Source organism: Bos taurus, chromosome 18 (assembly GCF_002263795.3).
Source record: "Bos taurus isolate L1 Dominette 01449 registration number 42190680 breed Hereford chromosome 18, ARS-UCD2.0, whole genome shotgun sequence".
Lineage (NCBI taxonomy): Eukaryota > Metazoa > Chordata > Mammalia > Artiodactyla > Bovidae > Bos > Bos taurus.
Genome location: NC_037345.1, coordinates 26,706,967 through 26,851,145, shown reverse-complemented (window position 1 = coordinate 26,851,145; position 144,179 = coordinate 26,706,967). Strand labels below are relative to the sequence as shown.

The 144,179-nt window shown below is 39.8% G+C and overlaps 1 long non-coding RNA gene and 2 pseudogenes across 1 annotated transcript; 1 reads left to right on the top strand and 2 right to left on the bottom strand.

Moving 5' to 3' along the window:
* Positions 1-58,636: 58,636 nt before the first annotated feature.
* On the bottom strand, positions 58,637-134,665 carry LOC132342817 (uncharacterized). The gene is made up of 3 exons (XR_009491336.1): positions 134,450-134,665; positions 129,828-129,937; positions 58,637-59,099 (listed from the first exon to the last, which is right to left on the bottom strand). It is a non-coding gene; the product is annotated as an uncharacterized lncRNA (long non-coding RNA).
* Positions 114,140-115,473, bottom strand: LOC100138242 (small nuclear ribonucleoprotein-associated protein N-like; annotated as a pseudogene).
* A 9,353-nt stretch (positions 134,666-144,018) lies between the features above and the next one.
* The window catches only part of LOC112442397 (Y-box-binding protein 1-like), a 4,747-nt pseudogene continuing 4,586 nt past the window's right edge, over positions 144,019-144,179 (top strand).

Below are 144,179 nucleotides of genomic sequence, written 5' to 3'. Positions count from 1 at the left end.
ACAATTCCAAGTTTTATCTTTGAAGAAACAGCTAGCCATGTAGTTTTTAGATGTATAAGAATTTCTTCCATAGGCAAATACACAAAACCATCTAAGTACCATATCATACGACTGGTAATTTCAGTAAGAAACCTGTCCCTTTAAAGTGCTGTGTTTCTGTGTGTGTGTGTGTGTGTGTGTGAGAGAGAGAGAGAGAGAGAGAGAGAGAGAGAGAGAGAGAGAGAGAGAGAGAGACAGAGAGAGAAGACAGAGAAAAAAAGAGAACAGTGATTTCAACCAGGGGCTATTTACGTCCCAGGAGACACTTGCAATCTGTGGAGATATTTTGGGTTGTCACACCTGGGAGGCGGAGGCATACTAGCCTCTAGTGGTTAGGGTCCAGGGATGTTACTAAACACCCTACAACGCACAGAACAGCCCTTCACAACAAGGACTTTTCCAGCCCCGAATGTCAATAGTGCCACGGTTGAGAAATCTTGAGAGAGAAAGACAAGGAGAAGAGGAATCAAGTAGTCATTTCAGCATTGTTTTTTTTATTTTGTTTTGTTTTCTACACAAATCAAACCTAGTTGCAGAACCATCACGTCTTCAAGTTGGGAGAATATTCTAGTCATCACGTGGTCTCATGCACCATGAAATACAGCATCAGGATGGCAAGACAGACTGGCTTGTGTATTATAATTCTATTAGACAGACTTGTTGGATGAAAGAGAAAACATGGCACATGACTCCATGATAACACTGCAAAAACATCGCCCTTGTGCTGTGACTAAAAAGAGATAACCCCTCGAGCTAGCAACAGAAGGAAGCTGACTGCATGAGGAGACAAGAGAGAAAATATGTTTAATGTTTCAATTGGAAATGCACTGGCGAGACACAGCGCTGAGACAATCTTGTAGATTTAGGAACCAGAAGGGAAAATGGCCTTTGACCTCCAGGGGCAGCTGGGAAACAGATGCCTGAAGAGCCCAGGGAAGAATTTCCGACCCAACAACAGGCGTCTTGCATGTGTCAAATAGTATTTCCTTTTGTGTGGAAATTTGCCACTTCTTGTTAAAATATGAGAAAACGTCCAATTTCTTGTGCAGCCTCCCTGAGGCTTCAGCTCATCTGGTTGGCCACACTCACAGCTGGAATTTCTGATACCCAGATTCTCACACTGCATGTTACTTAAGGATCTGCTGGTCTAAGAAATAGCACGGGGTTTTCCCCTTGTCTCACGGCTCGGTGGGCAGCACAAGTCTTTGTAGAGATTTCAGGAAATCAGATGGATATTCACAGTGAAAAAAACATGAGTCTGAGGAACAGACAAGCTTGAGTTTGAATACTGGCTAGATCCCTATCCTAGCCTGAGACATCAGTAACGTCTTAACTTCTTCAAAGCTCAATTTATGAATAAGTCAATGAGGAAACATGATCGTTGTGAGGATTAGGTGTGACACCATATTTAATTCTGCCAGGACAATGCCTAATTTATGGTAGGTATGCATTTGGGCTTCCCTGTGGCTCAGGCAGTTAAGAATCTGCCTGCAATGTGGGAGACGTGGGTTCAAATCCGTGGGTTGGGAAGATCCCATGGAGGAGGTCATGGCAACCACTCCACTATTCCTGCCTGGAGAATCGCCATGGACAGAGGAGCCTGGTGGGCTACAGTCCATATGGTTGCAAAGAGTCGGACACAACTGAGCAACTGAGCACAGCACAGCACACGCAGTTAGATGGCTATTATTGAGATAGGTATTGTTTTTCTGAAACTTAAGATTTAAAAGTACTTTTCTACCTATGTTATTTTGTGTTTCTGCTTACAACCAAGTTGAGACAAATGCCATGCTGAAGAAATTTCCTTGTACCTCTTACTAATCATGTTGGTGACAAAGTGACAGAGGTACAAGCCACACAGGATGGAGACAAAGGTACTAGAATTTAAAGAGAGACAGCTTTTCCTATCGAGAAAAATTTTAGAACCTGCATGTGTCTGTCCATATTTTTCCTGAATTTCTTCACAATGAAGAAATAGAGTAGAACGTCTAATTAGAGTAGATGGGGAGAGGTGATTCATATGAATGCATAGCCTCTTAAAAAAGATGTTTTCTTATACTCAGGTACATTTGATACCTAGAGAGACAAAGTGTGTATCATTTTTCCCTTCACATCCACCCTTCTCACAATTTCACAATGACCCCTCTACCAAGTCTAAAATAAAGTCCAGATCTTCTAGAAGGCAGTGGAAGGGAATGTATATACTGTTGTGAAATACAGTGCATGGAATTTCACACAGTCTGAGATTTCAAGTGTGGGAAAAAATCACTCTAGATGTTATACCCATTTGATAATACAAATTTTTTAAATAATGAAGACACTAAAATATGAAACATAATTTTAGTCCAGGGATCCAATGCTTCTGTAAAACCTTCTAAGTTCTGAAGTTCTAACAACCCTTACTTTCAAGTGTCTTTCAGAGCCAAAGGGCTAAAGGAAATGCCATGGCAGGCCAGGACAGTTGCTAGAAACAGCATGCTTGGGTATGAGTCCTAAAACCAGCACCTACTAGCTATTTGAATTTGGCAAAGTAATTTCACTCTTCAGAGTCTCAAATTTTCTCATTTGTAATATAGTAACATTCTCATCTACCTTGAAGGCTTGTTTGAATGTATTAAGTAAGATAGTTCATATAAAGGCATGGAGATGCCCCTGATGATAGCCTTATCTTTGCTGCTAGAGACTCCCATTTCATCTTTCCTTAGAAAAGTGGAACAGTGAATCTATGGGTTCATTTCAACTCCATCTGATGGCTTGCTACGTATTTTCTTCACCTATTCCCTAAATTGAAGCTTTCTGTGCACATTTCCAAAAGGGAAGCCACTAATGGAAACGCTGCTTTATTTGGACAGATTCCCATGTACAACCACTATCCTGTGTCTGCATGCATGCTCAGTCACTTCAGTCATGTCCAACTTTTTGAAATCACATGGACCGGAACCTCCCAGGCTCCTCTGTCCAGGGATTTTCTAGGCAAGAATACTGGAGTGGGTTGCCATGCCCTCCTCCAGGAGACATTCCTGACCCAGGGATCGAACCTGTATCTCCTGCATTGCAGGCAGATTCTTTACTACTGAGCCACCAGGGAAGACCAACCACTATCTTAATGGACTTCAAAACAGAAACATCACCAATGTCTCCCCAAATGCGATAAACTTTCTGCTGTGATTATTACAATTATCTCTAACTTTTCAGAGCCTTTGGGACCCTTCACCTCAATATCCTCAAATTTTTAGGGCTCTCTAAAGAAACAGAACCAATGGAATGTATATAGAGAGAGATCTATTCTAAGGAATTGGTCACATGATTATGGAGACTAATCAAGTCCAAAATCTGCAGGGTAGGCCAGTAGGCTGAAGACTCAGGGAGGAGCCAGTGTTTCATTTCAAGCCCAAAGGCTGCCTGCTGGCAGAACTCCCTCTTACTCATGGGAGGTCAGTCTTCTGTTTGAGTAAGGCCTTCAGCTGATTGGATGAGGCCCACCCACATTTAGGAGGGCAATCTGCTTTACTCAAAGTTCACCAATTTAAATATTAATATCATTTAAAGACACCCTCTGGAGAAGGAAATCGCAACCCACTCCAGTATTCTTGCCTGGGAAATCCCATGGACAGAGGAGCCTGGTGGGCCACAGTCCATGGGGTTGCAAAGAGTTGGACACAACTGAGCAACTAACACACACACACACAAAGACACCCTCACAGAAAAATCCAGAATAATGTTTGATCAAATATCTGGATACCATGGCTCAGTCAAGTAAAACAAAATTAACCATCACCATCCTCTCTCAGGGCAGTTGTTCAGACAGGTCATATGCTCTGAATGCTCTCAACCCCAACTGCTGCTGCTGCTGCTAAGTCGCTTCAGTCGTGTCCGACTCTGTGCTACCCCATAGACGGCAGCCCACCAGGCTCCCCCATCCCTGGGATTCTCCAGGCAAGAACACTGGAGTGGGTTGCCATTTCCTTCTCCAACGCATGAAAGTGAAAAGTGAAAGTGAAGTAGCTCAGTCATGTCCGACTCTTTCCGACCCCATGGACTGCAGCCTACCAGGCTCCTCCATCCATGGGATTTTCCAGGCAAGAGTACTGGAGTGGGGTGCCATTGCCTTCTCCTACACAAGATTTCATTTGCTGCTGGTCCCCTCTATCCAGGTTTTGGCACACGGCTTTCCATGCTGTGATACCAGTACCTAATAGTCAAGCAGTATAATGTCCATAGTCATTTCAAGAACAATCAGATCATCAAAATCATAAATCTTCTACAGTTTAGGCCATTCCATAGTACCTAGCACTACATTCTTCAGAGAGTAATATGTATCACAGATATTTGTTGAGAATACACCAAACTCTAGGCTTTTATCAGCTTTAAATATGGGGAGAGAAAGAAGTCCCTCATCCACACAAAACTTACTTGTTGCCTTTGCTCATTTGGAAGAAACCTAGTCAGAATGAAGATGATTCCTTTCATTGCATTTGTCACAAGCTGAAATCATCAAGGCACTCTGATAGAGAAAGTCTGGAAATGGAAATCAGTTTAGACGCACCAGTCTGGGAAGGTCTACGGGTGACATTTGAGTTGAAATTGAAGGATCAAGAGTGAAAAGAGCCTCCAGGCAAGGGAACAATAAGAAAAAGAGTTTGAGATACAAAAAGCAGTGTGACTGGAGTCATACAATTGAGAGGATAGTTTGGAGGCAAAAGGTCTAGATCATATAGGACCCAATAGGTCATAGTAGTGCTTATATCATATTAAAAACACCTCAACAAATGGATGCACTGTATGTGAGGATATGGGACAAACCTATTTAAATTTTAAAACATATTCCTTGAGCTTCTATGGAGCAAACAGGTGGCCTACAATAGCCTCCCTAAATTATCTATTAATCGTCTACAAGATTGGGCCCACTTGTTTATATCTATTCCAGTTGACAGAGCTGGGAAGTTTAGTCAAATACTTCCATCATCTTACTTGTCCTGATGGTTTAATTTCTGCCTGAATCCCTTTAGTCCTACAATAGAAGCTTAGTCACAGTTTGAGATAATCCCTGAAGCTTGAACAGTCTTGGTTTCCACCTTAATCTACCCTCACTATTCTTGCAAGGAAGCAGGGGTTTGTATACTTTATTATAGTCAGGGAGAGGTTTCAAAAGAGACACAGAAAATGAAGACATTATAGTTCTTCAGAATACCTATGTTAGCATTTATGTAGACACTTAAAATATTTATTGAACGTGTTCTATGTTTCAGGAGCTGTGCTGGCCACTAGGGTTGTAGTAATTGATAAGAGAGGCTATTTCTATGTGAAAGAGAATAAATGCACTTCAAAGCGTTAAAGGCAAAGGTCATATTAATTAACAAAATTTTCCTCTAGAACAAGAAAGTGTCTTCATCTGGAGATAGGGACAATAGGACTGCTTCAAAGATAAAATTTTTAAATTGTCACATTGACTAGCACATAATGGATACATCTTAAGAAGCCACATTGATAGAGCTCTGGATATCAGAAATTGAAGTGCTTAGAATTCTATCACTACTCTGACTTTCTGTCCTATAATCAAGGCTTATCTGAGCTACAGATACCAACAGATTTTAGGAAGGATTTATATACAATCTTCTATGAATAAGCAGTTTCTTAGCAAATTACCTAGACCACACCAGTCGAAGCATCCTTCTATTACATTGCTTATATTGCTGTATATTCACACATGTTTTCTCTATCAAAGGGGCTACAAGCTTGGCCCCAGGAACATTTTCTTTGGAAAGCTAATTTTTTTCACGTACAAAGAGAAATCGTCATCTGAATCTGATCAGTAGCAGAACAGCACTTAGGGACTCACAGATAGCAGGTGCCACTTTCTTCCAGACAAGATAGACATGAGGCATTGTATCATAAACATGATAGTAACAATTGCACCACTTGTGTCATGAAAACAAATGTGAATTTTGTGAACCCTAAAAATCTATTCTCCTGGGCTGGGGGTAATAATCTAACAATAATAATAAATCCCATTCACTGAAGATAAAAATGACGATAGTTGTAATGGCATTGATTGACACTTATGTATCTGTCCTAAGCACTCTGCATCTCATTCAATCCCTAATGAAATCGTCTGTTTCCTCCATTCACTCACACTTAGTAAAGCTAGGGCTTGGAAAGGTAATCCAAATCACTAATGGAAATGATAGTCTAACCAAGGCATTCTAAAGCCAAAGCCACACTCGTGATGAGTATACTGTACACGGTGGCAGTCTTTGCAGGCATGCCTATCTGACCACAGGTGCTGCGTCAGACCTCCTTCTCCCTGGATAAACAAAGTGAGGCTGTTCAGGAACTATCATGCTGGCAATCAGCAGCTTTCAGACGCCAAAGGCAATGACACTGAAACCAAGCACACTGGTGGTCAAAAGGAGCCTTTCGTAACAACTAGCATCGGCTGCCATCCTTTTGCCAAAGACGTAGTCGCAACACACTGACTGAGAAAGCCACTCTCTTTCTGTGAAATCTGCGATTCTGCACACTTTGGTTGTACTGTATTACTTCCGAGCACGCTGAATTTTAGAGCGTTCTCAAGGAGAGAAGAGAGAAAAAAAAAAAAAAAAGCAAACTCAGTAAATCCCAGTATTTTTACTGCCTTTGCCAAATTTGACATCTTTCAAAGTAACTGTGAGAAGCACGCACAATCTCTGCCAACTGCATGATTTAGCAGCTATAAAATCCCTCTGAATCAAGCCCATTTTGAAATAAAAAGGAACCTGCTTGAGAATTTCATTGCACTGTTGGATACCTACTCAGAGATCAATCACCTCTCTTCATTCTGTATTCCTAGTATATTTTTAAGTTTAATCTTTTTTGCAGCTTACCCATTTAGTTAAGGGTAGAATTTTAAAAGACTAAAGATTGCAAAAGGAGGAGGAGGACATAAAATCCGAACAAAGACTTTCTTTATATTCTGCACAATAGAAGTAAAAAAGATGGTCTATTTTCTTTTCATCTTTTTCCCCAATAGTGCAGTACCTAGATTCTCAAAACTTGAGTGTCCTGTCCCCCAAGGAAAATAGTATCTCTCTGCAGGCTGTCTAGCAGGATGAAACAGCTGTGTCTCCTACTCCACAGGGAATTTCTTCAGATGAAAGTCTATTTTTTTGCTGAATATGATTGGGTGAGCAGAAGGCTAAACACATTGCTTATGGCTGGGCCTCCAATGACAATAGAAAAAAATGTGTTCATAAAATGGAGTATAAAATGAATTAATTTAACTATCTGGAGACTGAAATATATATTGTAAAATAAAATACTGGCTATAGGAATATAAAGGTGTGAATATCGCCAAGCCACAAAGGAATAAAAATAAAATTGTTTGATTTTGGGTCTCTATGAAGGTTTAGTATCTATGAACAGAGAATTCTTGGCTCTCACCTGGAGTCTCACTAATGCAAACATTTTAGTTATGGCATATTTCACAGACACTTCAGTTGTGTTTATGTTTAAAGGGGAAAGCAACAAAGGAAGATACTTTTTTCTCACAATGTTTATTTAAAGGACTAATATATGTTGATCTATAGAACTACTAAGAAAATACTAAAAGTCAGATATGAACTGAATTTCCATTAGGGGGAAAATCTTACATTAGAAGTAATTCATAACCTTTATCTTCCTCTGTCTAAGAAACAAGCCCTTACAAAAGAATCACACTCAGAAACCCTGTATAGATTCTAATTGTCTACTAGACCATATTTTTCTGGTTTGGACAACCAACAGCATTTTACTAATACCCCAAATTCATTTCAATGGTAGTCAGTTTCAAGGTGTACCCATTCATGTGGGATCGGTACAGAGCTCTCAACCTGAAAAACAGATTCAAAACTGTGTATCTTTACTCTGCATAAAGCCATCAAGTTGCCAAATGGTATTAATGTCTTGAATACAAAACAAAAATAGCATCTGAAACTTCCTTATAAAATCTACCCTGAGATAGAACGCGCGTGTGTGTGTGTATGTGTGTGTTAGAGGATCACAGAAAAAGTGAAAGTGAAATCACTCAGTCATGTATGACTCTTTGAAACCCTATGGACTGTAGCCCACAGGCTCCCCCGTCCATGGGGTTTTCCAGTCAAGAACCCTGGAGTGGGTTGCCACTTTCTTCTCCAGGGGATCTTCCTGACCTAGGGCACAAACTCAGGTCTCCCACATTGCAGGTAGACTCTTTACCATCTGAGCAACCAGGGAATCCCTTTGGATCACAGGAAAGTTTACAAATAAAAAAAATCATTTTTCACTGAAACATAAAATGGGGCTTATTAGTAGAGTGATCATATAATTTATCATCTAAAAAGGACAATCATGAGAGTTAAAGGGGGCACTACTGGTAATTGCACTAAGACAATGGGCATAAACTAGATATATGATGACACTATTGATAGCAAAATATCCTCTTCCTAATCAGAACATTAATATAACAGCAGCATGATAGGCAAGGTAAGACTTGCTTTGGAAGTAACTATGCTTAGATTAAACTCTGACATATATTAGTTACTTTCAAATTGTAGTACTGGAGAAGACTCTTGAGAGTCCCTTGGACTGCAAGGAGACCAAACCAGTAAATCCTAAAGGAAATCAACCCTGAATATTCATTGAAAGGACTGCTGCTGAAGCTCCAATACTTTAACAACCTGATGCAAATTGTCGACTGATTGGAAAAGACCCTGATGCTGGGAAAGGTTGAAAGCAAAAGGAGAAGGGGGCGGCAGAGGATGAGATGGTTAGATAGCATCACTGACTCAATGGACAAATTCCAAGAAGTAGTGAAGGACAGGGAAGCCTGGCGTGCTGGAGTCCATGGCGTCGCACAGTTGGACGCAACTCAGAGACTGAACAACAACAACAAAAATATTACTCATATGCATTTGCTTCCATATCTCTCCATTTCCTCATCTGTAAAATAGCAGAAAATATAGCTAACTTCATGTAGTATTTACAATGCACCAGAAAATATGCTAAGGCATAATATTGAATAGCTTCATTAAACCTCATAACAGCTAAATCGTATTGTTACTATTTTCCCTACTCTACACGTGAAACAATGAATTAAGTGAGGTTAAACATCTTGCTAGTGTTCATTCAGCAAGTGGCAGAGTTGGACAACGAACCCTGGCAGTTGGTCTTCAGTGTTCATACTCTTAGACCTTGCGATATCCTGAAGATATCACTACCAAATTTTCAGAGTTTTTGTTAGGGCTAAATGAGAGACTGAATGCCAGACAACTAGCACAATGCCCAAAACACAGCAGAAAATAAAGACAGAGTTAGTAGTAATGGAATACAAAATAGCCAAGATGCTTTTCTGAGGTAACCCATCTGGAACTACTTTGGAGGTGATAGTTATTTATAATGAGGCACTCTGATAATTCTGTAACTAAAGCTCTCACTTGACTAGAAATCTCTACTAACCTGATTTAGTCTGAAAGTGTGTGTGTGCATGCTCAATCATGTCCAACTCTTTGCAACCCCATGGACTGTATCCTGCAAGGCTCCTCTGTCCATGGAATTCTCCAGGCAAGAATAGTGGAGTGGGTTGCCTTTTCCTTCTCCAGGGGATCTTCCCAAGCCAGGGATTGAACCTGTATCTCCAGGCATCTCCTGCATTGCCACCTGTGAAGACCTTATAAATCAGAAGATGAGACTGAAGTAACAGTCACTTTAAACTTACACAAAGGCCATGAGGGAAATTTGGGGGGTGACAAAGCTGTCACATATCTTAATTGTGATGCTAGTCACATGACTGCATTTTGCCAAAATTCAGAACTCCTTGATTTTACTCCCAATTTTCTCAACTTAGCATTAAATTACTTATTTTCTCTCAAATTCTTTAAAAACAAAGAAGCATTTGCATCCTCTACTCATACTTTTATACAACAGTAATTAAATATCCAAGAAAGATGGATCCCATTTGAAATATTGTACAAACAGAGAATTATCGGGAAGTAATTTGTTGGTTCATTCTCTCTAACATTTATTTTAAAAAACACCCTTAGAAAGCAATCTATTAAAATGATTAACATCATAATCATGTGACCAAGGAGCCAATAAGTTAATTAAAGTTCATTTATTCTACGAGCTCATCTCGGGAAGAAGTTGACTAAATTGAGCATAAAGATTTTTATATCCAATTTGATTTGCCTTCTAAATAAATTTTATATGTATATAGAGAGATTTTTTTCTTATGCTTACAGAAGATTTAATAACTTGGAAAATGTACCAAAACAACACTTAGGAAGATATTTTCACCAAACTCCCCAATCAGACTTTTTAAACCTTGTGACTATGATTTAGGATGCTAGTAGTAGATAAAATTATTTTCCATTACCCATTTAGAATATTTGATTACTAATTTACATAGGCAAGGCATCAGAAGATAATGAATGTAAGTCACCTCTGAGAGAGAGCCTTTTCAGAATTGAAAGTGAACGCCCTGCTGCCTTCAGCCCAAGAATGCTAATAATTCAAATACATTTCTGTCCAATCAGATGAAAGCACCATAAAGCACTTACATGCCAGGAAGTTGGATGCTGGTTAATACAAAACATGTTGGGAGACGAAGCAATCTTTTATTATTTGATTATAAAATGCCACCTTTACCCTTCAACTTGGAGTGATTTATTACAAGATGATTAAGACTGTGTGTTGATGCCTAAGAGGAACTGTTTTGATTTATGACAATTTCACACAAAATCACAACTGTCTTGTTTAAAGTCATTCTAAGTTGCAGTCCATGTTTGAGTATAGAAAAATAATTTAAAAGTTTACCATAAATAATTCAAGATTGCCATCAACATCTGAATTCACTGTAAGTTTCTTCTTGTATGTTTCTCTCTTGATGCTAGTATGATTATTCTTACATGGCATTTTCTCAGACTACCAAGCAAGAGCTGTAGTTTAGTTCATGATATGCTTGGCTTCCTATATTGGTCACCAAGCTCAGCAGACTACGTTTGCCAGATCCAGTCCTTTTTCTAAAAGTCTTATCAATCTCCAGGAAACCAAAAAAGTGGCATTTTAATGAAAAATTCATTAAATAATGTCATTCTAAATACTTATTTTATAAAGGAGTGATCAATAGGTTGCAATAAACACTTGAATACTTGAGTTTTATTAGATTCTGCTAAGAATAAATATCTCTATATTGATAAATAGATGGTAACGTGGGTTACTAACCAACTAAGATTGCTTTACAAAGTAGTTTCAGACTTACCTCATCTAAAGTGTGTAATCTTGAGATAAGATGCTGGCAAATGCCTGAAGAGATGTGCCAGTTCGTTAGGGCCACAAAACAGAGCATGTGGACTTTGTAAATCAACTGAGTTTTCTTAATGTCACTGTAGCTTGAAAAGTGGGTGGATTTTCTTGCTTCCTATAGTATCATGCTTTAATGTGTCTCTGCTTTCCCTTTCTCTTTCAAAAAATCTCAGGCTATCTCATTTTGGCTCTACAAACTAAGGAGATTTGACACATCATACTAAGTATTTTAAGAACATGGGCCAGAGTAGCAGGCAGTATTCTCCAGAAATTAGTACGGTGACGACATCTCATATCTCAAGAGGGAGACCTTCCCAATCTGAAGGTTCTGTTTCTTCTACCTGTGCTCTGTTCAGTTCAGGTCAGTTCAGTCCCTCAGTCATGTCCGACTTTTTGCAACACCATGAATCGCAGCACGCCAATCCATCACCAACTACCACAGTTCACTAAGACTCACATCCATCGAGTCAGTGATGCCATCCAGCCATCTCATCCTCTGTCATCCCCTTCTCCTCCTGCCCCCAATCCCTCCCAGCATCAGAGTCTTTTCCAATGAGTCAACTCTTTGCGTGAGGTGGCCAAAGTACTGGAGCTTCAGCTTTAGCATCATTCTTTCCAAAGAAATCTCAGGGCTGATATCCTTCAGAATGGACTGGTTGGATCTCCTTGCAGTCCAAGGGACTCTCAAGAGTCTTCTCCAACACCACAGTTCAAAAGCATCAATTCTTAGGCGCTCATCTTTCTTCACAGTCCAACTCTCACATCCATACATGATCACGGGAAAAACCATAGCCTTGACTAGACGGACCTTTGTTGGCAAAGTAATGTCTCTGCTTTTGAATATGCTGCATAGGTTGGTCACAACTTTCCTTCCAAGGAGTAAGTCTTTTAATTTCATGGCTGCAGTCACCATCTACAGTGATTTTGGAGCCCCCCAAAAAAAAAGTCTGACACTGTTTCCATTGTTTCCCCATCTATTTTCCATGAAGTGATGGGACCACATGCCATGATATTAGTTTTCTGAATGTTGAGCTTTAAGCCAACTTTTTCACTTTCCACTTTCACTTTCATCAAGAGGCTTTTTAGATCCTCTTCACTTTCTGCCATAAGGGTGGTGTCATCTGCGTATCTGAGGTTATTGATATTTCTCCCAGCAATCTTGATTCCAGCTTGTGCTTCTTCCAGCCCAGTGTTTCTCATGATGTACTCTGCATAGAAGTTAAATAAGCAGGGTGACAATATACAGCCTTGACGTACTCCTTTTCCTATTTGGAACCAGTCTGTTGTTCCATGTCCAGTTCTAACTGTTGCTTCCTGACCTACATATAGGTTTCTTAAGAGGCAGGTCAGGTGGTCTGGCATTGCCATCTCTTGAAGAATTTTCCACAGTTTATTGTGATCCACACAGTCAAAAGCTTTGGCATAGTCAATAGAGCAGAAATAGATGTTTTTTTTTGGAACTCTTGCTTTTTCAATGATCCAGCAGATGTTGGCAATTTGATCTCTGGTTCCTCTGCCTTTTCTAAAACCAGCTTGAACATCTCAAAGTTCACGGTTCACGTATTGCTGAAGCCTGGCTTGGAGAATTTTGAGCATTACTTTACTAGCATGTGAGATGAGTGCAATTGTGCGGTAGTTTGAGCATTGCCTTTCTTTGGGATTGGAATGAAAACTGACCTTTTCCAGTCCTGTGGCCACTGCTGAGTTTTCCATATTTGCTGGCATATTGAGTGCAGCACTTTCACAGCATCATCTTTCAGGATTTGAAATAGCTTAACTGGAATTCCATCACCTGCACTAGCTTTGTTCGTAGTGATGCTTTCTAAGGCCCACTTGACTTCACATTCCAGAATGTCTGGCTCTAGGTGAGTGATCACACCATCGTGATTATCTGGGTCGTGAAGATCTTTTTTGTACAGTTCTTCTGTGTATTCCTGCCACCTCTTCTTAATATCTTCTGCTTCTGTTAGGTCCATACCATTTCTGTCCTTTATCGAGCCCATCTTTGCATGAAATGTTCCCTTGGTATCTCTAATTTTCTTGAAGAGATCTCTAGTCTTTCCCATTCTGTTGTTTTCCTCTATTTCTTTGCATTGATCACTGAGGAAGGCTTTCTTATCTCTTCTTGCTATTCTTTGGAACTCTGAATTCAGATGCTTATATCTTTCCTTTTCTCCTTTGCTTTTCACTTCTCTTCTTTTCACAGCTATTTGTAAAACCTCCTCAGACAGCCATTTAGCTTTTTTGCAATTCTTTTCCATTGGGATGGTCTTGATCCCTGGCTCCTGTACAATGTCACGAACCTCAGTCCATAGTTCATCAGGCACTCTATCTATCAGATCTAGGCCCTTAAATCTATTTCTCACTTTCACTGTATAATCATAAGGGATTTGATTTAGGTCATACCTGAATGGTCTAGTGGTTTTCCCTACTTTCTTCAATTTCAGTCTGAATTTGGCAATAAGGAGTTCATGATCTGAGCCACAGTCAGCTCCCGGTCTTGTTTTTGCTGACTGTATAGAGCTTCTCCATCTTTGGCTGCAAAGAATATAATCAATCTGATTTCGGTGTTGACCATCTGGTGATGTCCATGTGTAGAGTCTTCTCTTGTGTTGTTGGAAGAGGGTGTTTGCTATGACCAGTGCATTTTCTTGGCAAAACTCTATTAGTTTTTGCCCTGCTTCATTCCATATTCCAAGGCCAAATATGCCTGTTACTCCAGGTGTTTCTTGACTTCCTACTTTTGCATTCTAGTCCCCTATAATGAAAAGGATATCTTTTTTTGGTGTTAGTTCTAAAAGGTCTTGTAGGTCTTCATAGAACTGTTCAACTTCAGCTTCTTCAGTGTTACTGGTTAGGGCATAGACTTGGATTACTGTGATATTGAATGGTTTGCCTTGGAAACGAACAGAGATCATTCTGTCATTTTTGAGATTGCATCCAAGTACTGCATTTTGGACCCTTTTGTTGACCATGATGGCTATTCCATTTCTTCTAAGGGATTCCTGCCCACAGTAGTAGATATAATGGTCATCTGAGTTAAATTCACCCATTCTAGTCCGTTTAGTTCGCTGATTCCTAGAATGTCGACGTTCCCTCTTGCCATCTCCTGTTTGACCACTTCCAATTTGCCTTGATTCATGGACCTGACATTCCAGGTTCCTATGAAATATTGCTCTTTACAGCATTGGACCTTGCTTCTATCACCAGTCACAACCACAACTGGGTATTGCTTTGGCTTTGGCTCCATCCCTTCACTCTTTCTGGAGTTATTTCTCCACTGATCTCCAGTAGCATATTGAGGAGGTAAGTTTTCCTTTTCAGAACATCAGACTAAAAATTTTTATTCCAGGATTCTTTATTCATAATGATAATGAATTGTTGAAAAAAATTATTTTTGAGAAAGTAAAGTCTGGGTTTTTGATTTGGCAGAGCCATAGATGCTTGTATGTTCATTGTAACTCTGACTTTGTATGAATTTAACAAACATTTTCTTGTTCCTCCATGAGCTCAGACTTTGCTTGATCTCAACCTTTGTACCTCGGAAAGACAGTTTTATAGTTTAGAATGTTTTGATCATTATTACTAGTTCATGTGAATTGGCAACCATTGAAAAACAAAGTCTTTTTAAAAAACTATTTATCTGGCTTCACTGGGTCTTACTTGGGGCAGGCAGGATCTTTAGTTGTGCCACACAGGATCTACTAGTTAGCACATGAGAACTCTTAGTTGTGGCATGTGGGATCTAGTTCCCTGACCAGGGATCAAACTTGAGCCCCCTGCAGTGGGAGCACAGAGTCTTAGCCAATGGATCACCAGAGAAGTCCTTCAAAAGCATAGTCTTTAAATCAAGACAATTTCCCACATTTGAAACTTTAGGGGATTTTTTTTGTTGTTTGGTTGTTTGGGGTTTTTTCATTGCTGCTTTTGTTTTTTGTGTATGTGTTTGCAAGTAGGATATATGAGGCAGATAATTATCATTCCTCTTGAGTTTTCACGGGCTACAAATGTGAAACTTGGTACTTCTGCAATACTACACCTCAGTGGTGGGGGGCGGGGGGTGGGGGTCCATCTAGTAGTCTGACACTAGCCCAGAGAAGAGCACTGACATTTTGAGAGTCTCTAAACTTTTAGGCAGTTTTTAAGAGCTTTCACATTTCACCCTAAAATTTCAGAAGAGAACAAAGCTGCTATCCAGGACACATGATCTCCTAACAAGTGTAGCCTGAGAAATGGAGATCATATTGCTTCTTTCTTCTGATCACATACTGATGGGTGCATGTCACCTGTTTCCGGCTACTGAACTGTATTTTCTCCACAATACGGGTGTTTCACGTAGTCCAGGCTGGCCTTGTATTACTAATGGGTCCTTGGACCTTCAAGAGGCCATATGTCTGCATGGTATGATATCTCAGCTGGAATTTAACTTCTATTACTATCCTATTTTGTGACCTTTGGCAAGTCTCTTAACCTTTCTGAGGATCTCTTAACATTTTTCCAGTTCCAGGATTTGAAAAGTGTGGATAACAATAGACAGTGCTTGCCTTTCAGATGTGGCATGAGGACTAATTAGCTGATGTTTGTTAAGAGCCGTATAAATGCTAAGTATTATTATTATTCTTTACTTGTCTTAACATTACAAAATGTCAATGTGTTGAGTGGGAGAAGATGGGGTTATAGGACCCTGGTGGAGTATTACTCTAAGTTTCCCCTTTCTGATGAAATTACTAGAAATATGTTTAGTTATTTCTAAACTAAATGGTTTCACTATAACCAGAGGATAGCAGTTAGCTCATTTGAATTAATACATAAAAAATATATCTCACAGTTTTCTATGGACCAGAAGACTCAGAAAGAAAAGGACCTCCCAGGATAATCTGTACATATTGAACTACAGCAGGGCGTGATTGCTGTACCTGACTCCCTGGAGTTAAACATGCTCCATACAGGAACAAGGCAACATCAGATCCCCAGAGAGAATTGAGTCGTTCCACTAACTAGTTGCTTATGTTCAAGTAGTGGGGGTGGATGGCGGCTCTAGGTACGTTAATCACTCATATGTAATACTCCATTTTTTAGACATGCAGTGTAGAGCAGTGGGCAAATTTAAACAAACAAATATATAAATAAATTTACAAAGCAATGCAGCTCTTCACTAATAATTTCATTAAGAATGCATAACAATATTCGACTCTGAAGGCTCCTCCATTCCTTCCACCATAACATGTATTTTAGTCTTCACTATCTAGGCACTCAGAAGCGTGAATAGACCTGACATGTGGACTGTACACATATTTTCAAAACAGTGAAGTCTTAGTTTAAAGGAAAATATTTTATCACTTATATTTAGATCAAAGTAATGATTTTTTAAATGGATATCCCAGGGCCTGCATGCAGCCTCTAGTATTAATACACTTCCTTAAAAGTATATACATTATTGACATTTCAGGACAGGTGATCCCCAACCCTGGTAAGTTGCTGGAAGTCACTGATACTTTTCTTTAGTTTATTTGCATTTGGTACTTGAGAGTCAAGGATACCAACTTCTTGTTCCTTTTTGACAACAGTGCTCTTAACACCACCAAAAGAGATCAAGATAGGAATCTGCATAGAGGCTGGCTTCCCCAGTGGCTCAGACAGTAAAGAATCTGCCTCCAATGCGAGAGACCCAGGTTTGATCCCTGAGTTGGGAAGATCCCCTGGAAAATGGAATGGCTACCCACTCCAGTATTCTTGCCTGGAGAATTCCATAGACAGAGGAGCCTGGTGGACTACAGTCCATGGGGTCACAAAGAGTTGGACACAACTGAGCAGCTAACACTTTCATATAGAGAAGGTTTGGAAGCATGCTTTATCTGATCCGAGTTTTCTCATACTGGATCAGTTTCCCCATCACATTGGCAAACTGAGGCAGATCATTAAACATGTTTACTTCAGATTTTCACAGGAAAATTATCTATGACCACTTAGAGCTAGATAATAGAGGAAAACAAATTTCTGTGGAAACTACAGTATATTCGGATGCTGCTTTGTATCTTATAACACTCGTACCCTGACACCATTATTGTATTACTAATTGACACTGACTTGCATAAAACTCCAGAGATGAACAATAACCATGGATGAGCAAATAGAGATAAAGAATGCCCTACGAGATGCACATTAGTAAGAACCCAGTGTGGAGAAGAAAATGAATCTGACCTGGACTGAAAGATAATAGTAGCATTAGCCAAAATATCACATAACTATTGATATTTAGAAGTCAAAGACTTACTCTCAGTTTGGATAAATGTTTCTCTCACACATGCATTTAAATGTCTTTTTTCCTCAACAAAATGAATGGTATTTGTCTTTTCCCTTCTCCCTACAGACTGCCAGATTATTATAAAAGAGCATTTTATATAGGTGAGTATGGTACACCAATTGAAACACAATTGTATCATCATTTCAAGCTCAAGAGGCACAAAATACATCTCTTACTTGGCAATTCCCAGACTGTTGTCAGGAAATAGACACAAATCAACTGAAAAGCTTGTATTTATTCATATCCAAGAAAGGTTTTCTTGTCAATAACTATGTATGAATTTTTCCCTAATGATTTAAACAAAAGGAAGATCCAGAATGTTTTGGTAGTTTATTCTTATCTTCATTTGTATATCTACAAAAGAAGAGTTAATATTATATGATGCCAATATATTTCGAGCAGAGTAATACTCTCAGCTCAGCTATGACCTTTTCCCCTGTAATTAGTTCCAACTGAAATTAGATTCAGTAAAAGCATGGCTCCAATTAGAGCTAAATCAAAACAAAACTCAGGGCTTGATTACATATAGCAAAAGTGTGGAAGGAAAAAGCGGGTAAAAGAAGAGGCGATATTCTTCCAATTTAGTTCTGCAGATTGAACCATATGGTAAATCCTTTGAACTCTGGAGAAAATGTGCATTTATTTCCATACAGAGTTAGGTTAATATTTTCCATGACTCACAGAGATTTTGCACTCTCACCTCAGTTGACCAGTTTTCCAAAACTCTGCATGCAAAAAGCAAATCAAAAATTTTCAAAGTTCTGACCTAGGAAAAGATCTATTTTCTCTAGGAGAAGGAAAAAGAGAAATCTTCAAGCTTCTTTTGAATAACCTTGTAAAACAACAAAGCCAAGATTATGAGAGTTATTGGAATGCATTTACTTATCTCACACTGAATAACTCTACATAGCTTCCTGACATGCAAGTCTATAATACAGCAGAATTTCTTTCTAAGTTCAGTTTTCTTATCTGTAAAACAGACAAGTAAGCAAGTAAATAAACAAAAAGGATGGTAAGACTAAATCCTGATTCATGAGGCATACTATAAATGTGAGTTACATTTCTTCTCTTTCTCTTATCAAACTTGTGTTGAGGCCCAAAGCCGGGAAGTCCACAGCCTAACCAGAATATAGGCTTCATGAAATATAGCAGTGGAAAAATGGGCTTCAAAAAAAATGTTTGGGACTAATTATTGGGAGCTTCAAAATCCAAGTTAAGAAGCTGTGGCAAACATAACGATGAGCCTCACCTACAGGAACAGACAACTATTTCAGGTCTGAATTTGCCTTTTATTCACAGAGAACCTATTTCAGCACTGCTACCTGGGGATTTATGAACTCTCTAGTCCACAAGTATGAAATTGCATATTGCACAGCATCCAAAGACAGGACTCTCTTACAGCAAAAGAGGTGTAGGAATGGGCCCGTGACTGTGGGATTTACTAGTCATAGGTCATAGCACATACTATGGCAACCCACTCCAGTACTCTTGCCTAGAAAATCCCATGGATGGAGGAGCCTGGTGCAGGCTATTCTCCATGGGGTCACAAAGAGTCGGACACGACTGAGCGATTTCACTTCACTTCACACCATCCAAAGGCAGCCATTTAGCTTCATAGAACACTAGACAATGAAAGTGAGGGCTTCCCTGGTGGCCCAGATGGTAAAAAATCTGCCTGCATTGCAGGAGACCCAGGTTCGATCCCTGGGTTGGGAAGATCCCCTGGAAAAGGGAATGGAGCTTCTAAAGGCACAACGTGCCAGCCTGAAAGAAACACTCCAAAGGTGATGAAGTGTCATCCTTCAAGACAGAGTAAACTTACTTAAACTAGAGATCTCTGTCTGACACTGTCTCTCCAATAGAAGGAATACATGGGTTAGGGAATGAAAGAGTGGAAGCCTGAGACTTCCCTGGTGGTCCAGTGGTTAAGACTCCCCTGCAGGGGGCCTGGGTTCAATCCCTAGTTAGGGAACTAGATCCTACATGCAGAAGTATAAAAAGATACCATATACCACATCTGAAAAAACAAAAAAGATCTCACATGCCACAATGAAGATGGAAGATCCCATGTGCCACAACTAAGACCTGGCATAGCCAAAAAAATAAATTTTTTTTTTTTTAAAAAAGAGTGGAAGCCTTACCCTCTCTTCCAATGACCCACCAGGTGACCTTGTGCTTTCTGCCCCTGTAATTCTGGAGCTATGCAAGGTTAAAGATATTGGTCCCAAGAAAGGGCAAACTCTAATGAGCAGACAGCACCAGGGTTCATTCTTCTGAACTACAAAATACAGCCTGCTCCACAGCCATCTGGACTCATTGTGTCCAGAGGCCAGGAGATGAAACGAGGAGGCACCATAGCAGCAGGGGCAGTCTACCCTCCTCGTGCTCATGCGCTTACTCACGCTGAATTGCTTCAGTCGTGTCCAACTCTGTGCGACCCCATAGACGGCAGCCCACCAAGGCTCCCCCATCCCTGGGATTCTCCAGGCAAGAACACCCTCCTCAGTAGGATATTAAACCACCACAACCCACTGGGTGTCGCCAGGTACTCTCTGGCCTCAGAATGACCATGAGCACACACATATAAAAGCCCTAAACTATGAAGAGTATTGAGTGTTCAGATCATTCAAGATAGAAGGTTTGGTCATGCCACCAGGTAAGCCACACAGACTCGCTAAAGTGAGAGTCAGGAGAAGTCAAGAAGCTATGATAAAGGACCAAAAAGTGAGTATCAGCAGCAGGCCCAAGATCAACTGCAGTGAAAGGAGTTATAGTTCATCTCATTGGCCTCCTCCTTTTTGAAATTCCCCTCAAGAAGAAAGGCTGCAGAGATTGGGAGTTTGGGACTGATACATGTACACCATTGAAACTATGTATAAAATAGATAACTGATGAGGGCCTACTGTGTAGCACAGGGAATTCTACTTAATGCTCTGTGGTGACCTGAACAAGAAGGAAATCCAAAAGGGAGGGGATAAATGTGTATGTAAGGCTGGTTCACTTTGCTCTACAGTAGAAACTAACACAACATTGTAAAGCAACTATCAGTTGAGTTCAGTTCAGTTCAGTCCCTCAGTCATGTCTGACTCTTTGCAACCCCATGGACTGCAGCACCCCAGGCTTCCCTGTCCATCACCAACTCCCGGAGCTTACTCAAACTCATATCCATTGCATTGGTGATACCATCCAACCATCTCATCCTCTGTCCTCCCCTTCTCCTCCCGCCTTCAATCTTTCCCAGCAACTGTACTCCGATAAAATTTTTTTTTTTTTAAATAAAGGCTGCAGAAACCATGAAGGAGTTGTTTCCAAAACCTCTGCAGAAAAGTATATCTGTGTGGCACACAAGTGGAGAATGCGTCAAGCAGATCTCTTATAACAAGTCTCAGAAAAGGTGAGAGCCTTCAAGGACCTCAGCTTTAGAGGTCAATAGACCTTCCATCTAGAAATCTGTTATTACCCTGGCTCAGAGCCCACTTTTCTAGTCTTTATTTTTCATACTATAAATTATCAGACAATGAACATGATCGATTCTGCTTGGCTTGGATTGCATGTGTAACTCTGCTCCAGAAATCTCTTCCCAGTTGCGGGGGTGGGGGAGGGTGGTCGTTATCTAACAGATAACGATCTAACAGATAACAAGACTCTCAGAGTCTCGATCCTAGAGAAGGCGCCCACTGAACAGACCCTCATCTGCTAAGAAAATCAAAAGCAATCCTTTAAATCAATATGACAAAGATACCCTCTACAATTCCTCTGATGCAAAACAATCCACTTTCTTCAGAAGCAGCTTTCCCATCTGGAGATAGTTCTAAATATTTCTCTCTGTCCCTGGGTATTTTGGGAACTGCATGTGGCCACTGCCTCTTAAGGTAACACAGATGATATCTGCTGCCTCTCAGAATTTCAGTAAGTGACCAGAAATCTGTAATCTTTTGAGCTTCTGGAAATTTCATCGTTTGATGTGATTTCAACCACTTTTTTCTGTCATTCAATCCATGCCCCATGCACTACTAAAGATGAGGAAAACAGCTTAAAGATAAACACTGCCATTCTCCAATATCCATTTAGGTTACTTACTTGCAAGTGTTGCGATGTCAGTGGTTATTTTGGACAGGGCAAATCTCCACTTAAGCCAATGAGGGGTGATACAGAAGGAGAGAGGTTCCAATCTGTCATTTTTTTTTCTGCCTGCATTTCCATTTTGTTTCCTAAACTTCAATCTCTCCAGAATGTAGTGTTTATTAGGATCCTGCATCTAAAAGAAAATTTTGATGCTCAAAGCTTTTTATCATTTCTTTCACAAATGAAATTCACAGCCCCACAGTGCAAAACATCACTTGGAGTAAATCCCTTTGGAGACACATGATAGCAGTATTTAAGCTTTATCATAATGGAGCTCCATCTGCAGATGTCCAACACAAGAGACATTCTAGTTTTCTCTGGCCACTTGAGAAAGTGTGAGCTAAGAAAATTCTTGGAACTGTGCCATAGACATTGACAGGAGCAAAAAGAGCCTAACTATTGGCTGAGGGTGGCGGGGGGGGGGAAACTGGGAAGTAGGCAAAAAGAAAGGAATGCTTATGGAACCCCTCTGAAGGCCAGACACTTAGCATCTAAGGGCATTAACTTATTTAACCTTGACAAGGAGCCTGATAGATGGGTTTTAACCTTACTGCCTGCAGGTGGGGAACTAAGGCTCAGAGAGAGTAAGCAACTTGCCAATATGGTCACACAGTTTATACACTGAAGAGATGGGACTCAAAAAAAAATCATTCCATCATCAAAGCACACATTTTCAAAAACACAGCAGGGCCGATTCTCTGGTCTCACCAGAACATGACTCTTCCCCCTCCCTTGCTGTTGAATATAAGAAATCATAGGCGCTATTGAATATAAGAAATTAAAGGAGGTAAATTTGGCAGGACTCCATAGTGAGTGCGCAGTTGCGGTGCCTCGCACCAATGTCTATAGAGGCAATAAAGACAAAAAAGAAAAGAATAGACAATTACCATTTAAAAGATAACTGAAAGAGTATAAAAGGTTAGTGGCAATCAAGATTATCTAAAGTCCTACCCTTATCCCTACCCCCATGTGTGCTGAAACAGAAAAATTTATGTCCATATGGCAAGTAGAACTAGAGTTTATTAAACAATCTTATGTCCTTCATGTTTTAGATGTTATATCTTGTTTAATCCTAACAATCCCCTCATTTAGAGAATACAGTTCTCATTTTACAGATGAAAAAATTGAAACCCAAAGACAGTTTAACAACTACAATGGTTCAGGTACAAGCTACAGAAAACCGGACTCACAGTGGCCTGGGCAAGTAAAGCATTGTTTCTCATGAAACCGGAAGCCTGGGTGGGCAGCAGAGGCTCATACAAAGAGTCCACATGGCCAGCACGGACTCAGGCTCCTTCTGCCTCTCTGGTACACCATCCCCAGCATGTGGCTTTTATCCTTATTCTTTCAGCATGTCTGCTGGACCTCTGAGCATTGTAAATACATTGCAGGGAGGGAGATAAAGAAAGACAGAAGAGCAAAAGGTGAACAGCAAAGAACCATGCCAACCAAATCTGTCCCTTTTTATCAAAAGGATAACAGAGTTTCTGAAAGCCATACCCAAAGCTTAATCTTCTTGCTCAGAACTACATTACATAACCACCTATCTCTGTAAGAGAAACCACTGAATTGAATATTTAGAATATTCTAAACTCCACTGCAGCCCTAAATAAAATCAGAATTAGTAATGAGTTAATATTTGGGCAAAGTGCTTAGAATAAGATCTGACTCCTAGCAAGTGATGTGTGTTTAACATATGAAGAAAAGGAGGAATTAAGTAACCAAAGAATGAAGAAATGGGACCTGGATATTGGGTAGGCAAATAGAATTATTTAACACAGGTAAAAGACTTGCTTAAATTGCCCAACTAGCAAATGGTAGGATGTAATTCCATTTTGAGTTCTTCTGATTTCAAAGGATTTTTTTTTTTTTACTTTTTTCTTATTTTAACATAAAAACACCCCCTCAATAATCACTCAGTTGTGTCTGACTCTTTGTGATCCCACAGACTGTAGCCTGCCAGGCTTCTCTGTCCATGGGATTTCCCAGGCAAAAATACTGGAGTGGGTTGCCATGCCCTTCTCCAGAGGATCAAACACAGGGGGCAGATTCCTTACCATCTGAGCCACCAGGAAAGGCGCCCCCCCCCCCAATCACACACACACTTTAAATTCCTATGTGACTATGTCTGCAAATGTTATATAATTTTCCTGAGTGCTGCTTAAAGTATTAGATTCCAACAATGGAGTATTACTCAGCCATTAAAAAGAATACATTTGAATCAGTTCTAATGAGGTGGACGAAACTGGAGCCTATTATACAGAGTGAAGTAAGCCAGAAGAAAAAACACCAATACAGTATATTAACGCATATATATGGAATTTAGAAAGATGGTAACAATAACCCTGTGAACGAGACAGCAAAAGAGACACTGATGTATAGAACAGTCTTATGGACTCTGTGGGAGAGGGAGAGGGTGGGAAGATTTGGGAGAATGGCATTGAAACATGTATAATATCATGTATGAAACGAGATGCCAGTCCAGGTTCGATGCACGATACTGGATGCTTGGGGCTAGTGCACTGGGACGACCCAGAGGGATGGAATGGGGAGGGAGGAGGGAGGAGGGTTCAGGATGGGGAACACAGGTATACCTGTGGCGGATTCATTTTGATACTTGGCAAAACTAATACAATTATGTAAGTTTAAAAATAAAATAAAATTAAAAAAAAAAAGAACTGTAAAAAAATTAAAAAAATTTTTTTTAATTAAAAAAAAAAAAAAAGAACTGGTTCTAAGAAAATAGGCATGCCAGTCTAAACAATTTCATTCTCTGGTGGGCTACTTAGCCTTTAATAGGCAGGCTGAAAAAGTATCACAAATAGCGCTGGCATTCACAGCAGTTCGACCCTGGCTTAATTGTAATTGTGCCACTAAACCTAGTGAAAGTGAAAGTGTTAGTCACTCGGTTCAGTTCAGTTCAGTCGCTCAGTCGTGTCCGACTCTTTGCAACCCCATGAATTGCAGCACATCAGGTGTCCCTGTCCCTCACCAACTCCCGGAGTTCACTCAGATTCACGTCCATCGAGTCAGTGATGCCATCCAGCCATCTCATCCTCTGTCGTCCCCTTCTCCTCCTGCCCCCAATCCCTCCCAGCATCAGAGTCTTTTCCAATGAGTCAACTCTTCGCATGAGGTGACCAAAGTACTGGAGTTTCAGCTTTAGCATCATTCCTTCCAAAGAAATCCCAGGGCTGATCTCCTTCAGAATGGACTGGTTGGATCTCCTTGCAGTCCAAGGGACTCTCAAGAGTCTTCTCCAACACCACAGTTCAAAAGCATCAATTCTTCAGCGCTCAGCCTTCTTCACAGTCCAACTCTCACATCCATACATGACCACTGGAAAAACCATAGCCTTGACTAGACGGACCTTTGTTGGCAAAGTAATGTCTCTGAGTAGTGTCCAATTCTGTGACCCATGGACTGTAGCCACCAGGAATTTCTAGAAATTTCTATGGAATTTCTAGGCAAGAATACTGGAATGGGTTGCCATTTCCTTCTTCAGGGGATCTTCCTGACCCAGGGATTGAACTCAGGTCTCCTGCATTGCAGGCAGATTATTTACCATCTGAGCCACCAGAGAAGCCTAGAGCCACTGATAAACTGAAAGAAGCACATGACTCCCCAGCACAGACTGACAAATGAGTGCCTGAGTGTAATGTGGGGACTGACTTTTATTAGCCAGACTTCTAGCCCCTCTGGTTTTTAGCCCTTAGCATAGCAAGTGGTCTTAGTGTGCTGTGTCACCTATTGGCAGTACATCCACGTATCAACACAGTCGGTAACCTCCTTTGTTTGACCTTCAGCATCCTTAAATGTCAAACATCACCCTCCATCTACAGATGTCGACTCAGGTTTATCCTAGGTGCCCAAAGAGAGAATCAAAGATCAGTCCTTATAAAAATTCATTACTGATTTATCCTAGGTGCCCAAAGAGAGAATCAAAGATCAGTCCTTATAAAAATTCATTACTGATGAATATTGAAATATTACAGGGAAATTAATCAATATTATTAAACATCAAGAGATTAAATGCTGGCTCATTCTATGGGAGATGAAACCAGCCACCACAAAAGACTTCTGAAAAGTGCTGACTGGGATTATTTAAATATACATGTATATGAATGTGAAAAATGGCTAACTTTTGAAAGGTCGATCAAGGATAGAAAGCAAACAGAAAGCTGAGTATGGAGGGTTCAGTGGCACAAGAGTGGCCCTTCTCAGCAGTCCTGTGACACCCACAGGATTCACACTGGCTCTCCCTGAAGTACCCCTGTACTAATCAAGGAACGGGAGTTTGGCCTTTCTTTTTAGCCGAGATCCACTGTGAATTCAGTGGCTATCCACTGCCTAGGTCGAGACCTTAAGAATCAAATCAAATAATGAAATCCCATTGCTTCCTCAAAAGAAATTACTGTTTTCTTTTCATGTGGATTATAACTTGTTTAAACCCCAGTGACTGTTCAGTTTCTGCTCACATCAGACAAATATTTGCTAATTAAGGGTAAGAGGAGATAGAACCAGAAGGTCAATCGGCTTATTCCTTGCTAGAAACCATATAAGGAGGTTTATATCTTCTGAATTCTGTTTTACAAAACAGTAATTCTTGTCTTGTCTTCCATACACACTGACACCGTTCCTGTTCTTTAAAACATGCCTTCCTTTGTGAGATTATTATTGTGAGCCCCAGAGTAAGAACAAAGAGTGATTTCTGTCCTGGACACTCATGAACTATTTCAGTCTGAATCTTAGATAATCTTCAGTTCATGTTCTGGAATTAGATTCTCTGGGTTTGACTATGGTTTCTAGACTTATTCCCAGTATGGTCTTGAACAAGATATTTCATCTGGTAGTCAGTTTCCTCTTCTAAACCATGATGAGCTTGATAATATAAATACTGTAGACTTTCAGTTAGATGTAGGATCATACATGTCAAGTGTTCAACCTAACTCTTGCTGCTGCTGCTGCTGCTGCTAAGTCGCTTCAGTCGTGTCCGACTCTGTGCGACCCCATAGACGGCAGCCCACCAGGCTCCGCCGTCCCTGGGATTCTCCAGGCAAGAACACTGGAGTGGGTTGCCATTTCCTTCTCCAGTGCATGAAAGTGAAGTCGCTCAGTCGTGTCTGACCCTCAGCGACCCCATGGACTGCAGCCTTCCAGGCTCCTCCGTCCATGGGATTTTCCAGGCAAGAGTACTGGAGTGGGGTGCCATTGCCTTCTCTGAACCTAACTCTTAGGTACCTAATAAATATCCAATATGTAAGATTAGTAAGTCACTTCAGTCATGTCCAACTCTTTGTGACCCCATGGACTTAGCCCGCCAGGCTCCTCTGCCCATGGGATTCTCCAGGCAAGAATACTGGAATGGGTAGCCACTCCCTTCTCCAGGGGATTTTCCAACCCAGGGATTGAACCCATGTCTCTTATGTCTCCTGTATTGGCAGGCAGGTTCTTTACCACTAGTGCCTCCTGGGAAGGCCAAGGTTAGTTATAATTTAAAGCAAAACAAAGCATACTTTTCTAGGTATTGAATCTTCTTATAATGGATTTACAGTGGACTTATATCTAATACTTTTCCCATCACTGTGTTCTCTCAGGAAATTAATAAACTACATAATTATATGAATATGTTTCAAAGATTCCAAATAGATCTTAGTGCAAAGCCAATTCTCTAGCACTCAGTGGCTCTACTATCTGATTAATGGCTTTAGTCTTTTCCTTTTCTTCTGGAATGGAGTGATATAGTAGAAGGAATACAGTTCTACCATCAGAGTGGTGAGCATTATCTATTCCAAGAGGTATGATCTTTAGGGAATGTCAGAGTCCCCTGCTCATAAGCCTCAGTACATAGATGGATATGTACCAAGGTGCCTCTAGTTTGCTTCAGTAAAACCTCCCTTTGAGAGACATTAATTAAAATATTTAGGGATCACAGCTGAGTCTACAATTTGAATGGAAGCCAAATACTGAAAAAGGTCTCTCTTCCATTGTGTTATTTACTGCTGGTAAAAATATTCCAGCTGAGGCTCAGAATGCTAAAACAACACTTCAAAGATGTCATGCATTTAACATCCTCCTGCCCCACGGGGACCAGAGAAATGAGTTATGATGTAAAGTGGTCCTCCTGCAGACATTCTGGTCTACAACAGTGAAATGGAGGAAAAGAGACATCCTGGTCTCAGGCACTAAACCCCATAGTACAAAAGGTCTCTAAAACTACAGTGACAGGTCAAAAGTCCAAGTTATTGTGTCAGTAGGCCAACATCTGTGACTTTTCCAAATATCACTGTGTCAAATGCACCAATAATCAGTGATGAATAATTTCACTTCCAGAATTCTCTTCTAATCAAATAATGAGAGCCGACATATCTCTCACTCTCAAGTCTCTATTTTACCCCCATTCAAATCTCTCTTTTAAACTTCACATAACCACCTGCCTGTTCTTCAGGAATACCCACACATTTAAACCATTACTCCTTTCTAGGCTGGCTTCTTGCATGTTACCTGTTCAAGCATATGGCAGCATGATTTCTCCAATGAACACCATCCATGACTGCTTCTTCTCCCTTAGTTGCTGAGTACAGTCATCATCTTTTCAATATTAATTTCTTAAAAAATTCATTTTCTACATCCAAATTCCCACTCTCCTACTACCTAGGTCCAACTATACCATCATCTATACTTTGTATCATGGAAATAATTTCTCAGTTAGCTTCTCTGTCTACTTTGTTCCACCAATGGAGTCTCCACAAAGCCACCAGTCATCTTTCACAATGCATTTCTAATTATGTTGCTCTCAATTAAAACATGTTAAAGACTTTTACTGCCTTCAGGATAAGGAACAAACTCCTTAAGATTTTCGAAAAGTCTTTTCATGATCTGGCCCCAACTTCTCAAGAAACCAGTGTTCCAGATGTACTAAATTGCTTGTAGTTTTTCCAGATTGTCATGCTTTTTCTTGCCCATAGGTCTTTGTATGTGATGTTCACTACACTTAGAAAAGTGATCCTTCCCCAATATTTTCATTTATCTCATTAACTCTTACTCACCCTTCAGTTTTGAATCTAGTCTAACTTCCTTAAAGTTTTCTGACTCCCAATTGTATCCAGTACTTACCATATGCCCTCAGCACTTTTCACAGAATAATGTCATTGCCTTTTTATAAATTCCTCTCTAGACCTTTCCTTTTCTAAGATTCTTAAATTCAGCAATTGTGCTATGGCCTTACACATAGTAAGTCCACAATAAATAAATTTTAATGACTATGAAGATATTTGTCAAGGTTTGATTACAAAAAGAGAAAGTTGACAACTAAGCCTAGCTATTCAAATGAATAACAAATTTTGGCACATCTTTAAGGTAGAAAATAGTATTTTTCCTTCTCAAAGTGAAAAAGTTTTTTAAATGTTTTCATAGGTGGAAGCATAGAAATAATGGAATATTGAGTGGAAATCACAGATAAAATCTACATTAATAATAAGATATCAACATGATAGGTAGACAGATAACAAAGATAGGTAGGTAGATAGAGAAATAGGTGACAGAAAAAAAAAAGAGGATGGGAGGGAGGGGGAGAAAAAAGAAGGAATGGAGAAAGAAAGAAAATATACAAATTTGATAACAGATTTATATTTGGCTTACGCATAATACATGCTTGCTTATTATGCCTTGAAGTATATTTCTGATTTCTTGTGATGAGTCAAGTAAAAACATAATAGAAAAGGGTCACAGTGAATATTGACTTTATCGTGGCCAGTATCTATCTATAAGCAAAGCAGTCGTATTTGCAGATGAATATCACAGCTGGATTCTCAAGACAGAGCTAATGCTGAAAAGTTGATGGGTGGCAATACAGGCGTCAGACAACTCGCATCAAAAGCAGGAACAAAAAAAAAAAAAGCAGGAACAAAAACCAGAAAGGCAGGAGCAAGTACAGAAAGCAGGGCGCAAAGACCAGGGACCAGCTGAAACCAATAACAATCCAGTCCGTGGATCTGAGTGGGTCAGCAAAGCTAAAGGGATGGAACCAGCATCTCAAGCTCTGGAAGCACAGAAAAATCCAAGTTCTCATTAGGAGCTGAAGTAGACTTGCATTACATAGATTAGATACACATGGTCAGAATTAGGGTGATCATAATTTGGGGAAGTGAAGGTAGGCATAAGATATGTAGACTTATTTCAATAAAACCCATATTGAATCCCACTAGCTAATGGAAATTAATTACCCCATATAAACTTATCTTTCTTAAAATGTGCATAAGGCCTATCCAGGGGATTCAGTAGTAAATGAAAGCATCACTTTTATATTTGAGAAGAGTGGGGAAGTGAGAGGCAGGAAAAGAGAAAAAGCAATTTTATGACTATTCTCAGATTAAAAAAAAATGCTTCAGCATTCTTTAGTAGTTTTCAAAATGGAACTAAATAATAAATGTTCTCTTTGTAAAGAACAATTACCTAGTTAATTTAAAGAGTGTTTTCTTATGAGGGTTGCAATTAAAAATAGAGGGCAAGAGAAATTTGCTTTAGCCATTTGCCATCACCCCAGGGTTTGTTGATCAACTTTATGCTCCATTTATGTCCCCATAAATCATACCGTGGAATTAAAAGTGTGTGGTTGACATGAATATTGCCCACTTTGCAAATGAGAGACAAGGAGGAAGGAAAACCTTTATGCAGAAGCATGAGTCTATCATACAAAAATTCTTTACAATTATTATCTCTGCTTCCTCACAAAAGTGAGATTACTCTCTTGGTAGATGTCATAGAATTGAGGCTTTGAAATGGAGATGCCAAGCTGTAAATTACATTTCTGAATCAATTATGCTTCTATCAGAAAGGCTATAAATAACATGCAGAATTACCAGATGTGTAATTTTTTGTTACACTTGAACATTTGGTGCACTTAGAATGTCTAAGTGAGGGACTTGGGTTAATCTGTGAATTTCACGGATTTCATCTGACAAGACAGCAGAAAAGTGTGGTTGAGAATTGCGATGACCTTGCTTCAAGGAGATTTATCACAACAAGGTCGAGTCAGGAATTTGCCTGCATTTTTTTTTAAGGGATCTGGGTGGGAAATGGTCATGGAAAAGCCCCTTGGTGTTCCATTGGCTGAATTCTCAGAAGAGTTGAACAAAGGACACATTTAGTTTCAGATGGGTTACTTGAGCAAAATATAATTCAGTGATGAGCCCCTTTTTTTGACAGCTTTTACATGGATTTTATTTTCTCACCTTGAGATTTCTAAGTGAGAAAATGTTGGGCAGTTTATTATAACCAGTCTCAGCATCCAAAGCTTAGACATCAAACAGTAGGTACAGGAAAGGCCTGGAGTTTATCAAGTAGCCTCGGGCAGTGGCCTTCCCAGGAATATCACTTATTCCTGGGTCTGGTACATCATAGCGTTTTTCCCTTATGGCAGGTTAAGCTTTTATTCCTCCTATTGTTAAGTGAACATTGAGTTATTAAATTTAGAAGCTGTCAGTAATAGGACTAAAGAAGAAAACTCCCTCTCTATTTATGAGACGATAGCCCCCACCTTTCCTTGAGAATTTCTGGGGACAGGGAGGATCTATTCTTTGTTACAGCACTGGAGGAAACCTGGCTTCCTTGGCAGAGTTAGGCAAATACCATGCAATCAAATAAAATTTTATTGATCATGCTAGAACTTACTACCACTCTTAAAGCTAGCAAGTGGAATTAGGTGGGTTTTTTTTTTTCTCTCACCGCATAATAAACAGGAGTCTGGAATCATCTGGAGCCCAACAGATAAAATATATCTAGGATTATAGTGTTTAAAGCACCGCACGGAGATTCCAGCCCAGCTCAGCTTTCTCATCTATAAAACGGATATAATGGTATATAATTTCCAACATAATCTTTAAGGTTAAAATGGATAATTCTTGCCAAAAGCTTAGCATAGTTCTCTACTTGTAGTTGGTACTAGAGGAAGTGGTTCTCAGTATCATTTAGAGTCTTTTTATATTAATTCAACATGCTTTCCCCAAGATTCTTTCTACCACCTACAACTGCCTGTCCCAAGAAAGGAATGTAGCCTAGCAATTAAGAGCTTAAACTCAGTTAGTTTGGTTTCCATCCCAGTTCAGGTATGAACCCATCAGCTTCATAAGCTCCAGAAAATTATGTTAACTTATCTCTGCTTCCATCTTCTCATCTGTTAAATAGGGCTAGCAATAGTAACCACTCCAGAGACATGATACTTTCCCTACCTAACTAGTGTTTGTTTCTGGATGTAACTGAAATACAAAAGGAAAAGCACTTGGAACACTAACACAATAAATGCTGCTTCTATTATGAATATTTTTAAATGTCTGAATCCATCCTCCCTCCTCTATTTTGTTTTCAACAAACTTCCATTCACATGTTAACTCTGTAATACATAAGAAGCATATTTACTTCCGTTAAAGTGGTCATCATCCATTTTGAGTAACAGGATACAAAGTGCGCTGGTGATTGGATATTAGAAGAATACTATGTGTGTGTCTGACTCTGCAGCTCTTAGGGCTGTAGCCCACCAGGCTCCTCTGTCCATGGGATTTTTCAGACAAGAATACTGGCATGGGTTGTCATTCCCTCCTCCAGGAGATCTTCCTGACTCAGGTACTGAACCCACATCTCCTGTATCTCCTGCCTTGCAAGCAGATTCTTTACCTGCTGAGCCATTGAGGTGGGCAGATATCAAAGTTAATGCACTTATCAGAAGAAAAATCAGGCTCAACTATCATAATAGGATATACCCAAACCAAATAAGGTAAGAATATGAAGACTAGTAGCAAATCCTTCACAAAAACAAGCAAGAGACACACGGAGACAGAGAGGGACCACAGTCATGCACCTGTCAGATATCCTGGAGAGATGTTCTTGAAGGCACTGGATCTTGCCCTAGAAAAAGGCCTCTTATATATCCTGATTTCCAATTAGAAAATTTGCAGGAAGCTACTAATAAATAAATGCTTCTGATGTCTTAAAAGCATTGTTTTCTTTGTTTTGATGGAGAGGAGCCTCAGAACACAATGGATGTCTCCTCAACAAGTACAAAATCACACTTGGTTTTGGGCTTGCAATTTCCAAAAGGATAAACTATCTGAATCATTTTTTTCAACACTGAGGGTGAAGTTGTCACATTAGAACTTGACAATGCACCTGCCATCTTAACTGATGTATGAAGAAGTGTTAAACTGAGAGTCAAGGTTTCAACCAACTCCCAAAGATCCTGCAATATTGCCATGAACATTTTACATATGGCTACCCTCAGAATGAAGAGTATTTTTTCCCCTTTAGGATAATAATAGAGAGTAGGATCAAGTTTCTGACTTACGTATAGCTGTCATATCACATCACACTACACCAATCATTTACACATTAAGCATTTTTATTTGTTTAAAACATGGTGTTTTTCTCCTATCTAAATGACAGCTTTTAGGCAACAGAAGGAAAAACATTAAAATCTTAGTGTTTACTCTTTAAAGCATATAGTTACCAAAACCAAGTCATAAAAGGAAAATTGATAGGGTCAAATCTTCTCTTATGCCAACAGTGAAGTGTGAGTAAATAAAAAGGAAAATTGCAGGATTCTGCAAATAAAATATATACATTTGATACAATTCATGCTAATTTGAAGCAAGAGAAGGATGGCACAGGAAAAACTAGATGTATCTGTAAATTAATACTCAGTCAAATGTGGATCAATTGACTATGAAGACAAAAAGAATTATTCTCACAACTTAAATATTTTTAAAGATATGGCCTGGGACTTCCCTGGTGGCCCAGTGGTAAAGAATCCGCCTACCAATGCAGGGGACATGGCTTCGATCCCTAGTCCAAGAAGACTCCACATGCCACAGAGCAACTAAGCCCTTGCACCACAAGTACTGAGCCCATGCCCTAAAGCCTGTGTGCTGCAAGTGGAGAATAGCCACCACTCGACACAGCTCAAGAAAGTTTGCACACAGCAGTGAAGATCCAATGCAGCTAAAAAAATTTTTTTAAAGATAGGACCTGTGTATCATGAATAATGGGCTTCCCAGGTGGCACAATGGTAAAGAATACACCTGCCAAAGCAAAAGACACAGGAGACGTGGGCTTGATCCCTGAGTCAGGAAGAGCCCCGGGAGGAGGAAATGGCAATCCACTCCAGTATTCTTGCCTGGAGAATCCCATGAACAGAGGAGTCTGGCAGGCTACAGTCTTTGGGGTCACAAAGAGTCAGACACAACTAAGCAAGTGAGCACACATACACACACACAGCATGAATAACACACTAGTTAATAACGTCTGACTGAGTTTTTACTTTTTTTCATTGAATGAGTGAGTGAGTGAGTGAAGTCACTCAGTCGTGTCTGACTCTTTGCGACCCCATGGACTGTAGCCCACCAGGCTTCTCTGTCCATGGGATTCTCCAGGCAAGAATCCTGGAGTGGGTTGCCATTTCCTTCTCCATTTCATTGAATAAACAGTCCTAAATTTATTATAACCCTAAAATGAAAGGATTAATCTTTCACCATTCAAAAAACTCTAAAACATAGAGTTTGAGTAATATGTGAGCATTTTTTGGATGAATGAAAAAATTCCATTGTTGCTGAAAATGTCTAATTGAGAAAATTTTATTAAAAACTGCTTTTCATAGTTCAATTTATTCTCAACATAGTTTCATGGGAGATGGTATATAAAGACAGGAAGATAGATTTATAGATTTGAAAATAGGAAGCAGTGACTGAAACATTGCATTTAAACTGGATCCAGCTTTGATGAGGAATGGAAATGAGGCAGCTGATGTTCTAATTCAGGCAGTGTTCTGGGAGAGCTGGTTCCCGTGGGTTTTTACTAGAAAAGATGTATCTAATCGATAACAATGAGATTCTCAGTGTGAAAAAGAATATTAATGTTGTATATTCTCATTTACAGGGCTTCCAGGTGGCACTAGTGGTAAAGAACCCGACTGCCAGTGCAGGAGACATAAGAGACGCAGGTTGGATCCCAGGGTTCAGAAGACCCCCTGGCGGAGGGCACCGGCAACCCACTCCAGTATTCTTGCCTAGAGAATCTCACGGACAGCAGAGCCTGGTGGGCTACAGTCCATGGGGTCACAAAGAGTTGGATATGACTGAAGGAACTCAGCAGGCGTGCATGCATTTTCATTTACATATTTTAATATCTTGTTTATAATAATATGTCTAATATTTTTTCCTCTAAAATATAGCTAGATCACAGAATTAATCCAAGCTCTGGCTGGCTGATTTACTCTGGTAGGCCCATAACATATAATTCAAATGTATTTATCTATTAGCCATAACACGTGGCTTATGGAATCTTGGACCCCAAATCAGGGATCGAATCCATGTCCATGGTAGCAAAAGTACCAGGTCCCTACCACTGGACTACTAGAGAATTTCCTATAACTCAAATTTAAAGAATTATAATTAGGCTAATAGCAGACTGTAATGTTTCATAATAACTGATTTAATTTTCTTTTCCCCGATGCAGTTGACAAGGGGTGGAAAGACATGAGGGACAACCCCTGTCTTTTTCTGGGGAGGGAGTTGGTTTGCCAGCTGTGAGCGAGCCTGCTGCAGGCAGGGTGGAGAGGGTATGCCTCAGGCAGACCCTAAGCGAACAGCTCTGCACCAGGGGGCAGGGCTCTGTGGCCAGGGTTTCCGCTGGGCATTTAGTCCTACTGAGCCCCCAAAGGCTGCCGGTAGGAGAGGCCTGAAGAAAGGATGGGGGCGCAGAACTGGCAGGATAGAAAACAGTAGTAACTGATTCTGTAAGGTACTTGCACTAATGCCACACAGGGGGCTGTTTAATATGAACTTGTTCACCTATCACGTGTTAGAAACAAGCTCCTTGTGAGATATGTAGACTTCTAAATGAAGCTGTAGGCTTCTCTTGGGCCCTGTCTCCTTCCCTACATTTTGTAAGGATGCTGATATGGATTGGCCAAACTCCAGGATAATGAAACATAACACAAATTTAGAGACTGTAAATTTCAAAGGAGTGAAAGATCAAGCATACCCATTGAATATGGCAGCTTCACTCATGTGGCTAATGGACATGGGCCTTGGAAACATTGGGACCCACCCAGGGCATGCAGCCAGAGCCACCACCATGCTATCTTCAGGTCTGAACTGCTTTCCTCCTTTCTTCAGGTGGCCATGCTCATATCTGAATGATAGGAGCTAAGGCACGTGTTCTCACTGCAGTAGGACATAGATATAACTTGTCTAGGTAAAAGGAGTCCTCCAAGAAAAGCTAAAATTTGTGGTTCAAGCCAGACTTCCAACTGGTAATAACATATTTCTACAACTTCTGTACTAGAAACTCACAAGGAAGAATTTCTGAAACCTGTTTTCTAGAGGTTGCTATCTCTCTCTGAGCATTGTTGCTGTTCAGTAGCTAAGTCGTGTCCGACTCCTTGCAACCCCATTGACTGCAGCACGCCAGGCTTCTCTGTCCTTCACTATCTCCCGGAGTTTGCTCAAATTCATATCCATTGAGTCAGTGATGCTATCTAACCATTTCATCCTCTGCCACCCTCTTCTCTTTTTGCCTTCAATTTTTCCCAGCATCAGGGTCTTTTCTAATAAGTCGGATCTTTGCATCAGGTGGCCAAAGTATTGGAGCTTCAGCATCCAGTCCTTCCCATGGATATTCAGGACTGATTTCCTTTAGGATCGACTGGTTTGATCTCCTTGCTCTTCAAAGGACTCTCAAGAGTCTTCTCTATCACCACAGCTTGAAACCATCAATTCTTTGGCACTCAGCATTCTTTATGGTCCAACTCTCAGATCTGTACATGACTACTGGGAAGACCATAGTTTTGATTATACTGACTTTTGTTGGCAAAATGATGTCTCTGCTTTTTTAATATTCTATCTAGGTTTACCATAGTTTTCCTTCCAAAGAGCAAGTATCTTCTAATTTCATGGCTGTAGTCGCTGTCTGTAGTGATTTTGGAGCCCAAGAAAATAAAGTCTGTCACTGCTTCTGCTTTTGCCCCTTCTATTTGCCATGAAGTGATGGAACTGGATGCCATGATCTTCATTTTTTGAATGTTGAGTTTTAAGCCCACATTTTCACTCTCTCCTTTCAGCCTTATCAAGTATATGTCAAGACAATTTCCTATCTCTATGAACAGAGAATTCCTAAAGCATTTTCCTGTAATTCCTTTCCTGAATGAAGGGAACGGTCTTGAGTTGCACTCTTTATCTTCTTTACATTTTACTTATCTCATATTCTGATAGATGATATAAGGAAGGGACTTCAAGCAAGGTCCCTGTCATTATATTCATGACAGAATTCTTAAAACAACCGTGAGCACACACTTCTACAAACATAACTCATAGACTTCCTCAGCCTTTGCTCATGTGGCTAAATTAGTCACACAAATCAGTTTTCAAAGCCTTCAGAGACACCTACTCATAATTTCACAGATTCTATGCAAAAATGTCGGCATCACCAAGGAAAATGCCAACGATCTCCTACTGAAACAATCTGGGCAAATAATAGAATGCCAGCTTATGAAAATAATTTAGACAGAAAATGGATTCAAGTAAACAAACATTTAACAACTTAACCAGGGACCAACTGATAATTTTACCCAGAAATTCGTAGAAAATTCTGAATTTGTGTAAAGTTCATTATTCCTTGACAAACAACTGTTCACCATAGCTTCACAGAAATATTCAAAAAGATAAACAGTGCACATTATCATCTTAAAGGCACAAGATAGTTCTCTGTTTTTCACTGCAATAAAGGAAACTAATACTTCCTTTATTCATTTTATTTTTCTGGTCTTTGTTGCTATTTTTTGACAAAGTGCATTGAGTTAAAATTTTTAAGCCAGAGACCTGCATTCAATTGCATATTAGTTACTTAATGTTTGACCCTGAGCAAACTGCTTAATTTCTCAAATTTCCGCATCTGTACAGTGGGAATGCTTACAAAGCTGACTTACAAAGAAGTTTGCTTAGAGAACTAAATAAGCAAATACCTATTGAAGATGCTCAGCAAGTGATGAGTCTCTCCTGCACTTCAGATCTTGTGCCAGGCATGGAAAAGCTACAAAGATATTTAGGGATTGTCACTACCTTTAAATAGCTGAGTTTAGTAAGAGACTGTACTCAACCAATTAATTTTTATTATTATCAAATAACATTATCGAGACCACAATGTGAAGGTTGAATTAGGCTGCTGCCATTCAACTCCATCTGCCCCTTTCATCATTAGGTTCTTTTTCGCCCCAGTCAGTATCCAAAACAGAGGCCATTATCCTTGATTGACAAATCCATGCCATCCTCGGCAAGTTCACTCACCCTAATATACATTCACTTGAATACGTGTTCTTTCTTAATTAGGAAACAGGGAACTAAAGGAACTAACTAAACAGTAACATTTGTGTGAATAGAGATTATATTTTGTTAAACATTTTATTGTTAAAATATAATAGGTGTTTCAAGAAATTATGGTTGCATGAATATATATCTGCTTTGTTCCCAATGCTCTACTAGAGAAAGCTGACTGTATGCTTTCTTAGCTAATCCTACATACTACCTTGATAGTGAAACAGAAACACTAGTTTGTGTGGAGAAAACTGAGGTTCAGAAATGTTTATTAATTTGCCAGCATCCAAGGAAATCAACCCTGAAGCTGAATCAACCCTTCAACGCTGAAGCTGAAGCTCCTACACTGGAAAAGACCCTGATGCTGGGAAGGATTGAGGATAGGAGGAGAAGGGGGTTATAGAGGATGAGATGGTTGGATGGCATCACCGACTCAATGAACACGGGTTTGAGGAAACTCCAGGCAATAGTGAAGGACGGGGACAAGGACATGGCATGCTGCAGTCCATGGGGTCGCAAAGAGTCAGACACAACTTAGTGGCTTAACAATGAACAATGTATACATTAAGAGACTGAGTTGATATTTATGTCAGATCTGCTGCTGCTACTGCTAAGTCGCTTCAGTTGTGTCCGACTCTGTGCAACCCCATGGACTGCAGCCTACCAGGCTCCTCCATCCATGGGATTTTCCAGGCAAGAGTACTGGAGTGGGTTACCATTGCCTTCTCCTGTCAGATCTAGATAACTCCAAATTTCCTGTATTATCTACAGTAGCATCCTCTCCTCCTGCGGGAGGCTGGGTTAATCACAAGATTAAAAGATAGATACTGCATTAGTAAAATTCTTTATGACCTTCTGCCCAGAAAATAATGCTAATTGACTAAGCATCCTCAATTAAGAGATGAAGTACTTATAATAACTAACCTCCATCATCATCATCAAGACTTTCAACTTTTACACAGTTCCTTAAAGTTCACAAGTACTTTGCACATTTAATTTAGAAATATCAACTGACTTGTGCAGTGTCACATGATTATAAATGATAGGGCCAGATTTCTTTGTGGTTCTGAAGCCCGTCCATGAAATAATTCCTTATTCCCTATAAAGTGCCAGCACTGTTGAAGAGGGAGACACCCTGGCTGCAAATTGCTTGAGAGTTTTCTTACAAACTGAAGGAAGGACTTTCTCTGAATTGTCCTCCTCTATTCCAAATTCTTAAAGAGATGGGAATACCAGACCACCTGACCTGCCTCTTGAGAAATTTGTATGCAGGTCAGGAAGCAACAGTTAGAACTGGACATGGAACAACAGACTGGTTCCAAATAGGAAAAGGAGTCCATCAAGGCTGTATATTGTCTCCCTGCTTATTTAACTTATATGCAGAGTACATCATGAGAAACGCTGGACTGGAAGAAACACAAGCTGGAATAAAGATTGCTGGGAGAATTATCAATAACCTCAGATATGCAGATGACACCACCCTTATGGCAGAAAGTGAAGAGGAACTAAAAAGCCTCTTGATGAAAGTGAAAGTGGAGAGTGAAAAAGTTGGCTTAAAGCTCAATGTTCAGAAAACGAAGATAATGGCATCCGGTCCCATCACTTCATGGGAAATAGATGTGGAAACAGTGGAAACAGTGTCAGACTTTATTTTTCTGGGCTCCAAAATCACTGCAGATGGTGACTGCAGCCATGAAATTAAAAGACGCCTACTCCTTGGAAGGAAAGTTATGACCAACCTAGATAGCATATTCAAAAGCAGAGACATTACTTTGCCAACAAAGATCCATCTAGTCAAGGCTATGGTTTTTCCTGTGGTCATGTATGGATGTGAGAGTTGGACTGTGAAGAAGGCTGAGCGCCGAAGAATTGATGCTTTTGAACTGTGGTGTTGGAGAAAACTCTTGAGAGTCCCTTGGACTGCAAGGAGATCCAACCAGTCCATTCTGAAGGAGATCAGCCCTGGGATTTCTTTGGAAGGAATGATGCTAAAGCTGAAACTCCAGTACTTTGGCCACCTCATGCAAAGAGTTGACTCATTGGAAAAGACTCTGATGCTGGGAGGGATTGGGGGCAGGAGGAGAAGGGGATGACAGAGGATAAGATGGCTGGATGGCATCACTGACTTGATGGACGTGAGTCTGAGTGAACTCCGGGAGCTGGTGATGGACAGGGAGGCCTGGCGTGCTGCGATTCATGGCGTCACAAAGAGTCAGACACGACTGAGCGACTGATCTGATCTGATCTGATCTGATTCCATTCCACTTAACCCAGTGACACAAGTGAGCAAGACAGTAACTTGTGTTGGCACTGAAGGCTGGCAATAAGTCTGGAAATGGCCATGAATACTGTAGAGTTTACTTCTTCAACATTTGAACAGAGTGCTTCCCCAGCAAGTGTATTCTATATTCTCTTTTGTTACCAACAAACATTTCAAAGGAACTATAAAACATTAATTCTCAAAAATGTTTAGGAAACATATGTAGTCTTTTCTCACTGTGTTGTAGAGGAAGAGTCTGAAGCACAGAACTGACTTTTCCAAGGAAAATTCAAGATTAAGACAAAATGAAAGGAAAAGTCAAGATTAAAAACAAAGTTTCTTTCCTTCCTCCCTCTTTTGCCTCTCTTCTACAATAATTAGTTGAGCATCTGTCAAATCAATCTAGGAGTCAAAGGATACAAATTATTTTCCTATATCTATGTGTGTGTGTGTGTGTGCGTGTGTGTGTGTGTGTGCGTGTGTGTGTGTGTGTGTGTGCGTGTGTGTGTGTGTGTGTGTGTGTGTGTGTGTGTGTGTTATAAACAGGGTCCTTGCCACTGAAGAAGACACAAAGTTGATACTCTAGGAATTCACTGTCTATTACTGGAAACAAAGTTGTAAGCAAATAATCACTCAAAAAAAGCAGTTATAAGTGTCACAATTGTGATATTTTCAGGATAGAATATTGCTCCTGTGAGCCAGATCAGCTTGTTGGTGCCCTCTGTTCCTTAATCTACAGCTTGTTTCCTCCCCACGGGTTTATTCTTATCGCCTTGTCAATTGCAAACCTCCTAGGAGACCAGAGTGGATGACATGGTAACCTAGAGCGGACCTCAGGGACCAGCCACCATAGCCGCAACTATGACACTTTCCTTCCATTAACCCCCACTGAGTACTAAAGATGGAACATTTTGGTTTACAATTCCCTAAACACTTCTTGAGTTTTAGCTTGCCTTAAGAAGGACCACACATCAGAATTACACTTTTCCTAGCTTCAATGCCTTATACTCTGGTTATGTTCCAGGGCATCCAGGTTTCAAACCTGTATTTAAAATGTACTGTTTCAAATATTCAGGAAGTTCCATTTGATTTTTTTTTTAACTTGGTGGAAGAGATTAAACAGAAATGGCTTTCCAAAGTAATTAAGCTTTTAATTACTTATGTAATTAATAATAAATAATTCTATGACATTATAGAAGTATAGAAGCTGGATTCTAATTAGTATAATTGGTGGGTGCTCAACCTTTGTTTGGAAGAAGGCTTATTTGCCCACATCATCCAACATTTAGAGCTGATACAGGCCACTAGTGTCCATTTTCACATTTAGTAAATGGTTAAGGCAAAAGGATTAAAGGTTTAACAAACATGTTCTTCCCTCCTCAAAATAACAAATCCATGATACTGAAAAGTATAGCGAGAGAAATTTTAAAAAGAGCAGGTTAGCTTGTAGCCAATATTTTTAAAAAGTAATGGACATAGTAGCACAATAACAATCAATCACAAAACTCATTAAATATGCACAAAATATAATCAGTATGTATCCACCTGAACCAGTCTTAACATCTAACTCTGTGTACACTCGGACCAATTATTTCCATGAGGAATAAGATTCTGTCAAGTTTCCAATACTGACATTTGTAATCACACGCTAACTCTGGTTTCCTAAATACTCAACATACTAAAGATTTATGTCATATCTAACAATAGTCTCTTAGACTCAGGAATAGTTTTCTGGCTTAAATCATAAAAACTTTTCAAGTCTGAAAGAAAGACAAACAAACAAAAAGCATGTTGGTGATATTTTTAATTCTAATCCTTATTTGCCATGTACTAACCCTTTTATCATATTCTTAAGTGAAACCAAGTTATTATTGAAATGGGTGGACATTTTACAAGAGTTGTGTTGAGTAATATGCAAAAAAAATCCTCTATAAATATTTCTTCTGAATCATTTGATCATTTATACAGTATACAGTTTTTCTAATGACCGCTTTGTACCATTCACCAGGCAACCTCTGAGAATGCCCAGGTGTGTAAGATACCCACTTTTTGGAGTTACTGGAGCCTCTTATTTGGAGATAAATAAGCAAATAGTTATATGCCATTGCCAGAATAATAGTATAGATGCAAACAACTGAACCTGACATCATAGAAGAAAAATTAAAGAACTGGTGTGAGGGAAGTCAGGAAAACATAAGAAAAGAGGTGACATTTGAGGACGTAATAGGAGTATTTTAGGTGCCTGTGTCAGGGAGAACAGGAAGAAGTAAATGCAAGGTTGGGGGAGGGAATCCTAGGGGGGTTAATGATCCACCTGTTGTCCAGTTATAAGTGAAAAGGAGAGCAGAGTGAAGGGACAGAGCTCACAGTATCCCTATCCCTGCATACTGGCACCTATAGACAATTATTCATCAGGTTAAAATAATCCTTAAAATTAAACTGTTACTCTCTGTGGTTAAGATGACCGGCCTTTTCCAAACTGGAAAAGATTTTCTGCTTTTCTCTTTCCTGTTATTCATTATACCTCACCTTTCTTGCAGCTCCTCCCTCACAACAGAAGCCCCCAAGTCCCTTCTACAGTACTTGTTATGCAGGAGGCTGAATGGTGAAAAGCTATTCAAACAGCATAACACGAACTAACAATTCCAAGCGTATCTATTGACTGAAGAGATTTGCATTATGAACTAAGTCAGTGCAAAAAGACAATGGTAAATAGCAGCAAAAACAAAGAAATAGATCATTTAAATAAAGAAAAGGTGTTAACACCACCGTGTATCCATTTCTCCTCAGCTGAAATTTACCCTGGAGGAACTAATATGAATTAATATGAAAATATGACTTTCATGGTTTAAAGGAAATCCAGTGAAATGGAATGCTAATTCTGTTTCTCCAACAGGAAAACAAGAGAAGCATTCAACTGCATGCATCCAGTTTCTGCAGTACACTCACTGTAAAAAGTCTGGGGATATAAAGAAGACATAGTCATTGCTTTCAAGGATGTAACAGTTCTTCAAAGGACACAGATAAGTCATTGCAATGCAAATTTGGGGAAGTGCACAAAGGGTGGATACAAAAAATGTCATGGGAGGATGGAAAAGGAAGGAATCCTCCTACTCTATCTAGTTGGTATTGCATGGGGGAGGGAAGATAATTAAACATAAAAACTTAAGAGGTTACATTCAAGTCAGAAGATTAATAAATGGGAGTGTTGATGGGGGCTGCAGATGATCTGGGAGACGACGTGGCCTTTCAGGAGGAGGGAATGATGTATAACGCCTCAAGAATATGAAAGACTGTGACCACAGCGATTGTTTTTGTATAGTAAAGGAAAAGAAGTATCCATGAGGCCTGATAGAAAGAACTTACAGGGGAGTAGTGATGGGAGTCTAAGCTGAAACTACTTCATAGAGCCAGTTTGTGAAGAGCCTGCACGCCACACTGAGAAAGTTACAACATATCTGATGCTTTAAGTGATCAGATCTGCTTTTCAAGAAGAAAACTGGGGACAAGGTGAGACAAGGGACTTTAGTTAGAGAGACTTGGAGGAACTTATTTCAATAATTTGAGGTGGGAGATGCTGTAACCCAAAACAGAATTTATATTGACTGGGGTAACTTTTATAATTTAGTCATAAAACAACTAAAGAACACTTACTGATGACAAAGTGCTAAGCCCTTTCTCCTAGCCTAAAGCTCTTTTCTTTTCAAGCAAAAGCAGTAAAGAACTCCACAGGGATTTTGCTTCTAAGAGTCCCAAAAATATCAACATATTCTCAAGACCCTGAACACTGCCTGGCAGGTATTTAATACTGGGTAGAGAATGAATGAATGAGTGTGTGAATGAAACAAAATCTTACTTTTCATCTAACCTACATCAGTTTCCCTAGGAACTAGACTTTGAGTAGAAATTGGAGGGCATGGTATTTGGGGAAGAAGTCTCAGGAACAACACGCGTAAGGAAATGAGAGAAGCAAGACTAGGTAGAGGAAGAAGATAAACCACAGAGAAGCCTCAGCCAGCCCTAGAGGATGTGCTGCACGGCTCCTCAGAGTTATCCTGCTCTTTTGAACCCTATGTCAACTAGTCATTGGATAAGGACCACCTCCTTGGCTATATTTCCAGAGAGGGATTCAGCTCTGAACTGTTGCTGGCAGCCAACTTCCCCATCTAGAGAAATACACTGTGTGTCGCTTCAGTTGTGTCTGACTCTTTGAGACCCCATGAACTGTAGCCCACCATGGGGATTCTCCAGGCTAGAATACTAGAGAGGGTTGCCATGTCCTCCTGCAGACATGGGATCTTCCCAACCCAGGAATCAAACCTGCATCTCTTATGTCTCCTGCATTAGCAGGCAGGTTCTTTACCATCAGTGCCACTGCCTCGTTCTAAAGGAGGAGGTGGGTCTCTGTTGTACTGTAGCTTCTACTACCTCCCAATGAATAAAGGATATGACAAATGATTGGCTAGAATTGATGGCAGGAAGAAGGCACAAGAAATCAAAATCCCAGTTCTTCTAGTTTATATCCCAGAGCAATATAAGGTGTTTGTACAGGCTACAGGCTTCCCAGGTGGCACAGTGGTAAAGAATCCTCCTGCCAATGAAGGAGATGCAGGAGACCCAAGTTCAAGCCCTGGATCAGGAAGATCCCCTGGAGGAGGAAATAGCAACCCACTCCAGTATTCTTGCCTGGAAAATCCCATGGACAGAGGAGCCTGGCAGGCAGACTACAGTCCATGGGATCGCAAAGAGTCAGACATAACTAAGCACACAATCATGTGCGCACAGTCAGGCTACAGCCCTGTACTTACCACATTCTGTTTGCACACTCTCCACTCCCCACCCCACCAACCCCCAGTCTCTACAGGAATCAATTTCCTAGTGTAGAAACTGAACAAAACAGTAATGCTTGTCTCACAATAATTCCCAAGGATTAAGCAGGATAATATATTTCATGGCACATGACACATTGTAAACACTCACTAAATGATTAAATGTCAGCGTTGTTTTGGAATGCTTGAATGACAGGACTGATTTCCTCCCATTTTTTTTTCCAGTTCATCTCCAATAAGTTATTTTAGGGAATTAAAATTTCCAAGTCTCAATTATCTGAAGTTCAAAATTTCTTAAGTTCGGGGACTTTCTTCTATAAAGTCAAATCTCAAAGTTTTCTATAGCATGGACATGAAATAAATACAAATTCATGGTTACAAAGAAAGGGTTAATTCCCCTGATGAGCAGGGCTCTCCTCTTCAATCACGTCAAAAGAGTGAGAGGACATCAGAGCACTTCTCAGACCTCTGAGTTTAAAGAAGTTGCTTCATCTCTCAGAACTCAAGTTGTTTCACCAATGGTAGGTCTTTCCTCAAAAGGTTGATCTGAAGAGTACATGAAAGAACACCCAAAATAAAGGGCCAAGTGAACTGTCAAGGGGGCACCGGCTATTTAAGGGCTTCAGACTCCAAACAATACCTTCCTTTTCTGCTCTTTGTCTCTGCTTAGTTTCCAAGAGACCTGGCCCAAGTTGCAAAAGTTAATTCTTCTTCTCATTGAGCTATATGGGATTATATCCCCAGAGATTCCAAATCAAACCAACAAAACACCATGAAATATCTCTACCTTATTATAAAGAGGGGGATTTTTATAAGCTATGAATAAAAGTACATAAATATTTATAGACATGTTATATACAAAATTTAAGATAAAAAAAAAAAAACCTCTGGGAAGGTTATGGGGGAGAGGGAAATACAATTTAAGAGAGTTTTGGTTTGGGATATTTCTTTTTAACTGAAATAATTGTGGCAAAAGTTAAAAGTGGTAAAGCTGGGTTGTGAGTATAGGGATGTCAAGTATATTGTTTTTCTTTTGTTTTTATTTGAACTATTTCTAATCATAAAACATAAATATGAAAAGAAGTCTGTTGGTTTAAAAACCTGAATGGCTGACAGCTGGCAAATAAAGTTGGCAGAATTAAGACAGAAATAAAGAGGAGAATTCAACAAAAAAAGGATATAAAAATTGTGTACAGTGTATGAAAATAGTTATGTTCTGTTTATCTGTAGTTCAAATAAAGTGCCAGGTTATTGGTTCTGCCAGGTCAACTTCCTTGGACCCTAACTTTGCACACTGCTATACAGTTATAGTAATATGAGTATAGCCCTTGAGGGCAAGGGTTATAGCATCAGATAACCTACATTCAAACCCCAGTTCTATCACTTTACTAGCTTTACTAAGATTTATCAGCTCTACCACTTAATTTCCAAAGTGTGCATGAAGATCTAACATAAGATTCTGTGATGAATAAGATAATGCATGTAAAGTACTTAGTGTAGTACCTGATACTTGATAACTCTCATCAATATAAGCAGCTGAGACTTCCCTTGTGGTCACAGGCTAAGGTTCCATGGTCCCAATGAAGGGGTCTCAGGTTCAATCCCTGTTCAGGGAACTAGATCCCACATGCCACCAGTTAAGTGCTCAAATGCCTCAACTAAGACCCAGGGCAGCCAAATAAATAAATATTTAAGCAGCCATCATTTTTTGACCACTGCATTAATTTGCTCTGTGTGTGTGGGTATGTGCCTCCTCAGTCATTCAGTCATGTCTGACTCTTTGTGACCCCATGGACTGTAGCTCGCCAGGTTCCTCTGTCTACGGAGTTCTCCAGCAAGAACACTGGAATTGGTTTCCATTTCCTCCTCCAGGAAATCTTCCAGACTCAGAGATCAAACCCTCGTCTCTTGCATCTCCTGCACTGTAGGTAGATTCTTTAGCACTAGAGCCACCTGTATTAGTGTGTTAGGGCTGCCATACAAAGTACCGCAGATTGGGTGGCTTGAACAACAGAAATGTATTCTCACAGTTCTGGAGGCTAGAAGGTCAAGCTCAAGATGTCAGCAGGGTACTTTCTCCTGAGGCCTCTCCCCGTGGCTTGCAGACGGCACCTCCTCGCTGTGCCCTCTCATGGCCTGCCCTCTGTGTGTGCTCCCTGCTGTCCCTTCTACTTAAAAGGACACCAGTCATATCAGATTAGGGCCTCGTCGTAATGGCCTCATGTTAACTAATCACCTCTTTAAAGACCTTCTCGCCAAAGTTACATTCTGAGGCACTGCAGGTTGGCACTTCAACATATGAATTAGGGGCAGGGGGACAAAATTCAGCTTGTAACAACCACTTACTCTTTGCTATCTATTATGTGTCAGGCACAAGGCCAGAAACTTCTTTCTTCTGACCTGGCCCCAAGTGTGTTTTTAGCTTTACTTCATAAATTTTTATACTCTTTACGTCAGCTCCTTTAGCAGTTTACCTACCCTGATTTTTTTTCCAAAATAGAAACAGGGTTTTTTTCCCCTAATTATTTCATAGGTACAATGTACGTTCATTACAAAATACCCAGACAATGCAAAATGTGTAAAGATAAAAGAGAAGCTACCCACAGTCCCACTACAAAGAAATAATCACTGTTTCCAGTTTTGTATATGGACAGAATTTTTTTTCTTTTTCTATTTACACATATACAAGTTTGTTATTTTCCAACCTTGAGATTATACTCTGGCTATCCTACAGAGTATATTTTTCACTTAAAATATTTTAGACTTTTTTCATGTCAAGAAGCATAAATCTATATCACAACTACATAATATTTCTACATAATATTTTAAAATAATATGTAGTAGTTCATGGAGACTCTGTTTTCCAACACTAACTGACAAATGTTTTTGCTATTATAAAAAAAACGTTCAGTGAGCATCTTTGTTAAAGCATCTTTTCCCTGACCATTTTTTATATGCTTTCTTAGATTTAAAAAAAGTCATTTAAAATGTTAGATTTGTTGATATATATTTCCTGATTTCCTTCCAGAAACATGTTCCAATTATACTCTTTCTAAGTGCCTAACAGGTTAATATAATTGCCAAGAAACGTGCTGACTTTGCATCAACCCTTTCCTACCCCCTGCTTTCCCCGACTATAACCATCCTTTTGAGAAGCCCTGTAATATTAATCGAACCAATATAACATGGCCCTTTCCCCTCAGAGTGAAAGGCTTAAACAGATGATACAATTTGCAAGAAACACATGGAAACATATATCCAAGTGCTAAATTATACGTAGTACAGATGCTAAGCACCCTGGGAGGCTCAACTTATTTTCTTCTGCTTTTAATCCCCAAACAGAGTTGAACTGAAACAGAGCCATGAGTTGTAATGTGTTTGATATAATGTACTAAAGTAATACCTAATCAGGCTCAACTAAACAAACTGATGCAAAAATAGCCACTACCAACCACTCTCTACCTACACCTGGTACTATGATTACTTTAACTACTAAACACCAGTCACGTTGATTTTCATTATTTTTCTCTTAAGGGTCCACTTCTGAACTTGTTTTCTACTTGCTCTCTCTCACTCAAATGCTGCTCCCCTGGGCCACCACTCAATGATTTCTTTTCACTATTCAGGTTTCAGTGTCATTCATCTCACTCATGACATCCTCAGAAAGCCCAGTACATACTTTCTTTTCATCATAATATATACCATGGGCAAGAATTATCTGGCTTATTTTATATTTGTTTCATATTGGTCTCTACATACTAGGATGTGAACTCAATAAATGCGGTAATCTCAGCTGTTTCATCCATCACTGTATAAAATCCTGTACTCCTTATCTTTGAGTCATCTTTTTCACATTTTAAAATCAAGTAGTATATTACACCGGAGAAGGCAATGGCACCCCACTCCAGTACTCCTGCCTGGAAAATCCCATGGACGGAGGAGCCTGGTAGGCTGCAGTCCATGGGGTCGCTAGGAGTCAGACACAACTGAGCGACTTAACTTTTACTTTTCACGTTCCTGCACTGGAGAAGGAAATGGCAACCCACTCCAGTGTTCTTGCCTGGAGAATCCCAGGGACGGGGGAGCCTGGTGGGCTGCCGTCTATGGGGTCACACAGAGTCGGACACAACTGAAGTGACTTAGCAGCAGCAGCAGCAGCAGTGATGGGAGTGTAAGCTGAAACTACTTCATAGAGCCAGTTTGTGAAGAGCCTGCACGCCACACTGAGAAAGTTACAACATATCTGATGCTTTAAGTGATCAGATCTGCTTTTCAAGAAGAAAACTGGGGACAAGGTGAGACAAGGGACTTTAGTTAGAGAGACTTGGAGGAACTTATTTCAATAATTTGAGGTGGGAGATGCTGTAACCCAAAACAGAATTTATATTGACTGGGGTAACTTTTATAATTTAGTCATAAAACAACTAAAGAACACTTACTGATGACAAAGTGCTAAGCCCTTTCTCCTAGCCTAAAGTTCTTTTCTTTTCAAGCAAAAGCAGTAAAGAACTCCACAGGGATTTTGCTTCTAGGAGTCCCAAAAATCTCAACATATTTTCAAGACCCTGAACACTGCCTGGCAAATAACAGGTATTTAATACTGGGTAGAGAATGAATTGGAGAAGGTAATGGCACCCTACTCCAGTACTCTTGCCTGGAAAATCCCATGGATGGAGGAGCCTGGAAGGCTGCAGTCTATGCCGTCTATGGGGTCTCACAGAGTCGGACACGACTGAAGCGACTTAGCAGCAGCAGCAGTATATTACACAGTGTCATTTAGACTGCAATAAGATATAAATGGCATTGCCTGCACGTGCTCATACTTGGTCATATCTGCTCATATTGTCGGGAGAAGGCAATGGCAACCCACTCCAGTACTCTTGCCTGGAAAATCCCATGGACGGAGGGGCCTGGTGGGCTGCAGTCCATGGGGTCGCTAGGCGTCGGACACAACTGAGCGACTTCACTTTATTTTTTCACTTTCATTCATTGGAGAAGGAAATGGCAACCCACTCCGGTGTTCTTGCCTGGAGAATCCCAGGGACTGGGGAGCCTGGTGGGCTGCCGTCTATGGGGTCGCACAGAGTCGGACACAACTAAAGCGACTTAGCAGCAGCAGCAGCAGCAGCTCATATTGTCATCTCTTCATTAGAGCTGGTGTATATTGAAAACTACTTGCATGGAGTTTAAATGCCATGTAAAATATCTTTGAAAATTATGTTATAATTTAGCATTGAATTGAATATACACAAAGCCATAGAAACAGAGCACCAGAAACAGAACATATGTTTGATGTTAGTGAAACAAATAATCATAGCAAGAGAAATAATCACATTTTCATTTTTTTCTTTCAAACAAAAATAAGTGCATTATGCAGACTATGAAATGAAGGTCTATCCAAGAAGTTTAAACTGTGTCACATTTTGTTACTAAGACGCATGCAAAATCTGTGTTCATTACCTACCAAGCAAAAGATTTAAAAATCATAAACATTTATGCACCTAATTGTAGACCTTCACAATAAATAAAAATAAATGCTAGAACTTCAAGTAAAAGTAGACAAATCTACAACTACAATCAGATATAATTGATAGAAAAAATAGAATACTAATAAAGATATACAATTGACAGCATTCAAAGTGAAAGTCGCAGAGTCGTGTCTGAATCTTCATGACCTCATGGATTATCCATGGAATTCCCCAAGCCAGAATACTGGAGTGGGTAGCCTTTCCCTTTTCTAGGGGATCTTCCCAACCCAGGGATCGAACTCAGGTCTCCCGCACTGCAGGCAGATTCTTTACCCACTGAGCCACAAAGGAAGCCTTGATCCTTCATGTCGGCTCGTCCTATCATTGTGAAGCAGAATTCACCAACATTCAAAAATCAATGTAATTCATCTTATTAACATACTAAGAAAAACCTATATGCATCTTAGTAGAAATGGAAAATACATATGACAAAATCCAATATTAATTTGTGATTTTTAAAAAATACTCTCAGCAAACTACAAATAGAAGAGAACTTTCTCAACACACTAAAAGCATCTACATAAAATTTACAGCAACCATAAAAAAATGGCAAGAGACTGGATATTTCTCTCCAAAGAACAGGATAAGACAAGGATGTCCATGTTCATCAGTTCTAGTCAGCAATGGGCAGTAAGGCAAGGAGAACAAATAAAGGGCATCCAGTCCAGAGTGAAAGAAGTAAAGCAGTCTTTATTCACAGAAGACATGAATGTCTATGTGAAAAAAAACAGAATGTGCAATAGAGCAACTGGAACTAGGAGGCAGATTTACAAGTGTTGCAGGATACAAGCTGCTGCTGCTAAGCCGCTTCAGTCGTGTCCAACTCTGTGCAACCCCATGGACTACGGCCTACCAGGCTCCTCCATCCATGGGATTTTCCAGGCAAGAGTACTAGAGTGGGTTGCCATTGCCTTCTCCGGCAGGATACAAGACCAACATACAAAAGACAATTATATTTCTTTTACCAGCAGCAAACTACTGAAACTTGAAATATTTAAATGTATCACAACAGTATCAAAAATATTAAATGATTAGTGATAAACTGGATAAAGTATGTGCAATATCTGAACACAGAAAACTAAAACACATTGTTGAGAGAAACAGAGGACCTAAATAAATAAAGTGATAAATCATCTTTATGAGTCAGGAGATTCAATATTGTTGAAATACCAATTCTCCCAAATCAATCACATAAAATCATAATCAAAATTCAAGCAGACTTTTTCTGTAGAAGTTGACAAACTGATTTTAACCCTTATGTGGAAATACAATGGATCTCAAATATCTAAAACGACTTTGAAAAAGAATAAAATTGGAGGATCAGCATTACTATTATAGAGCTATGCAACCAAGGATGAGTCATTGCAAAAAAATTAACAAATACAGAATAATAAGTCCAGAAATCAGATTCAAACATATATAAACAACTGATTTTCAACAAATTCACAAAGACAATTCAGGAGAGAAAGAAAAATCTTTTAAACAGATGGTGGTGCAACAACTGGATATCCATAAATAAAGGCAAAAAATTGATATATACTCATATCATATAGAAAAATTAACTCAGTGTGGGCCATAGATATTGTAAAAATTGAAAATTATACATTTCTAGAAGAAATCATAGCAGAAAATAGTTTTAACTTGGACTAGGGGAAAATGTCTAAGACATAACACAAAAAAATGGTCCATAAGAAAAAAATAAATTGAAATCTACAGATTCAATGCAATCCCCATTAAGCTACCAATGGTATTTTTCACAGAGCTAGAACAAATAATTTCACAATTTGTATGGAAATACAAAAAAACCTTGAATAGCCAAAGCAATCTTGAGAAAGAAGAATGGAACTGGAGGAATCAACCTGCCTGACTTCAGGCTCTACTACAAAGCCACAGTCATCAAGACAGTATGGTACTGGCACAAAGACAGAAATATAGATCAATGGAACAAAATAGAAAGCCCAGAAATAAATCCACACACCTATGGACATCTTTGACAAATGAGGCAAGAATATACAATGGAGAAAAGACAATCTCTTTTCTTTGGTGGTGTTGGGAAAACTGGTTAACCACTTGTAAAAGAATGAAACTAGAACACTTTCTAACGCCATGCACAAAAATAAACTCAAAATGGATTAAAGATCTCAATGTAAGACCAGAAACTATAAAACTCCTAGAAGAGAACATAGGCAAAACACTCTCCGACATACATCACAGCAGGATCCTCTATGATCCACCTCCCAGAATATTAGAAATAAAAGCAAAAATAAACAAATGGGACCTAATTAAAATTAAAAGCTTCTGCACAACAAAGGAAACTATTAGCAAGGTGAAAAGACAGCCTTCAGAATGGGAGAAACTAATAGCAAATGAAGCAACTGACAAACAACTAATCTCAAAAATATACAAGCAACTCCTACAGCTCAACTCCAGAAAAATAAATGACCCAATCAAAAAATGGGCCAAAGAACTAAATGGACATTTCTCCAAAGAAGACATACAGATGGCTAACAAACACATGAAAAGATGCTCAACATCACTCATTATCAGAGAAATGCAAATCAAAACCACAGTGAGGTACCATTTCATGCCAGTCAGAATGGCTGCGATCCAAAAGTCTACAAACAATAAATGCTGGAGAGGGTGTGGAGAAAAGGGAACCCTCTTATACTGTTGGTGGGAATGCAAACTAGTACAGCCACTATGGAGAACAGTGTGGAGATTCCTTAAAAAACTGGAAATAGAACTGCCATACGACCCAGCAATCCCACTGCTGGGCATACACACTGAGGAAACCAGAATCGAAAGAGACACGTGTACCCCAGTGTTCATCGCGGCACTGTTTATAATAGCCAGGACATGGACGCAACCTAGATGTCCATCAGCAGATGAATGGATAAGAAATCGGTGGTACATATACACAATGGAGTATTACTCAGCCATTAAAAAGAATACATTTGAATCAGTTCTAATGAGGTGGATGAAACTGGAGCCTATTATACAGAGTGAAGTAAGCCAGAAAGAAAAACACCAATATAGTATACTAACGCATATATATGGAATTTAGAAAGATGGTAACAATAACCCTGTATGCGAGACAGCAAAAGAGACACACATATATAGAACAGTCTTATGGACTCTGTGGGAGAGGGCGAGGGTGGGATGATTTGGGAGAATGGCATTGAAACATGTATAATATCATATGTGAAATGAATCACCAGTCCAGGTTCAATGCCTGATACAGGATGCTCGGGGCTGATGCACTGGGATGACCCAGAGGAATGGTATGGGGAGGGAGGTGAGAGGGGGGTTCAGGATGGGGAACACGTGTACATCCATGGCGGATTCATTTTGATGTATGGCAAAACCAATACGATATTGTAAAGTAATTAGCCTCCAATTAAAATAAATAAATTTATATTAAAAAAATAAATTGATAAACTGGACATTGTATTAGTTAGCATTCTCCAGAGAAACAGAACCAATAAGGTGTATATGCTAGTGGTAAAGAACCTGTCTGCCAATGCAGGAGACATAAGAGACACAGGTTCAATCCCTAGGCTGGGAAGATCCCCTGGAGGAGGGCATGGCAATCCACTCCAGTATTCGTGCCTGGAGAATCCCCATGGACCAAGAAGCCTGGTAAGCTACAGTCCATAGGGTCACAAAGAGTCATGCATATATGTATATAGAGAGAAGGAAACTTACTGTAAGGAACTGACTCATGGAATTATGGAGGCTAAGAAGCTTTAATCGGCAGTTAGCAAGTTGGAGATTCAGGGTGTATCGTTTTCATCTAAGTCCAAAGGACTGAGAACCAAGAGAGCTGATGGTATAAGTTCCATTCCAAAAGCCAACAGGCTTGAGAGTAAAGAGCCAATGTTTCTGTTCAAGTCCAACACAGAAAAGACTTAAAAGTGAAAGTCGCCCACTCATGTTCAATTCAACCCCATGGACTATACAGTCCATGGAATTCTCCAGGCCAGAATACTGGAGTGGGTAGCCTTTCCCTTATCCAGGGGATCTTCCCAACTTAGGGATCCCACATTGCAGGCAGATTCTTTACCAGCTGAGCCACAAGGGAAGCCCAAGCATACTGGAGTGGGTACCCTACCCCTTCTCCAGCGGATCTTCCCAACCCAGGAATTGAACCAGGGTCTCCTGCATTGCAGGTGGATTCTTTACCAACTGAGCTATCAGGGAAACTGAAAAGACTGAACATCCCAGTTCAAAGCAGTCAGGCAGGAGTTTCCTCTCAGTAGATTAGGGAATTGTCTTTTTAGTTCCATTCAGGCTTTCAGCGGATTGGTTGAGGGTCATCCAAATTAGCGAGGACAATCTGCTTTGGTTAGTCAACTAATTCAGATGTTATTCTCATCTAAATACAACCTCACAGACACACCCATAATAATGTTTGTGCAAATATTTGGACACTACATAGTCCAGTGAAGATGACCCATCAAATTAACCATCACGGACTTCACCAAAATTTTAAACTACTCCTTCTTGAAAGAAAGTCTTAAGACAATGAAAAGAAGCAAAAGACTTAGAGAAAACATTTACAAAGCAGATACCTGATAAGGGGCTTGTATTTGGAATATATAAGAACTCTTGAAATTTATCAATAAGACATCAAACAACCCAGTTTTTTAAAATGTATAAAAAAATGGAACAGATGGTTTACAGAGAAGATGTATGAATAGCAAACAAGTATATGTTGAAATAATTCAACATCATTAATCATGAGGAAAATGCAAATTAAAACCACAACTAAATACCACTACAAATCTATTTAAAGCATTATTTTTTTTTAATGACCATACCAAGTATTGGCAAAGATAAGGAGGAACTTAAACTTTCAAACATTGATAATAGGAAAGTCATATGGTAGAATCCCTTTGGAAACAACTGGGCATTTTCTTTAAAAGTTAAACCTACCGTATGATCCACCCATTCCTCTCCTATGTATTTACCTAAGAGAAAGAATGCATATGTCCATATAATTACTTGTGCACAAATATTCATAACAGATATATGAATGCTCAAACTACCGCACAATTGCACTCATCTCACACGCTAGTAAAGTAATGCTCAAAATTCTCCAAGCCAGGCTTCAGCAATATGTGAACCGTGAACTTCCTGATGTTCAAGCTGGTTTTAGAAAAGGCAGAGGAACCAGAGATTAAATTCCAACATCCTCTGGATCATAGACAAAGCAAGAGAGTTCCAGAAAAACATCTATTTCTGCTTTATTGACTATGCCAAAGCCTTTGACTGTATGGATCACAATAAACTGTGGAAAATTCTGAAAGAGATGGGAATACCAGACCACCTGATCTGCCTCTTGAGAAATTTGTATGCAGGTCATACATGGCATCTGGTCCCACCACTTCATGGGAAATAGATGGGGAAACAGTGGAAACAGTGTAAGACTTTATTTTTCTGGGCTCCAAAATCACTACACATGGTGACTGCAGCCATGAAATTAAAAGACGCCTACTCCTTGGAAGGAAAGTTATGACCAACCTAGATAGCACATTCAAAAGCAGAGACATTACTTTGCCAACAAAGGTCCATCTAGTCAAGGCTATGGTTTTTCCTGTGGTCATGTATGGATGTGAGAGTTGGACTGTGAAGAAGGCTGAGCACCGAAGAACTGATGCTTTTGAACTGTGGTGTTGGAGAAGACTCTTGAGAGTCCCTTGGACTGCAAGGAGATCCAACCAGTCCATTCTGAAGGAGATCAGCCCTGGGATTTCTTTGGAAGGAATGATGCTAAAGCTGAAACTCCAGTACTTTGGCCACCTCATGCGAAGAGTTGACTCATTGGAAAAGACTCTGATGCTGGGAGGGATTGGGGGCAGGAGGAGAAGGGGACGACAGAGGATGAGATGGCTGGATGGCATCACTGACTCGATGGACGTGAGTCTCAGTGAACTCCGGGAGTTTGTGATGGACAGGGAGGCCTGGCGTGCTGTGATTCATGGGATCGCAAGGAGTCGGACACTACTGAGCGACTGATCTGATCTGATCTGATATTTATAATAGTCAAAACCTGGAAAAAAACCAAAGGCTCATAACTGGGTAAAGGAATGAATAAATGGTATATCATACAAAGGAATGCTACTCAGCAATAGAAAGAAATGAATAATTATCACAACATTAATTAATAAACACCACAAATTAATAAATACCACAATTAATAAGCACCACAAATATAATAAACACCACAAACATCAGTGAATCCCAAAATAACTGAATGAAAGAACTCAGACCAAAAATAGAAAGTTTTATATACTACAAGGAATGTACAGATACAGAAAATATTAAAGTAATCTATATTAATAAAAATTCAGTGGTTGCCTAAGAACATGGCTGGAGTGAGGGAGACTTCTGAGCGAGCTTAGGAAATGGGGATTACAAAAGGATATAATGAAACTTTGGGGGTATAATGGATGTGCTCATGATCACTGTAGTGATGATCTCACGGGTGTAGCACACATCAAAATTTATGATACACCTTAGGTAATGTGTAGTTTATTGTATTTATTTATACTTCAATAATGGCTTCCCAAGTGGTGCTAGAGGTAAAGAACCTGCCTGCCAATGCTGGAGACGTAAGAGGCATGGGTTTGATTCCTGGGTTGGGAAGATCCCCTGAAGGAAAGCATGACAGCCCATTCCAGTATTCTTGCCTGGAGAATCCCATGGACAGAGGAGCCTGGTGGGCTGCAGTTCATAGGGTCACAAAGGGTTGAACACAACTGAAGCCACTTAGCACGCACACATACTTCAATAAAGCTACTACCAAAAAAAGCCTGCATCCCTAATATAACAATATTTTAAAGAGAGCAAATAAGAGCAAAAAAGAAAGTATAGGTTAGTTCCCCCATATTATATATAAAAATATTTTATAAGGAGAAAAATAAAGCAATAAAAAAGCTTACCTCCAGAGATGTAAATAATATCTCATACAAAACACCCTCACTGTATCACTGCATATGATGCAAATTTCTCTATTTAAAAATAAAGATCCTGGGGCATCCCTGGTGGTCCAGTGGTTAAGAATCCACCTTGCAATGTAGGGGACACCGGTTCCATCCCTGGTCCGAGGATCCCACAGACCACAGTGGCAACCAAGTGCCACGACTGCTGAGCCTTTGCACCTCAACTATCGAAGCCCTTGTGCCTAGAGCCCACCCATGCTCTGCCATGAGAAGCCACTGCAGCAAGAAGCCCACACACTGCAACGCGAGAGTAGCCCCTACCTGCCACTAGAGAAAAGCCCACGCGTAGAAACGAAGGCCCAACACGCCCAAAAATACAAACGCATTGAATTTTCTTAAAAAATGAATATAAAAATAATGATCCTGCTCATAAGTTAGCAAAAGTGAGTTTCTAATTTCTGATTTGTTTTAATGAAAATATTTTTAAAGTTATAAAACTAAAATCACATTGAATATATATTTTATTTTATAAAAAGGGAAGAATCTGAAATAGTATATGGAGGTACCAGTAAACTTTTTCAAATAATTAGGAAAACACATAATCATATAAATTTTATGTGAAGTATATAAATTTTAAAAGGAGAAAAATAATAGTATATAATTCCATATAATAGTGTATATATATATATATATATATAGTATATATAGTATGTAGTAATATATAATAGTATATATTCCATATAATTCCATCCCAAAGGCACCTAATCTTCGTTTAAAAGCAAAACTAGGAAGACAGATATCAAAATGTATATCATTGAAATTATAAGCACTGTACATTTTGTGTTGATATTTTTTTTAGTATTGAATCAAAATCATGGGGATGTAATGTACCCCATGATGACTATAGCTAATGCTATATCAAACATCTGAAAGTTGCTAAGAAAGTAGACCTTAAAAGCTCTTATCACACGGAAAAACAATTAACTAAGTGTGACGATGGATGTTAACTAGACTTAGTACAGTGATCATTTCACAATATATGCAAATATCAAATTATTATGCTGGACACCTGAAACTAATATGTCAGTTTATCTCAGTTTTTAAAAATACTGAGTCAGGTATTTCCTCAGCCACAATAGAAGCTCTACAATAAATTAGCTATTTTAGATTGTTTAATTTCAGATGGTTTTTATTTAATACTAGGTGTGAGGCTATTGTTCTTTGACTTCTTTAAAGCTTTGACTGCTCTTTATATAATAATAAGGATTGAAAAGACACAGGCATGATCTTAATTCCACATTCTGTATTCCCCTCACCATTCAGTAGGACTAAAGAATGCTTCCAGTATTTTCTCTGCAATTTGAAGTCTTTCTGGGTTTAGTGTAAATAGTTGTAGGTCAGCATTTCAGCAACTTTTCTATAAAACACAAAATAGAACACGTCAAATGCTGTATTTTTCAGCACTATTAAGTCCCAGTGTTATTAAGCTCAAACTTGAACTAGCCCTGTAGGGTAAATTGCAAGAAACACACTCATAAATTCTCTGTGAGTTCAGTAGCATTCACTTGGACAGTCTGCATGCTTCTTTAATATTTTCAACAGGCTTGTTTTTGCTTTGGATTTTTCCATTATACATATACTTAGTTATAAATGTTATGTACATGCAAGCCTACTCATAATATACACTATAAATACCAGGGTGGGGGGGAGAGATCTTTTTAAAACATTAAACAAAGATGAAATTAGCCATGTTTTAAAAAATAATTTATTTGATGTATTATTGGAACAAGTAACCTTCTTATTGTCACTAAAAAATGTATCACTGTGATTCAAAGGTCTGGCTCTTGGTTGAACTTACTTCAACACTGAGTTTTAGCTGCCTGCTGCTGCTGCTGCTAAGTCGCTTCAGTCGTGTCCGACTCTGTGCGACCCCATGGACTGCAGCCCACCAGGCTCCTCCATCCATGGGATTTTCCAGGCAAGAGTGCTGGAGTGGGGTGCCAATGCCTTCTCCAGTTTTAGCTGCCAGTATTCACTAAATAAGCTACCTCCCACAACACAGAGATCTCTAAAAGGGCGAGAAAACACATCACCAGCTTGCTAAATAAGTTATGATGTTTACATACTAATCACACAGAGTTCACTTCATGTCTCCGATGTATCATTTTTAAATACCTTGCTAAGGGGATTATTTCATACCTGTGAATCGTATATCAAGTAGTTTCCTAGAAATTTTCTTTCTGTTTTTTTCTTTTTTAGTTTACTTCTTTAACTTGATTATCTTATTGTTTCTGACCTCAATAAGTATTCCAACAGGCTTATAGGGGAAATAGAAGAAATGAGGCTCTATCATTTTCTACTGTTTGCTTTTTTTATTTTTGCATTATTGATATAACTTAAAATTCATGATTTCTTTGCAGTAATCACGTTTAACAGCATTACTGACATATAATTGACATACAGTAAATTGCACATATTTAAACATGTACAATTTGATTAGTTTTGACATATGTATACATTCCGGAAGCCATCATCACAGTATTTTGATTATGCAACTTTATATTAAGTCTTGAAAACAGGTAGGATAAGTCCTGAAACTTTATTTATCAAAACAGTTTTGGCTCTTCTAAGTCCATTGCATTTCCATGTGAATTTTAGAATCAGTTTACTTTGACACACAAAGACTGCTGGGGGTTTGGGCTGCAATTGCCTTGGATCTATTAGATAAAGTGGGGATAATTTACACCTTAATTTTGACTCTTCATTACTAGATTTCTCTCCTATCAAGTATTGAGAGAGATAGATTCAAACCTATGACTAACATTGTGGATTTGTCTAGTTTTTGGTTGCAGTTCCATCCATTTGTATTGTTATATATTCTGACAATCTGTTATTAGGTGAGTAAACATTTAGAATTATTATGTCCTCTTGATAAACTGACCCCTTTATCATTATAAAATCACCTTTTCCTTGATAAAGTCTTTTCTCTGAAATTTACTTTGTCTGATTTTAAAATAGTCACTCCAAATTTCTTTTAATCAGGGTTAGCATGGCATGTTTCCCTTCTTTTACTTTTAACCCGTTTGTTACTTGAGATACCATAGTTACATCTAACGCTATTATTAATACGATCTGGTTTCAGTCTTACTATTTGTTTTCTATTAGTCCTTTTACGCTCCTTTTTTCTGCCTCCTTCTGTACAAATTATTTTTATGAATCCATTTTATCTCCTTTATTGTTTTATTAGCCATAACTTTGTTTTGTTATTTTAGTGGGGTTTTTTTAATTATTGCTTTGAGGTTTATGGTATTCATCTTTCTCACAGTCTACCTTCAAGTGATATTATACTGTCTATATAGTATTTTTAGAATAGTATACTTTCATTTCTTCTCTTCCCCTTTTATGTTTTTGTTACCATATTTTTTACTTTAACATTTATATTATAAACCCATCACAGCCTAATTCATTCCTTCCCCAGAGAGAAGCTAGGATCTGGGGGTTTTCATTCGCTTGCTCTGTGCAGAGGCTGAGGGAGGGGCTATGGTGACTGCCTGCTGCTACTTCAAAGCACCGTTTTTGTTCCCACTGGCCCCCAGGCACCTAGACTATGCCAGGTGCCAGGAGCACTCCAAAGGCACAGGCGAGATAGAAGCCAGTACTTCAGGCAGTCCCCCCAAAAGCTGGAGTGCTGGGGACATAGTCCATCTCTTTCCCTCTCTCAGAAGAAGCTGGACACTAGGGGTTTCTCTCTGATTGTATGGTGCTGTGTCAGGAGTACGGATTATGGTTAGACAATTCTCAATTTTTCCTACTGGCTTTGAAGTGGCTGGCTTTGGAGCCTCTCAACTTGTTTCTGAATTTCTCATAGCGGGGTTTGTCATTAATTGTTGTTGAATCAATGTGTCCAGGGGGAAAAATGGGGGCCCAGGGCTGCTAATTCCACCGTCTTGCTGATGGCACCCCTCCTTCTCTCTTAAAAGGTAACATAAATCTTTGGGTGATGGCCAAAAAACGTACAGAAAACGTTATGAACTGAACTAAATGCTATGAAACAACACAACGTTTTTCACTTAAACCATTTAACCAAAAAAACTGATTGACTATATGAGAAGGAAACACTTTCTTGAGGAAGTGAATAGATAAGCAGAGGAAAACTTCTCCAAGAAAAGGAGTTGCTCCTGTAACAAGAAGAGGGGAGAACTGGAACAAGAGCAAGTCTGAGGCAGGATGGGGCCAGGGAGACGGCAGGGGTCTGATCAAGCAAAGTCTGAAAACCTGAGTAAGTCATTTTAGGCTTCGTTCTGACAGCAATCAGAAACCATTACATGACTTTTAGCAGAACACAACACAATAGGTATGGGTTTGAAAAGACTGGCTTGACTTCCCTGGTGGCTCAGATGGTAAAGCATCTGTCTACAATGCGGGAGACCCAGGTTCAAGCCCTGGGTTGGGAAGATCCCCTGGAGAAGGAAATGGCAATCCACTCCAGTACTATTGCCTGGAAAATCCCATGGACAGAGCAGCCTGGTAGGTTACAGTTTCTGGGGTCTCAAAGAGTTGGACATGACTGAGAGACTTCACTTTTCTAGATAAATCAGAAGGAAAGGGAAGAAGCAGTATGAAAACCTAGTTGTCCTTGACCTAGATTAGTATGTTGAAAGGATTCTTTCAAACAAATAAGAGAAGAGAGAAGAAAAATCGCACCGAGTATCAGCCCGCAGAGTACATAGAGTTGAGAGGCCCTTGCGGAGGAAGGATGAGAGAGAAAATCGACATGAGGAAGTACTGTACATAGTTAGATGTACCCGAGACTGTAGACTACAGCAAACAACTGAACTCCATTCCTGACTTGGCCACTTGTCAGTCCTGAAATTCTAGACAAGTCAATTATCCCTATTCTACAGATGAAGAAACTTAAAGTCTAAGAGGCTAACTGTTCCTACTTCACCCAGTTGTAGTGTGACATGTAAACGCTGCTGCTGCTGCTGCTGCTAAGTCGCTTCAGTCGTATCCGACTCTGTGCAACCCCATAGATGGCAACCCACCAGGCTCCCCCATCCCTGAGATTCTCCAGGCAAGAACACTGGAGTGGGTTGCCATTTCCTTCTCCGACGCATAGAAGTAAAAAGTGAAAGTGAAGTTGCTCAGTCGTGTCCGACTCTTAGTGACCCCATGGACTGCAGCCTACCAGGCTCCTCTGTCCATGGGATTTTCCAGGCAAGAGTACTGGAGTAGGGTGCCATTGCCTTCTCCTAGCATTAATGCTAGCCCCCCCAAAAAGTGCATCAAAAATGTTAACTCTTAGATGTGATGATGTTGTAAAACTAAGCTGACTCAGCAAGGTTAAGTGATGTATGCTCTAGGTCACACAACTGGTAGCTATAAAATTGTTTTTTTTTTAATAACCTTCTCAACACACATAGATTATTCAGCATAAGAATTATACTGATTTATACCCCTGCAAAAAACGCCAATTTCCCACACTGGTACAAATGTCAAAAATTGTCATTTAAAAAAATATCAATTATTAAATAAGATTTTAAAAGATTTGAGTTCTATCTCAGGACTTCCTAGCAAAAAAAAAAAAAGATCCATTTCATACACAAATGTTAATTTCTGTGGTACTATATGACTGTAAAAGTCTAGATCAAAGGTTACGCTGACAAACAGAATGTGGACTACAATATTACAAAGTCAAAATATTCTGCTGTCATATGTTTCACTATCTATTATCATTGTGCTTTCATATTTTGACTTGAATTGATAAAGTCTGTATTGTTCCTCAAAATAATATATATTTGAAACTCTAAATAGGGAGCATGGAGATTACACATACATAAAATATCATTTGTATGTGGAATCTAAAAAACATATATAAATGGGCTTATTTACAAAACAGAAAGAGACAGACTTCAAAGACAAACAAGACTATCAAAGGGGAGATGTAGGGAAGGGGAAAATTAGGAGTATATACACACAATTTTATATAAAATAGATAATCAACAAGGATGTACTGTGTACCACAGGGAACTCTACTCAGTATTCTGTAATAACCTATATGGGAAAAGAATCTGAAAAAGAATGGATATATGTATATGTATAACTGAATCACTTTGCTGTATACCTGAAACTAATACAACTTACAATATTAAATCAACCTAAACTTACAAATCTGTAAATCAACTACAGTGGTCGTTGTTTAATTGCCATCATGTCCAACTCTTTTGTGTTCAGTTCAGTTCAGTCTCTCAGTTATGTACAACTCTTTGCGATCCCATGGACTGCAACACACCAGGCTTCCCTGTCCATCATCAACTCCCAAACCTTGCTCAAACTCATGTCCATCCAGTTGGTGATGCTATCCAATCATCTCATCCTCTGTCATCCCCTTCTGCTTTCAATCTTTCCCAGCATCAGGACATTTTCCAATGAGTCAGTTCTTTCCATCAGGTGGCCAAGGCATTGGAGCTTCAGCATCACTTCTTCCAATGAATATTCAGGACTGATTTCCTTTAGGATGGACTGGTTTGATCTCCTTGCAGTCCAAGGGACTCTCAAGAGTCTTCTCCAACACCACAGTTCAAAAGCATCAATTCTTTGGTGCTCAGCTTTCTTTATGGTCCAACTCTCACATCCATACATGACTACTAGAAAAACCATAGCTTTGACTAGATGGACCTTTGTCAACAAAGTAATGTCTCTGCTTTTTAATACACTGTCTAGGTTGGTCACAGTTTTTCTTCCAAAGAGCAAGTGTCTTTTCATTTCATGGTTGCAGTCACTATCTGCAGTGATTTTGGAGCCCAAGAAAATAAAGGTCTGTCACTGCTTCCATTGTTTCCCCATCTATTTGCCATGAAGTGATGGGACCGGATACTATGATCTTCATTTTTTAAATGTTAAGCTTTAAGCCAGCTTTTTCACTCTCCTCTTTCACTTTCTCTTCTCTTTAGTTCTTCTTCACATACTCCAATATAAAATAAAAATTAAATTAAAAAAAATCTTTTAAAAGCATATGCACCTTTAACTGACCTACAAGTTAGTGCACAATACCAGTTTTTCCTACTAATATGCTTCCCAACATCAAAGTGATCTTTAATGGAATATCTGGGGGGACAGCTGTTTCAGGTGGGGATGCTCCCAACTTTGAATCTGTCTCATCTCTGTACAGTATCTCAATTTCCTTGCAGATATTCTAGAAATTGAATACTATGAAAAAGTATTTAGAATTCAAATGATTGTCATCTCTGATTAAAATTCCAGTAGATGTGCCTTTTAGGAAGAAACTTTCTTGAGTACAGTTATAATTGGACATTTTTTTAAGTTTCTTAATAATTTACATTTCCTATGCTTGAGCCAATGTAATGACAAACTGAATGACAGCCAAACATGTCCCTATTATTTGAGTGTAACAATCAAATTCCATGAGGACAGGGCTCAGACAGTGCCCTGTGTTTCTACTTATTTTGCTGCCTCTTTAGACAAATCACATAAAGCCAAAAATTCACCCTGTTTGTAATCAACAGCTCAGTCTCTAATACCATCACAGCTTTCTCTGTAAATGTTGCCTGGGTACTTGAAAAATCATCTTAAAATATACTTTTCAAGTAGCAAGCATAATTGGTGTAACATAAATTAGTCCGACTAATATTCAGACTGATGATGTTTATTTTGACCTTGTTCAGACACTCACCATACTCTTATGTGTGACTCAGATATAGAAAAAGCTGCTTAGTAGTAATGGGAGATCTAACTTTCAAAATTCAGTAGTGACCTTGACCCTTGAATTTTTCCTTTAGTTCAAAAAACAGAGTTCAGCTCTTTACATCAAGGTTAGGTAAAATGAAATTATTTGTTCTATGTGCAGTCTAGGGAAGTTCTCAGTTGATGTTCTATGAATCTCTAACCAAGGTCAAGTCCATAATAAGAGCCAGGTCCCCACAATGGGGGTAATTTAGGTTTATGCAAAGGTGAATCTATCCCTTAAAAGATTTTGGGAGCATAGTATGGGAGATCTGCTGTTGTTGTTCAGTCCCTACGTCATATCTGACTGTTTGCGACCCCATGGACCACAGCAAGCCAGCCTTCCCTGTCCTTCGCTATCTTCTTGACCTTGTTCAAACTCATGTCAGTTAAGTCGGTGATGCCATCCAACCATCTCATCCTCTGCCACCTCCCCCTCCTTATGCCTTCAATCTTTCCCAGCATCAGTGTCTTTTCTTATGGGTCAGTTCTTCGCATCAAGTGGTCAACATAATTGGAGCTTCAGCATCAGTTCTTCCAGTGAATATTCAGGCTTGATTTCCTTTAGGATTAACTCGTTTGATCTCCTTGCAGTCCAAGGAACTCTCAAGAGTCTTCTCCAGCACCACAATTCGAAGGCATCAATTCTTTGGTGCTCAGTCTTCTTTATGGGAGACACAAGTACGTTAAAATGGATATGTCATAAGATGTTTTTTTAATCATACAGGTAATTTTTTTCCTTTTAATGTTTTGTAAGCCTCAGAATTAAACATGCTTTCAATTGTTCTATGCATAGCCCTTCTCTTATTTTATTAATACTTTATGTTTGTTTTTATTTTCAGTGACTATTTTTTTTTCCTCCCTACCCAAAGTCTTGGCTGTATACATAACTTTGTAAAATATAGGCCATTTTATGCATCTTTCTGCTTTCAGTTTATGTGAAGGCCACTTAATTTATAATTTAAAACTATGTATTTCCATCAGTCTCATGATTGGGACCCAGGATGGTGCCTCAGAGCCCAGCAGGTGGGGCTGGCTGCATACTTGAGACCATGGGGCCTGGGCAACCTTGAAGGATCTGAAGCAAGGATGTGAACCAAGAGACTAGATTTGTGTATGGGAGGGCGCCCCCTGAAGGTCATGGGGCAGTGCAGCAAGGCAGGAAGGGTCACTTCCCCAAACCCAGGTGACAGGCCACAACAGATTCACTGGAGACCAAGAGACCTGTGTTATTTTTAACTTTTTGTTGATCTTCCTGCAAAAGAAACTTCTGCCTATTGAATAGTCTGTCTATGTAGTTAGTGAAAATTTAAGACATGAAAAGTGTGTTAGTTGCTGAGTCATATCCCACTCTTTGCGACCCCATTGACTGTAGCCCTCCAGGCTCCTCTGTTCATGGGATTTCCCAGGTAAGGATACTGGAGTAGTTAGCCATTCCCCTCTCCAGAGGATCTTCCCAACTCAGGGATCGAACCCAGGTCTCCTGCATTGCAGGCAGATTCTTTATCATCTGAGCCACCAGGAAGCCAATAAATTAACTTAATAAAATCTGTCGACAAGTTTTACTGTATGATTCCATACACTGTGATATTTTACTTATTTCATCAGAAACAGACACACAGTTTACCTGAGATTTTTAACTATCACAAATGCTCTGAAAGCCAATTAAAATATAAAAGATCAACAGAAAAACCATGGTAGCAGGACCTGGAGAAGGGCCAGGATGCTAATGCTGGCCATATACCCTTTACAGACCCCTGTGACATTTTTAATGGGGTAGATTCTTAGTCCATAGATCATGTCATTCGTCATTTCATTACTAAGTTCCAAATTTCTAACCAAAATGACTTTATCATTTTTAATATCTCTGCCAGCAATGCCAAAAGATGTGTTTGTCCACAACATCATCAAAATTTGGTATTTCCTGATGTTTCATTGTGTTTTCAACAATAGTAGGTAAAATAGTAATAGGTGAGATGGTGTCTTATTGTTTTCATTTGCCTTTTTCGCATTATTGTGAGCTTGTATATCTTATCTTGCACTTGTTTATTGTTGCAGTAGGATAAGCCAGGCCATGCTGAAATATGAATGGCAAAATTCAAAATTTATACCTTTCTTATTGGGCAAGTCTACAGGGCAACTCTCCCGATGATTGGTAAAGGCAGCTTCCATCTCATGACTCACTATCTCAGCCGATAACTCCAGTGCTGTCACAGAGTGGGAGAAAGGATGCAGGAGACTTTCCAGGTCTTTCCCACCTCAGCCCAGACATCACATACTGGGCTAAGTCACTCAGAGACCGTCGGCCAGAACAAGCTATGTAACTCCAAGGAAACCTAAGAAATGGAAGGACTGTCTGCCACAGCGATTTAACTTTCCAACAAGTCTGTGTGCTTTGGGTTGCTATAATGCTTTTTATGCCTTTATAATAAAGGGAAAAAATGTAAGCAATGATCAAGGAATCAATGGTGTGTCACTGCCAGAGGTAATCATGTCCGTCCTCTGTTCACAAGCCTTTGATGGCTCCCCACTGCCTAATAGGCTAAATTTCTTGGCCTAGTTTTCTCTCCAGTAACAGCAGATCCAATTTAGGATGACCATTCAAGCCCATAAACTTTTGATCAGTTTTTATTCAATCTTTGCGTTAGTTGGAAGACAATGATGGTCCCTTAAGAATTGGTATAGAACTGAATGAAATTTAATAAGGTGCCTGACAGTTACGTGACTGTGATTTGTAGAGCTTTCATCTTATAACCTTAAGCAATATTGACCTCAGAGAAGACTAGATAGGATGAGGGACAAAAACCATGAATATGTTATCCATCTCTGTTCGAACATTCCTACTTGTTAACTGCCCCAATAAAAGTCTAAATTCATTTCTGAATAAAGCTTGCACCAATTTTCTTTTGAGAAAGTTGATTCATTGTCAAGACTTTCCATATATAATATGCAAGAAAAGATGATGGGTAAATGGATTTTACAATGTGCACCTTGACAGATACTATGAGGGTCTGCTGCTGCTGCTGCTGCTGCTAAGTCGCTTCAGTCGTGTCCGACTCTGTGCGACCCCATAGATGGCAGCCCACAGGCTCCCCCGTCCCTGGGATTCTCCAGGCAAGAACACTGCAGTGGGTTGCCATTTCCTTCTCTGATGCATGAAAGGGAAAAGTGAAAGTGAAGTCCCTCAGTCGTGTCCAACTCTTCTAGGAAGGGGAAAAAAATGAAGTGTCATGGGGTGATTCTCAATAGGTCAGCCTCTGGGATTTGGGAGATTCCTTTAACATACCCAGGTTTACTTTGAACCCCAAGAGATAGTCCTGATTCTCTCAAGCAGAAAGGACACATTTTGAAACTATGCTCTTCAATTACTACATTTCATTTGAGCACACAATACAAATAGCTCTCAGGGTGAGCTGAAGTATCTGGAAGTTTGCAAGCCTGCTTTGAAAAAAAAAACGTACCTCTGCTAGATTTTGTGAAACATCATTTCAATTACTTTTGCACAATAGCAATGGAGAAACAACATTTCTTCTGATTAGCCTGACACGTGGTAATTTGGGTACAGCTTAACTTATCTTTGACTAGAACAAATTGTCTTTCTGCCCTTGTTTATATAGAACACTGTTATTTTTGCTCCTTTCATTTGTATAATCTGCAGCCTTGTTTCATCTTAAATGCTTGTAATTGGGACACTGAGGTAGGCTTTCCCTGGATCAAACTCAACAGCTAAGAAAGCAAAATGGTGTTTGGAGGAGCAGTGCGGGGGAAGATTCAGCACAAACATAAGACTTGTTAAACAAAAGCCAAGGATGATTTTTTTTTAATACTCTGAGAGAACAATGAACTAGCAAAGAATTTCCAACTTAAAAAAAAAAGCAGAAAAAAAGGAAAAATGAAGAGGAAGTATTTCCAATGCAACTTGATTTCAATTCTACTTTACACTGAAGACTGTTTCCTCACTCTCAAATTTACATCTATAAGTTTAGACCAGGAAAACTAAAAATTTGGTCTTGTCCTAACAGGAAAAGTTCACGTATAAAGTTGTAAGTCCTCTTTAAAAAGCATTGACACATTAAATGGCATTCAGAGATGGCAATTAGCCTTGAGAATACGTAAACACGTACACGATTATGCATGTAGATGTGAATTTTATTCCCTTAATTATGCTACGTTTAATTGGACCATTCTGGAGTAGATCATAGAATCAGACAAAACCTAGAGTTTTAAAGTCACCTCAGAGATTACTTCAGCCCACAAAGCTTATTTATTTTCTCTCTCCGATATGCTTTGATTCTATTGACTTAAATTAAATTTTATTCAATGTCAATTTGGCCTTTGTATTTAATATCTAGATGAACTGTTTTCATATAAAGGCTCAGCACTGAACAGAGAAAATAAACAGAAAAGGAAACTTTCTGAGCACCTAAAACTGGCCAATCCCCCTGTTAATCCTTTTAAATTTATTAACCCTCACAACTATCACCATCCTCACAAGTATCAAAATTTATACCTAATTAACTTCATAGTTTTATATTTTTATTTTTTGCTCTTACAGTTTACTTTTTATAAAATTAAAAATGCTCCTCACAGAAATTGTGGGAAGATGTTTAGAGGAAATGACAAATAATTCAAAATCTACAGTTGAGATATTATCACTATTAAGCTTCTATTCATTTTCCACATGGAAGTCTTAGTTTTTAATGTAATTGGAATCACACAGGTTATATAGTTTCTTGCCCTTCAATTTCTACCGAAATTATATCATCAGCATTTTCCTATATCATTACAAACTCTCCATCCATGATTTTGAAGGGCCCATTATGTTTCATCACTGAATGCACCATAATTAGTCTAACCCCTTTGATATTCTTATGGGGTGGGAAGGGACTTAATTTGCTTAGAATCTTACTCTCTACGAAACCAGGTTGCATCTACAATAGTAATGCTGTGAACTGCTGTGGCCACAGTTTCCCTTTGAGGTCATTGGTGTAACCCACTGGAAATCTAAAGGTCGGCACAAAAAGTGTGTTAGCAGAGGATGAGAGCTAGGGATGGTCTGGAGAGACATTTAAGAGTCAGCAGGATACACCGTGCTCTGCTCTCTTATTCACTCTATTATTACAGCCAAAATTTTAAAGAATTAGGTTCAAGACACTGAGACATTTCCCTTCTGGGCTCCAGATCTTCCTGAAGCCTAGTCAAATTGTGCACACCTCCACAAACTCATAATTCTTTTTTAATTGTTTTCTTTTAGTCCATTTTTTAGTTACACTGTTTACAATATACAGACAATGTAAATATTGTTTACAAAGCACAACAAAAAGAGATCTAATACATATTTACTAACAAACCTATTTACTGTCTATAACAAAAGTGGTATATAGACACTTTTGAGCAGGCCACTTTGGGGTTAAAATAGGTTAGTTCATTTAAAACAAATATTGAAAAAGTAGGGTCCCTCTATCCCAAAAAGACAAAACACAAGGACATGATAGTTTCCAACCCAGTTCCTACAAGGAATGGCAAAAATAAATGGAAATAGCATGGTGAGGATTATCATAAATGTTGAAATTCTGTCTTGTAGGAGGAGAGAGATTTGTTCCCTGTGGGTGTATGGCTTAGAATTGAAACCAGTGAAATATAATTTTGTTTAATATAAGAAGAACGATCCAAAAAAAGTGGACTGGGGGCTTCCCTGGTGACTCAGTGGTAAAGAATCTGGTAAAGGCTCAGTGGTAAAGAGGTGAAGTCAGGAGACACAGCCTCTATCCCTGGTTTGGGAAGATCTCACAGCAATTAAGCCCGTGCACCACAACTACCGAGCCTGTGCTCCAGAGCCTGAGAGCTGGGACTACTGAAGCCCGTGCGCCCGACAGCCTGTGCTCTGTCTGCCACAAAAGAAGCCATCGCATTGAGAAGCCTGCGTACCACAACTAAAGAGTAGCCCCTGCTTGCCGCAACTAGAGAAAAGGCCACACAGCAAAGACCCACACAGCCAAGAATAAATACATAACTAAACTTCTGTAAATGGACCGGGATGCCTCAGGAAGTACTAAGTTCTCTGTGACTGGAAGACACAGGTATACACTTAATAATCATTAGATGGAGATGTTCAGAAGAGAAATCAGAATGCTGGCTTTTTTATAACTGCTCTAGTATTGACATTCCAACTGACTTACAAATTTGATGTTTATTTTCTTTCCTTATTATACTAGAGGCTACAATAACAATAAGTTACCTTCTTAAAGCTTAAAACTGTTTTGTGTTTTTTACCTTTTTTCAAAGTGGCTTTTCTTTGAGGGGGCTAGGACAAAAGTTTGGAAGAAATGTTACCTACTGATATGCCACCAAGATTCTTTTTCCAAGAAAGTATGAGAAAGTGTCACCAAGAGTGAACACATATGACATTTTAGAGGGGAGGAAGTCAACATCTAGGAAGACAGTGTCAAGTCTGAGGGTGAGAAGAAACAAGAAATGTGAGAACTAATAACACGATCGGGAAACTGAGAAAAAGTCAGAAAGCAGTGAAGGGAATGGGACAAAGCAACTGGGTCAGAAATAGCACAGTGAACAATGAGCAAGTGTTAAACTTCTGTGGTGTTTTAAACTAGGCACAGGTCTTAATGGAACAGTGGCGGCCTCAAAAGAGGGGAAACATGTTTATGGAGACCCTAGTTTGGTAGTATTTTCATCTCAAACATTTACATAAAATTACAAAAATAAATCAAGAAATTCTATACATTAATAAAGACAGAATGTGTGACTGAAGTTCAAGATGTTCAGGAGAAAAACAACTGAATTTCTGAAAATTTCAGTGTAAGTGCAAACGTACTTATAGAAATAAAAACCTAGATGAGGCAAAACAATTACACTGAAGTATTTAACTCTTTTGTAGTATTTAACTCGAGCTCACAGTAAGAGAATAATCTATTGCTCAAAATTCTCCAAGCCAGGCTTCAGCAATACGTGAACCGTGAACTTCCTGATGTTCAAGCTGGTTTTAGAAAAGGCAGAGGAACCAGAGATCAAATTGCCAACATCCGCTGGATCATCGAAAAAGCAAGAGAGTTCTGGAAAAACATCTATTTCTGCTTTATTGACTATGCCAAAGCCTTTGACTGTGTGGATCACAATAAACTGTGGAAAATTCTGAAAGAGATGGGAATACCAGACCACCTGACCTGCCTCTTGAGAAACCTATATGCAGGTCAGGAAGCAACAGTTAGAACTGGACATGGGACAACAAATAGGAAACAAATAGGAAAAGGAGTACGTCAAGGCTGTATATTGTCACCCTGCTTATTTAACTTATATGCAGAGTACATCATGAGAAACTCTGGGCTGGAAGAAGTACAAGCTGGAATCAAGATTGCCAGGAGAAATATCAATAACCTCAGATATGCAGATGACACCACCCTTATGGCAGAAAGTGAAGAGGAACTCAAAAGCCTCTTGATGAGAGTGAAAGAGGAGAGTGAAAAAATTGGCTTAAAGCTCAATATTCAGAAAACTAAGATCATGGCATCTGATCCCATCACTTCATGGAAATAGATGGGGAAGCAGTAGAAACAGTGTCAGACTTTATTTTTCTGGGCTCCAAAATCACTGCAGATGGTGATTGCAGCCATGAAATTAAAAGACACTTACTCCTTGGAAGGAAAGTTATGACCAACCTAGATAGCATATTCAAAAGCAGAAACATTACTTTGCCAACAAAGGTCCGTCTAGTCAAGGCTATGGTTTTTCCAGTGGTCATGTATGGATGTGAAAGTTGGACTGTGAAGAAAGCTGAGCGCAGAAAAATTGATGCTTTTGAACTGTGGTGTTGGAGAAGACTCTTGAGAGTCCCTTGGACTGCAAGGAGATCCAACCAGTCCATTCTGAAGGAGATCAGCCCTGGGATTTCTTTGGAAGGAATGATGCTAAAGCTGAAACTCCAGTACTTTGGCCACCTCATGCGAAGAGTTGACTCATTGGAAGAGACTCTGATGCTGGGAGGGATTGGGGGCAGGAGGAGAAGGGGACGACAGAGGATGAGATGGCTGGATGGCATCACCGACTCAACGGACATGAGTTTGAGTGAACTCGGGGAATTGGTGATGGACAGGGAGGCCTGGCGTGCTGCGATTCATGGGGTCGCAAGGAGTGGGACACGACTGAGCAACTGAACTGAACTGAATTGAGAGCACATTTCATGTTTCTTGGAGTCAAAGGGACCCATACAACTGTCATGGGCTCTGACACGGGGGCAAAGAGCATGAGCTTTGCAAACACACAGACATGAGGTCAAAATACAATTGTGCTTTTACTACATTGTTGTTGTTTAGTCATTAAGTCATGTCCAACTTTTTTGTGACCCCCCCCCATGGACTGTAGCTCTCCAGGCTCCTCTGTCCATGGGATTTCTCAGGCAAGAATACTGGAGTGGGTTACCATTTCCTACTCCAAGGGATCTTTCTGACCCAGGGATCAAAAGCACATTTCCTGCTTGACAGGCAGATTCTTTACCACTGAGCCACCTGGGTGCAACATGGCGTGATTTCTTTGTATTTCAACTTTCCCATTTGTAATTTGAGAGTTGTCCTGAGGGTCAAATGAGAAAACATATTTGATGTGTTTAATATAGTTCTTGGAAAATGGTAAGTGTGCATTATAAATGTAGCTAGGGTTTGAGTTTTTTAAAGATCTGGGGCATGCATCTGTTCATTCATTAAAAGTTTACTGGCCCTCCAGGAGCAATTGAGCCTGTGCTGTAGAACCCAGGAGCCACAACTACTGAGCCCATGCACCCCAACTGCTGAAGCCCGTGTGCCCTTGAGCCCATGCTCCACAGCAAGAGAAGCCACTACAATGAGAAGCCCGCTCACCATAACTAGAGAGTAGCCCCCGCTTGCTGCAACTAGAGAAAAAGCCTGTGAAGCAACGAAGACCCAGCACAGCCAAAGATAAATAAATACATGAAATTATGGGGGGGAAAAGTTTACTGGCTCTCAAAGTTGGCCTCATCTATTCAACCATCAGCATTACAGAGGCTAGAGATTTTCACAATATTCAAGCAAACGGTGAACTCAGTGATGGCATCCAAATAAAAAGGAACACCTCAAGTTAGACTTTGGAGCCATGATGAACTTTTAATTCTGCTTTCTGAGGAGTAAAACCAAAATGGTCTTTGCTGTAAACAGATCTCTATGTGTTGCAATGTTCCAGTGTGAAGTGAGTGATGACGCTGTCCTAGGGTTCATTGGTATTAACCAAGAGCTCAGTAGCAGAATCTGGGCTTCTCTGCACCAGCTGGGTTTCCTCTAAACCTATTACCTACAATTGAGTTAAACAGCAACCAAAATTCTTTAATTCAGATCATTTATTTTGATAAAATGTCTTCTAAGTTCAGCTTTCCAGGGTTAAGACAGTCTCTTTACTTAATTTCCAGCTCTGTTAGTTTGACAGTGTACCAAAGATAGAGCAAGACTTGGCAGGTGACCAGGGAAGCTGTGCATGTGCTGGGGGCAATTTTCAAAAATTTTTTTCAGATTGCAATGAATCCATGTTGCTCTTCCTGGTATGTAATGATTGCAATGGACTCATACAGAGAAATATCAAAAATGTAGGGTTAGAGAGAAAATTCTTAACCTTCCATGGAAAAGTGGGATGAAAAAGTAGAGGATGCTAAACAGGCACTTCAGCCAGAGTGTCCAGACAAAGTCCAGTCCCGCAGCCACCACATAATCTATAAATTGCTAGAATGACAGCAGTGTAAATAAGTTGCTTAAATATCCTGAGTTCATTTTCTATATAACAGATAAGCAAAAGGAAATCCCAAGAAGTAAAATGGCTCACCACGTTCCAAAGTATACATCAATCTTCCAGCAGTACCAGAAAGAGAACTATAGTTTCCTCACTTTTATGCTCTTTCCATGTTACACTTTAAAAGTGAGACATATACACACCAGTACATACAAAACAGAGAACTGGTATGAAGCTATTGTATAACAGATGGAACTCTACTCAATACTCTGTACTGATCTATATGGGGAAAGAATCTTAAAAAGAGTGGATATATGTCTGTGTATAACTGATTCACTTTATTGTACAGCAAAATTAACACATTATAAATCAACTATACTCCAATAAAAATTAATTTTGAAAAATAAAATTGATGTTACATCATGAAGACCATACCTTAGAAATGCATCTATAGAAGAAAAAAAAAATATATATATATATATATAGCATAGACAGAGGTAGTAGAAAGTAGAGTCTACTGGTTAAAGCATTAATACCAGCAACAAACCAACCTAGATCTGATATTTTTTTAGCGCTGCTAGTTGTATGATCTTGACTAGTTTGCTTACTTTTTTCTGAATGGGGCTTTGGTTTTAGTTTCTCATTATTTCTGAAAGATTTGTGTATTAGTTGGTTGCAGGGCAATGAGATATAAATATACCCATCTCATCCAGTTTTTGTTGTTACATTCTTAAATTATATAACAAATGTAAAGTACCTAGCATAATCCCTGGCACACAGAGGAGTATTAGTAAAAGGCAGGCCCTAGAGTGAAGGTCAGAGTTTTGAATATATCTTCCTCATCAGCTGGCAGATCCATTTTATTCAGAGATGGACACTGAAAACCTTAACTACTCAAGAAGGTAAAAACTGATTATATTCATCAATTAACTGTAAAGGGCACCAAAACACAACATATTCACTTTCATACACAGATGAGGTGCTGAAGCTGACTGAATCAAATGTCTGATGTTAGTGAAGATATGGCTGTGTGTCTTTTAAAGTATGTAAAAGCACAGGTTCAGGAAACAACCTGAGGAAACATGCAAGAAAGTGATGGAGCAGAACAGACCCACCCAGGTCTACCTGTCAGAAGAGATCCCAGTCATGCTTACTGACGGCCATGGAGAAAACAGAAATCTTTCAGCCTCCTTCTGCGTATCTGTAACTAAACTACTTGTTTTTAATGTCAAATAAGATAATAGAAGTTAAATATTCAAGTAAAAAGAACTTCTGTCAATCAATACACTCTTGGAGGAAGTGTTATTAAGTCTGACCATAACAACTTTTACCCATCTAGGTCCTAAATCCGAATCAAGATTGTCCCAGGGAAGCATAGGTTTTTGTTGCTGTTGCTGGCTATTTCTTTCTGTCAGTACACATTTGAAAGAACAAAAAGGAAGTGGAGAAAAAAAATACTCCATTTTTTGCGAGTTATATTCCTGCTTCTCATTTGGAGGATGGTCCTGAAGGATGATGTCTAAGTGTTCTTCCGAGCTAAGCCAAGGAATTATCATGGGCAGAGCTAAATTTTAAAAGCCTATATACTAAAGAGAAGTGTAGAGAAATTGCTCTTGATAGATGTGGGATTTTTCTCTTTTTATTATTTGGAGATAGAAGGTAAAAGAGAGGGAAAAGATATACACATTTAGCAGTTTTCCTAATACTCTTCATCTTCAGACATCAATGTGGAGACAGAGGCAAGGGTGACAAGTCTCTCAATGGCTTCTGAATTCCCTCACCTCTTTGTCCCAGCCACCAAAGCCAAAGCTCCATTCTCTGAACCTCCCACCTGTGTCCCTCTAGCTTAACTTCTCAAAACATCCATTTTAAAGGCTACAGACAGAAACACATAAAAAACCTCACCTCTTATTCTCTGGACACTTGCTATTTAAAATGGGGGTCCCTGCTTGCGCACTGTTGGTTACGAATGTATCTTGGTACATCCACTATGGGAAACAGTATTGAGGTTCCTCAAAAGACTAACAATAGAGCTACCATATGATCCAGCAATTCCATCCCTGGGTATATATCCAGAAAAGAATGAAAACACCAATCCAAATAAACACAGGCACCCCACTGTTCATAGCAGGACCATCTACAATAACCAAGGCATGGAAGCTCACACACACATATACACACAACGGAATGTTACTCAGTCACAAAAAAGAATAAAATTATGCCATTTGTAACAATGTGGACGGACCCAGAGAATCTTATGTTTAGTGAAATAAGACAGAGAAAGACAAATACTGTATATATCACTTATATGTGCAATCTAAAAAAATAATATAAATGAATGTACACACAAAACAAAAACAGACTCACAGACACAGAAAACAAACTTGTGGTTACCAAAGGGGAGAGGGAAGCAGGGTGGAGTGGGGAGGACAAATTAGAGGTATAGGATTAACAGATGTATGAGGGCATGCTAACTTACTTCATTTGTGTCTGACTCTTTGCAAGCCTATGGACTGTAGTCAACCAGGCTCCTCTGTCCATGGTATTCTCCAGGCAAGAATACTGGAGTGGGTTGCCATGCTCTCCTCCAGGGGATCTTCCTGACCCAGGGATCAAACCTGCCTCTCTTACGTCTCCTGTATTGACAGGTGGGTTCTTTACCACTAGCGTGACCTGGGAAACCCAGCAGATATCAACTACTATGCACAAAATAGATGAACAACCAAGCACAGGGAATTATACCCATTAGCTTGTAATAACCTACAATGGAGTATAATTGGAAAAAATACTAAATCACTATGCTGTACACCTGAAATTAACATAATATTGTAAATCAACTATATTTAAATGAATAAAGCAGATTTTAATGTGTTAATTAATTAAGTTTTTTGGAATTACTTGGCAGCTTGCTAGAAACACAGATTCTTGGGCCCCACTCAGAATCTGCATTTTAACAGGATCCCCAGGTGATCCCAAGCGCATGAAAGACTGAAAAGCACTGTTCTAGATAGGTTCACCATCCAGAGAAACACAGCAAAGTCTTCTGTCTATTCCTCTATTATGTCCAAGCCAAGCACTGGCAGCCCAAATTGCAAAATGATTATGTGTTAATAGTGCAGGCATTAGACAAGCCTAGCAAGCAACCTGATTCAAATGCATCCGAAATGACTCGACTCATCAGCAGGAGCACAAGCTGTGGATTTACACCTGGCTTGTGGAAATCATAACTATTCATCAGGTGCACATCTCTCCAAAGTGAGGAGCCCCTGCAAATGAGAGGCTGTGCATTCGTGACGATCATGGCTTGATGGTCTGTTAACACCCATATTCTGAATGCTGAACTGACCTTACAATAGCGGGCCTTTTCTTTCCCCCTGTAGTCAAGCTTGTGCTAGCAACCTTCATTCTTACTCACAAACACTACTACTTCATATCTCAAAACATCTATCTTAGGTGACCCAGGACATGTCTAGGATTAACCCATAAGCTTCAGCCATGCATATGTTGTCAGTATCTATGAGAGAATGGCACTCTGGAAGTAATTCCAATGCTTATAGAATAGAAAAGGCATTACTCATACATTCCTACATTCATATGTTCATTTCTCGAATGGTAAATATTTCTTTTTCTCTCACTTTTTTTTTTTCTCTTTCCAGCTTACTTCAGATGGTAAACATTTCTTCTTCTTCTTTTTTTTTTTCTTTCTTTTTGTTGCGTTGGGTCTCTCTTGTGGCGCATGGGCTCCAGAGTACATAGGCCCTGTAGTTGTGGCATGTGGGCTTACTTGCCCCACGGCATGTGGGATGTTAGTTTCCTGACCAGGGATCAAACCCATGCCCCCTGCATTGGGAGGCATATTCTTAACCACTGGACCACCAGGGAAGTCCCCAAATGGTAAATATTTCTTGAATAGTCTTTATATGCCATTTTGGTGACAAAACACATCCAGGCTTACAATTAACCTCAGGGAGGACGGATAAATTAACAGAATGATACCCAATTATATGCACTAACTAGGGAAAACTCAGGGTAAGTACAAAAAAGATTTCTTAATAAAATCCTGAGAGATCAGAGCATGTCACCTAGAGAAGAAGACATTTAGGTCAATGTGGATAGCAATTATTTGATGAACACAGATAGAAAGGGAAAGAATGTACCAGATTAGGGGGTGGGAGGCAGAAGGTATGAAGGCCTAGAAAGAAGAGGGAACATAAAACAACTGGAGAGAATTCCACAGCAATCTAGAGGTTACGACTCTGAGCTTTCACTGCCAAGGGCGTGGGTTCAACTCCTAGTCCGCAAAGTGAGATCCTGCAAGCCATGTGGCGTGGCAAAAAAAAAAAAAAAAAAGGTGAGAAGCTAAATGGAGTAATTCACTATGTCTGTAGTACAGGAAGGGGTCACAGATGAGAGGTTCAAAGGACGAAACCAGAGGAATAGCAGGGGACATGTGATGAAGAACCTCACAAGCCATGCTAATGAGTTTAGATACTGAATGCAATGGGAGTGGGAGACTCAGACCAACTTCTTGGATTTCTTTTGCTCTTTGGGGAATACACTGGGGGCCACCCTTCGTTTCCAGATCCTTTCTCTAGTTCTTGCACATAACCTTCTACATGTCAAAACCAGCCACGGTAAGACAAACCCTTCTCACTGCCCACCTCTTCTGCCTCCTATTCTTCTTCAGCATCTCTCTCACTGACTCTTCTGCCTTCCTGCTCTACTTGCTTTTATGGGCTCATGTGATGACACTGGACCCACCTTGATACCCCCATGGTGATCTCCCTATTTTAAAGTAAGCTGATTAGCAAGTGCACCAGCAAAACAGCAGAACCTACATTCATGTTTGACTGAATAACCAGAGGACAGGAAATCTTGGGAGACATCTTTAGAATTCCACCTACATGAGCAGGTGCTGGCATGATGAAGGCTGCGCTGTCTGTCTTGTGGATGGTTGGTCAGTGTGGTGAGTCTGATGCCCTTGGGAATCCTGCATTCCAGGAGCATTAATGCCAATCACACCATAGTCAGCCCCAGAATTTCCTGGGAAGAATCCAGGGCCCTGTCTCAGTCGTTTTGTCACACTGGAGCTTCACGTAATCTAATGACCCACTAGAAAAAGGCAATAAACAGAAAATAACCACCACCCCAAAAAAGGAGGAAGGAGTAATTTTCTGAAAACCTAGTGTTGTTTGGCAGCATTCCTGGATCACAAGGGCAACTGTTCTGGGTCTAGGTTTCTGGTTTTCTTCCTGATATACCAGGAATTCACACTCACAGAAATGGAAGGAGCCCAGGTGCTGAGAGAAGAAGAAAAACCCGATTTGTGCACTCAGGTTTGTTATTATTTAACTGCAATTATGCTTTCAAGAGAGTGTTGCTTTAAGAACCGCCCATTTAATTTCTTAGACTATGAAAACCTTCAGGTAGAGTAATTGCCTGACACAGAACACCTAGGAGGCGAATTGAAATAAAAAGCCTTTTACTGAGTGGCAAAGAGAAAGTATTAAATGCTTGATTAGAAGCTTTGTCACTAATAGTGAATGCAAAGAGAAAAAAAAAAAAAAGGCCAGGTGAATGCTCCTCTCTTTACATCTCCCCAACCTGTCTTTCTCTCCTCTGTCATTGTGGAATGTGTGAATTCCCACTCCTACATTGGACACCCCAAACAGGCTTTGAAATTCTATTTTCCTTACTGAAAACAAGGAAAGACAATTGATTTAATTGGTCTGTTGAGTATTTTTCTCACTGAAATCTCTTCCTTAAAAGATTACTTTATTATGCTCCAGCTTCGTTACTGTAAAGACTTTGAGCCTGACATACCTGAGTTCTGCTACTTTCTACCAATATGACCTTAAGTAAGTCAAGGGAACCTTCTGAGCCTCAGATTTCTCAACTATGATGTGGGAATAAGAACATGCATTTCTTGGATAGTTAAGAGAATTAAAACACGGAAAATTATCTGGCCCCTAGTCTATGCTCAAACGTTAAATCTCTTTTCCCTGTTCTCTTGTCTCCTTGTTTATGCTCTAATTAATCTCTAGCTTGTGCTTGCAGGAGTATGACAAATAGATCATAAATCCTATAAAAGCAAGACCTATACCAATGGGATTCCATGAAGAGGTTCTTTGATTGGCATTCAGGAGATTTAAGCCCAGGAGTGCAAAATCAACTTTGATTAAGCCAATTGCCCTCTCTGTGTTGCAATTTACACAGGTATAAGAGGTTATTTAACCACATGGATTTCGCAGCTCCAAAATGTCGTGTTAACACCTATTTTTTACCCTTTAAAGACCCTACTGAGCAGGCAGTAGGCATTCAATTAATGCTTGCTGACTACTGCTGAATGAAAGTACCCAATATGATAGGCTTAGTGGCCATGGATAGTGGGTTGTAATGGGAATAGACCCAAGGCTAATCACTTTTAATTTTACCCAAATATTTTTAAGAGAATTTGAAAACAACAAAAAAAATGTCACTGTAGGAGTCAGAAGGTAGTAAATTGTGGTTAATGCACAATTCTTCTAATTCTTGTGAAATGGGTCTGGATACAGCCCTGTATCTGCAGCTTCTTCTTGCTCCCAGTGATGTCCTTGATCGTTTCTAACTTCAGAGCTGAACTGCTATTCATCATGGAGAACTGCACACAGGAAGAAACAATGAAGAATTCCTAAAGGCTATGAAATAGTCTACAAAGTTTGTACAGATTTTGATCTCACTGAACTTCTGAGATCGTAAGGAGGAGACCTGATGTCTTCTCTTGGGAGTTACTTTTTTTTTAATTAATTTATTTTTTATTGAAGGATAATTGCTTTACAGACTTTTGTTGTTTTCTGTCAAACATCAACAGGAATCAGCCATAGGTATACACGTATCCCTCCCTTTTGAACTTCCCTCCCATCTTCCGCCTCATCCCACCCCTCTAGATTGATACAGAGCCACTGTTTGATTTCCTGAGCCATACAGCAAATTCCCATTGGCCATCTATTTTACATATGGTAATGTAAGTTTCCATGTTACTCTTTCCATACATCTCACCCTCTCCTCCCCTCTCCCCATGTCCATAAGTCTATTCTCTATGTCTGTTTCTCCACTGCAGTCCTGTAAATAAATCCTTCAGTACCATTTTTCTAGATTCCATATAAATGCGTTAGAACATGATATTTATCTTTCTCTTTCTGACTCACTTCACTCTATATAGTAGGTTCTAGGTTCATCCACCTCATCTGAACTGACTCAGATGTGTTCCTTTTTATGTCTGAGTAATATTCCATTGTGTATATATACCACAACTTCTTTATCCATTCATCTGTTGATGGATATCTAGGTTGCTTCCATGTTCTAGCTATTGTAAATAGTGCTGCAATGAACAATGGGTCTTTTTCTATTTTTGTTTCCTCAGGGTATATGCATAGGAGTGGGATTCCTGGGTCATATGGTGGTTTTATTCCTAGTTTTTTAAGGAATCTCCATACCGTCTTCCATAGTGGCTGTATCAATTTACATTCCCACGAACAGTGCAAGAGTGTTCCCTTTTCCCCACACCCTCTCCAGCATTTATTGTTTGTAGACTTCTTGATGAGGGCCATTCTGACTGGTGTGAGGTGATAGCTCATTGTAGTTTTGATTTGTGTTTCTCTAACAATGAGCAGTGTTAAGCATCTTCTCATGTGTTTGTTAGCCATCTGTATGTCTTTTTTGGAGAAATGTCTGTATAGGTCTTTACCCTTTTCAATTGGGTTGTTTGTTTTTCTGGTATTGAGTTGTATGAGGTGCTTGTACATTCTGAAAATTAATCCTTTGTCAGTTGTTTCATTTGCTATTATTTTCTCCCATTCTTAGGGTTGTCTTTTAAACTTGCTTATAGTTTCCTTTGCTGTGCAAAAGCTTTTTAGTTTAATCAGGTCCCACTTGTTTACTTTGGTTTTTATTTCTGTTACTCTAGGAGGTGGGTCATAGAAGATCTTGCTTTGATTTATGTTATCAAATGTTCTGCCTATGTTTTCCTCTAAGAGTTTTATATTTTCTGGTCTAACATCTAGGTCTTTAATCCATTTTGAGTTTATCTTTGTCTATTGTGTTAAGAAGTGTTCTAATTTCATTGTTTTACATATCACTATCCAGTTTTCCAAGCATCATTTATTGAAGAGGCTGTCTTTCCCCCATTGTATAGTCTTGCCTCCTTTGCAAAAATAAGGTACATATAGGTGCATGGGTTTATTTCTAGACTTTCTACCTTGTTCCATTGGTCTATATTTCTGTTTTTGTGCCAGTACCATACTGTCTTGATGACTGTAGCTTTGTAGTATAATCTGAAATCAGGAAGGTTGATTCCTACAGCTCCAGTCTTCTTTCTCAAGACTGATTTGGCTATTCAGGGTCTTTTGTGTTTCCATATGAATTGTGAAATTTTTTGTTCTGGCTCTGTGAAAAATGTCTTTGGCAATTTTATAGGGATTGCATTGAATCTGTAGATTGCATTTGAAAGTATAGTCATTTTCACAATATTGATTCTTCCTACCCAGAAACATGGGATATTTCTCCATCTGTTTATGTCATCTTTGATTTCTTTCATTAGTGTCTTATAATTTTCTGTGTACAGTTCTTTTTTCTCCTTAGGTAAGTTTATTCCTAGACATTTAATTCTTTTTGTTGCAATGGTGAATGAGATTGAGTCCTTAATTTCTCTTTCTGATTTTTCATTGTTAGTATATAGAAATGCAAGTGATCTCTGTGTATTGATTTTGTATCCTGCAACTCTGCTAAATTCACTGATGAGCTCTAGTAATTTTCTAATACTATCTTTAAGGTTTTCTATGTACAGTATATCATCTGCAAACAGTGAGAGCTTTACTTCTTATTTTCCAATCTGGATTCCTTTCATTTCTTTTTCTTCTCTGATTGCTGTAGCTAGGACTTCCAGAACTATGTTGAATAACAGTGGTGAAAATGGACACATTTGTCTTGTTCCTGATCTTAGGGGGAATGCTTTCAGTTTTTCACCATTGAGAATAATGTTTGCTATAGGCTTATAAAAGGCAGAGGAACCAGAGATCAAATTGCCAACATCCACCTGATCATCAAAAAGACAAGAGAGTTACAGGAAAACATCTACTTTTGCTTTACTGACTATGTCAAAGCCTTTGACTGTGTGGCTCAAAACAAACTGTGGAAAATTCTTAAAGAGATAGGAATACCACACTACTTGACCTGCCTCCTGAGATATCTGTATCCAGGTTAAGAAGCAACAGTTAGAATTGGACATGGAACAACAGACTAGTTCCAAATCGGGAAAGGAGTATGGCAAGGCTGTATATTGTCACCCTGCTTATTTAACTTATATGCAGAGTACATCATGCAAAATGCCAGGCTGGATGAAGCACAAGCTAGAATCAAGATTGTAGGGAGAAATATCAATAACCTCAGATACACAGATGACACCACCCTTATGGCAGAAAGCAAAGAACTAAAGAGCCTCTTAATGAAAGTGAAAGAGAAGAGTGAAAAAGTTGACTTGAAAACTCAATATTCAGATAACTAAGATCATGGCATCCAATCCCATCAATTCACGGCAAATAGATGGGGAAACAATGGAAACAGTGAGAGGCTTTAATTTGGGGGCTCCAAAATCACTGCAGATGGTGACTGCAGCCATGAAATTAAAAGCCACTTGCTCCTTGGAAGAAAAGCTATGGCCAACCAAGGCAGCATATTAAACAGCAGAGACATTATTTTACCAACAAAGGTCCATCTAGTCAAAGCTATGGCTTTTCCAGTAGTCATGTACAGATGTGAGTGTTGTTCCACCATAAAGAAAGCTGAGCACTGAAGAACTGATACTTTTGAACTCTGGTGTTAGAGAAGACTCTTGAGAGTCCCTTGGACTGCAAGAAGATCTAACAAGTCAATCCTAAAGGAATCAGTCCTGAATATTCATTGGAAGGACTGATGCTGAAGCTGAAACTCCAATAACTTTGGCCAACTAATGCGAAGAACCAACTTATTGGAAAAGACCCTGATGCTGGGAAAGACTGAAGGTGGAAGGAGATGGGGATGACAGAGGATGAGATAGTTGGATGGCATCACCAACGCAATGGACATGAGTTTGAATAAGCTCAGGGAGTTGGTGATGGACAGGGAAGCTTGGTATGCTTCAGTCCATGGGGTCACAGAGTCGGACATGACTGAGCAACTGAACTGAACTATCAATTATGGTATTTACTATATCATATATACACTTCCCTTGTGGCTCAGGTGGTAAAGAATCTGCCTGCAATGCAGGAGACCTGGGTTCAATCCCTGGGTTGGGACGATCCCCTGGAGATCATCCTGAAGAATTCTATGGACTGTATAGTCCATTGGGTCGCCAAGAGGCAGACATGACTGAGTGACTCTCACTTTCACTTATCATATATGGCGTTTACTATGTTGAGGTAGGTTCCTTCTGTGCCCATTTTTTTAAGAGTTATAATCATAAATGGGTGCTGAATTTTATCAAAGGCTTTTTCTGCATCTACTGAGATTATCATATGGTTTTTATCTTTCAATTTGTTAATATGGTGTATCACATTGATTGATTTGTGTATATTGAAGAATCCTTGCATTCCTGGAATAAACCCAACTTGATCATGGTATATGAGCTTTTTGATGTGTTGCTGAATTCTGTTTGCTAAAATTTTGTTAAGGATTTTTGCATCTATGTTCAGCAGTGATATTGGCCTGTAGTTTCCTTTTTTTGTGTTGTCTTTGTCTTGTTTTGGTATCGGGATGATGGTGGCCTCATAGAATGAGTTTGGAAGTGCTCCTTCCTCTGCAATTTTTTGAAAGAGTTTTAGAAGGATAGGTATTCACTCTTCTCTAAATGTTTGATAGAATTCTCCTGTGAAGCCATCTGATCTGAGCTTTTGTTTTTGTGGAGATTTTTGATCACAGCTTCAATTTCACTGCTTGTAATTGGGTTGTTCATAATTTCCACTTCTTCCTGGTTCAGTCTTGGAAGATTGAACTTTTCTAAGAATCTGTTTCTTCCAGGTTATGCATTTTATTGCCATATAGTTGTTCATAATAGTCTCTTATAATCCTTTGTATTTCTTCATTGTCTGTTGTACCTTCTCTTTTTCATTTCTAATTTTGTTTATTTGATTCTTCTTTTTTTTTTTCTTGATGAGTCTGGCTAAAGCTTTGTCAATTTTGTTTATCTTCTCAAAGAACCAGCTTTTAGTTTTACTAACCTTTACTATTGCTTCTTTCATTTCTTTTTCATTTATTTCTGCTCTGATCTTTATGATTTCTTTCTTTCTTCTAATTTTGGGGTTTTTTTGTTCTTCTTTTTCAAGTTGTTTTAGGTGTAAAGTTAGGTTGGCTATTCAATGCTTTTCTTGTTTCTTGAGGCAGGATTGTATTGCTATAAACTTCCCTCTTAGGACTACTTTTGCTTCATCCCATAGGTTTTGAGTTGTGTTTTCATTGTCATTTGTTTCTAGAAATTTTTTTATTTCTCTTTTGATTTCTTCAGTAATCTGTTGGTCATTTAGAAATGTGTTGTTTAATCTCCATGTGTTTGTATTTCTTACAGTTTTTTTCTTGTAGTTTATGTCTAGTCTCATAGCATTGTGGTCAGAGAAGATGCTTGATATGATTTCAATTTTCTTAAATTTACTGAGGTTTGATTTGTGACCCAAGATGTGGTCTATCCTGGAGAATGTTCCATGTGCACTTGAGAAGAAGGTGTATTCTTCTGCATTTGGATGGAATGTCCTGAAGGTATCAATGAGATCCATCTCATCTAATATATCATTTAAGACTTGTGTTTCCTTATCAATTTCCTGTTTTGATGGTCTATCCATTGGTGTGAGTGCAGCATTAAAGTCTCCAACTATTATTGTATTACTGTCAATTTTCTCCTTTTATGTCTGTTAGTGATTGCCTTATGTATTGAGGTGCTCCTATGTTGGGTGCATAGATATTTACAATTGTTATGTCTTCCTCTTGGATTGATCCCTTGATCATTATGTAGTGTCCTTCCTTATTTCTTGTAATCTTCTTTATTTTAAGATCTATTTTCTATGATATAAGAATTGCTACTCCAGCTTTCATTTCCCATTTGCATGGAATATATTTTCCTATCCTCTCACTTTCAGTCTATACGTGTCTTTAGGTGTGAAGTGGGTTTCTTGTAGACAACATATATACGGGTCTTATTTTTGTATCCATTCAGCCAGTCTGTGTCTTTTGGTTGGAGAATTTAATCCATTTACATTTCAAGTAATTATGATATAAATGTTCCTATTGCCATTTTCTTAATTGTTTGGAGTTGATTTGTAGATCTTTTTTCTTCTCTTGTATTTATTGACTATACAAGTCCTTTTAACATTTGTTGTAAAGCTGGTTTGGTGGTACTGAATTCTCTTAACTTTTGCTTGCCTGAAAAACTTTTTATTTCTCCATCAACTTTGAATGAGATCCTTGCTGGATATAGTAATCTTGGTTGTAGATTTTTCCCTTTAAGTACTTTAAATATATCCTGCCATTCCCTTCTGGCCTGCAGAGTTTCTGCTGAAAGATCAGCTGTTAAGCATATGGGGTTTCCCTTGTATGTTACTTGTTGCTTCTCCCTTGCTGCTTTTAATATTCTTTCTTTGTGTTTAGTCTTTGTTAGTTTGATTAGTATGTGTCTTGATGTGTTTCTCCTTGGGTTTATCCTGTATGGGACTCTGTGCCTCTTGGACTTGATTGACTATTTCCTTTTCCATGTTGGGGAAATTTTCAACTATAATTTCCAAAAACTTTCTCATACCCTTTCTTTTTCTCTTCTTCTTCTAGGACTCCTACAATTTGCATGCTGGTGCATTTGATATTGTCCCAGAGGTCTCTAAGACTATCCTAGGTTCTTTTCAGCCTTTTTATTTTATTCTGCTCTTCAGAAGTTATTTTTACCATTTTATCTTCCAGCTCACTGCTTTGTTCTTCTGCTTCAGATATTCTGCTATCAATTCCTTCTAGAGTATTATTAATTTCAGTAATTGTGTTGTTTGTCTCTGTATGTTTATTCTTTAATTCTTCTAGGTCTTTATTAACTGATTCTTGCATTTTCTCCATTTTGTTTTCAAGGTTTTTGATCATCTTTACTATCATTATTCTGAATTGTTTTTCAGGTGGTTTGCCTATTTCCTTTTCATTTATTTGGACTTCTGTGATTCTAGTTTGTTCTGTCATTTGTGTAGTATTTCTCTGCTTTTTCCTTATTTTTTTAAGCTTATGTTTGAGGTCTTCTTTTCCCAGGCTTCAAGGTTGAATTCTTTCTTCCTTTTGGTTTCTGCCCTCCTGAGGTTGGTCCAATGGTTTGTGTAAGCTTCATATAGGGTGAGATTTATGCTGAGTTTTTGTTTGTTTGCTTGCTTGTTTGTTTTTCCTCTGATGGGCAAGGCTGAGTGAGGTGATAATCCTGTCTGCTGATGATTGGGTTTGTATTTTTGTTTTGTTTGTTGTTTAGATGAGGCGTCTTGCACAGGGTGCTACTGGTGGTTGGGTGATGCCAGATCTTGTATTCAAGGGTTTCCTCTATGTGAGTTCTCACTATTTGATACTCCCTAGGATTAGTTCTCTGGTAGTCCAGAGTCTTGGAGTCAGTGCTCCCACTCCAAAGGCTCAGGGTTTGATGTCTGGTCAGGAACGAAGATTTCACAATTGGCTTGTTATAGTATTCTGCTGAGTCACTTCAGTCGTGTCCAACTCTGTGCGACCCCATAGAGGGCAGCCCGCCAGGCTCCCCCATCCCTGGGATTCTCCAGGCAAGAACACTGGAGTGGGTTGCCATTTCCTTCTCCAATGCATGAAAGTGAAAGGGGAAAGTGAAGTCGCTCAGTCGTGTCTGACCCTCAGCGACCCCATGGACTGCAGCCTACCAGGCTCCTCCGTCCATGGGATTTTCCAGGCAAGAGTGTTATAGTATTAAGTGAGATTAAAACAAATACCCAAAAACGAGAAACCAAAGAGGAACCCCAGACAAATGGCAGTTACAAAGTCAGGCAAATAATAATTACAATAATGGAATATACATATATACCCATAAGCAAAGTCAAAACTGTCCAATAAAAATAAAGTACAGTAGACTGACCTGGCAAACAACAGAAATCAAAAATTATATTTACCAGTTAAGAACAAAACTAACTAAAGCACAAACTGGAAAATAAAACTAAAGTAAGGTGCCAAGTGGGGAATAAAGCAACGAAAACAAAACTAACAAATATGTTGAGAGGAAAGGAAAGAAAGAACAGATACGCAAAGTTAAATAGAGGTAGATGAATAATATTTATATACATTAAATATTAACTTCAAGGGGAAAAGAACAGTAGGAAAAGCAAACAAAGGAATAAATGTAGAAAATATTAATAGGCTTAAAAATTAAATATTAAAGAAAGAGAAAAGAAAAAAAAAAGGAAAATTCCACAGAACCACAAAAGCCCAACATACAGGCAGAAGTTTATAACAACAATAAAAAAATGCGACTGAGGGAAAAAAAAGCTCAAAAGCTTAATTAGATTTCATAGTGCCAATAAAATCGACAATTACAACAGGGCCAAACAATCCAAAAAAATCTACAGAACAAGTCAAAACATAAGAATAATAAATGTTTTTCTTGAGTCACTGCCATCAGAGTCCTTTCCCTTGCTGGGAGTCACAGTCCACCCCACTTCCCTAGGATGCCCTCCGACAATGTGCTGATCTCTGGACCTGCTGTAGGGGCAGCTCGGATTCTAATATGGTTCTACTCCTGTGTGTTCTCGCCTCAAAACTAGTGCATTTTCTTTTGTGGGAGTGCTCAGTGTCCTTTTATTTATTCCATAGAGAGAGTCTGCCTAGTTATTTGTGTGGATTTAATCTGCCGCTTGTACAGCTAGCTGGTGGGAAGGTTTTGGATCTTCTTCTTTAGCCACACTGCCCCTGGGTTTCAATTGTGGTTTTATTTCCACCTCTGCATGTGGGTCATCCACTGGGGTTTGCTCTTGAGGCTGCCCTGGAGGACCTGGGTTTGCCCTGTGAGGGCCAAGTATGGAAGTGTTGCAGCTGCTTGGGTTGCAGGGGTCCTGGCAGCATCAGGTACTCGAGGAAGTTGGTGGCTAGGGCAGCAGGAAATGACAACCAGTACTGGCCAGTATGTTCCAATATTCTTGCCTAGAGAACTCCACTGACAGAGAAGCCTGGCAGGCCACAGTCAACAGGGTCACAAAGAGTTGGATACAACCAAAGTGACCCTGCGTGCATAAACGCAAGACTTTTTTTGCCTGTGGCAGCTCTGTCCCAGTAAGAGTTGAGCATGAAGGTGGCACAGCTGCTTGGCTTGTAGGGACTCTGGAAGCACTAAGTGTGCAGGGATACGGACTGCCTCTGCTGTAGTCATGGCCCTATCAGAGTCTTTTCTTGAGCCTCTTGTAGCTGATGATCAGAAGGCCTCTGGCCAGTCTTTCTCTGTAGGTCCACCCGTTCAGGCACTTACAGGGCTCCCTTGCCTGGGGTCCTTCTCTGTTGTTCAGTGTGTCAGGCACATAGAGGGGCCCCCTGGCTGGGGTCCTACTCTGAAGATTGGCACATCAGGAACTTAAAGGGGCACCCTGGGTGGGGTCTTACTCTGTAGCTTGGCCATCGGTCACTTAAAGGAGCACCCTGAGTGGGGTCCTACTCTGTAGTTCAGTGTATCAGGCGTTTGGTGGGCCAGCCTCTCTATTGTTCAGCTGCCAATGCTGGCAGTGTGTGGGGAGAGAAGCTATGGTGATGGCTCCACCCCCTACACATGACTCAGCAGTATCACCTTGCCTCCATGGCTGCTTGGCTTTCCTCCACAGGCATCTCCCACCACAATCTCCTCCCCCACAATTCCTCCGTCCATCCTTGGCAGTCAACAGCAGCCCTCACCCTGGGATTGTTCCACAACCTCTAAACTCCAGCTCCCAGTTTCTGTGCCTTCCAGGGGACCTGTGTCCCTTGCCCTGGCTGCGGCAAGGACTGTCTGATTTTCATTCCATTTAGGCTGCCACAGATCAGCTGTTTCACTCTCAGCCTTAAATATTTCTCCTCTGACTCAGACAATTTCCCCAGTGTGGGGATTGGAGCCCTGCTTCAGTTTCCCTACCCACCAAGGGCAGGTCCAGTCCTACTAACACTCCTGTTTTTCCTCCTAGTTTCTTCATCCTACCAAGTTTTGCATGATTCTATATATTCTTTTCCACTGGTCAAGTACTCCCGTTTGCTCTCAGCTGGTGTTCTGCATGGACTTCTTTGTCTGAAGACGTATTCCTGATGTATCTGTAGAGAGAGATGAACTCCACATCCACCTACTCCTCCACCATCTTGTTCTTGGGAGTTACTTTTCATTCAATTTTAATTTACATAAAATTAAATGTATTTTAAGTGAACACTTTGGTGTGTTTTGACAATGTACATACACTTTCATAACTATCATCCCAATCAAGATGTAGAATAGTTTCCATTACCCCAAAGTTCCCAAAGTACCTCTCTAGTCAATCCCCCTTCCTAAGACAACTAAAGCTCCAGTTTCTATCACACTGACTTAGTTTAATTCTATAAATTAATTTACATACTACATAATAAGCAACTTATGTGTCTGGCTTCTGTTGCTCAACATAATGTTTTGGGATATAATATATCAATGCTTTACACATCAGGAGTTCATTCCTTTCCATTAGTGATTAGTATTTTATTGTACGAAAATATCATAGTTTATACATCCATTCTGTTGGTGGACATTTGTTTCAAGTTTTAGGCTCTTATGAACAAAAAGGCTTTTATGATGAAAATCCTTACCCATTTTATACATACTTTGTACTTCTAATCAGTAAACAACCAGAACCAAAACTCCTGGATCACAGGGTGGATATATGTTCCAACACACTTTTCTTTTTTTCCTGAGTATGAAGTTCACAAAACAATTTTTCTTCTTCTGGCCTTCATACCATTATCAGAAAGTTAATATTAATCTCCAAAAATAAGTAATATGTGTTTAGTGCTCACTGTGTGCTAGGACCAGGGATAAGCTTTCTGCATGTTACCTCATTTAAACTTGGACTGCAAGGAAATCAAACCAATCAATCCTAAAGGAAATCAACCCTGGATATTCATTGGAAGGACTGATGCTGAAGCTCCAATCCTCTGACCACTTGATGTGAAGAGCTGACTCATTAGAAAAGGCCCTGATGCTGGGAAAGACTGAAGGCAAAAGGAGAGGATGGTGGCAAAGGATGAGATGGTTAGAAAGCATCACCAACTCAATGGACATGAATTTGAACAAATTCTGGGAGATAATGAAGGACAGGGAAGCCTGGCGTGCTTCAGTCCGTGGGGTTGCAGAGTCAGACATGCTTAGTGACTGAACACAATAGGACAGAACCCCATTTAATCTTAACAAAACCCTTTAACGATCATCATTTACACAGCCTTAGGAGGTTAATAGGGGCTTCCCTAGTGGCTCAGCAGTAAAGAATCTGCCTGCAGTGAAGGAAACCCAGGTTCAATCACTGGGTCAGGAAGATCTCCTGGAGGAGGGCATGGCAACCCACTTCAGTATTCTTACATGAATTCCATGTCCAGAGGAGCCTGGTGGGCTACAGTCCAAGGGGTCGCAAAGAGGCGGACACGACTGAAGCGACTGAACACACATACACAGGAGGTTAATAAGGGAAGCTGCTGTTGATCTTATGTGAGAGTTGGGAGTCAACAGAAAATAAATCCAGGAGCTGCATGCATTCGCTCCCATTTTACTATACTACCCCTTTTCTTTCACCAGGTATTTTCTTCTCAGCCAGAACTACTGAGGGTTTTTGTGGATCAATATGGTGGCACACAAGGATACTGGGTTCACGCCCCCTTGTGAACACACCAAAACTACAGCTACCAAGAGACAGACTCACTGGGAACTAGCTGTAAAGAAAGATCCATACAGATTCTGCTAGGAAACAAGAAGAAGGAATCTGCTTGGGGGAAAGAGAAGTGGAGGGGGATATCACAGGCTAGGAGCTCCTCTCAGGGGAGCAAGGGGTTTGAGGCACTCATTAGGCACCCCGGCCCTGGAGTCAGACATGAGGAAGACAAGACCCCTTAGTTGGTTTGAAAGCCATTGGGGCTTACCAAAGGGCTTCAAGAAACCAAGACTGTGCTCCTGATGAGCACACACACTGATTTAGAGTCACAGTGTGGTGGTAGCCGATTAAAAGCTGCCTAGGGTCCTGGCCAGCTTGCTAGGACCACCCCAGGACACATCCCAGCCCATCCTGCTCCAGCACCACTCCCCACTAAGGTGGAGGTTGCCGTTGCCAACAAGAGTAGGCAAAATTGTTGGGAACAAAGCCACCCAAACCCCAGTCTTGCCTCTGACCAGGACAGAGGCGAGCATGGCCAGCTCTCATGTCCCTGCACACAACCTGAAGTTAGCTCCAGGGCAGATACAACCTGGGCTGGAGCCCCTGGCCCTGTACACACTTGGGAACGGGTGTGGCCATCTCAGTGATGTGGCACCAACCCCTCCAGCCTGACTCAACCTCTAACCAAGGCACACACTCCAGGAAAAAAGTGAAACCAGCACAGAAGTGCAGCTGTAAGCCCTCGGGCTCTGCCACATAACCAGAAGCAGCCCAACTCCCTCAAGTTTCCAGCTCCAGCTCCTCAGCCCCCAACAGGGTGGTGACAGCCACTGAACATAGAAGAAGCCCCAGCTTGCACCTGACTCTGGCTCAAACCCCTCCAGCTCCAACCCTGTCTCCCACTAAGACAGTGGCTGCCAGCACTCCCTGGGGAAGACGCAGCACACGCTCACTTCAGATCTCACTCTCCCATCAAGGCCACTGGTTACAGGCAAACTACACAGGGATGCTAGTTCACTGTTGGTGGGATGTAAACTGGTATAATCTCTACAGAAAACAGTATGAAGTTCCCTCAAAAAACCAGAAACAGAACTACAGATTATCCAGAATTCCACTCCTGGCTAGATATCCAAAGAAAGCAAAAACATTAATTTGAAAACATAGATGCACCCCGATTGCCCATAGCACCATTACTTACAATAGCCAAGATATGGAACAATCTAAGAGTCCATCAACAGATGACTGGATAAAGAAGACGTGAAGCTATAAAAGGAAATGTTGGGGTAGGGATAAATTAGGAGCTTGGGATTAATATACACACCCTACTATATATTATATAAAATAGATAACCAACAGGGACACAATGTACTGCACAGGGAACTCTACTTAATAGTCTCTAATAACCTAATTGGGAAAATAATCTAAAAAAAAGAATGAGTATATGTATATGTATAACTGAATTCTACACTGTACACCTGAAACTAACAAAACATTGTAAATCAAACTATACTCCAAAAAAAAGTTTTTTTTTTTTTTAAGAAGATGTAATGGGATGTTGGAATATAATGCAATATTACTAAACCATAAAACAATGAAATTTTACCATTTGCAATAACATAGATGGATCTGAAGGGTATTATGCTTAACGAAGCTAATCAGAGAAATATGGATACTATATATTTTCACTTCTATGTGGAACCTAAAAAATAAATGAATAAAACAAAAGAGAAACAGACTCATACATACAGAGAACAAATTAGTGGTTACCACTGGGGAGAGGAGAGGGAAAGGGGCAAGACAGGGAAGGAGGATTAAGAGGTACAAACCACTAGGTATAAAATAAGTGAAACAGAAGGATGTAATGCAGGGGTTCCCCAACCTCCGGGAACCAATGCCTGATGATTTGAGGTGGAGATCATACCCACCTGATGCATCACTGATGAAATGCACAATAAATATAATCACTTGAATCGTCCTGAAACCATCCCCCACCTCCTCCCCCATCCATGGAAAATTTGTCTTCCATGACACTGGTCCCCAGTGCTAACAAGGTTGGAGACTGTTAAAATGTACAGGACAGGGAATATAACCAATATTTTATAACAACTTTAAATGGAGTATGGTTTATAAAAATATTGAATCCCAGTATTACACTCCCAAAACTAATATAACATTATAAATCAACTATAATTTCAAAACAAAAAAATCTACTGATTCCTTGAGGCAAAACAATGAGTGCCTTTTCACCAAGTGGGAATGCTTCGTCTCTCAGAGCCTCCAAACTGAAAGGCACCAAGGCCTCCAAGAAGTTGATCCATGAAGGGTCATTTACTCCCGCAGATACTCTGTTTACCAAGTGAGAGAGTGTGGACAGCACAGGGCGACACCCAATTCTTCTAACAAGAATAAAATTTACAATGAAATACTCTGGTTCTAAATCAAGAGCATCATGTCTGTGGAACAGATTAGTACTAATACCCTGTCTTTAGAGTTTATCCGAATCACCTGGAGAACTTACTAAACGAGGTGTGTGTGGGCCCCTCCACCAGAACATCTAACTCAGTAGGTCTGGGATGGAGCCTGAGATTTTGCATTTTTAATAAGCGCCCAAGGAATGATGGTGATGCTGGTCCTCAGACCTTGGTGTAGCACTGGGCCAAACTACCCACGTCACTGTAATAAATCTCTGGTGAGAAACTGAGTTTTTAGTTAAAGAAAGTGATAAAGTTTATCTAGCCAATTAATAGTAGGCCTGGAGCTGCAAGGTAATCTTTGAAGTATTAACTCTACATCTCTGGTATCCAGAATTGGAATTTCAAGGAACAGTTAAATTGTAAAGTTAAATGATCATTCTAGATTATTCTAGACTTGCCTCTGCATTTTGAGATATATAGGTAGATGATGATGATGATGATGACGACGATGATAGGTAGGCAGTGATGAAATAAAATTTATATTTTATAGAAAAACAAGAAAAATTTAAACATAAAATTTTTTCCTGCCTGTTTGGGTCTCCTCCCTCCCCTTAACTGCGTATTGCACGTCTGCACTAACCAGACCTCCTCAGAAGTCCACATTTCTTCTTAATCTTATAAAGGGTGAGAATGACCCATTACTCAATAATTCCTTGGGAGATAATCTCACTTCTTAATTTTGTAAGGAATTGGGATGACCCCACTTGCTTTGTACACGCAGATCTGGGGTGTATAAACTGTCAATATGTCATTCAAAATAAAACACTTTGTCTCAAAAACATGCCTAACTGCTTTGACCTCTACAGGATGGAACAGTCCTCAGAGCTTTCTGAAAGACTCTCTCCCAGGTTATAATCCTCAGGTGGATGCAAACTAAATTTTCCATATCTTTCCTAGATTAATTTTTTTCATGGATGTTAGATTAGATAGATACAGAATGATATAATCTCAGAATGTGTGCCTTTCAAATGAAAGCAAGAATCATTTTTAGAGAAACTCACTACTCTGTGCTTATTTTTATGTTTTTACTACAGAACAGGGAAACCTCTAAGGGGATTCAGTGTTCTACGGGACCACACATTAACATTTCCCTCTGAAATGCTTTTTTAATGGCCACATAGACCCAGCTCTACAAGGATCCCTCAACCAATTTTCAGATTGAGTATTTAATTTCTTTACCAAAGCAAAAGTTTGGCGATTGCTTGATTAATTTAACCTCATTCTTCTTTGTCATGAGAACAAATCTAAATGTCTCAGCTGACAAACACCACTTTAGAAACATCCTGATTCTGATAAATGGCTTCCTTAAATGTCTTAAAAGTATTATTAGTATAGGTGCTAGTTTGATTCTCAACTCCTGCTCTCCTGAGAGCCAGAGGGTGGGAACTGAATTCAGGTTGGGAGGGCATTGCCATGCCCTCAGGCAGAGTTTCAGGTTAGTATGCAGAACATGTATGGGTGACTCTGAATTCTTTAAGTCTTTTTTTTTTCCTGTTTTTCTATTTTCAGGTTCCAAGAAGGGAGCTCAATTATTCACTGTTACAAAAATGGCCATTGATGATCTTGAAAACCCAGGTAAAGTAAAGATACTGATGCTCAGCTGCATAAGTAGATAGTTTTCATTAATAGATATAATTATTTTTCACACCTCCCTAAATAACATGAAGAGCAGTTAAAGAAGCAGTATTATTGGTGATTTTTAATCAGGTTCCCGTGAGACCTGGGCAGAAAGTAATTATTCAAACAAATGAAGGAAGACAGCATAATCCATAACTGCACTAAATATTAAAGGAATAATGTATCATTTTAAGATAAAGTACATAAGTGATATACAGTTCAAGTAAAGCATCTTTTTTTAAGTACTTTACCACTTAATAAAAAACAAATTATAAGTACTTCTATTTAATGATTACATGGTATGTACAACATAATGCACCATTACTGTTTCTAGTATCTTTATCATTACAAAGGATTATTATTGTTAACATTAATAATATTATTAACTATCATCACAGATCATTTCATACAGCACTTTTTCTGTGCCAAGCATTTCACAGTATTACTGAAGTTAGTCCACACAACCCCAGAGTTAGATATTCTTCATTTCTTGTTGAAGGAACTGAAGCTAAGAGAATTTAAAGATCTAAGTATCAATCAGGTAGTTAACTAGAAGACCTGCCTAGGAATTAAATTTCAATGTCTGCTTGTCTCCATGTGTCTGGTCCTTCCCACACTACCACCAGCTATGAGAGTCAAAGATAACACACTTGATATAATAGGTTTCAGCACTCAATGACAGAGGTGTTTCTCTATATGTCCTAGCCCAAAATGTCACTTGAGGGCAAGACAATTTTGCAATTCAATATCTTCTACCCTGAGTTTCTTATTTTCCTTTTTCACTTACTAGAAGTAGTATGTTCCTACTTCTATAACCTAATTCCTGTTTCTCTCAATTTTGCTGGAAGAGAAAAGTACACTTTTGCTTTATCTAAGATAACTTCTTTACTACTAAGATATCATTCAACCTCTTGTTCTCTCAAGAGTCTAGATAGATATTATTTTGTCCACAATAGCCAGAGCTAATACAATCATCCCAGGACTAAGAAGGGGATGTACTTAAGGAAGAAAACTCATGACATCCACCTTATGCAAACATCTTTCTTAACCACTCCTAAAGTTAGTCCCTATCCTTTCACCTCTTCCCTTCCATAAGAAATGTTTCTGATATTTCATAAATACAGGTCACTCTGGTACAATAGAAAGATGGTGGCCTCTGGAATCAGATAGACCTGGGTTACAATGCTGGCTGGCTCTGTTTCAAAGAAAAATTCTTTTAAACACAATTTTAATATATAATCTTAAAATACAATAATATGATTTTTTTCTTTACAGTTTTATTTTGTATTGGAGCATAGTTGATTAACAATGTTCTGTTAGTTTCAGGTATACAACAAAGTTACTGAACTGTACATATACACATATCTATTTCCTTTTCAAATTCTTTTCCCATTTAGGTTATTACAGAATACTGAGCAGTGTTCCCTGTGCTATACAGTAGGTCCTTGTTTATTACCTATTTTGAATATAGCAGTGTGTACATGTCAATCCCAAAAAGTTTGGGTTTTTTTTTTTTTTGGTCATGCTGTGAGGCTCGCAGGGTCTTAGTCCCCCCACCAGGGACTGAATCCAGGCCACAGCAGTGAAAGCACCAAGCCCTAACTACTAGACCACCAGGGAACTCTCTATCTTTTAATAGTTTTGACCACACTATTAACTTCTCTGAGCTTCAAATTTCATGTCTTTAAACTGCTACAAAGAGAGGTTTTGAGGATTTAAGGGGCAATTACATGTAAGAACCTGGCACATCAGAAATGGCAGCTAAACTTTTGGTAATGAGCATGCTATAGGATATACAGAAGTCAAAATATAATATTGTATACATGAAACTCATATAATGTTATAAATCAAGTAGTTATCATGTGTTTACTTTCCCTCCCCATCTTCCAGAGAAACACGGAAAAACGGCATGCTTAACATATCTCAACAGTAGGGAAGAAAGACCTCGAGGAAATCAGTATAAAAATCAGGCTAAAAAGGCCAGTATCTCACCTGACTCTGTTTTTTTCCTTTATTCAGAAAATATTTACTGGTTGTGTACTATACCCTAGGCACAAAGGATGACAATAATCCAAACATTTAAAGTAAATCAAGCATTTAAAGAAAAGAGTTCCAGAAGGTGGGAACAGAGACAGGTACAAAGGTCTAGAGACAGAATATCTGATAAATTCAAAGATGAGGAAAGAAATTAACACAATTGCAATGTGGTGAACCTAGGGAGTGGTATGAAAAGGCACTGAAACCAGGCAAATGCCAAACTATGGGAAATCTAATACAGCCCATTGTCTCACATAGAATTGATCATTTTCTTAAATCAGCGGGACTTTACTTTTTACAGAACCACATGATACGAATCTTGCTTTACTTCTGGATGATACTGTTTCTCTTGGCTACTTGCTACGGAGGTCTTTTTCTGTTTTCCTATAGCTGCTATACAGATTCTGACTTGAATTTATGTCATAAACAAAAAGTATCACTAAAGCCTTTTAGACTTTTGGATGACCAAATCTGGTAGGGTTGTAGAATGGTTAAAAGCACAGCTTCTGGAATAACAGCAACCAGGCTGAGATCACCAGCTGGGGCAGGTGCCAGCTGTGGGGCTCACAGCAAGCCTCTTCCCTTTTCTAACCCTGACTCCTCTTCTAAAAATGAAAGCAGATGAGGACTTCTTGGTGGCTCAGTGGTTAAGACTCTGTGCTACCCATGCAGGGGGCATGGGTTTGATTTGGGAGCTAAGACCCCTGAAAGACGCCCATGCAGCCAAAATAAACAAAAACCCTAAAAAAGAAAGCAGATGGTTCTAAGAATTAAATTCTGCACCAAGTGTACCTAGCACAGTTCCTGACACAAAACGGCCTAGCACAATATAGTCACTGATGTTATTAATATTTATGTAGAAAATAAACATCTCACTTGACTTTCTCTCAAAACCCAGAAGGTACAGAATAGTTTTTATGTTAAACTTTAGTTTGTAACTGCCAAACTGTTTACCTGTGCCTTCTCTAAACTAGGTAAAATCATGACTTAATCAAATTTAAGGAATGATAAGTTTCTCTGTTTTCATAAAGTCTTATCTTACAGGACCATGCATGATTCTAAAGAAAGTTGAGCAGTTATCTTTCAGCTGTGCAACCTCGAGCTAGAATAGCTCTTGTGTGTTCATTTACTCATCCTTTCATTTACATATTCATTATCATGTGCAGAACCCTGTGTCATGTAGTGGGCATAATACGGAAAGAGATAAGCCATGCTCCTTATCCTCGCAATCTAACAGCTTTCAGTTCAGTTCAGTTCAGTCGCTCAGTCGTGTCCGACTCTTTGCGACCCCATGAATTGCAGCACGCCAGGCCTCCCTGTCCATCACCAACTCCCAGAACTTACCCAAACTCATGCCCACTGAGTCGGTGATGTCATCGAACCATCTCATCCTCTGTCCTCCCCTTCTCCTCCTGCCTTCAATCTTTCCCAGCATCAGGATCTTTTCAAATGAGTCAGCTCTTCACATCGGGTGGCCAAAGTATTGGAGTTTCAGCTTCAGCATCAGCCGTTTCAATGAACAATCAGGACTGATCTCCTTTAGGATGGACTGGTTGGATCTCCTTGCAGTCCAAGGGACTCTCAAGAGTCTTCTCCAATACCACAGTTCAAAAGCATCAATTCTTCACTGCTCAGCTTTCTTTACAGTCCAACTCTCACATCATACATGACCACTGGAAAAACCATAGCCTTTACTAGACGGACCTTTCTTGGCAAAGTAATGTCTCTGCTTTTGAATACGCTATCTAGGTTGGTCATATCTTTTCTTCCAAGGAGCAAGCGTGTTTTAATTTCATGGCTGCAGTCACCATCTACAGTGATTTTGGAGCCCCAAAAAAATAAAGTCTGACACTGTTTCCACTGTTTCCCCATGTATTTCCCATAAAGTGATGGGACCAGATGCCATGATCTTAGTTTTCTGAATGTTGAGCTTTAAGCCAATTTTTTCACTCTCCTCTTTCACTTTCATCAAGAGGCTTTTTAGTTCCTCTTCACTTTCTGCCGTAAGGATGATGCCATCTGCATATCTGAGGTTATTGATATTTCTCCTGGCAACCTTGATTCCAGCTTGTGCTTCTTCCAGCCCAGCGTTTCTCATGATGTACTCTGCACAGAAGTTAAATAAGCATGGTGACAATATACAGCCTTGACGTACTCCTTTTCCTATTTGGAACCAGTCTGTTGTTCCATGTCCAGTTCTAACTGTTGCTTCCTGACCTACATATAGGTTTCTTAAGAGGCAGGTCAGGTGGTCTGGCATTGCCATCTCTTGAAGAATTTTCCACAGTTTATTGTGATCCACACAGTCAAAGGCTTTGGCATAGTCAATAAAGCAGAAATAGATGTTTTTCTGGAACTCTCTTGCTTTTTTGATGATCCAGCAGATGTTGGCAATTTGACCTCTGGTTCCTATGCCTTTTGTAAAACTAGCTTGAACATCTGGAAGTTCATGGTTCATGTATTGCTGAAGCCTGGCTTGGAGAATTTTGAGCATTACTTTACCAGCATGTGAGATGAGTGAATTGTGTGGTAGTTTGAGCATTCTTTAACAGACAGTAAATGAACACTTCGGGCTTCCCAGGTGGCTCAGTGATAAATAATCCACCTGCCAATACAGGTGGGTCAGGAAGATCCCCTGGAGAATGAAATGGCAACCCACTCCAGTATTCTTGCTTGAGAAATCCCATGGATAGAGGAGCCTGGCGGGCTACAGTCCATGGGGTTGCAAAGAGTCAGACAGGATTTAATGACTGAACAACAACAACAAAAAAGGGCGTCTTAGACCTACTTTTCTGGAAGTTCTCCTTTGTATACCTGTTATGATTTATAGGCTTTAAAGAGATGCCCTCATTCCCTTTGTTATGGACTGAATGAACGTTCATATGTTGAAGACCTAACTCCCAAAAAAATGATATTAAAAGGTAGGGTCTTTGAGAGACAATTAGATTTAGATAATGCCATGAGGGTAGGGCCCTCATGTTGGGATTTGTGTCCTCATAAAACTAAGAAGTGACACCAGAGCTCAGCCTTCTTTGACTGACAACAATCTTCCCAGAATGGAGAAGCTCTTTACCGCATGACTTAATCCTAAGTAGACAAAGGCTAACTGATTGATCAGCACACAACTAACTCTGGAGCAGCACTTTAAATGACACTTTCCAAACAGAACAAACACAAGACTGGGTATTTTAGATACCTCATTTAATCTACTTTTCACGACCATCTGGTGAGGCAAGTGCTCCAGGAATGCTGGATTGATTGATCAATTGATTTTACTATTTTCACTACTTTAAGACAAACTGCTTTTTAACAACATCAGATTCTTAGCTGCCTTCATTTATCCATGGCTTACACAACAGCATAAGCCACTTTGGTAAGTTTGAAGCCTTACCTGCTTCAGCTTTTAAGAGTCAGAAGAATGGCAGGTATGTCTTGTAATTAGATTTTTACATCAGAATGGATTTGATTTTTGACATCAATGAACAAACCCATTTGTCTATCCCTGCATTGCAGGACTAGAAATCCATCATAATTATTTGCCAGCTGTTGGTTCACCCCAGTCATGGTTTCTTATTCTGAAATGTTTCCTAACCTCTAGAAAGTCCTCACTACATTTGTAGTTTGCAGGTATCTGAACGGCTTGCATTTTTAATGAATTCCTAATGTACTCACTCAAGCAAACAAGGAAAATTATAACCATGGAACATTACATTTCAGACATTAATCATAATTGCTTAATAATACCAAACAAGGAGATTTTATTGCAAACTGAGACTTATTTAACTTCAGAATCAGAATAATTGTCACATTTGCACATATTCTAAATGATACCACATATTTCCAAATGCCTACATTAAACAGTTTAGTCATAAAGAAATATTTTGTCAGCTAATTTAATTTAATTGCATGGCATAATCGTTTCACCTATTTCTCTAAAAACAGGTATTTTAATAAGAGAACTAAAAGGAGGTTATAAAAATCTCACTTTCTCAATTGCTAGGAAAGGTCTCTGCGGAAAGTTGCCAGACAATTACAAATTCGGGGGGTTTCTATAGTTCTTCAATGTATTTGTTATATACCATTAGTCACCAGTGAAGCCCTTCACTAATAGCAATACCCTTCAACAATAGCCCCAGAGAATTTAACACTGATTGATGGCAGGTCACCTGGAATTGGTTGGCAGAATTTCCAATTTTCTGTTGGGAAATTGCTTATTTCTCCAAGTCTATTCCCATTTTTACAAGTGGACAGCAAGCTGAGATTATACATTATTATGTGTCTAAATATAAAATTGTGATGGATGGTGTCACACATTTAAAAAGAGTTAAGCATTTAATTTAAAATTTAAAAAGTTTAAAGAAGTTTAAAATGTATTTTTAATCTTTCTCAGAAATTCATGGGCTGATTCATATTGGGGGAAATACTAAGAAATTACCTAAGGATTGTCATTTATATGGGGTATTATTTTCATAAAATTATCCTTTTAGACCTCGAAGCAGTAGAACCATGGCTTTCTTGTAAATACTATCTAAAGATCTCAGTCTTATCAAAAGACTGAAGGAATAAATAGATTCTTTCTGTAACAGTACTAATGCCAAATTTGGCAGAGTAAACAGTAAAGTAAGCAACCAAAACTCAAAAGCCACATTAAAATCAGAAGACACAGTTTGCTATTTATATTAAACTATCATTTATTTAAAAACATATACTAGGTGTAAATTTTAAAAGTGTATACTTAGGATGCAAAAATATCATATGTGTGTGTGTGTGCTTAGTCTTATCCAACTCTTAATATCGTATATCACAGGAATATTACTATATACTTTTCCACTTAGAAACTCTACCAAATTCTTGAGTTAAGCATTAAGTCCCTGGCTAAACATATTAAAGGCAACAGGTAACAATCCAATGACAAGTTTGAAATTTTGTCAATATGGGTCACTCTAGAGAGACAAACTAGCAAAACTCTCAGAATGTGCCTGCAGTGCAGGAGACCTGGGTTCAATCAATCCCTGGGTTGGGAAGATCCCCTGGAAAAGGAAATGGCAACCCAGTCAAGTATTCTTGTCTGGAGAATTCGATGGACAGAGGACCTGGTAGGCTACAGTCCATAGGATCGAAAAGAGTTAAACCCAACTGTGTGACTAACTTTCACTTTCACTTTCAACATAATTGGGATAATTTGGTGGCTCAAATGGCAAAGGATCTGCCTGCCATGTGGGAGACCTGGGCTCGATCCCTGGGTTGGGAAGATCCACTGGAGAAGGGAATGGCAACCCACCCCAGTATTCTTGCCTGGAGAATTCCATGGACAGAGGAGCTTGGTAGGTTACATTTCATGAGATCACAAAGAGCCAGACACGTCTGAGTGACAAACACTTTCACTCAACTTTTCACACACACAAATTCTTGAATTAAGCATTAAGTCACTAGCTGCCTATATAAATAAATTAGAGGCAATGGATAGCAATCCAATGACAAGTTTAAAATTTTGTCCATATGGGTCACTCTGGAGAGAGAAACTAGCAAAACCCTCAAAATCTGTAATGCTCAACATAATTGCTTAATCTGAGGATTAAAAATGCCTTTATTGAGCTTCCCTGGGAGCTCAGTGGTAAAATCCCACCTGCCAACGCAGGAGACACAGGTTCGATCCCTAGTCTGGCAAGATCCCATATGCCTCCAAGTAGCGCCACAACTACTGAATCTGAGTGCCCTAGAGCCCTTGCTCAGCAACAAGAGAAACTACCACAGTGAGAAGCCTACCCACTCCCAGTATTCTTGCCTGAAGAACTCCATGGACCAAAGAGCCTGGTGGGCTACTGTCCATGGGGTCACAAAGAATCAGACACAACTGAGCGACTAACACTTAAACATTTCTAAAACTGTCATTTTAAAGGCTGCTTAGAATTTCATGATATGGCTACTTAATGCACTGGTGAATAATCTACTGATGGACATGCAGCTTGTTTTGTTTATGTTATTTATTTGTTAAATGGTTATTTATGCAATATTTGTTCATTGCTCAATATCTACCTTGTCCCGGATTGGGAATACAAAGCCTCTGTTCTTGTAGAGCTTACATTTCTGAGACTTAGGGATAAAGACAGACAAGGAAAACAATGAACACAAATAAATATGGTAGTTGGTGATTAAGTCCTACAATAAACTATAATATCATAATAAAGCAGGATAAGAAGACAGTGGCAAGAAGTAATAGATGGTCTCTAAGACAAGACAACTTTCAAACAGGGAACTGAATGAGAGTATGGCATTGGCCCAGTGGAAATTTAGGTGACAAACCTTCCAGATTCAGTAAAACATGAGGCAGAGGGAATTCCCTGATGGTTCCGTGGTTAGGTTTGGGCACTTTCACTGTCAGAGCCTGGGTTCCAACGCTGGTCGAGGAACTAAGATCCTGCAAGCTATGTGTTGAGGCCAAAAGAAAAAAGAGAGAGAGAAGAGGCAGAAAAAGGAGTATGTGTAACATGCTGATACAATGTAAAGGAGAAAATCATTTTAAAACAGTAAAACTTTTGTGTCTAAATCTTTACACATACATCTTGAGAAAATATTCCCAGGAGTATATTTGTAAGGTCAAAAATACACTCATTTTTTAATCAGAATTTTGTCAATATCTCATGCAAGGAAACTTTTTATTAAAATAGTTCTTTTAAAAACCCTCTATGTTATCATTACTTAGTGAAGTACTGAGGCTGTCTGAGAATTAGTGCACTCTCAAGAATCTGCCATGTACGTTTCTGTCATTTATATGTACAAACAGCCCTATCATTTGACATTATTCAACAGTTGTTGGCGATAAATGTCAGCATGCCGTGATTTGCCTGACAGCTATTTTGCATACGTTCCCTTCCAAACTAGACCCTCACTGCATCACCGTACATGACAGCACTGCACATTCTAGAGATTCTGTAACTGCGTGACTGATGTTGTGCAACACTTGCTTTTTTATATTAAATTCTCACCCTAAGTGGTGAGAATGGTGACCATGTAGTATTTGGCTTCATCTCCTCATCATCCAGCATAAATACCTACCACACAGGAGATGCTCTATAGGTACTTTGCATGAATGAATCAATGAAAACATCTTCCTCTGCAATGGCCTACATGGGAAAAGAATATACAAAAGGGTGGATATATGTAAATGTATAACTGATTCACTTTGCTGTACAGCTGAAACTAATACAACACGGTAAATCAACTAGACTCCAACAACAACAAAAGGCAAACATCTTCAATGATATTATACGTGAGATCAGATCAGATAAGTCGCTCAGTCGTGTCTGACTCTTTGCGACCCCATGAATCGCAGCACGCCAGGCCTCCCTGTCCATCACCAACTCCCGGAGATCACTCAGACTCACGTCCATCGAGTCAGTGATACCATCCAGCCATCTCATCCTCTGTCATCCCCTTCTCCTCTTGCCCCCAATCCCTCCCAGCATCAGAGTCTTTTCCAATGAGTCAACTCTTCGCATGAGGTGGCCAAAGTACTGGAGTTTCAGCTTTAGCATCATTCCTTCCAAAGAAATCCCAGGGCTGATCTCCTTCAGAATGGACTGGTTGGATCTCCTTGCAGTCCAAGGGACTCTCAAGAGTCTTCTCCAACACCACAGTTCAAAAGCATCAATTCTTCGGCACTCAGCCTTTTTCACAGTCCAACTCTCACATCCATACATGACCACAGGAAAAACCATAGCCTTGACTAGATTAACCTTTGTTGGCAAAGTAATGTCTCTGCTTTTGAATACGCTATCTAGGTTGGTCATAACTTTCCTTGAGATAAGAACTAACTAATAGCCAAAGAATAATTAATTAATTTTAAATACTAATATTTCAGAATGTACCAACAATCGTTAGTCCCAGGAGGCTCTCTTTGTGATTTCTAGTGGCTCAGCAGTCACTCAAAGACTTCACACTTGACTCTTAAACAACAGGGGCTTAGGGCACCAACCCTCCTCACACAGTTGAAAATCCCTTATAATTTACCGTTAGCCATCAGTATATGTGGTTTGTATCTCAGGTTCCACATTTAAGGATTTAACCAGTCAGGGATCGTTTAGTTCTGCACTATTTACTATTGAAAAAAAAAAAAAACATGGATAAGTGACCAAGGTTCCTTATACACCTCCAGTCATCCCTAACCTCTGCATCCAGCTGACCACCCTACTGTCCACCAGGGCCTGGTACTCTGTATTAGACTTTAAAGATGACTTCTTCTGTACTCCATGAGTCCCGGACTCATAAGGAAGTTTTGCTTTTCAGTGGCTGGACCCAAACATGTAACAAAAACAACAATACTGCTGGACAGTCCTGCCCTCAGAGGTTCAGAAAGTCCCCCCACCACCTTTGGAGAAACTTTAGCCAAAGACCTAAAAGATCTCCATCTGGAAGAGGGAACCCTCCTCCACTGTGCAGACAACATCCTGATCATCAGCCTGCCTAAGGAGGCTTCTGAACCACCTGGCCTCCTTAAAGGATATATGGTGTCCAAGAAAAAGGCTCAAATGGCACAAACTAGGGTGACCCACCCAGGATTCATTCTCATAGGTCAGAGAAGCCCACCCAGGAAAAGAGAGAAGACATTTGCAGCCTCACCCTCTCCTAAAACTAGAAGACAGCTTAAGGGTTCCCCCTCCCCATGGCCAGGTTTTGCCATTCTGGATCCCTGACTACGGTCTATTAGTTATGCCTCCATATGCAAAGTTCAAAAGAAAGGATGATGGTCGTTTTGAATGGAATTCACAATGCAATGGGGCCTTTCAAGAATTGAAAAACTAATTGCTTCAGGCCCCTGCCCTGGCCCTCCCAGATTTAGCTACACTCTTTGACCTTTACTTTTAGGAGAGAAAAACAATCATCCTTGGGGTATTAGTTCAAACACTGGGGCACTTTACTCCGGTGGTTGTTTATTTCTCTAAACAATTAGATCCAGCCACCAAGGGACGGCCTCCTTGGCTTCAGGAAGTAGCTGCTATTACAACCTGCTCAAGGAGGCGGAAAAGTTAACATCTGGTCAGCCAATCACTATATGAACTCCATTATGATTCAGGTTTTAAACAAAGCCCTACTGTATAGCACAGGGAATTTTGTTCAATGTTATGTAACAGCTCGGTTGGGAGAGGAGTTTGCAGGAGAACGGATACATGTATATGTATGGCTGAGTTCCTCTGCTGTCCACCTGAAACTATCACAACATTGTTAACTGGCTATACTTGAATGAAATAGTTTATTTCCGGAGTGGTACAATCCACCGCCAGGCAGGTGATACATGTTCAATCCCTAGTCTAGGAAGATTCCACACACCAGGGGTAACCACAGGTGGTGCACCACAACTACTGAGCTGCAACTTCAGAAGCCCGAGCTCCCTAGACCCCACACCGTGCAACAAGAGAAGCCACCAGAGTGAGAAGCCTGTGCGCTGCAACTAACGAAAAGCCCGTGCAGCAATGAAGACACAGCACAATAAATAAATACATTTTTAAAAATAATAAAAATTTTTTAAAGTTTCATCTAAAAAAAGATTCGGATTTTAGTAAGTTCTAAGGGAACAGAGTAGCTATCCCCCAGAAGGTTGATTCAAGTTCAGACTATGTTTTCAGACAATCCAGTGGCTACCATAAAAACCTGTCACACACTAAATCCTGCCACCATGATACCCACAGGCCTCCTGGAGCACAACTGTACAGAAACCATAGACACCATCTATTCTGCTTGCTCCGACCTAGGAAGTGAGCCTCTTCCAAACATGGAAGAGGAATGGTTCACAGATCAGAGCAGTTTTATGAAAGAGGGGAGAAGTCTGTAGGATATGTAACAACTTTCCAGACCCAAGTCACAGAAGCCAGAAGCCTACCCTCCAGGGACTTCCGCCCAATAGGCAGAGCTGACAACTCTTAAGGGTGATCCTTAGAGCTCAGGACTGGGAGGATCTGAAACATTTACACAGACTCCCGGGGCGTATTGGCCATCCTCCATGCCCATGGGTCTATTTGGAAGGAAAGAGTTGTGGTTACTGCAGAGAATGAACAGTTGAAACATGGCTTAAGCATACTGAAACCCTTAGAACTAGTACAGCTTCCAAAAAGGTGGCAGTGACTCATGGTAGGGGTCACCAAAAAGGGCGGCGGCAGCGGGGGTGGTGCTGAGGGAACCAAGGCAGGCTCAACTGCCAAACGGTGGCCTGAGAACCAGTAATTTGGCAACCACCCCTTACACCTCAAGGGCCAGATCCATCCAATTATCCCCCAGTCTACATAAGGAAGAATTAGACAGTGTGGAAACAGGGCTTCATTAGAGGTCTAGGAGGCCATGGGTGGTTAGTTATTGAACATAAGCCAAACTTCTTTACCTAAACCACAGCCTGTCAAGCCATCAGGGAACTCATTATGGGAGAGAAGCCCCATGTAATTGGTTGGTTGAGGTCATAGTAGCTCTTGGCATGAGGAGTATAAATGAGATAGTTGAGACATGCTGCTCTTGCTAGTATGTGGGCCATGTATCTTAAATCGACCAGTGTCCTTGTCACCCAGGCCATATGGCTGATCATAGAAGCTAATTGTGTTCTATCAACAGGATGCCACAAAGGCCCACTGCAAAACCAGACCAAACTGGCTCGATCCAAGATAGAGGGAAAAGTAGGCTAAAGCTCGCTGCTTTTCTTGCCTTGGTTGATCTCTATGTTTCCACACCAGCTCCTGAGAGCTAAAGGACACTTGCCCAGATTCAGCTCTGTGTTTGTTTCAATAATATGAAGTGTTTGGCAGAGATGCTCGCTCTGCAGCTGTACTTTGAGAGAGAGAGATGTTTTGAGAGTTACACACTGGTCAACCGCCCCAAATCCATTCTGACTTGACCTCAGGGACGCACTTGCACAGATGAAACCTGGAGGAATCCAAAAGTTACCTTTGTTTCATTACCACACTAAGAACTCCACTCCAAGGGGTCATTTGTACTCTGCTACGGCAATCCATGACTTACCAACTGAATAACAACAGCAACCCACTCCAGTATTCTTGCCTAGGAAATCCCACAGACAGAAGAGCCTGGCATGCTACAGTCCATGTGGTCGCAAAGAGTCGGACATAACTTAGCAACTGAGCACAGCACAGAAGCACAGTTTGTGGGAGAGCAAGGGGGCGGGAGGGACTGCCCATGCACCAGCTGTTCCTGGAAATCTTTGTCCTTTGCCCCAGTTCCTGATGATGCACTTGCCTCTCACCACGCAAAAGGGGAGCAGGTGTCTTTAGACATGAGCTCCCCTTATCTATTCCCTGGCCATCCAAGAACAGATTGTCTCGCCAGCGCCAAACTCAGTTTTGTTTTTGGCAGTGGGAACCTGAGCAGGAAAGAACTCCCTGACCAATCCAGGGGTGCTTCAGTTCAGAGGGACCTCAAGAGTGGGGGGGCTCACATCTAATTGGGTAACATCCTCTGTCTCCAAAAGATTAAATAAATTGCCGTCGCTCGGGGATTCAAACAGTTAGGGCCAAGGTCAGGTAACAAACGTAGCTCAAGACAGCTGGGGAGTTCACTTCTCCACCCGGGGTTACACCACTGCCCCAAAACCAGTAGGCAGTAAATACAGAGGCTGGACCTGCGCCCTTCCATGCCCCTCGGCAACGAGTACAAAAGACAGAGGAGGGACTTGCCACTGGTGAAGCCCATTAATAATTCCCGAAAAATAAAAATAGAAGCTGGGTAATAAAGCCTAACCTTTTTTTTGTCTGTTTCCTTTGTGCTAGTTTCACTTGCTCACTGGCTGCCGCGTGCAGAGGTCTTGTACCCGACACTTTGGGACCAAAGTTCCAAGTGCAAGAATGCTGCGCCCGACACCTGGGCTCCACGTGCCCTGTGTAGAAGCACTGCACACCGCACTGCCATTCAAGATGGTGGCGGCAGGCAGAGTGCAGAGACGCTGCTTGGGGCGCTGCACCCTACCAGGAGCATGAGCGGCATACCTGCGCCAGACCAGCAAGATCTCGTCCTCCTCCTGGCTCAGTCAGTTCAGTTGCTCAGTTCTGTCCAACTCTTTGCGACCCCACGTGTTATAGCAGGCCAGGCTTCCCTGTGCATCACCAACTCCGGAGCTTGCTCAAACTCATTTCCGTCAAGTCAGTGATGCCATCTAACCGTCTGTTCCTCTGCAGTCCCCCTCCCCCTCCTTCCCTCAATCTTTCCCAGCATCAGGGTCTTTTCCAATGAGTCACTTCTTCGCATCAGGTGGCCAAAGTATTGGAGCTTCAACTTCAGCATCAGTCCTTCCAATGAATATTCAGGGTTAATTTCCTTTAGGATTGACTGATTTGATCTCCTTGCTATCCAAGGGACTTTCAAAAGTCTTCTCCAACACCACAGTTCAAAAGCATCAGTTCTTCAGCGTTCAGAGGGCAAGAGCTCACACCTCTCCATTTTTCTGATCAGAGAGTAAAACCTTTCTCTGCTTCTGGACCAAACTCAGTATCATTCTATTGGCTTGAACAACGTTGGGCAGGAGGACCCTGCTGGGGCTTGTTAGCAACTTTGTTGATCAGTTTCTTGTTTACGTGTTGTCAGGTTCCCCCACTAGGACATGAGTCCCAGTTACCATGTCTCTCCTGCTCATTTCAGTGCCCCACACTATACCTGCCCCATACAGGCACTCAGTAAATAGGAGAATAAAAATAAAACTAATGAGGGAATGCATGAGCACTCTTCGATTATAAACATCCCACAACAGACTATTTTCCAAGTATGACCTACAATATGTAACTCAAACAACATTCCTGGGGCATAGGAAGAAGCATGCCCCAGGAATTGCCTAGCAGTCAAGTGGTTAGGACTCCACACTTTCACTGTTGAGGGCCTGGGTTCAATCTCTGGTCAGGGAACTAAGATCCCGAAAGCCAAGCAGGGTGGCCAAAAAAAAAAAAAGCATGCTCTAAAGAAGTTCTTAATCCCTAAACTAGAGTTATCACACATCTGAGCACACATTCAATACACTAAGTATGAATGATACAGAATATGTGACGATTACTTTTAATCTTTTATGCAAAGATACAGAATAATATACACAACCACTTTCTTCCTTTTGAAACATCACAATTCATCATTCTAATCAGGGCAGGTGTGCACCAAGGCCCGCTGGCAATGTGTTTACAATTTCTTTATCCACCTCTTCTTTGCTGTATTGCCATCCACTTGCTAACTACACAGTCCTCAGTATCATATTTAGGAGTCTAATTCTGGTAAAAAGTAGAAATTTCCTTTTTCTTTAGCAATTATGGCAAAGTTCCTGGTGCTTTGAGTGACTATTAGCATTGTAACTAGCCACATAGATGTCCCTTTTATTCAAGGTATTCAGTGTCATTTGAAATAATTATTTTGTCTCTCTAATAACATGCCAGCTACATGACAAAAGAAATCTGGTCATAATTGTTCTCCTTATATTCCTCTCCCCGCACTATCCCCAGTGCATAGAACAGTACTGAACTCAACCCTGCTACTGCTAAGTCGCGTCAGTTGTGTCCGACTCTGTGCGACCCCATAGACGGCAGCCCACCAGGCTCCCCCGTCCCTGGCAAGAACACTGGAGTGAGTTGCCATTTCCTTCTCCAATGCATGAAAGTGAAAAGTGAAAGGGAAGTCACTCAGTTGTGTCCAACTCTTAGCGGCACCATGGACTGCAGCTTACCAGGCTCCTCCGTCCATGGGATTTTCCAGGCAAGAGTACTGGAGTGGGTTGCCATTGCCTTCTCTACCCTGGCACATAACAAATTTTTGGATGAAAGAACAAATCATTGAATGAATGAACCAATGAACTGTGTCTCAGTGTTGGCTACGGATTTCATGAGTAAGATGTCTTTCTATTCTTTTCTGTTTCATCACCTTCAGCTGTACTGGGTTACTGATGTTAACACAGGCAGAGTATAGAACCTAGCTTCAGTCAGTGATCATCATTTCTATAATAAATCCAATGATGGGTTTATAATAAAGCAAATTGAATGATGTTAACTTTGTGTCCCACGTTCCCCATTTGTGAACTCAAGGAAGCAGATGCTGTCTTTGCTCTGACACCATCGGCAGCTCCTTATATTACCAAGGACTGCTTCTCTGCCTGACGGTGCTTTTGGAATATGGTAACATGACAGTGCCTGGGAACTAATGCCCCAAAAGATGATCGATAAAATCTCCATCTTCTCTGTCCTTCAGTGGAACAGTTCTGAGATTATACAGGATTTCCAGGGGCATTTGGAGCCCTGGTTGCCCATGGCAGACACCACTAATTCATAAAAATTCATTTGGTTTTCCTTCCTTCCTTGTTCCATTTCTCCACTCCCTCAGAGAAGACAGAGTGCCTGCCTGCCTGCTAAGTCACTTCAGTTGTGTCCAACTCTTTGCAATCCTGTGGCCCGTAGCCCACTGGGCTACTCTGTCCATGAGATTCTCCAGGCAAGAACACTAGAGTGGGCTGCCAGGCCCTCCTCTAGGGGATCTTCCTGACCCAGGGATTGAACATGCGTCTCTTATGTCTTCTACAAAGGCAGGCGGATTCTTTACCTCTAGCGCCATCTGGGAAGCCCTAGAAGACAGAGTATCTGAGATAATTTTCATGGGATTGAATACAAATCCCTGTCCCCAGGTCTCCTTTCGGGATGATACCAGGGAAGACATTGGGGAATCATGTATCTATCGCATAAAGTTGTTGAAAGGATTCATTGAGAAGCAAAGTGATTAGAAGAGCACCTGGTATATGGTCTGTGGTCCATAAATTTATGAGTTGGTATCTAGTATTATTTGTCTCCTCTGACCTACTTATCTTGGTTCTCTATTTAGGTCCACAATTTTCCTCTTCATAGCTGTCTCAATCCCCAATAAATCTCTGAAATTTCTAGGTGAAGTTCATCTACCTCCTTTGAACCCACTTTTTTGAATGACTCTTACATTAATGCAGTAGAGGGAACCAAAGCTTACAAGTACTGCACACGTTTCACAAGATACACTGCAGGGAAAAAAAAAAAACTAAGAAGGATCAATAATATCCTAGGGTCTTGGTGGACACTTTCCTAGTGGAGATGGACCTCTGATTCCTGATGGAGGGTCTCATTCCAACAGGGGCAAGCTTATTGGCATCCCTCAAGTATGGAAAGCCTAATTGGTGGGCCTATGGGTGGTCTCATACCATGCGGCATGCTAAGTTGCTTCAGTCATGTCCAATTCTTTGCAACCCCCAAGGACTGCTGCCCACCAGGCTCCTCTGTCCATTGGATTCTCCAGGCAAAAATACTAGAGTAGGTTGCCATTTCCTTCTCCAGGGTATCTTCCTGATCCAGGGGTCAAACCCATGTCTCTTATGTCCCCTGCTCTGGCAGGCAGATTCTTCACCACTAGTGCCACCTGGGAAGCCCCATACCAGGTGGAGGAGCCATAATTCCTGGAGGTAGAATTGCTCGACCAACAGGGGGGTGGGTGTAGCCCCCTTTCCTGGTGGATACTGAGTTGGGGGTCCAGTAATGCTGGCAGTGGCAGCAGCTGCCACAATACCTCTTCCTTGTGGAGTCATGACTTGTTGGGATGGCTCCCCCGGCCCCATGGACAGGGCCTGTTAATCCAGTAAGAGTCTGGGGAAATGGAACATCAGCTGGAACACCTCTGCCAGCGGCTCTACCAACCCCCAGCATCACCAGTAAATGGTACCTGAGAAATGCCAGTATCTTTACAGGGTGGTCCCTCCACAGTCATGGAAACCAAGTTCTCCCGGGCAGCCACACCAGACCCCAAACTTGCTTTTCTTCATATTCTGAATGCTTTGAATTCTTTGCCTCGATCTTCCTGAATTCATCACAGTCACAGAGGATCAAGTTCACCTACTTTCCAAAACCCTTAAAAGGGCCAGTGAAGATCCAACCATCCTGCCGGACACATCTCACCTGTGCATCTTGCACCTCTTTCCCATAGTCACAATTGCTGTTCCACCAACTTCGATGTCCACAGGACAGTTTTGGGATCCTTAAGACCCAAGGAAGCCTACGGATTAAGGTATGATGCAGGTTCTCCACCAAACACTGCAAGTTGGGGCAGAAGCTTCCAATAGTAGAAGAAGCTTCCTTGTTTTGATCTGTTTCCTGTTGGTATCAGCTACCTGGGTATTCTGATACTGCTTTAATGACCTGTTGGTGTCTCAGCTAAGAAGACCTGTCTCAGTTCTGCCTGGAAATCTACCACAGGTAGTTGCTCCTACTCGGTGACTGCCTCCGGTACAGGTGACACCCACCGCTGGTTGTTCAGTGAGGCTGCCCTCCATTTGACTTGGGGTCCTACCTCAGGTACAGCACTGTTCTGTAGTCCTCCTCAGGTGTAGAAGTCCCTGGCTTGCTCTGTCGTGCCGCTGGAAACTCCTCAAAACAGAATAGAACTGAACAGGTCAGGCATCTCCAAGGACCGCTCCCCTCCACGCTGCTCTTTGCCACAGGCGCACCAACTAATCACGTCGGCCCTGTCTGCGCATGCGCAGCAAGCCCCCGACCCCACTTTTGATAGCTGCTTTTCAACTTGCCTTTCTCTAGGTCATCCCCAACAGCTTCAGAGGTAGGAACATGAAACTCGACAGATCTGACTTAAAAGGCTTACATCAGTGCTGAAAAATGGCTGAGGAGAGTCAGATTTTTATGTTTGGCCTTTTCTGTTCCACTAGAGAGATAATATTGCTCAAGCAATTGCTCGGTGAGCATTTAAGACATTCTAGTCGCCAAGAGTCGGACACGACTGAGCGACTTCACTTTCACTTTTCACTTTCATGCACTGGAGAAGGAAATGGCAACCCACTCCTGTATTCTTGCCTGGCGAATCCCAGGGACGGGGGAGCCTGATGGGCTGCCGTCTATGGGGTCGCACAGAGTCGGACACGACTGAAGTGACTTAGCAGCAGCAACAGCAGCAGCAGCAGCAGTGGATCTAACAGGCTTTCCAGGGGGTGCAGTGGTAAAGAACCTGCCTGCCAATGCTGGAGAAACAGAGACACAGGTTCGATCCCTGGATTTGGAAGATCCCCTGGAGAGGGCATGGCAACCTACTCCAGTATTCTTGCTTGGACAATCCCATGAACAAAGGAGCCTGGTGGCCTACAACCCATAGGGTCACCAAGAGTCAGCATGACTGAGCGCACACACACACACATCTCTAGTTACATGTCACGGTAAATATTTTACCTTTATTTATTGATAAAATAATTTGGTCAAATTGTCCAATGGAGCCAGGATTAAAATTCAGAATTTTTTTACCTCAAATCTCACTCTCAAGCCACCACCACATTGCAGATCTAACTGACCTAGTATACTTGTTGGAAATGTCATTCTCCTTTCTCCCTGGTGTCAGAGCTCTGAGTTTCTTAATTTTTAGCTAAGATTTATTCTAGAACAATTCCAGAAAGTTTGACTTTACAGAAGCAGTTGTGTCAATTCCCTTAATGTGTTATGAGTTATGACTCTGCTATATAAAAATTCTCGAATGTAGTCAGGTAGTCACCTTTTTGATATTTATTTTATCCTTTTTACCAATGACTAAAGGCTATGAAACACTATGAATATGCAATAAATACATCTTAGTGGATTGGTTTGAAAATTATAAGACAGTAAATTCCCTTTTACATGTGAATATTTCTACAACAACCAGATAGTCTGTATTTAACCTAACTGCCCCTAAAACAATTCTACACTGTTGGTGGGAATATAAGTTGGTGTAGCCACTGTGGAAAACAATATGGAGGTTCCTCAGAAAACTAAAAACAGAACTACCATATAATCCAGCAATCCCACTCCTGGACATATAGCCAAACAAAACTATCATTGAAAAAAAAAATACATGCACTCTTATGCTCATAGCAGCACTATTTACAATAGTCTAGACGTGGAAACAACCTAAATGTCCGTCAGCAGATGAATGGATAAAGGTGTGGTGCGTGTTTAGCAATAGAATATTACTCAGCCATAAGAAAGAATGAAGCAGTACCATTTCTGGCAACATGAATGTGACTAAAATTATCACACTAAGTGAAGCAAGTCAGAAAGAGAAAGACAAATGCCATATGATATTACTTATATGTATATTCTACAAAACAGAAACAGGCTCACAGAGAAGATTTGTGATTAGCAAGGGAAAGGTAGGAAGGGAGAGGAAGGGACTGGGAGTTTGGGGTTAGTAGATGCCAACTACTAAATTCAGAATGGATAAACAAGGTCCTACTGTATAGCACAGGGAACTATAACCAATCTCCTGGGATAAACCATAATGGAAAAGAACATCAAAAAGAAATGCATATAACTGAGTCACTTTGCTGCACAGCAGAAAGTAGCACAACATTGTAAATCAACTGTACTTCAGTAAAAAAAAAAAAAAAAAAATTTTTTTTAATAAGAATAAAAGTAAACTAGCTGCCCCAGTGGCAACCCACTCCAGTATTCTTGCCTGGAGAATCCCAGGGACAGAGGAGCCTAGTGGGCTGCTGTCTATAGGGTCACACAGAGTCGGACACGACTGAAGCGACTTAGCAGCAGCAGCAGCAGCAGCTGCTGCCCCAAAGGGGCTTCCCCATTGGCTCAGGGATAAAGAATCTGCCTGCAAGGGCAGAAGCTGCAGGAGACCCAGGAGATGCAGGTTTGATCCCTGGGTTGGGAAGATCCCCTGGAGGAAGGTGTGGCAACTCACTCAAGTGTTCTCACCTGCAGAATCCCATGGACAGAGAAGCCTGGAAGGCTACAGTCCATAGGATTGCAAAGAATCAGACACAACTGAAGTGGCTTTGTATGCATGCAGCTGCCCCAAAATGTATAACCAAAATTATAGATTTTAAAATACCTTTGGGATGAATTAATCTGATATAATTGCAATATATATAATGAGGATGACTTCTCTTTTTCAGTTATATTAAATTATTGTAAAATATAATTAAGATAAAATTTACCCTCTAACCACTGTGAAGTCATACAATTCAGTAGTGTTAAGTATCATTTCAGTTCAGTTCAGTTCAGTCACTCACTCATGTCCGACGCTTTGCGACCCCATGAATCTCAGCATGCCAGGCCTCCCTGTCCATGAGCAACTTCCGAAGTTTACCCAAACTCATGTCCATTGAGTTGGTGATGCCATCCAACCATCTCATCCTCTGTCATCCCCTTCTCCTCCTAACCCCAATCCCTCCCAGCATCAGGGTCTTTTCCAATGAGTCAACTCTTCACATCAGGTGGCCAAAGTATTGGAGTTTCAGCTTCAACATCAGTCCTTCCAATGAACACTCAGGACTGATCTCCTTTAGGATGGATTGGTTGGATCTCCTTGCAGTCCAAGGGACTCTCAAGAGTCTTCTCCAACACCACAGTTCAAAAGCATCAATTTTTCGCCACTTAGCTTTCTTCATAGTCCAACTCTCACATCCATACATGACTACTGGAAAAACCATAGCCTTGACTAGACAGACCTTTGTTGACAAAGTAATGTCTCTGCTTTTGAATATGCTATCTAGGTTGGTCATAACTTTCCTTCCAAGGAGTAAGCATCTTTTAATTTCATGGCTGCAGTCACCATCTGCAGTGATTTTGGAGCCCAAAAAAATAAAGTCTGACACTGTTTCCCCATCTATTTGCCACGAAGTGATGGGACCAGATTCCATGATCTTAGTTTTCTGAATGTTGAGCTTTAAGCCAACTTTTTCACTCTCCTCTTTCACTTTCATCAAGAGGATTTTTAGTTCTTTGCTTTCTGCCATAACCGTGGTTTCATTGGCATATCTGAGGTTATTGATACTTCTCCTGGCGATCTTGATTCCAGCTGTGCTTCTTCCAGCCCAGTGTTTCTCATGATGTACTCTGCATATAAGTTAAATAAGCAGGGTGACAATATACAGCCTTGACATACTCCTATAAGTATACTCACATCTTTGTACAACCAATCTCAAAAATTCTTTTCATCTTGCAAAACTGAAATGCTACACCCATTAAATAACTCATTTCCCCTCCCTTTGAGTCACTAGCAACTAACTAACCTTCTATTTTCTTTCTCTATGAATTTTTACTACTCTAGGTACTTCATGTAAGTGGAATCATACAGCATTTGCCTTTTTGCATCTTGCTTATTTCACTTAGCCGAATGTCCTTAAGGTTCATCCATGTTGTAGCAAGCATAAGAATTTCCCTCCTTTTTAAGACTCCATTGTATGTATATACCACAGTTTGTTTATCCATTCATCCAACATTTGGATTGCTTCAATCTTTTGGCAATTATGAATTATGCTGCTATGAAAATGGTTGTGCAAACATTCCTTTGAGACTCTGTTTTCAATTCTGTTAGATATATACACAGAAGTGGCATTGCTGAGTCATATAAGAATTACATTCTTAATTTGGGGGGAACTGTTATAGTTTCCATGGCAGCTGCACCATTTTATATTTCTACCAACAGTGCACAAGGGTCCCAATTTCTCTACAAGGTGATTCCACTTTTTCTACTATCTCAACGTCACCACATCTTGGTTCCCATCTTCTTTTATGCTTCCTTATTAATTGTAAAAAACCTATTTTACACATTTTTATTTACCTTTGAACAATTTTTTAAAACTAATATTCACTCACTGAGTGCCTACTTTTCATGCTGGGAATTTTTTTTTTTTAATGAGTAAGCACTAGCCCCTCAGCTCTAGAACCTCTCTGACTAGTATAAAACATATAAAAATACTCCAAAATTATAATGTGATATGAAATATAATCATATAATGTATGTCACCTGATATACATGTGTAAAAGGAATTCCCAGATGACTCAGTGGTTAAAAAAAAAAAAAAAAAATCCGCCTACCAATATAGGAGACACAGGTTCAATCCCTGGATCAGGAAGATCCCCTGGAGAAGAAAATGGCTACCCATTCCAGTATTCTTGCCTGGAAAACCCCATGGACAGAGGATACTGGTGGGTTACAGTCTATGGGGTTGCAAAAGAGTCAGACACAACTTAGCAACTAAATGTATAAAAAAAAAAAAAAAAAAAAACCTCTAAGAATGTTAGCTGATGTTTTGAAGAAAAGACAGCATTATGATTGGATATAGACTGCTGAGAAGGAGTTTCAAGTTGAAAGAGCGTAAAAGAAAATTTCATTATAAACCAGCAATTTTATGATACGTATTATATACAAAGGCAGATGCATTTGAGAGATTGGAACCAGGTTGGTCCCCCAAAATATTAAATGTCATGAAAAATTGTTGTTTATGTTTATATCATATAATTAAAATTCCATTCATGAAAATATAAAATGAAAGGAGGATAGACTCCACTCCCCGGAGATTAGCTACCTCTTGTAAACCAAGCTCAGCCCAGACCCAGGCATAGAAAGTTTAATGATGTTGTCAGACCATTGCAATTTAGCCCAGTCCTCTGGGATTGTGACGCGTCAGAAAGTAGACATCCCATGGTCAATCTGATTTAGAGTACTTTAAAAAACCTACAAACCATGCCTCCATTAATTTGAACATATCATAGAACCACTGTTAGCCTAAGTAAGGGCCTCCCTATATGGGGCATTTTCCAGTGATCATGTATGGATGTGAGAGTTGGACTAAAAAGAAAGCTGAGCGCAGAAGAATTGATGCTTTTGAACTGTGGTGTTGGAGAAGACTCTTGAGAGTCCCTTGGACTGCAAGGAGATCTAACCAGTCCATTCTAAAGGAGATCAGCCCTGGGTGTTCATTGGAGGGCCTGATGTTGAAGCTGAAACTCCAATACTTTGGCCACCTGATGAGAAGAGCTGACTCATTTGAAAAGACCCTGATGCTGGGAAAGATTGAGGGCAGGAGGAGAAGGGGATGACAGAGGATGAGATGGTTGGATGGCATCACTGACACAATGGACATGGGTTTGGGTGGACTCCGGGAGTTGGTGATGGACAGGGAGGCCTCGTGCACTAAGGATCATGGAGTCGCAAAGAGTCGGACATGACTGAGTGACTGAACTGAACTGAACTGATAGACATTCCTGAAAGAGAATTTTCACCAAACTTGCATGGTTAAAATCAATCACAGAAAAGTGATACAGATTCCAAGGACATCTGAATATACAGTTCCATCAAATTATAAACCCACACAGATGTATATGTCATATATATATGGCAGGTAGAGTTATATGTATATAAATATATGGGGGATATACATCTTTCAAAATTATTACCAAGATTATATGTGTGTGTCTATATATATCCTAAAGAAAGAATGCATACCATAGAATAGAGGATGCATGCGTATATGCTGTCACTTTAGTCATGTCCAACTCTTTGCAATCTCATGGACTGTAGCCTGCTAGGCTCCTCTGTCCATAAGATTCTCCAGGCAAGAATAGTGGAGTGGGTTGCCGTGCCCTTCTCCAAGAATAGAGGATAAGTAGATGTTATTGGCAGGTATGTATATTCATAGAGTGGATCAGTGGATCTTTGGGGAAAAGTCATTACTTCTTGCATTTATAAGGCAAGTTCACTGACTGATGTTTTGGGGAAATTCAATTTTAAAAGAAAATACACTTTGCATATAAAAAGCAACTATTAATGTAGTAGTAAATCATAGATCACAGTCAGTTAGCATTACCAAGATAGCAGAAAAGGGTACTTTTCAGATGCACAAAGTAAGAAATTTACTACCAAAATAATGTTACCACGTGTCTGATTATTTTACCCATGGAAAGAAAGTATGATACACAAGTCTTTCATTAATGTGTAGGTGCATATGGACTCACCTTATTTTCTCTATCCCTGGAGCCAACACTTGTGTAATTATTTGATATATATAATTTTTTTATCAAAAGCATTGGTGCACATCAGTGAGAACTTTCAACCACCTTGAAAATGACTTTTAGAATATTTCATTAGCAGACTGTCTTTCAGAGCCTGAGTTGACATTCATGTTTCTTCATACCAGTCTTTCATCCATAAAACCCTTTGTTCTGCTGAACAGTTTTCAGACAATGTAGGCAATCAAAAAAAAAAAGGAAAAGGAAAAGAAAGAAAGAAAGCATCCATTCCAGCATTTGATCAGTCTTATTCAAATCTCATCTATTAATAATCTTTCGAAACCTAAGAATTTTATTTCCCTTCTTTCAGTATCATATTTTTAAAAAAGCCTCCCAAGTTTAATGAAATGGGAGTTTGATATGTCATAGGAATGAGGCACAATTCATGGTTATATTTTATTCACTTTTGTCACTTTCAATAAAGTATATGGGAAATAACTGCTGTGTTCATTAGAAGATTTATTTTTAATTACAGAAGATTGAATTTTCAGCACTCAAACAACTGGGGAAAAAAAACACTCAATTACTTAAATAGCATTTTATACACAGCAAAAAAATAATATGTTCAAAATGAAATAATTCAGTCAGATATTTTTCAGTTGTTTAATAAAAACAAAATATTAAGTGATTATTTTGAGAAGCAACATGTTTCTAACTTGTCCTATAAAATGGGTGTGTTTTGGAACCCCAAAGACTCAGGACTACATAAAACATGGATAACCACTGTGTCCAGTCTCCACAATGCAAGAATCACATTGACTCCCCCAACCCTTCCAATATTTATGTGCAAAATATATATCATTTCAGCTGAAGTACTTAGGAAGCTTAAAAATGGAGCTATTCCTAAACAAGCAAAATTTTACCATATCTTGGCATGTTAAAGCACATAATCTGTGAGATATGCACATTTCAAAGCAGTAAATCCTGCTTTTCCTGTGCAACTATGCCTACTAATCCCACTACCATAATTTAAACAACCATTTGGAGCATTTAGTCATAAGGGTTAAACACAAACCATTAAAAACAAAGAAACACTAAGTTAAGCTTGATTTACTATCCTTTGTAGATTATGCTTCAGCCTGTTGTATAAAGGGCCCTTTAGGGGCCAAACTGGAATTTGCCAGATTCTTTCTCACAATAGAGATTTTAATTTCATCTTTTGTTCTACACTTTAGAATTTCCAAGTTTCATTATGTTTTATTATTTTGTTGTTAAGGCTAATTTGCTTTTATCATACTTCATAATATTATGCTTTGAGAATGAAATAAAAAGTAAAATTTGGTTTAAAATTATGTATCTTAGAAGAGAGAAATGGGAATTGTCAAAAAGAAATTAAAGAGTTATAGAAGAAGCAAGAATCTTTTTTATACTTTTCTTTCCAAAAATGTTACTAAGAATTTCTAAATATGTCAAAATACTTCTTAAACAAGAGAACCATATTTAAAATACTCATAAGAGTACCTAAAGGCAACTTTCAACCCCCTTCAGCCAGTTAGACAGGAAATACTTCTGTCAGTCTTAGAACCCAGACATTGTAATATCAGGATGGAAATGGAACCAGTTAAGACTGGAGAAAAACTACTTTCTAAGAAGGCTTTCCAAAGAAGCTTCATGGAGAGAAAAGAGTTTAGCGATAAACTTAAACTCACTTGAGAGATATTCCAGCATTTGTGCAAAGCTGATAAGGCTTCTCAAACAAGAACTGAACTTTGTCTGGATATAAGGGGTTAAAACTCATTTAAGGAAGACTACTCATGGGAGAAACAAATGGAGCGATAAACTGAGATGTATAACATATACTGAAGAGGGATGGGGCCATACTGAAGAGCTAAATAGAACACAATAGCTGACTGTGTTCATGCATTTGGATTATGCCTTTGGGATGTTTTTAGGGTTTTGGACATTTGAACATTTTGTATTCAAAATTTTCGCTGAGCACCTGCTGTGTTTCAAGCACTTCATTAGGCACTGAAGCTATACAGATGATGGTAAGACCTACAGTTTTGCAACTTGACAATGGTGAGAAAGAGATACACATACAGTAGAAACCATACTTGGAATTTTTAATTTTGACCTTTTCCCAGACTAGCAATCTGCAGTACAATACTCTCCTGATGCTGGGCAGAGGCAGCGAGCGGCAGCTCCCCGTCAGCCACACCATGACTGGAGTTAACAATGGGTAACACCGACAACCATCATGTACCTAGACAACCATTCTGTTTTCACTTACAGTACAGAATTCAATAAATTACATGAGTCATTCAATAATTATAAAACAGGATTTGTGTTAGACAGTTTTGTCCAACTGTAGGCTAATGTAAGTGTTTGGTGGGTTAAGTGTATTAAATTCTTGGCTTAACGGTGGGTTTATCCGGACATAACCTCACTGTAAGCCGAGGAAGATCTGTAATGACATCTCTCTCCAGGGGGGAGAGAGCATGTTGGAGAGCTCACATGCATATAAATGAACTTAGCTACAAATCAGAAGTGGACTCACAGACTTAGAGAACAAACTTATGGTTGCCAGAGGGGGGAGAATGTGGGGAAGAGATAGGGAGTTTGGGATCAACATGTACACACTGCTATGTTTACAATGGATAATCAACAAGGGCTTATTGTACAGCACAGGGAACTCTGCTCAGTGTTATATGGCAGCCTGGGTGGGAGGGGAGATGGGAAAATGGGAGATACACATATAGGCATGGATGAGTCCCTCTGCTGTGCACCTGAAATTATCACAACATTGTTAATCGGCTATACTCCAATATAAAATTACAAAGTTTATAAAAAAGAGAGAGAGTAGCGGTCAGGGTTCCTGCCCTCCAGCCCCTCTCTGCAAAGCCCCGGGATCACATCCCAGAGCTCCTTCAGGCAGCCTCCCAACAAAGCTCTCCCACACCAGGTTGCAACAGCTGCACCCTCCTCCTGCCCCATTAAGCAGAGAAACAAACACAGCATCATCCTCTTACCAGCCCTGTTCGAAGGCACTGTCGCACGGAGCTTCCCTTCCCCTTTCCCACACCTTGGTAAACTGTCTCTTTATTAAGCTCTCCTCAAATGACCCAATTTGAGAGTGTGATCTGTTTGCAGCTGGCAGCCTGGGAGACAACAGTCCTTATCTCGCTCTCTCGCTCACCAACATTTGATGCCACTGTCCCCTCTCTTCTTATCTCTGACTCTTCCTGCTTTAGTCTCCTTAATGAGTCTGTCTTCATGTGGTCAAGAAACAGTGACAACATTTATCTTCAACAGCCCTCCCACATAAACACATACTCTGAGTAAAAGCAGTGTGCTCTGATGGAAACACAGCTTCAAGACAAGGTCCCTAAGCAGGGCCTTTACCTGTCACACACACACACATACACATACAGAATCCAAATTAGTTTTGTGAGGTAAAATTCCTGTTTTATGACAAGTCAAGGACAATTTAAATATAAAAATTCTTCTCTCTGCCCTGTGCATTGTGTGGCTGTGTTAGGCATTGAGCACACTTCCCTCATTGGCAGGAGCACCCACTCAACCACAAAGAGCAACATTCTCCTAGCATCAAGACAGCTCCTTAAAGGACTCCTTATTCCTTCCTGATCTTGGAAGGGGTCACGTGACCACCAAGATGCTGCTTAGATTTGGAGTATGTAAAATGTTGATAATACGTCATTTGACGTACAGTCCTCTGTCTCAAAAAAACTTGTATGACTATGCCTTGATTTCTAACTGGCAGAACAATTCTCAGAGCTTTCTGAGATGCTTTTCCCGGGTTATATTCCTCAGATTTGGCTTGACTAAAATTTTCCAGTTCTTTCTTAGATCAACTGATTGATTTTTTTCTGACAGTTTTATGCCCCTCAGTTCAGTTCAGTTCACTCGCTCAGTCATGTCCAACTCTTTGCGACCCCATGGACTGCAGCACACCAGGCTTCCCTGTTCATCTATTTATGCCCCTGCTGCTGCTGCTGCTAAGTCGCTTCAGTCGTGTCCGACTCCGTGCGACCCCATAGACGGCGGCCCACTAGGCTCCCCCGTCCCTGGGATTCTCCAGGCAAGAACACTGGAGTGGGTTGCCATTTCCTTCTCCAATGCATGAAAGGGAAAAGTGAAAGTGAAGTCACTCAGTCATGTCCGACTCTTCGTGACCCCATGGTCTGCAGCCTACCAGGCTCCTCTGTCCATGGGATTTTCCAGGCAAGAGTACTGGAGTGGGGTGCCATTGCCTTCTCCAATTTATGCCCCTAGGCACCTCCAAAAAATAAATTCTGATTTACTCTGGCTTCTCTTCCTCTGTTTATCCCTTAAATTCTGTTTCCTTCTAGAGTTACATTTGACCTTTCCCATGCTTTTCTCTTTTTATTATATAGACTCTTTCTGTGAAGCTTCACATCTGTTACTCTGATTTCCAAATCAGAGGAAATGCTCAGCACTTTCAAATGCTTAGCATAATAATACTAGTTCTCTCCACTGACCTTCAGTCCCAAATATCTTTCTAGGTACTGGACAACTCCCTTTAGGAGTCCTCAAAGACCTCAAACTCAACAAATTCAAAATTGAATCAAGTACCCTCCAAAACTCACTCCTTCTCCTGTTCCATATCCTATTGAATGGCACTGGTCTCTGCTCAGAATTCCAAGGCACAAAGCTATGAGTTATCCTTCACACATCTTATTCCATTATCCTTCACCCATTATTTCAGCCAGATAGGACTATTGGTTCTGTCCTCTTAAATACATCTCGAATCTATCCCCTCTTCTTTCCTCAGTCTCACTGCCTCCTAATTATACTGCTGGAATCAAACCTTACTCTTCTATAATCCACCTTCCATATCACTTCTTTCTGATGTTTCTAAAATAAATCTTATCCTACCACTCTCCCTTTTATTCTTTAATGACTACATATTACATTCAGGATAATACATCCAAGCTTTCCAGAAAGACTTGCAAGACCCTTGCCTGCATTTAGATAGATATGCCTGTATCTATGGATAGATAGAGAGATAGCCCCTACTGTTTCTATCTCTCTGAAGAAGGCTTACTAATACAAGCTGTGACCTACAATAGAAATACAGTTTATATCACCATCAACATGCACACATCCACATCCACATCAAGTATATAACTAAACTAAAACCAAATCTCATGGCGAAATATTTGTTACTATAGGTGCTGAACTGCTGAACTCTTTTTTCTATTTTATTATTAATGCTTGTGTAACTTTTAAAATTACTTCTATGATTAATTAATAGATTTGACTTTCAATTAGAAAAACAAAATTATGTAATGTTAGTTGAATCCATTTATTCCAAGACCTTCTGAGATTGCAGTCTTTTTTCCTGGCTTTTGTTTTGATTTCATTTGATTGAAATTTTATAGTAATCAAGTAGATCCAAAGACTACTTATAAGTTATTGATATTCTTCCCAAACCTTGAAATTTAATTATTATTATACTATTTGCTATTATTATTTATTTTCTTTTTCAGCTTTGTAAACTTAATCACAAATTGGTATCTGATATATAATGCAAATTGACTGGAAATGCTCACTTTTTTCAGAGTAGACCTCAATCAGTCAGCACTTTCCTAACACAAAAGCTCTGGTGTGATATTCCACCAATTTATTCCAATTTCCTCAAAAAGAGATGATTTTTAAAGTTGTTATTAGAAGTCTACCGAATCATGAACACAAATAAATAAAACTTATGGTTTTATTTATGGTCATATGGTTTTCTTATTTCAATATAATAAGTTTAGGTTTTATTGTTTTTGATTCTGTGGCATATCATTACTATTTTTATAAAGTGATTGTTAACTACCATCAGTATTTAATTAAGATTCATTGACTATTATTATGGTTATTTAATTATCAACAAAGCAAAGAAAATTATTATTTAAATTTAATAAATGAAAATATATGAGTGCAATTAACTTTTCAAATAAAAGATATGCATTTTTTATTTTTATTGATAAACTATTTTTGATGTAATAGTTTTCCACTGAATGGACTATTTGAAGGAAGACTGATATCAATTAATATGTCTATTAAGCACCACCATTTTCAAAAGTGATCCCTAATTATCTTGCTGTAGGCTATTTTGATAAATGTGAATGAAGTATCTGCATATTTTTCCTACAACTAATATATAGCAAGAATTAAATTGGACATTCCTTGCTTATATAATTTTCATCTAATTATATAGCCATTAGATATATCTCTCAAATGCTCAATAACTCTGTCTTTATAATCAACTCATGTTTAATTAAAAAGCAGTGATGAACTTACTAACTCTGCATTAACTACTCATTTGTGATATAAAATTAATAGCGGGTCTAAATTATCTTAAGTGATTTAAGGATTTCCAATATACTCTCCCAACTTCAAAGGTACTTGATTCAAACAAACAGGAAATAAAAACATCATTAATTAAACATTTTCCTGTTAAATAATAATGCTTGCATTTCTATTTATTTTAATCTTAGAATATATTAACAATAAATTTACAAAACAAGAAAAACAAATGACCAGTGGTTATATAAAATTTATTCAGTGCTGTTTATATATAGTGAAATGTAATTTAAAATAAAAAGGAGGAGGGAAGCCTATTTCACTCTGAGTTTCTACCAGAAATAAAGACCAGCCTATGAATGGGGTTGTTACACAGTTTGCCGTTCTCTCTGTCTCTGCTCTGCTTCTCTGCTTCCCATTGGACTTGGAAAGCCAGTTGATCTATAAAGCAGTGTGGAGCAAAAGCATGACCCAAGGGGAACATTCATGATGCTCTGACCCATTGATATTACTTATCTGGAAGTTAAAATATGAGAAATAGAGTGTATAAAGTTGATAATAAGAGCAGAAAGCAGTAAGAAATATTAGGTAAGACATAAAAACAGAAGAGTGCTGCAGAATAGTAAAAATTCTCTTGGCAAATTTTAAGCATACAATAAAGCATTGTTAACTATAGTCACCATGCTGTATGACGACTTATTCCTCTTATTACTTACATACCCTTTGACCAATGTCCACCCATCTCCCCTACACTCAGCGCCTGGTATCCACCATTCTACTCTCTGCTTCTAAGACTTTGACATTTTTAGATTCTACATGTAAGTGAGATCATATGTTATTTTTCTTTCAGTACCTGGCTTATTTCACTCAGCATAATGTCCCCAGGTTCACCCATGTTCTCACAATGGCAGCATTTCATCCTGTTTATGGTTCAATAATATTCCAGTGTGTATATCTGTGTGCACGTATGCATAATTTTTCATTCATTCTTCTGTTGAAGTGTGCAGGTTGTTTCCATGTCTTAAATGCTATAAATAACACTGCAGTAAACATGGGGATGTAGATATCTCTTCAAGATAATGATTTTACTCCTTTGGATAGATACCCAGAGGTGGGATTGCCGGATCATATGGTAGTTTTATGTTTAATTTTTTGAGAAACCTCTATACTATTTTATATAATAGCTTTATCAATTTACTTCTCACCAACAGTATACAAAGGTTTCCTTTTCTCCACATCTCACCAACACTCATTATCTTCTTTTTAATGATAGGTATCTTAACAAGTGTGAGGTGATACCTTATTGTGATTTTGATTGCATTTCCCTTATGATTATTGATGTTGAGCTGCTTTTTATATACCTATTTACCATTTGCATATCTTCTTTTTAGCATATGTCTACCCAAGTCCTTAGCCCATTTTTCAATTAAGCTATTTGTTTTCTGCTATCAAGCTGTTTGAATTCCTCTCAGTCTTTTCTACTAAATATGTCATTACTATACATAAAAGCTAAGATTTTTTTAATTTTAAATAAAAAGTTAAAATACATTTTTTTTAAATCTCTTACTGAGGGCAGAAGATGATCAGATCTGAGAGCTAGAGTTGGACTTCATCTGGAAAAACTTTCCTCTATCACATTCAGCATCCAACTCCTTGGTGATTGGCTTTTCTATGATCCTATGAAGCCCATTAACACAAAAAAGAAACAAAAATAAGAGACTGTTAAAATAAATTATAGTGTGATAGAATTCCATAGACTTAGTAAAAGTGGCATTATAAAAGTATTTTATTAGCTTAGAAATATGAAAATGAAGTAATAAATCACAATATAAAACTGTCATCCAATATGTGTGGTTTCTTTTGTTAAAAATAAAATGCATATTTTAATATATGGTAGACAAATATATAATCTAGATAAATACTTAGGCCAACATGTTAAAAGCGTCACTTCTTAGTGGTGAAATTGTGATTGATTTCATTTTCTTATCTTTCGCATTTTCTAAATTTCTAAAAGAATTTTCTAAATGTCTTCTCTAAACATGTTTAACTTGTATAATCAAAACAAAGTAAAATTTAAAAATACGAAAGCAATGTCTGTCCCTAAGTGTTTAGGATTATGCTTTTCCCTTACTTTTTTGTGACAAGCAACTATTACTTTTACCATTGAAGAAAATATAATTTCAAAACAGCATAGGTAAAATATAAAATGAGAGAATGCTTGATTCCACATGAGACTTTAATCAGGATTATGATACACTATTAATATATCCTACATAAGCAACTCTGTAGTTAAAACACACCACTATAGAAACAACTTTTACAAAAAATATAGTACTATATAAGCTTGTTCAGTGCCAAGGATTTCCAGTGACAAATTGATCTTTAAAACGTCTGTAATACACAAAGGTTTTATACACACACACATGCGCACACACACACACACACATGCACATACACACACATACACACGGGCTTCCCTGGTGGTTCAAAGGTAAAGAATCTGCTGCAATGCAGGAGACCCCAGGTTTGATCCCTAGGTCAGGAAGATCCCCTGGAGAAGGGAATGGCTACCCATTCCAGTATTCTTGCCTGGAGAATTCCATGGACAGAAGAGCTTGGCGGGCTATAGTCCATGGGGTCACAAAGAGTTGGACACAGACTGAGTCACTTTCACTTTCACTTTTTTCATATACATATATATTTATACACACACACACACACACATATATACACAGACACACACACAGAAGAGCCTGGCATGCTGCAGCCCACGGGGTTGCAGAGAGTCAGACATGACCTGGTGACTGAACAACACCACACATACATACACACACATCTTCTTAATCATACAACTCAGTAGCAAAAAAATAAACAATCCAACTTAAAAAAGGGCAGAACTTAATAGTCATTTTTCCAAAGAAGACATACAAATGGCCAACAGATACATGTAAAGGTATTCAACATCACTAATAATTAGGAAAATGCAAATCAAAGTCACATTGAGGTATCACTTCACGTCTGTTAGAGTGACTATTATTTTTTTAAAAAATAAGTGTTTTGTTAGTAAAGATATGTAGACAAGGGAACCCTTGCACGCCATGGATAGAAAATTAGTACAGCCATTATGACTAACAGTATGGAAGTTCCTCAAAATATTAAATATAGGACTACTGTGAGGTCTAGCAATTCCACTTCTGGGTATTCATCCAAAGGTACTGAAATCATGGTGTTGAAAAGACACTTGCACTCCATGTCCATTACAGCATCATTCACAATAACCAAGAAATGGCAGCAACCTAAATTTCCATCAGTGGATGAATGGATAAAGAACATGTGGTATATACATAAAGTGGAAAACTAATCAGGCTGAAAAAAGAGGGAAATCTGCCATTTGTGACAACATGGCTCAACTTAAAGGACATTGAAGTGAAGTGAAGTGAAGTCGCTCAGTCGTGTCCGACTCTTTGCGACCCCGTGGACTGTAGCCCACCAGGCTCCTCCGTCCATGGGATTCTCCAGGCAAGAGTACTGGAGTGGGTTGCCATTTCCTTCTCCAGGGGATCTTCGTGAAATAAGCCAGATTCAGAATAACAATATTATAATATCATTTATATGTGGAATCTAAAAATGTCAAACTCAAAGCAGCAGAGAGTGGAATGATGGCTACCAGGGGCTCTGGGTAGAAAAATGGAGAAATGCTGGCCAAAGGGTACAAACTTTCAGTTATAAGATGAATAAGTTCTAGAAAGATATATATTTCAGTTATAATGATGAGTAAGTTATACTCATCATACAACACGATGAGTATAATGAACAATATTGTACTGTATACTTGAAACCTGCTACCTATTCAGTGTGCTCACCACACACACAGAAAAGAAGATGGTAACTATGTGAGGCGATGGACATGTTAATTAGCTTGATGTGATGGTTCTTTCACAATGTATGTGAAAATCAAATTTTCAAATTTTACATTATATATATATATTTTTTTAATTGTCAATTATATCTCAGTAAACCTGGGGGAATAAAGAGACAGTCACATGATGGAGATAGAAGAACACAGCAATGAGAAGCCTGCACATAACTAGAGAGTAGCCCCCACTCGCCACAACTAAAGAAAAGCCCTCCCAGCAGCGAGGGTCCAGCACAGTCACAAATAAATAAAGAAATAAACTTTCAAAGGAAAGAAGCGTCACAGAATGAAGTCAGAAAGAGAAAAACAAATACTGTACATAAATGCATATAGGTGGAATCTAGAAAAACGGTAGGGATGACTCTATTTGCAAAGCATAAATAAAGACGCAGATGAGAACAAATGTATGGATACCAAGGGGGAAAGGTGGTGGGGTGGGATGAATTTGGGGACTGGGATTGACATATACACTACTGAGACTGTGGATAAAATAGGTAACTAACAAGAACCTACTGCATAGCACAGAGAACTCCACTCAGTGCTCTTGGTGACCTACATGGGAAGGGAATCCAAAAAGAGAGGATATAGGAAAGAATATAGCTGATTCATTTTGCTGTATAGCAAAACCTAACACAACATTGTAAAGTAACTGCACTACAATAAAAATTAATTTAAAAAAAATGTTTAAATGAGGTAAAGACAAAGATGATAATATGAGATTATGAGCATGTTCAATGTACAAAGAAGAAAGTGGGGGAAACTGGAGAATATTGTGGTCAGAAAAAACAATCTCTGACAATAAAGATATTTTGAATTATTGCCACTTAACTATGAGCAAGAGAAATAAACTATGTAATGAGATTAGTCATTGTATACAAATAGAAATGTATACTGAAAAAACTCTTGAGTAGATCAGTAGATCTTATTTAACCTATAAATAAAAGACTTCTAAATAGTAATAGAAAGCAAAGATAAAACTTTACCAGCCTATGATGATTTACCAAGCAATCCCTACAGAGGTTCTATCTTGATTATTTTCTACAACTTAGAAAGCTGCCACCAGGAAAATAATTGTGTGATTGATTATGAAATAATCGTTCAGCTCTTCAAAACACAGAAAACCAAGAAAATCCAGAATATAGTCATCCATCCATCCAATTATTCATGTAACAAGTATTGTTTACCAACATGCTAGCACCCAGAAATTGCTCCATGAATCAAACACTTAAGAACTGAGCACTGGGACTTCCCTGGTGATCTGGTGGTTAAGACTTCACCCTCCACTAGAGCTGTGCATGTTGATCCCTGGGTGGGGAGCTAAGGATCCCATGTGCCTTGTAACATTGTAACAGAAGTAACATTGTAACAAGTCCAATAGAGACTTTTTAAAAAATGGTCCACATCAAAAAAATTTTTTTAATTTTTAAAAAATTTAAAAAAGAACTGAGCATTATGCTAATAGTAAGCTCACAAAGATGAACAAGGCACCATTCAAAGCACTGAAGAGCTCACAAATTAGAAGAAAGAGTTGGAAATGTGAACAAACAGCTATAACGCATGTTAATGCTGGATATGTAGCTAGGAGTGCAATTCTACCTTTCAAAAAATTATTTTATTATGATTATGTAAATTCAGATTAACCTGAGCAAATGTGGACAAAGACTGGCATGAATCATAAGCATTTATAAACAATATCCTAATCAAATTAGACCAAGTTCTAAAAGTAATTTTTATACCTATGTACAATTTAAAGACTGTTTAAAGACTGACAGTCATACCCATTACAGCTTAACTCTGGCTTTTCCTCTGGGGTCACAAAGAGTCAAACATGACTGAGTGACCAACACTTTCCTAATGGGGCTAAACAGGCTATGCTGTGCTCAGTCGCTAAGTCATGTCCAACTCTTTGCAACCCCACGGACTATAGCCTAGGAGGCTCCTCTGTCTCTGGAATTTTCCAGGTACGAATACTAGAGTGGGTTGTCATTTCCCCATTCCAGGGGATCTTCCTGACCCAGAAATCAAACCTGTGTCTCCTGAATCTCCTGCACTGCAGGCAGATTCTTTACCATTGAGCCACCTGACACAGACTTCATTTCTGAGTAAGACTGATGTGTGTTGAGTCAGCACTGAAAATGCTAGTCAAGCTTTCACATCAACAGTATCTGAGGACAACTGAGAATAATAAGCCTTTTAACAACTTGAACGGAACCATTTTAAAAAAGAAAAACAGTAAAAGGAAAAAAAGAATAAAAATAAAATAAACGTATGACCTTGGCTCGCCAACTTTTATCCGCATACTTCTTGTTTGAACCATGTCCCATGGGTCTGTCTGCACAAGGGGGACTGCTGCTCTCCTTTGTAAGCTTGGGATGCCTGCCTCTCTCCCCAATCCCAGCCCCAGTAGGGTGTCGACTTGTGATCAACAGAGAAATAGATCATGGAGAAGTGGGCTATTTTTCCACATCGCCTGTTTCCCCGCAACTGCCTTTTTCCTGGTCTGGAAGAAAAGTTTCCATGACAACCAAGTCGCTAACGTTCGCTCCCCACCAGCTGACTTGCTTGCCTCCCAAATGATCAGCTGGATATTGTGTTAAAATTATTTTACAGCGGCTGGCTAATCTGCAGGGATTATTTGTCTGTTTATTTTTGAGAAATGGGCTCCTTGCTGAAACTTCTTCAGTGGGCCTAACTTATTTTTCTTGTACTTTAAAAGCATAATCTCAACTACACAGAACAAGTTTACGCCAACATTAGAGAGTCACCTCCCAGGAAATAAAATATGAACGTGAAGCTTCCTTTCTCATGTAAGTGCTTCAAGGGCAGAACCAAGCTTGATTTTTCTTTCCCTCCTCAGGTGCCTAACACATGGTCTGGCAGGTGGTGTACATAAAATGAATGTTGAATATCTTATCACCTGAGATTCTCCAAACAGAGTATTTTATGTTTAGGTTGATGGGTTGAGGCAGAATTAACCTCCTAGCAATGTAATAATCTTTTTGTTTTTAAAAATGTCTGCCTATGCGAAAGGCAGGAAACTTACAGCAGAGTATTAATACATGGCAATTATTAAGACTGTGCCTGTAAGAAAAACTGGAAGGGGACATCCCTAGCAATCCAGTGGTTAAGAATCTGCTTGCAATGCAAGGGATGCAGGTTCGATCTCTGGTCAGGAACTAAGATCTCTCATGCCATGGGGTAACTAAGACCACCTACCACAAAGACTGGAAGGAAATATACTAAAATATTTACAATTGTTATGTTTAGTAGATGGAAATGTGGAAGTATTTCTTCTGATTTCTCAACTTAATTTTTTCTTTTTTGTTAACTAAATGTATTTTCCTTTTCAGTATTATCTTGGTTTTTTGCAGGGGCTGTAACTTTTAACCGAGTGGTTTATAAACAACAAACATTTATTTCTCACAATTCTAGAGGCTGGGAAGCCCAAGATCAAGCTTTTAGCATTGTCACGTTTTGGTGAGGGCTTTCTTCATGGCTCGTAGTCAGCCTGCACCTTCTCATTTGGTCCTCATATGGTGGTAACAGTGAGAGATCTCTCTGGGATCTCCTTTATAAAAACATTAATTCAATTCAGGAGGGCTCCACTCTCATGACCTGAGTTCCTCTCAAGGCCCCACCTGGTAATACATAACATCACCATTAGGAAACTTGCCATGTGAGATTGTGGGAGACATGAACATTCAGATCATAGCAAGTATCTACTATGTTCAAGCCACTGTGTTGTTGCTTAGTGGCTAGGGCACATCTAACTCTTTTGTGACCCCATGGATGGTAGCCTGCCAGGCTCCTCTGTCCATGGGATTTCCCAGGCAAAAATACTGGAGTGGGTTGCCTTTTTCTTCTCCAGGGGATCTTCCCATCCCAGGGATTGAATCTGCATCTCCTGCCTTGGCAGGCAGATTCTTTACTGCTGAGCCACCAGGGAAAGCCCAAAGGCACTGTGTGTGTGTGTGTGTGTGTGTGTGTGTGTGTGTGTGTGTGTAAGTTGCTCAGTCGTGTCCGACTCTTGCGACCCCATGGACTATAGCCTGCCTGGCTCCTCTGTCCATGGAATTCTCCAGGCAAGAATACCGGCTGCTGCTGCTGCTAAGTCGTGTCAGTCGTGTCTGACTCTTGCAACCCCATGGACTGTAGCCTGCCTGGCTCCTCTGTCCATGGAATTCTCCAGGCAAGAATACTGGAGTGGGTTGCCATTCCCTTCTCCAGAAGATCTTCCTGACCCAGGGATTGAACCCAGGTCCCCCATACTGCAGGCAGATTCTTTACCGTCTGAGCCACCAGCAATCCTCTAACGCACCATGTGCTGTGCTGTGCTTAGTCCCTCAGTCATATCCGACTCTTTGCAACCCCATAGACTGTAGCTGGGCAGGCTCCCCTGTCCACAGGGATTCTCCAGGCAAGAATACTGAAGTGGGTTCCAGGACACCATACCATTCCCCAAGTAAGAAGAAGTAACCAATTGCTCTCCTATTCAGAGCCATAAAGAGAAGAGGTGAACTAGATAGAAAACAACTCTTTAGAAGGATTATTTACCCTGAAATGCATGCTAACTGGTGTTATGACTATATGCTGTGGTGTGATGAAAATGAGACAGGGACCCCTCCATTCAGAAAGGGAGCTTGTGAAGAAGGATGAAAAATCTTTTCCCCTTCTCGAAAGACACATCTGATCTTAGTTAATGTTTTTGCTCTTTCTCCTGAAATAATACAGGCAGACATATCTGTACTGGCTTCTGGAGGACAAGTAGGAACTAATTAGTCCAGGTAAAAACAAAAGAAAGGCAGAAAAATATTCCATGTAGAACCATATAGAAAGAAGAGCATGTTCAAAAAGCTGGATGATTACGAAAGTGTGATGACACTGCAGAGAATGCAATTTTTCCACCTACTTACGGAACTGGAGGCAGGTAAGAGGCGATATCCAATGAAAAACTATTAAACAGACTTATTATATACAGACATTGAACTTTATACTAAAGAAAAGGAGAGGTACAGAAAATTAATGCACATTTGTATTTTATAATCATCTCTGTGTCTGCAACATGGAAAGTGGATTTGGGGAGGGAGGAATAAATGCTAGAAAAGACCAGTGTTCTTTGCAGGAGAGGATGTTAGCCATACCAAAGCTGATATAGAATGAATGGGGAAAAAAAGTAAACAGAGACATTTTGGAGGTAGAATTGATAAGAGTTGGAGATTATTGAACATGAGCTTAATAGAAAGAAAGGATCAAAGGAAACTTCAAATTTCTGACTTAAGCTGATGGACAGAGGAGGCAAAAAGTGACAATCAAAGGAGGATGCTCTAGTGATTTCTAGATAAGTTGAATCTGATCTGTTTGTGAGACACTCAAATGGATATATAAAGCTAGCAACTCAATGTGGGACCAAGGCTGTGTGTGTGTATGTGTGCATGTGTGCATGTGTGCATGTGTGCATGTGAGTGTGTATACATGAGTAACAGAGAAACAGAGTAGCCCACCCCCCTTAATGTCCCAGCCATATCTAGATTTGTTTAACAGTCTTTTGGGTGTCAGGAGCTTTCCAGGTAGCTCAGTGGTAAAGAATCCTCTTGCCAAGGCAGGAGATATGGATTAAACCCCTGGGTTGGGAAGATCCTCTGGAGGAGGAAATGGCAACCCGCTGCAGTATTCTTGCCTGGGAAATCCCATGGACAGAGAAAACTGGCACACTACAGTCCATGGGGTTGCAAAAGAGTTGGACATGACTTAGCGACTACCAACAACAAATGTGGGTCTCAATGGTACAAAATCACTCAGCAGTTATAAGATGGTGTGGTACATTAGAGAGAACGAGTCTTTCAAGTCAGGTACACCTTAGCTTTTATCTCAACTCCACTACTTACTTGCTACAAAGATATGAGGCAAGTTATTATATTTGAGCCCACTCCCCCTCCATCAAAAATGGAACTGCTGATCCCACTTTACAGGCTTAAGTGAGATTATATATGTAGAAGCATTTGGCACACAGTAGACCCTCAGTTGGAGAAGGCAATGGCAACCCACTCCAGTACTCTTGCCTGGAAAATCCCATGGACGGAGGAGCCTGGTAGGCTGAAGTCCACGGGGTCGCTAAGAGTCCGGCACGACTGAGCGACTTCACTTTCACTTTTCACTTTCATGCATTGGAGAAGGAAATGGCAACCTACTCCAGTATTCTTGCCTGGAGAACCCCAGGGACAGAGGAGCCTGGTGGGCTGCCATCTATGGAGTCGCACAGAGTCGGACACGACTGAAGTGACTTAGCAACAGCAGCAGCAGACCCTCAGTTATTCTTTATTTTCTTAACTCAGTTTCTAGCGGTCTTGGCATTCTCTCCCTCCACCTCCCTCTTTTTTTTTCCAGTACCTCCTGACTCCAGTTTCCACTTTAACTCATACTGTTAATATAAAGCATTATTTCAATTACCTGATAAAGAAAAAATTCTGCCCCCGTGCCCCCATCTTCCCTCTGTACTGTCTGGCCCTGCATGTGTTTGTAATCCTCTCCTGGCCTTGTCTACATCTAATTTACTTCCTTTCGGTTGAATGTTATCACAAGACAAAAATTGTTCTCACTTCGTGTTTACTGCAAATAGATAACCATTATCTCCAATGGGCCTGCTTGGTTCTATCTTAGGTGGTTCACATTCTGCAACTTGTTAATTATTTCATTTTATTTCTCTACATCAGGTTGGTTCCTTTCTGCATTGATGCTCAGATAAAGAGATGAAAACAAGTTTGTACTTTCATATGCCTTTTCAAACCGATTACCACTGGAAACAAACTGAGGCCCTTAAAATTTGTTTTGATTGTAAAGTTCAATGATCGCCATCAAAATTCTCTGACTGGCAAAGACAAAGACTTTCAGATTCCCCTTTACAGGGAAGTGAGTTAATTTCAGTGAGGGATCTCAGTCAAGTGAACCAAGGCTTGGTCAGTTCCAGAACACAGGGCTCCTTCATATGAGGGGTTATCTAGGGCAGCAGCTAGAGCATGAGGGATCAAAGGGCAAGGTTCAGGCAAATCCAGGAAAGAGAACAGTGGCCAGAGAAGAGAAAGCAGTTGCCTTATTCAAGGAAAGGCATTAGAATGAGAAAAGAAAGGAAATCAGTACTCTGGAATTTGGTAAACATAAGATAGATGGCAATGGCACCCCACTCCAGTACTCTTGCCTGGAAAATCCCATGGACGGAGGAGCCTGGAAGGCTGCAGTCCAAGGGGGTCACTGAGTGTCGGGCACGACTGAGCGACTTCACTTTCACTTTTCACTTTCATGCACTGGAGAAGGAAATGGTAACCCACTCCAGTGTTCTTGCCTGGAGAATCCCAGGGACGGCGGAGCCTGGTGGGCTGCCGTCTATGGGGTCGCACAGAGTCGGACACGACTGAAGTGACTTAGCAGCAGCAAGATAGATGGAGAGGATTTAGGTCACAAACAGTGAGCAAGGGAAAGTGTATTTAAAGTACCCTCTTCAGGGATGATGGTTAAATATCTGACCCCACTCCTAAGCATGTATCTGGAGAAAACCATAATTTGATATGTGCACCCTGTAATCACAGCAGCACTGTTTACAATAGCCATGACATGGAAGCAGTGTCCATTGACAGATGAATGGATGGAGATATAATACATATATACAATTGAATATTACTCAGCCATAAAAAGGAATGAAATAATGCCATTTGCAGCAACATGAATGGACCTAGAGATTACCATACCAAGTGAAGTCAGAGAAAAATCATACGATATCATATGATATCACTTATACGTGAAATCTAAAAAGGTGATACAAATTACTTTATTTACAAAACAGAAACAGACTCACAGACTTGAAAAACAAACTTATGGTTACCAAAGGGGAAAGGTGAGGGGGGTAGGGTAAATTAGGAGGTTGGGATTAACATATATACCCTGCTATATATAAAATAATCAACAAGGACCTACTGAACAGCATAGGGAACTCTACTCAATAATAGCCTGCACAGGAAAAGAATCTGAAAAATAATGGATATATATATATATATATATATATGGACGGAGGAGCCTGCTGGGCTGCAGTCCATGGGGTCACTAAGAGTCAGACTCGACTGAGCGACTTCACTTTCATGCCTTGGAGAAGGAAATGGCAACCCATTCCAGTGTTCTTGCCTGGAGAATCCCAGGGACGGGGAGCCTGGTGGGCTGCTGTCTATGGGGTCACACAGAGTCGGACACAACTGAAGTGACTTAGCAGCAGCAGCAGCATATATATATATAACTGAACCACTTTGCTGTACATCTGAAACTAATACAACATTGTAAATCAACTATATCCCAATATAAAATTAAATTAAAAATAAATAAATTACCCCCTTCAGGGATGATGGTCAAATATCTGAAAATAATATAACTCAAACTGAAGCAGATAAAGGCAGGTCCTTTTTTCTCATCCTGATTGTGACTTTTTGATTCTGTTGACCTGAAATAAATAGACTGCCTGATACGTCTCTGAAGATGGGTTTATTCATGATCAGCAGAGAATTGCAATTCAGGGTCTGCAACCATGGCAAGCCTCAGGCAAGGCCCCCCACAGCAAGAAAAGGAAAACATTTTTATAGAGAGGAAAAAGAAGCTGGGAGGGTCATAACAAACAAAGTCCATGGCTGTTCATTGGCTGAGTCCTTGCCAGGAAAGAAGAGGAGGTGTTCTCCTTCCTGCTGGGCTTGGCTCACCTCACAGGGTAAACCCTCCCCCTGCTGATCTCCCAACTCTAATCGAGGTTTCTGTTTATTAACTTTTTACAATTTCCATCCAAGAAAATTATACAAGAGCCTATAGAAGATTGCCCCAATAAAAAGCCTGCACTTTATCCATACCTGCCTCACACTTCACTTTACTCTCACATCTTCTCAACTCTCCACTTCTGTTTCTACCTCCAGCCCCCACAATATGGACCTAAACCATTCAGTTTCTTCTTTGCTTTGTTTTGATTACTCTGTGCACATGTGTGTGTGTGTATGCACGTGCACGTTTCTGGGCACACTAAGTTGCTTCTGTCGTGTCCAACTCTGTGCAACCCTATGGACTGTAGCCCGCCAGGCTCCTCTGTCCATGGAATTCTCCAGGCAAGAATACTGGAATGGGTTGCCAAGCCCTCCTCCAGGGGATCTTCCCAACCCAGGGATCAAACGCACATTTCTTATATTTCCTGCATTGGCAAGTGGGTACCACTAGTGCCACCTGGGAAGCCCCTTGACCACATATCCAACTAAAAATTTCATCTATTCCTCTCCTCAGTTATATATCCCATACATCTCTCTGCCGATAAGAGGTCTGAAAGGAAATATAAAGAAGAAACTCCTCCTCTTCCTCTTCCTGCTCCTCCTCTTCCTCCTTAACCTTGTGAATCAGCTCTGAAAAATAGAACTGAGAAGAAAGGGAACCTGCTTTTTCTGAGCGCCATATAAGTGCCCAGCACTTAAACACTTGACAGGCCTTATCCTTTTAAATCCCCACTATGTTTCAATTTCACAGTTGGGAAAGCTGAAATTCCTTAAAATAACAAAGCTGGTAGATGGAAGAGCTAGGATTTAGACACTAGTGATTCTAACTCCAAACACAATTTTTAACAAGTCCTAATTTATAATTGCACTTTGATGGCACAATATGAATCATCTCTCCACAACGTCTTCCATCACCCAGCTATTTCTTCCTTTGCTCAGTGTCTTTCTGACCCACCACAGGCACAAAGTGAACCAGGGAATCACTCTAGAAAGCAAATATTGGGTTGGCCAAAAATTTTGTCCAGGCTTTCTCATTACACCTTATGGGAAAACCTAAACAAGGTTTTAGGCCAACCGAGTACGTCCAAACCTCTTCATTCAGAACTCTGGGGCTCTGGTATGCTTTGCTTTTCTTGTGCATTCATTGAAATATAAAGTATTTTGTGATATGAATTCAGGAGTGGCATTTAGAGACCTAAAACCTGATACTTGGCTTTAAAATCCTATCCTGAGATAAATATCCTTCTTGTATGCCAAGAGGAAAAAAAATCAAGATGAAAAAGCAATGCATTTAATAATAATCCCAATGAACAGTAATGAAAGGAGCTGTGTGGCTGGGTTGATGCCAAGTCACCTCTGCCCTGTCTGACGCCGATCCACCACTTCTGTCTTCGGCTGTTTATTCAGTCCAAGGGCCTCACTCCCTGCTTGATATGCATCCCATGGGTTGCCAGGGCCAGATATCCTGAAATAAACCATCAAATGGACTCCAGGCAAACTTCTTGTTCCGGTTATGAATTTTGAGAAGTACAGAGAACCATCTGCAGACCAGAGTGTAGTCCTTTTAGGCATACTGAGGAAAGGTCAGCTTCCCTCTTCTGGAGGATGTATCTCCCCTAGTCCAGGAGCAAAGAGCAGAGGTGACACCTTCTGTGTTTATAATCTTGTTTGCAGCCTGGTTCAGAAAAAAGATCGTAGACTTTGTAGTCAGAAAGTCATGGGTTTAAGTCTGATCTCTGCCACCTATTCTATCTGCAACCTTATAATACATGCAACCTAAATATGTATACATCACACATAATATAATGACATGTGTCCACCATTAGGGGCTTCCCAGGTGGCGCTAGTGGTGAAGAATCCACCTGCCAATGAGCGAGACGTAAGAGCTGCAGGTTTGATTCCTGAGTCGGAAAGATACTCTGGAGGAGAACATGGCAACCCACTCCAGTATTCTTGCTTGGAGAATCCCATGGACAGAGGAGCCTGGTGGGCTACAGTCCATAGGGTTGCAAAGAGTCAGACACAAGTGAAGTGACCTAGCATGCACGCACATCCACTATTAGAGTATCATACAGATAGTTTCATGGCCCTAAAAATCCTCTGTGCTCTGTCTGTTCATCCCTCTCCCCTCACCCAATCCTGTCAACAAGCGATCTTTTTACTGTCTTCATTGTTATGCCCTGTCCATAATGTCATATAGTTTGTAGCCTTTTCAGATTGGCTTCTTTCATTTAGTAATATGCACTTAAGTTTCTTCCATACCTTTCATGGCTTGACAGCCTTTTGTTTTTAGCATCGAATCTACTGTTCACAGTGGTGAACATTTTTTAAACAGAAAAATCCAACTGAGATTTACTGCTTCAGAGTTTTTCCACATATTTTAACCTGGTCCTCAGGGTGATTCTGATGCACATCTGGGTCTGATAATTGTAAATATTTCTCCTGGATTTAAAAAGCATATACATTATAGCCAGACAAAACTATAATTTGAAAATATACATGCACCCCTATGTTCATAGCAGCACCATTTCCAATAACCATAAATAGAAACAACTTAATGTCCATCGATAGATGAATAGATAAAGAAGATGTGATAGATCGGTAGACAGACAATAGAGTGTTACTGAGTCCTAAAAAAGAACGAAATCATGACATTTGCAGCTACATGGAAGACCTAAAGATTACCATACTAAGCAAAGCAAGTCAGAAAGACAAAGATAAATATCATATGATATCATTTATAAGTGGAATTTAAAATAAAACGCAAATTAACTTATCTATGAAACAGAAACAGACTCATCAACATAGAGAAAAGACTTGCAGTTGTCAAGGGGAAGGGGGCTAAGGGAGGGCTGGACTGGGAGTTTGAGACTAGTGAATGGAAACTATTACATACAGGATGGATAAACAACAAGGTCCCACTATATAACACAGCAGAACTATATTCAACATCCTGTAATAAACCATAATAAACAAGAAAAAATAAAAGGCACATGTATTAACGCTCCCTAGATTTAAGATTCTTTTCCTTTGAGGGAAAAATGTTTATTTCCTCTAAGATGGGCAAGTCTATGCTCCATCCCAGTCGGTCAATGAGCCCTAGGACAAGAGAGAATACAGGAGAATCTAGACAGGATGGGTTCTTCCCTAATAAAGTAAGTTTTGCCTTTAGCTCTTGATCAGTTGGGAGGGAGGGAGGAAGAAGAGAAAAGGGCAATTT